The sequence below is a fragment of the Anolis sagrei genome, chromosome 4 (assembly GCF_037176765.1).
Source record: "Anolis sagrei isolate rAnoSag1 chromosome 4, rAnoSag1.mat, whole genome shotgun sequence".
Classification (NCBI taxonomy): Eukaryota; Metazoa; Chordata; class Lepidosauria; order Squamata; family Dactyloidae; genus Anolis; species Anolis sagrei.
In genome coordinates this window covers 93,360,892-93,505,070 of record NC_090024.1, presented here as the reverse complement: position 1 = coordinate 93,505,070, position 144,179 = coordinate 93,360,892, and the positions used below count along the sequence as shown (strand labels likewise).

Here is a 144,179-nt window from a genome sequence, read left to right as displayed (position 1 = left end):
CACAATAATATCGGCATTAACAATATAAAATGTAAATCTATAAAATAAAGATGTGAAAACACCCCTCAAAATAAATAAATCAAAAAGTAAAAACTGACAGGGGGCCCAAAATGGCAGCACTTAGGTTTCCCTGCTATTTGCAGTCACAGGCAGACAACTGTAGCATGCTCACTTACTCTACACTTCTCTGCTGCTCTTCCTCCCCGCCTCTGTGCTTCCTGAATCAACAGCACACTAACTACTGTGTCTCAGGGCCTTTCCACACAGGCCTATATCCCAGAATATCAAGGCAGAGAATCCCATATTATCTGAGTGTGGACTCAGATAGCCCAGTTCAAAGCGGATATTGTGAAATTTTCTGCCTTGATATTCTGGGATATAGGGCTGTGTAGAAGGGCCCTCAGCCAAGAGAACTCTTGACAGCTCACTGTTTATTATGGTTGCAACTTATTTACAGCTACTTACGAATGAGACAGTCACATTAGAAGATGTACAGAAAGAGAAAGTTCAACCTCTTGGTTGTCATTTTTAACAGACTCCTTATGCCAGTGTCACCCATGGACTTGACATTCCTTGACCCAAGGTGTAGTTCTGGTTTGACCTCCCTAGGCACCTAGTGACCTTAATCCTTTGATTACATAATACTACTAGCCATGTGTCATGGAAATTATTTTTTCCATGGTATATTGTTCCACCATTCTATTGACAAAAAAAAAAAAGCCCGAAACCATGTATATATGCCGATGGCTTCATTCAGTCAAAAAAGCTATACTAGCAAGCCAAATTTTCACTTGAGGTCAAAAAGAAACCAATGCCAATACCAATTGAACTTCATGGGGAAAGGGATTCCACAGCTTGGATGCATTTTACATTTCCTAGAACCTCTCAAGCAGATTATAACTCTTAGGTATTCACAGGTCAATATCACAATAGAACTCTAAAGTGCAGGTTCTGTTTCCCAATTGCCCAGTTTGCTCCTGCAGAATTCTGGGAAATATAGTTTAAGGAAGCCAGGACCTCTTTGGCTGAGAATTTCAAAGGCTCTGCCCTAAACAACATTTCATATAGTTCTAAAGGAGCAAACCAGATGATTGGGAAACAGGACCTGTGCTTTAGTTAAGTTGCTTCTCCATCATTAAACCAGTAGGGGGAATATTTTTTCTCTTTCCATATCATATACACCTGCAAAATCTATGAGACTATTTAGGGACCTCATCATACCAATCCATTTAGTTTTGTTTCACAAGCAATTGCTGACAAAATGGAAGATATGCATGGCACCTTGCAGCAACCCGCGCACCCTCCCACCTTCCCTATCACATGGGACATTATAACAAGGCACAGATGGGACAAGGGTGGCAATGTGAGTTGCCCTTTCCCCTATCAGACAGGAGAAAGGGCCAAAACTGTGGGTAGCTGCATCAGAGTCAACCAAAAGACACCTTACCTTTTGTTGTTGGCAAGGAAGCATCTTGTGACATGAGATGGTGCTGGGCAGGCTCTGTGGCTGAAGAGAAGCAAGGAGTCCAAAACCGCTAGTGTGATGAGGTGATAAGTCTGTACTGATCCCCCATGTTTCTTGGCTGCAAATTTTCCCCACCCTCCTATCCTTAGTACAGTGTGTGTCTATCTAATTGATTTGAGGCTGGGTAGGATTTTCTTCTTTTATTAATGGGGATTTTTTTTTGCCTACTGCATATTGCACCTGAGGGACTTTTTGAACTGATCTACGTTGGTATCTATAAATAGTAGGCCTGGGTAACAACGGAAAAATTTGTTTCTAAAATCGATTTGTATTTGGGGGTTTTTTTTGTTTCGATATTTAAAATAATTACAAAATTTTCCTTTTAAAAAGTTCGATATTTACAAAATTTCGTAAATGGTAAAAATTAACGAATCGATTTCCGAAACAATAACGAATCGATTCGTTAATGGCGGACGCGACCGCGAAATACGCTAAAAAACCTCCAAAACCTTCTGAAGCTTCCCTCTCCCTCTGTTGTTGACTGTTGGTGTGATATTATAATTTTTTTCACTAATTAAACCATAAAACTGGCCCAGACATGCGGAAATAATAATGAAACGACCTCAAAACAATAACGAAACGAATACAATATCAAAATACGAAGCATTTACAAAACGTTTTTGAAAATTCGTTTTTTTAAATAATTGCTCCAGAATGGTTCGTTATCGTTTTGTAATTGAAAAAATTAACGAATTATTAACGAATTACGAATTAACGAAACGAAACCGCCCAGCCCTAATAAATAGATACTCAGAATAAGGTTTTGAGGGAGAATATAAGAGTTTAGTCTACACATTGGGCCTTTTTTGTGGTAAAGGGTGGTGCTCTTCAGTGGTTTCTTTAAGTGCAGTGACAAGGTGCATAGTGAAAGATAGTGCCTTTTGGGAATAACTGGTGGTTTCCTCTTTCTTATAAAGTCTGATAGCTTGGATCATTGTCCATGGGAGGTTGAGGATGTGGTCACAGATAGACATCATGCCTCAGGCAGATCCACATAAAGTTCCTTCCCAATTACCCCTTACATTCAGGTATAATTGAATTAAATTAGTTTTCTAGGTCAAATAAAATTACCTTTGTTAACATCCAAATATCTGTGTCTGGCTCATTATTTCATAGCTGTTCGTCAATATATATATATTTAGAAGGGACACCAGGAGTGAAAAATAATATCCTGCTCAAAAAAGAACCCTATTCACATGATGGTGGAGTCCTTGCAGTATGTTTTATAATTGGATGCTCATGCAATTCTGTTTTCCCCTTTGGTGTACAAAAAAAGAAGGAAGATCGGTATAGTAGAATGTCAGAATCAAAATTTCATTGGCACTGTTCCTGTATCAAAAATTAAAAACGTACACTTCATAATTAGAACTGCCTATATCTTTGGAGGAACCTTTATCTTCTCTCCAATTTACTAGAGGTAAAATTACTTTTTCCCTAAGTACTGCACATTTCTGTTTTCAGCCTTAAAATCAATTACCGCTGGCAGAGAGTAATTAAACAAACTAATGAGATGTTATTTTAAATTACAACCTGACTTTCTTTCAGGCATCTTTGCACTGAGCCTTAACTACCCTTCTGCATTGTTGCATTTCAAATCCCCCCCCCCCCACACACACACACTTTTTGTCTTTGTTGGCTTGTTTTGCATTTCTTGTTTTCTGTGACTTACCACCTATTTTCATAGTAGGAAATAATTAGCTAAATATTTTAATTAGAGGTTTTCTCAAAGCAACAGTAGGACATTCTCCAAATGGAAAGTTATTTGATATTGTAGGGGAGAAAAAAAAACTGGCTTACTATAGTATGTGGAGTTCTGGCATATGAGAAATAGCTTTCTGCAGTTAACTCCAGCAGCAGGGTTAATTGTATTCCATTCATCTAAGAGCACCATTGAATGTGCTGTAGAGTCATTTAAATGGCTTGCTGACCCTTTTCTGCATTAACTTTTCAATGTGTGTACTAAAAGGCTCTCATCTGAAGATGATGCAATATCATTTCATTTTGATGGGTGATGAGTGAGAGAACAGTGAATTGGTACCCCCCATCTCTGTTTTTCCTTCCTCCCCTGGGTAAAATCCTATGATCAAGACTCATTGAAGATAAAGGGTATCATTTGATTCCAGCTTATTGCTATCATTAATTGATGGCTTTCCTGTATCATTAGACAATGAATTTCCTGCGATTTTAGTTTGCTACCCATCTGGCAAGATCATGGATACCATTTATTGTATTATGCCATAGCCTACCTGAAGGGAAGTTATGAAGATACAATTTAGAAAACTTGTATATCTCCTTGGATTCCTTGAGGGAAAGCAGAACATGAGGGGGAAAAGTGGACTTCAGCTTCCCAAAATTGGGTGAGTAAATTCTAGGAACTGCAGACTGAAAAAGTATTTTTTTTTCTGGCTCTAGAGGAATAGAGGAATGTATATGTAATACATTTCAAATAAAAGATGGAATCACAGCTATGACAGAGATGTAACATCCATGTACTGGAGGGACCAAACCAAAAGTTCTGAAATTCTTTATATTTTATCCATTAAACGGACAGTATGTCTGTGAGAACTAGGCTAAGCAAAAGTCAAAATATTCAGTCCATATGTTCAGCATGTCTTTTCATCCAAACATATGTGGCTTTTCACCAAATTGTGATAGAGAAATGAGTCCGGGATTATTCATTTTTCAACAATCAAGAATTTAAATAAGAATAAATGAGGAGATATCTCCATCTGATGCACAACTGTAAAATTACAGTTTTAGAGGAAAACATTCTCCCAGTGATATTTAAAACAGATGTATAGTCACAGTAATATTCAGAGTGGATGTGAAATTTTATTTATTTATTTATCTACAGCTTTTATATTGCACCCTTCTCACCCCGCAGGGGACTCAGGGTGGATTACAGTGTACACATATATGGCAAACATTCAATGCCAATTTTTGACATACAAACATATACAGACATACACAGAGGCTATTTAACTTTTTCTGGCCACCAGGGGAGCTGTCACTTTCATCGTCCATCTGCGATGCTGATGAAGCACTTCCGCATTCCCTGCATGCTTCCCCGCTGGACTGCTTTACTGGAGTCTTCTTTATGGCCTCATAAATCAGTTAATTTAGCCTCCCCACACTTTAAGGTGGTACCTAATTTTCCTACTTGACAGATGTCTTTCAGGTTGCAAAGGTCAACAACAGACTACACAATTGGTTGGAAACCTACTCCAACCTGGGCTGGCTTCGAACTCATGACCTTTTGGTCAGCGTGATCTTAATGCAGCTGACACTCAGTCAGCTGCGCCACAATCCTGGTGCTGATAAATATCCCTGATAAAGATTAAAGATTTAAACTCCTTTAATTCTTTTTGGGTTCCCTTGGAAGTATTGCTAAATGAAGACCTCTTTGGGCTTTTACCCCTATATGTCATTTCAGATCAAGGGTGCAGAAATGCAGCCCAATTTCAGTTTCAGAAGGGTAGCATTACAGTGCTGGCTGTAGTCAAAGCCAAAACCAAAATTGGGGGACCAAACTTAAGCGTGTTTAACTCATAATTTACTGACAGTAACTAAGGATGCATTTACACTGTATAATTAGGACAGTTTGGCACCACTTTAACTGCTGAGTTGATGCCATGGGATCTTGGAATGTATAGCCTGGTGAGGCACCATCTATTTTTGGCAGAGTAGGTTAAAGATCTCAAACATCACAACTCCCGTGATTCCATGCCATTAAGCCATGACAGTAAAAGTTGTGTCAGACTGCAGTAGTTCTGCAATCAAGATGAACCCCAAGTCATAATTGTCTTAAGTGTCAAACATTAAATAAATTCATAAGGTCTATTTTTAGTGGACTCTCCAGATCTGAATCTACTGAACTTGTGAGTGAAACAGAGGAGTGCTTCTCCTCTGAATCTGCACTGAAGTAGTGTTCTGATCTGAAGTTCAATTGTATACAAAATTAATGTATTGACATTTTTGCATTAACAAAAAGTGTATACAAAAATGTATATAAGGGGAACAGACACAAAGGAATTGCACTATACTAAGAGGAAATTCTTGAACAACTGTACAGAATAGGTCTGTGCAATTGATTAAAAAAGTTTCAATACTCATTACAAAATTAAGGGTGGGGGGGGAAATCATTTCTAAAGTGTTTCCAAAATTGGGTGTGTTTCATATTGTAACTATAATGAGTTAACTACTTTTCATTATTTTTCATTAAGTAATTGTGCCAGTGGGAAAACTTCAGAAGATGCTTTCTCCCTCATTGTTAGAGCTATTGGCATGAAACTTGCTACAATTATAGAACATATTTACCCCTATTAGCCCATCAAGTTTCAGATTGTTTCAGTAATCTGCAAATTTTGGAGACATTTTCAAAATTGTATACAAACATTAAAAAAACTGCAAGAGCTAGCTTCTTGAAGCAAGATAACAGGAGATCATTCCTCCCAAGGTTCAGAAATATTCATATATTTTCTGATATTTGGGATTTTTTGAAAGTTTTGACAATTTTTTTTTAAAACCCACAACAGCTATTACGTTGAATGCCTTTAACCAACAGACCTTCGATTTGGGGATTTCTTCCCAGCTCAGCACAATTTACCTACTATTATCAGTCAGTCCTCTGTGCAGAATTGTAAACTGAGTGGTTGGCTGGTTGTTGCTACGGAAGGAAAATAGCTCTCCCCTATCCTCACTGGGACTTTCTGATGCTGAGCAGAACTCTGGGAAATATATTTTATGGCAGGACGTTCTGAATTCTGTGCCATAGGGCCCCTTCCCAAACTATATTTCCCAGAATTCTATGATCTCTCATTCTCTTTCCCAGCTCACTCAGCTCATCCTGCCCTGCTGCTTTCCGCTCCTCATGGTGGGAGGCAGCCTATCTCTACTTAATGTAAAGAAGAATTACAGTCTTTTAAAACTTTCACCTCACTGAAAATGAAACTGTTTCTTAATATCTGTTCATATAGCAAAAAAACCCCTTACAAATTAGATAAAATTTACAATTTAAAAACAAAGATTTGCACATCCCTTGTACACAATAGTTTGTTCTGCCAGAGATTGGTGCAAGCCAGCACTAAAATGAGCTTGTGGAGGAAATAAATTCAGTAAAAACAAAAAAGGTAGATTTGCAAACCTCTAGATACGAGCACATCTGGCATCATCCAATTGCTACAGGGGGTGTACAAAAATAAGTTTCTCATGTTCTTCTGCATGTGTTAAAAATCACCACACAGGCTGACAGTTTCAAAGTCCCAAGCTGAGCACCTATAGTGACACAAGATCTCCCTACCACTGTGAGCTCTTGTCTAGTTATGCTTAGAGAAATTTGAGGAATGGTAGCAGAAACTGCAAATGGGTTTGATGGGAAATGACAAAAAGCACTATCCTGTACCCAGTGATATTGACTGACTGAGCTAAAATGCATTATTTTCATGTTTCTTTTAGTGTTCTTTAAAATTATTTCACTTTCCTCGAGATCCGTCCAAATCAGGCTGACAGCACCCTCTGGTAGTTCTTAGAGAAGCTCATTTTTCTGTCACTCTGTTTAGCTGCTCTAGTCATTCCACTTTTTTTAAAAAAAAACTGTTTTTTTCCCACCTTGTCTTTATTGTTGAATTATTTAGTGTCACTAAAATCTTTATTTTGGTTTTTAACAGTTTTAAAAATTTACCTCACATTGCAAATTCTGACAATATTTTAAAGCCAGGTGCAATTTCATCTGAATGTTGCTGTAACATCAAGCTAATCTCTTCAGGGGCGCTTTGTTGCCCACAATGCCCAATACAAGGAAAAAAGAGATCACACTACAGAGATGGGATAAAATCAAGGCAGCTTTATTAACTGTTACTTTTTAGTTGTTTTTGATTATAAGTAAATCTAAATGGATGAAACAATTTAGTGCTGGAACAACTGGAAGAGTTGGTCTCCTAGACAAGAGTTATCATGAACCTCAACCTCAAAACAATGACAGGTGGGTACAACAATCCAATGTCAAAGTCCACAGTAGAAACAAAAGCCAAGGGAACAAGTGGAAGGGAAAGCCAAATGTACAGTCCAGAGTCAAAGCCTAATACCAGAGTTCCAAGCAACAAGAGTGTGTCCACAAGTCAAGAGAAAAGGTTCAGGAGCAGTCCAAATTCCAAAATGTACATGAGAGACAAGATTTCAAAGTCCAGACATGGATACAGAAGTTTCATTCAGCAATCAGTTAGCACATGGCAAACCATTAAATGCTACTTTCACAGGTGATTACAATTGCTGACCTTCTCAGCAAGAGTTGCTGATCTTCTTCACTGAGCCTTTTCTCTCCTCAGTTCCACAAAGAAACACACAGTTAACCGTTCCCCAGCCTACTAGACACAAGTGTCTTGTGTATGACAGAAGACTGAGCAGTTTTTACTTCTGGGTGTGGCTGAGCAAGTAGCTGTTCTTGGCTGGGCTCTAGTTCAACAGCCAAGCCCTCACTCAGGAAATCCTCATTCATTCTATCCATGATAAGAGTCACCAGCCTCCCCTCGGAGGAAACACCATAGTCTCCAAGAAGAATCTGTAAAAGTCAGAGTTGCTCCCAGGTCCAGTTAATGAACTAGAAGGCTAGCCAGGGGGTGTGAGGTTCCAGGCCACTTCAGCCCCAGGTGAGGGCAAAAGACCCAGATACCATCCCCAAGGACAGAAGATTTTCCCCAACTCCAAGACTGCAAGATATATAAAAGCAACATTAGATCAGCCATCCACAATCATAATCTGGGGCTGTTCCAGTAGTCACTATTCATATTCCATATCTGTTATTGTGCTATAATTATTCTCTGAATGCTTGACCCCAAAGCAACATTTTCATTTTCCTTCTGAAGGCCAGGAGGGAAGGGGCTGATTTAATGTTGCTAAGAAGGGAGATCCACAGTTGAGGGATCACCACTGAGAAGGCCCTGTCTCTTATTCCCACCAGTCACTCTTGTGAGGAAAGTGGGACCAAGAGCAGGGCCTCCCCTGACAACCTTAATCTCTGAGGTGGTTAATAGAGGAAGATACATTCAGATAGCTAAACTGGGCTGGAACTATTTAGGGCTTTATAGGCTAAAACCAGCCCTCTGAATTGTGCTTGGTAGCATACTGGCAGCCAGTGGAGCTGATGTAATAGGTGGTTGTATGCTCCCTGTATGCCACTCTGGTGAGCAACCTGGCTGCTGTCAACTGGACCAATTGAAGCTTCTGCATAGTCTTCAAAGGCAACCCCATATAGAGCACATTGCAGTAACATATACAGAATGTAACCAGAGTTTGGATCACCATGGCCAAATCTGGTATCCCAAGATACAGGTGCAACTGGTGCACAAGTTTTAGTTGTGCAAAGTCTCCCCTGGTCACCACCAAAACCTGGGGTTCCAGGCTCAGTGATGACTCCAGATCACTCCCAAGCTGCAAATCTGCGTCTTAAGAGGTAGTGTAACCCTACACCCTATTTTAGCTTTATGACTGACCAGGAGTACCGCTGTCTTCTCTGGATTAAATTTCAATTTGTTTGCCCTGATCCAGATTGTCACAGCTGCTAAGCACAGATTCAGGACCTGAACAGCCTCCTTAGTAGCAGGTGGGAAGGACTGATAGAATTGAACGTCATTTGCATACAGATTACATTGAACTTCAAAACTTCTGATGATCTCTTTCAATGGCTTCATATAGATGTTAAACAACATGGGAGACAATATTGAACCCTGTGGGACCCTACAGGACAAAGGCTGCGGGGTGAGCAGATGTCCCCCAACAACACATTCTGGAAATGGCCCTCCAGGAAGAATCAGAGCCACTGTAGAACAGTACCTCCAAGATCCATTCTGCCAGGCATCTCAGAGGATACTGTGGTCTACAGTATCGAAGGCGTGGAGCCCCTGGTGGCGCAGTGGGTTAAACCCCTGTGCCGGCAGGACTGAAGACCGACAGGTCACAGGTTCGAATCTGGGGAGAGGCGGATGAGCTCCCTCTATCAACTCCAGCTCCTCATGCGGGGACATGAGAGAAGCCTCCCACAAGGATGATAAAGACATCAAATCATCCGGGCGTCCCTAGGTAATGTCCTTGCAGACGGCTAATTCTCTCACACCAGAAGTGATTTGCAGTTTCTCAAGTCGCTCCTGACATGACAAAAAAAAGTATTGTAGGCGACTGAGAGGTCCAGCAGAACCCCTGTCCAGTTCCCAGCGTAGATCATCCACTAAGGCGACCAATGCTGTTTCAATTCCATGTCCCAGCCTAAAGCCATACTGCAGCAGATCTAGATAATCAGTGTCTTCCAAGAACACCTGGATTATAACCCTACTATAGACTTAGCCTTTGTGGTGTTTTCTTCCTCCCCGCATCCACATCCTATTCACATTACTACCAGCATGTCAGCTAATGATAGAATCCTAAGTAGACTAGATATCTCCCTGTATTATTTTTCACAAGTGTTGTTCAATGTCATTTGCCAGCTCAAGAATTGGTAATTGAGGTGCACAATAACTGATTACATATGTCAAATTCTGTGCCAGAAATGGGAGACAATTAATGCATCACTGGACATTATTTGTGCCCAGTGGGCAGAACAAATCGTTTTTCCATTCCATTTTCAGTTAAGAATTGGGCCCATTAAAGCCAATCTGGGCCAAAATAGAAGCAGAGTTTGTTCATTTGCATTCATTCATTTATTACATTTATATAACAACATAGTTCAAGGCAATGGGCATAATTCTCCTCCTGTCTATTTAATCCTCACAACAACTTCATGCGTGGGGGGAGAGGGTGAGAGAATGAGAATGAGCGGATCAGTATCAGCTCATGGATTCTATGGCTTAAACCTTGTTCTTCCAAATTCCAGTCCACCACATTTCTCATAACAAATTTCCAAAAATAATAATATATGCAAACAAAGCAAACAACATTTTTGCCAAGATTCATTTACGATGAAACACTTAAAAAATAAACCCTGGAAGGATTATCTTAAAACAGTCTCCTATTGTATTTATTTTGAACTCATTCGGGACTTAACCTACTGAAACGAAACAAAGTTTAATTGATTTAATTGTCCTTTGGATAAATCTCATATGCAAACACTATCAACACAGTTAATGATATTAGAGTCAGATCCTTGATTAATGTACCCAGTAGGCAACATTTATTTTTATTGGGTTAATTATTTACAGCGTTCCTTAATTTGAAATAAAGCTGTCATTCCACTAGCACAAATGTGGCCATTACTTCATTTCATTTTCATCTAATCGAATATTTAAAATCCAATGTCATTTTTTTCTTATTGGTGTTCCTTTAATGAATTCAAGCAGTCACTTTAATTTAATGAAACAAAAATAAAACCTTTTCAGTCAAATTGGTGCTTGAATGTGCTTGTATGCTGATTTTTCGATGAATGTTAGCCTGTGTGTACAACATTTTAAAAGACAGGAGCTCCATCTTGTGGCTATGAAGACACCAACCAGTTACACTTTGTACTATTTTTTTAAAAGTTCATTATTTCCAATATGCTTCTACAACAATGCACACCAACCAATATGTAGATTCTATATGGTTATACACTGCAGAGAGCTCTATGATACCCTTTAACTGATATTGCTGCATCCTATGGCATTCTAGAAGCTGAAGTACTCAGAAGTCTTTTTTCAACATCTTAGTGCAATAATTCAGGAAAAGTTGCTAAAACTCCTGAGTAGACAAAACATAAGTGCTTCACCAAACTACAGATCCCAAATTTTGACCTTTAAAGCCCCAGGTGCTTTGGGTCCAGGTTACCTTAAGGATCACCTACTCCCATACAATCAACCCATGACACGTAGATCCTATGTGGGGTGGCTACTCCATCCAACAGGAGCTATCAGAATTTAAAACAGAACTGAAGGCCTACCCAGTCAATTTTTATCTGCATTTTATTGGTGTTGATATTGTGCATATTTTGTGGTATGCATTTTAATAGTCTTGTGCTGTCTGTTTAAACCAGGGGTCCTCAAACTAAGGCCCGAGGGCCGGATGCGGCCCTCCAAGGTCATTTACCCAGCCCTCGCTCAGGGTCAACCTAAGTCTGAAATGACTTGAAAGCACACAATAACAACAACAACAATCCTATCTCATCAGCCAAAAGCAGGCCCACACCTCCCATTGAAATATTAATAAAATTGTACTTTGTTAAAATTGTACTTTGTTTTAATTATTGTATTGTTTTAAAGTGTTTTTGCACTACAAATAAGATATGTGCATGCTTTTTTCAAATTATAATCCGGCCCTCCAACGGTTTGAGGGACTGTGACCTGGCCCTCTGTTAAAAAAGTTTGAGGACCCCTGGTTTAAACCATATTATAGCCCACTTTGAACTGTAAGGAAAGGCAGGTAACAAATAAATAAATATATTATTATTATTATTATTATTATTATTATTATTATTATTACTATTATTATTATTATTATTATTATTATTATTATTATTTGAAAGATAATGAGACACAGCAAACAAGATCACTATGCAGGCTATTGTATTGGATCACACGTCAGACACTTCCCAATTGTCTAGGACTGTGTGATGTACCAGCGAATAATGTGTGCAGATCCAAGTAGTGTGGCCTTTTGCAGTTGACAGATGGCAATTTTGTCAGTGCCAATTGTTTTTAAGTGCAGGCCAAGGTCTTTAGGCACTGTACCCAGTGTGCCGATCACCACTGGGACCACCTTTACTGTCTTATGCGAGAGTCATTGCAGTTTGATCTTTAAATTCTCATATTGTGTCAGCTTTTTCGGTTATTTCTTTTCAATCCTGCTGTCACCTGGGATTGCAACATCAATTATCCATACTTGGTTTTTAAACACGATCGTGAGGTGAGAAGTATTGTATAATAATAATAATAATTATAATAATAATTATAATAATAATAATTATTATTATTATTTGAAACACAACAAGATGAGTTCACAGCAGACACTCTGCTGGCTGTTGTATTGGATCACACATCGGACACTTCCCAAGTGTCTAGGACTGTGTGATGTATCGGTGAATAATGCATGCAGATCCCAGTAAGGGGGCCTTCAGCTGCTGGCAGATGGTAATCTTGTCAACACTGATTGTGTTTAAGTGCAGGCCAAGGTCTTTAGGCACTGCACCCAGTGTGCCGATCACTACTGGGACCACCTTGACTGGCTTGTGCCAGAGTCTTTGCAATTATTATTATTATTATTATTATTATTATTATTATTATTGATATCCACTGGCACTACATAGCCATGCCAGGAAGGAAGCAGCATGGAAAAGAAAGTCATTAAGGAGGCTTGATTATGACATGAGGTGTTCAGATAAATCCATTCTCTGCAATGACCAAGACCTACGCCTGCATGATTTAACATCTGTGTATGTCACTAACAGTATATGAGGCAATTAGCTTGGATATCTCCCAAGCACATCAGATTTATTTAAAAATTATAGAATTCATATTCATCGAACATAATTAGACATCTATGGAGCCCCACCAGAAGTGAATGTGTTGTGAGATGGACTATGTGGCGCCCCATAGATGAAGTGTGTGCCAAGCATCCTATGATGCTTGCAAAGCCCTGTGTGATGAAGTGGTTGGTTGTAGCTTATAGAAAGAATGGCATATGAAGTGTAGGATTTCGCTCAGCCCTGCAAATACATCATCCATGAATCCTATTCTTTCATGCAGAGAGTGATGCAGGAACAAGTCTTTGAAAATATTAAGTCTGAGAAGTAATTAGTTATATTCCAAAGGCCCTGAACTAGTTACTATTATAGTTATAATTTAAAAGGGATGACTCCTGTTTAGCAATTTTTAAAGGTTACTAAGATAATTACTTTTGCTTCTTTAAAATGTATACCAACCAAAAACTAAAAGTAATCAAGCAAATATAAACACATTTAAGACAAAACAAAACAAACAAAAACAACAGTGCTCTCAGGCCCATGAATTATCCAAGGGAATGGAGGAACAAAGAGAATAGTTAATTGGAGGATTCTCTGTTTTAGTATAGCTGTATTTTTAATTACTTTTAAACTTGGGGAGTTATAACATTGCTTGAAACTCTATGTTCTATGTTGGTAGAAAGGTGGGGTGTAAATTAAATTAATTAATTAATTAAACAAACAAACAAACAAACAAATAACTATACCCGAATGTTCCAAGGGTTTTGTTATCTCCATCTTGCAACCTACTTCCATCTTCTATCTCTTGCCACATTGCAACTGCTCTCCCCATCAGTTTGTCACAGACAAAATTTGCTTGGTTTTCACTCATTTATTCTACTGAGAATATTTTATTATTTTTCATACTGGATAACTTTAAGCCTTCTGTATCTCAAATTAATTAAAATAATATAATGAATCTCTGTTGGCAATGGAAGCACAGCTATCACCTGGCTCTGAAGAAATTGTCTTGTTAACCTGATTGTGGCTTGTTTTCCCTTCATTTTTTCATTATTTTCATTGATGATTCACACTTAACAAATGTAATAATTAGTACAAAATGGAGGAAACACAATTTTCAATAGAAAAGAAGTTTGTTCTAACCTCAGAGTTCACTAAATAGCTACAGGCTGTGTCAACAATAAAATTGAAACAGATATTAATAAAATTAAATGTGTATTGCTTCCCATCAAGTGCCATTCCCATGTGCTATTGAATAAACTGGAATTACACACATAGTTCTGTGGAACCACAAATGTTGAGAAGAGACACCTTGATTTAGTCCAATCCATAATGGGCCAAGAACAAATTGTTCAGATTACAGTTTTCAGATCGGACTATGTTGTCTTGAAACAATCCGGGTTTTTGCTGTTATTTTGGTGAGGGTGGTTGGTGTTGTTTTGGGGGTACCATAGAGTAGCTGATATTTCATCATGGTGCTAGGAGCTTTAGTTCATGCTGTGATCAGGAGGGGTTGAAGAAGTGTTGAAGTTATAGCTGTAGCTTTCAATCTATGGGGATGATGATGATGATGATGATGATGATGATGATGATGTTTAAGATTAATGATCCAATACAACAGCCAGCAGAGTGATCTTGTCTGCTATGGACTCAACTTGTTATGTTTAAGATTAATTAAAGATTGTCTCTTTAATTCGGACAGCTGATTTAGCTGTCTAAGCACTTCCAGCCAGTCATTCATCAACCTTGAGGTGGCTGATGAAAAGGTCGTCTGGGTGATGGTTGCCAGGCAGGGTCTGGCTGATTGGAATAAATGCCCCCAGAAAATCTCAGTGTACATGGCAGATTGTACAGGATAAGATGATCCTGTAGGTCACCTGGACCAAAACTATCAAGGGCTTTAAGGTTGAAACCACCACTTTATACTTTGCCCAGAAACTAATTGGCAATTGGTGGAGTGACTGTAGTATAGGTTTAATAATCTCACTCCTGGATGCTCCTGTAACTAGACTGGCTGCTGTGTTTTGAACTATTTGCCATTTCCAAACTTGATATCCAAGCCAAGTATAAAGTGCATTGCAGAAATCCAAACTTGAGGTTGCCAGTGCATGCACACTACCAGCTTAGGTCCTCTAGAAAAGTTCATAGCTGGTGTATCAGTTGAAATTGGCAGTAATCACACTAATTGTCACATTTATCTGAACTCTCAAGCTGTGAGAACAGTCTTTCAGAGGGAATGTAACCTCATCTAGAACTGATTGACACACCTCCATTTCTATGTTAGGACCTTTGATGGCACGCACCTCTGTCTTGTTTGAATCCAGTTTCAATTTGTTTTTCTTCATCCAGCTCATTATCTCCTCCAGGCATTCAGTCAGAAGAGACACATTATCCTTAGCTGAAGGCATTGAGAAATATATTTGGATGTCATCAGTGTACTGATAGCACTCCACTCCATCCCTCCAGATGATATCTCCCAGCAGTTTCATGTAAATGTTAAAAAGCATTGGGGATGAGATGGCATCTTGTGGGATACCACATAACTGCTCTCTTTCTGAGGAGCAGTTATCCCCAAGCACCACCATTTGGAACCTGACTTAGAGGTAGAACGAGAACCACTACAACACTGTGCCCATTAGTATTTTGTACCATTCAAATTCTGATGTTGGTAAGGATGTTGGATGTGTGATATCATTTACACTACATTACACCATATACTTACATTATATCACCCTGTTCTTCACTGTTTTTCATCATAGAGCTAGAGTCTGTTCATAGTGATACATAGATAATATAGACATAATTCAGAAGACCCAATAACTCAAAAGAAAAAGTCCCTTACTCTGGTATTTGTGTAGAGTGGATCTTTCATATCTGCTGCAATTTCATTCTAGAATCTATTTGGATACTGAAATCCATAGATGCTCAAGACACATTATATATGATGTGTAATAAAATTGTCCTTTCCACAAAATCAAAATTTGTTTTTTGAATCCCTCTCCCTCCCTCTCTCCCTCTGTCTAGTGGAATTTGTAGACGAATCCATGGATAAAGAGGGTCAGCTCTAGTTCCTTCCACTGGAACAGTAAGAGTGAATATTTTTAATGATCATGTGTGGTCAATTTATTCAGCGTTGCTTTGCACTCTAGCTGACACAAAGTCAGATTACTCCTGATACCTGCTGACCCCGTTTTCTAGTGTTATGGTCTATCCACTACAGTTATTCACTTTATGTAGGCCTGTGGAGTATAGCAAAAGAGAAGGTCCTTGAGAGGGAAAGCTATCACTGCTGAGCAACCTATTTCTGTAATGTTCGTTTCTCAGTGTGTTTTTTGGAACCACAGTGTTTTGGAAAGGCTTTAAAAAAAACAACACAACTTTTATTGTACAGATAGTGTTCTAAAGTATCCTTCCTGGAACATCTAGCTTCAAGAACACACTCAGAAGACAAGCATTTCAAAAACACTGCTTGGAAGCAGGACTTTCCCACCTGTTACCATTTTGCCATTGCCTATACTAGCAGCAAAAATATTTCAGTCAAAAGTATTTTGAGGGATCTCAAAATACTAATGTTAAAATAACAATTTCTTGTTGTTGTTGTTTGTCTTCAAGTCATTTCCAACTTTTTTTTCAAGTCAGGGGCAATTGAGAAGCTGCAAGTTGCCTCTGGTGTGAGAGAACTGGCTGTCTGCAAGGACATTGCCCAGGGGATGTCTGGATGTTTTGATGTTTTACCATCCTGGTAGGAGGCATTTTTCATGTCCCTACATGGGGGGCCAGAGCTGACAGCCGTAGCTCATCTGCGCTTTCCCCCAGATTCGAATCTGTGACCTGTCGGTCATCAGTCCTGCTGGCATAAGAGTTTAACCCATTGCACCACTGGAGGCTCCATTTCCAACTTATGATGACTCTAAAGTTAATTTTTCATGGAATTTTCTTGGCAAGATTTGTTTAGAGAGGGTTTGCCTATGCCTTCCTCTGAGGCTGACTTCTACAAGGTTTCTGATTTTAAAATTAGTAATTTATTTTTAGATTATTTTGTTGTCAGAATGAAAGGAAAGTTGTGTATGCCAGGTAAATTGGTTTTGATTGGATAGCCTAACTGTTTGATAGCCTTTACAGATATAATTGTATTATCTGGATTAGTATTCAAAAGGATCTTATAGGAAATTAGAGATTAACCAGGAGAAAGACATTGGTAGAATACGATTTCATTGGCTTAATCTATATCATCAGATGCAAGGAGTGGCCAGGGAGAGACATTCATATCTACAGTATGAATGAGCATATAGGGATGCAAAACTTGTACGTATATTGATAAAGCAATGAGTTCCGTTTTAATTATGGTCATTGAGGGACAAAGGCAGAAGGAAAGATGATGCTTAAAATCAAGATATGTAACTTTTTTGAACATTTGAGGCAGTAACTGGAATGTAGAGCGATATTAGCTGGGAACCAGAAAGAAGTTGTGATAAACTGGCCAAGACAGCTCTGATGAAGCTGAAATATTAACTTCTGTTATAATATGTGCAGTGGGCCAAAAAGACATTGACTTTGGTCAAACCACTATCAATGGACTAAAGTTTACAGATGTGTTTGAATTGTGTACTGAAACTCTATTTCTAGAACCACATTAAGTAATGAAAAAGAAAAAGATTAGTTTTCCACAGATTGACACCAGAGGGCAGCATATACTTTATTGTGAAAGCTAATTAGACATTTGTGGACGTTTTATTTAATAAGAATGAGACCTTTTTTTTCTTGAATTAGTCTAAATCACAGCTACAAAGGGCAAGATCAGACTGTCCTGTCCTTCCTAATTGTCTAAACCTCTTGCTTTCTTTTTGGCAGTACAAGCTACATAAAAGCATATCTAATTAGGTATGATAATTTGGAGAAAATATAGTTTGCGTGCTTGTGTGTAAAAACCTAGATAAGATTGTAATTGCAAATATTAGCATTTGCATTATCTTGTTATGGAATTTAGGAACATCATAAACAAGAAGAGGTTGCCAGTAATATTGTAAATGTATTCCTCATTCTCACCTTCACTGGCATGTGTAGTCTAACTTGTTTTGTTCTCACTTTGAGTCCTAAGTCTTGGTGGAGGTGTGCCCAGGTCTTACATTCTAGTAGAAGCAACCCAGGGCCCTTCCACACAACCCTATATCCCAGAATATCAAGACAGAAAATCCCACATTATCTGAATGTGGACTCAGTTAACCAAGTTCAAAACAGATATTGTGGGATTTCCTTCCTTGATATTCTGGGATAGAGGGCTGTGTGGAAGGGCCTCTAGTCATTAGCCACGAGGTCTCAAGTCTTTCAACCAAGGAAAAGCTGAAGAAGTTGTCAAGGGGTGACACCTGGCCTACTGCCCCATCGACACCCCCATATAAAATCTAGATTATCTGCTTTGACTTGGATTATATTAGTGTATACTGTCATATAATCCAGTTAAAGTCAGATAATCTGAATTTTGCATAGCAGTGTAGATGGGGCCTCAGCTAATCTCTTACTAAATTGCCTTCCCTTCTTGCAATTTTCAGGTTTAACAAAATGCAAGTAGCTTTTCAGTCAAGAAAGTGGTCCATATTTAACCAATAAAGTGGCCCTTATTCTCTATATCTGATCTCATTATCCCATGGTTGGCATTGATGTAGTCCCAGACATGTCATCTTCATAGGCTGTCACTCATGGTTGATTATGATCGTCTTCCAAGGACAGAGTCTGGCAGTGGATCCAAAAGTGACTATAAATGTCTATTCTGGATCTGCTTGGTCTTTCACAATGAAGGCATAGATGTGTACGGCTAATAGGACTCCAGGAAAAAATGTTTTGATGGCTTTCATGGTTGATAAACTATCTGGTGAAGGTGAGGTTGAAGTCAAAAGCTAGTTATATGCTTACTACCTCTCTTCAGACACTCGTTGACTCTGGTTTTCAGCCTACCCGCCTATCTCCAGTATAGTGTGAATCCTACTGGTTGCTTTGTGGCTGGGTAGGAATTGACCCATTTAAGTTATTGTATTATTATTGCTTTGCCTACCCCACACTATAGCTGGGAGGTTTTGAGGAGTGGCTACAACTGGTGTCTTTAAATAAATTACCAATAAGCAAGATAAAGTTAGATTTGTGGTATACATCTTGACATCTTTTCGATGAAGGGCAGGATTCTGAATTGATCTTTAGGTCCTGAGATCCTGATAAGATGGGCAGGGAAAGAACCTGCTTTGGATGTAGGGGACATCTGACCTCAGATGATTTTGAAGTAGGTTGCTTCTCCCTCTGGATTCCATAAATAGGTTTTGGGTTTTAGGTCAAATAAAGTGGACCTTTTATTGAACTCAATATTCTGTGTCTAATCTTTCTGTGCAGTGGCTGGTCATCAAATTGTGTTTGTTGTTCTAAAACAGATCTTCACAATCAGGTAAACCACAAAAATATTGTATTTTGATCACAGTGTTTAGTTTTTTTTTTACGGCTCCTAAGCTATGTCCTCTGAGAAGGTGGTTCTATTTATTTGCTTCAAATTAATGCTCTAAAACAGTGGTTCTCAACCTTCCTAATGTGGCAACCCCTTAAAACAGTTCTTCATGTTGTGGTGACCCCCAACCATAAAATTATGATCATTGTTACTTCATAACTGGAATTTTGCTCCTGTTATTAATTGTAATGTCAATATCTGATATGCAGGTTGCATTTTCATTCATTGAACCAAATTTGGCATGAATGCCCGATAGGCCCAAATTTGAATACTGGTGGGGTTTGGGGGGGGGGAGGAGATTTTGTCATTTGGGAGTTGTAGTTAATGGGATTTACAATTCACCTACAATCAAAGAGCATTCTGAACTCCACTAATGATGAAATTGAACTAAGCTTGGCATACAGAACTCCCATTTCTAATAGAAAATACTGGAAGGATTTGATGGGCATTGAGTTTTGGAGTTGTAGTTCATCTACATCCAGAGAGCACTGTGGACTCAAACAATGATCAATCTGGACCAAACTTGGCATGAATGCTCAATATGGCCAAACACGAACAGTGGTGGAGTTTGGTGAAAATAGACCTTGACATTTGGGAGCTATAGTTGCTGGGATTTACAGTTCACCTGCAAGCAAAGAGCATTCTAAACCCCACTAATGATAGAATTGAGCCAAACTTACCAAACAGAAGCCCCATGGTCAACAGATGGTCTTCAGTGACCTGTCTGATACCCCCCTTGTGACCCGCTCAGGGCCCCCGAGAATGGTGAAAGCACGAGGCGAGCGAGGGGCCTTTGCGCAAGGTCAGGCCTCGTGCCAAGATCCGTTCGCCTGCCTCACGCCCTCGCCAAATGGCAAAAGCGCAAGGTGGGCGAGGGGCCTTTGCATGAGGTGGCCTCGCGACCCCCAGGTTGAGAACCGCTGCTCTAAAATGACTTCAAACTGTTCTTTCCCTGCAGCACACACCCTTCCAAGGCATTTTAAGGAGGCCTCCCTACTTCCCCGGGAAGGAAGAGTGATTGACCTGGAACCATGCTATCCTGGGTTTCCTTTTAAAAGCCCTCTCTTTTCTCTTGATTTTCAGGCCCTGGAGGGGTGCTTCCTCCCCCACTCCACTTGTAACCAAAGGCAGCCATTTTTCTACAACCACTATTCTGTTGCAGCTGAAAAAAACGGATGCTGAGCCCTTGCTGTTACAGTCAACCAAACTGGATTAGCCAAAGAGAACTGGCCAAATTGAATCCCTCCATATAACATAGTGGAATGAGTGGAAGCATATAACCCAGTGGAAGCAGTTGTAGCTTTTTGAACATTCCTTTGGATCTCCAAAGCTATCCATTTGATGGGGATTAGAGCTGTGTATGTACTTTGCCCAAAAACTAGTCTTTACTACCTAAAATACTCTGCAGGTTCAGGTTTGGTGAAAGATACTACAACTGAATCTTGATTCTGCTGCCATTCATGTTATCCTATATATGAGCTGTTTAGAAACGCCATTTTGTTTTACATCACAGGCCGCTAAATGTTTGGAGGCAAATCCTACTCTTGTGAAAATATGAAAAATCATGAAAAAGTATGATATATAGGAGATAATATCATATATATCAGACATAATATATTGTGCTATATTCTCCAGGTTTAGAATTTTTTCTCTTAACTGGGGAGTTGATACTTTGAAACTAAAAATTAAAAGGATATTTTCTATTGTCCCTGAATTAAAGATAAGAATACCTAGAAATAATCACACAACCTGCACTGTTGGTTAACTCATCTTTGACAAGGCTTTCGCTTACTTTATGTCCATAAAAGACAGTGTTCTCATGGCAATATATTTTAATGTAATATCTCCTGTCTATTTGATCAACAATGATTGTGTACATTGGTTTGTCTTTTTCACAGTATGACTCAGTGAGAGCAAAATTTCCATTTCTGTGAGTCAATTAGGATAAGATTTATTTTCTTCCTTAACTCAATTGGACAGCTGATCTCATAATTTTCAGCAACAGATTGCACCAGGTTGATGCAAACATTCCTTGGCCACAACATTTCAAAAAGAAAGGTAAATGACTTCTGAAGAATGGCAATTTGGCCAAGATGAATGGAGCTCTCTGATTTTCCAGTGTACAGGTGGCCAACTTATTATCACATTGCACATGGACTAATTATTTCCAAAATGAACGCCCGGAACAGGAGATGTGACCTTGGCTGGCAGAAGCACTGCAAATAAAATCTACACACATCTGCCTCTTGCAAAAGATAAAAGAGATACCCACATGTATTTTGAGGCAAAGATAATAACACTTTTGAAAAATAATATGTACAAAGAATTAGCTTTCAACTTTTGAGTCTGTTAATATCATCAATTGCATCTTTTTTTTAAAAAAATGTATGAACACCAAATTCCAGATCAAGTGTTGAATTTCTTTTTATTTATATTGGATCTAAATCAAAAGGATTTACATCCATCATGTGTCATTGCTTAATAATGTTTTGATTGGATCAGAGAAACCATTCAAGGAGATCTGTTATAACGTTTCACACTACCTGTGATGAAGGGCTTTTTTCCCCATTTTTTCAAAAAAAAGTTTGGTTCTATTTCCCCTACTTGGATGCTTACATTACCCATCTTAATGCAAATTGGAAGAATATTTGAAAATCTTCCCAAAAAATAGTCAAACTTGTTTCTAAAGTGTTGATAACAAAAACAGCAACAATTCTTACCCTGTTCTCACATCTCGAGGAGGGGCACAACATAGTTAAAACACATAATCACAAAAACATTCAGTAAAATTCAGATCTTTAAACATATTTCTGTAAAATACTCAAAATAAATGGAACAATTTAAAATTCATAATCTAAAATTGACTGGGTAGAACTGCTGGAGGAGATAAGAGTTTAGTTGTGTCTTAAATTCTGACAGCCGATATTGCTGTCAAATCTCTTCTAGCAGACCATTCAACAGTATTGGGGCAGCTGATGAAAAGTCCTCTGGGTGATGGTTGCTAATCAGAGTAGATGCCCTCCAAAAGACCTGAGTGCCCAAGGAGAATTGTACAAGAGAAGGTGATTCTATAGATTACATGAACCAAAGCCATTGGGATTTTAAAGTCAAAACCAATATTTTGTACTTTGCCTGGAAACTAATTGGAATCCAGTGGAGTGACTTTAATAGGGTGCTACTCCTAGAGATTCCTGTAACTAGTGTGTTTGCCATGTTTTGAACTAAGTGGAGTTTTGAACTTGGTACTTTGGTTGCGGTTCTGTATGCCACAGCATAGCACAGTAGTTATCAGTGTGTGCACTACCATCTTTAGGGCTTCCAATTATAGAAAGGGGTGAAACTATCATATCAGCAAAAACTGGTAGGAAGCACTCCTGACTGTTGCATCTACCTTGGCTGACATTTGCAGAAACTGACCCAGGACCACTCCCAAGCTGTGAATACGATCTTTCAGGGGGAGTGTAACCCCATCCAGAACTGGTTGATATACTTCCATCCTGCCATTACAGGTTAGGACTCATCTTAGAAGGGATTCTCAATAGGAAAGTCTCCTCTATGAAAGTTATAATTTAATCAAGTTTTCAGTACTAAAATGTATTTTACTTAATTATTACAGGAGTGTTAGGATAGGGATTTGTGTTTACTGTGTCCTTGCCTACTTGTCTTTTGCCATTCATATGGTCAAAGGACTAATCAATAAACAAATCTATCTATTTATCTGAGGAAACAAATGGGATTTCCCAAGAAGAATATGAAAATACAAGTTGTCCCCCTCTCCCCATTGATTTTAAATGTATCCAACATTGGATTTTTAAAATTTGCTGAGGTATTTTTCCTCTATGGAAATTTGAAATAGTATTGCTGCCACTTGGTGAATATTGCATAACCATTTACAAAATGGTAATTTATGCATGGAAATATTTGGCAAGCTTTATTATTGTGTCACTTGATACAGAAAATTCTAACAGCCTTTGTGTCCCTAAATTTCTCACCACATGTGGGAGGGAGAAAAAAAATTATCTTGCATCACCAGCAATAAACATAATCTAATGCTGTCGTGTTAAGTAGTTATGCAAATGGATTATATATCTCTGAGACATTAACTAACCCTTGACCTAATGCAGTCACTGAAATCCCCCCATTAACATATTGTGTCCAAAGGAGAGTGGTTTATATATGTGACTCACTATGTTCCTGTTAGCCACACATGAAGCAATTAGATGGGGTCTGCAATTACATGGGGTCTCACCAATGTTTTTTGTGATTTTTCCCAACTCATCATCAAGCACAGAATGGTTCTAAAAGTGGATTTTGCAGCTCTACACTAGAAGATACAGGAAATTTGGTCACTGCAAAGGGTGAAGCAATGGCAACCTTCACAGTGACTAAAATAGATATAGGAAGTGCTTATATGGTACTAATAAAATGCCAGCCATAGAATGAGGAGTCCGATCAGACCTAATGTCACACACCAGGGCTGGAAAGGAACCTTTAAACCAATCTCACAATCCAGAAGCAGTTTATTAAGGAATAAATGTAGCTTCAGCAAAAAAGTGAAAAGATCAAAGTCAAGACAAAATATAATCCATGTAAAACAAGGCACTTGAAGAAACTTGAAAGCAATAATCCTTAAGACCAGGAAACAGGCAAGATCTTTAAACTGGAGTCTTTAACAAAACATAGCAACCCAGGAGACCAAAAGTACATAGCAGCCATAACATGAATCCAAAAATACAGAAGACCAGGATACTACTTGACTCTTGGAGCAATACAGGAGACCATGAAATAACTTGATACTTGAGACATGAGTCCATGAAGAAAAACCCAAGACTTGAGTCCATGAATCCCATACACATGAGAAAACTTGAGAGAGGAACCTGAAGCATGTTAACTTGAATTCAGACATTGACTCTTCTAAGGAATAAACCAAATCAAACCTCATTTATACTTAAGAAACTATGGTGCTTCCCTTGGGGACTACCTGCATCCCAATGAGGTACAGAACCAGACTCCTGTGAGTCCTCAGATATTGGCACAATCTCCTCTGAAACCTCAGATAGACAGTGGTGCAATCACAGGCTGAACCACAACACCTAATAGTCTAACTTTCCATTAGTCTTAACTTACGTTAACAATCTGCATGGAAATTTTTCATGAATGTATAGGAAAGGATTCTAGGTAATGATAAGGTAATAGAATATGCAACAGATGGAAGAGCAGTCTAGGCATGTGCAGTATTTTAGCGACTCCCTTGTGTTTTATTTTAATGAGCAAATGTTTGTCTGTATCTATCCATTTGTGCTATATTCATGAATCTACACTGTGCTATATTAGGATGCACTTACACTGTAGAGTCAAAATGCTGTTTGACACCACTTTAACTTCCATATCTTGATGCTATGGAATCTTGGGAGTTCTAGCAACATTTTATAAGGTCTTTGGCATAAAAAAAACAAAGACCTTATAAAACTAGTTTTGATGGTTCCATAGCACTGAGCCATGGCAGGTAAAGTGGCGTCAAACTCCATTATTTATACAGTGTAGATGCACTTCTAGTTTTTCTTGGAAGTTGCAATAAGCAATTGTAGCAGTTTTCTTCCTGTTTCAAGAGAGTTTTCAAAAATCACTCAATTTCTAAAGGTTATTCACAATTCGGGACAAATTCTGTACAAAATTTACACATTGTTGTGTTGCACAGAAAACAGCATTTTCTGCACAAGTAAGAGTATTTTCTTCATATATTTGTGAGTGAAGTAATGAAAAAATGTTGGATTCTGCTTCTTCGTCACCACAGCAAGTCATGTGTCTTTTGGGTACAACAAGGCTACCCACATTTTCAGGCCTTTCCTCCATATGATGAGGGAAAGGGCAACATGGAAATGCATGTTACCACACTTTCCCCTGTCTGATGAGGGCAGGGACAGGTGTATGCATGGGAGAGTGTGGGGTATGTGGATCACCACGAGGTGCCACAAGCACCTTCTGTTTCACAGGCAATTCCTGGCAATACAGAACTGAGGGGTCTATCCATATGATGACGTCCTATGACACTTCATAATCAAATAACATAACTTTCCCATGATCGATGCTCCCTAGAAGAACAACAGGTGACAGCAAAATGAAGACTTCCATTTGCCATAATTGTTTCTGCTATACTAGTAGATGATTAATAGATAATGAAACAAAGGAAAACATTTAGAGCAAGTCTTTTAAATTAGGTTGCAAATGGATAAAGATGAATAGGTAAATGATATGCATTAGTTAACCAGGCCAAAGGCAAGTGTAGTGTAGTGATTTGAGCATTGGACATTGATTCTGAAGACTTGAGATTCTGAAGACTTGAGCCATTGAAACCCAAAGGGGGACCTTGGTAAGTCATACTTTTTGATTAATGCAAATCTCACATGAACAAATATTTAAACCCCATAATAGGTTCACATGAGTGTTCCCCTAAGTTGGAAACAACTAAAAGTCCACAACAACAACAACAATCCCCAGGGCAAGCATCCATATTGCTATCTTAGATTAGTTTTGGTATTATCTTTTTTCTGTGTACTTTAACACATGCATTATTATGGTGGTATATGTGTTTTCTCCCAGTCTAGGAAAATGTTGTTCCCAGATTGAGTCTGAAACTACATAGTGTGTGGTGCAGCATGGAAGCAGAACAGTATTAGCACCAGAAGACCAGGTACCTGTCATAGGACAATTGCCCAAGCCCAGTGTTTCATCTAGTTTAATAGGATTATTCTTTATATGTGTAAAGTACTAAATAACCTGGGTAAGGTACTAAACAACATTTTGGGTAGAGGTGATGGGACTATTGTCTGCCTATCAGAAAAGTGGAGATTAAATGTTTTAAAATGAAATAAGTGCAATGACCTTTTTTGAGCAGAAGGCTGCAGCAGAAGATCACATTAGAAAATGACAGGAAACTGTTTAGCACTGCCAGCTAGATTAATAGTTCCCTGCAGAAATGTTTGCAGTCTTTTCAATGGGATTTGATTGCACAGAAGTTGTTTGTGCAAATTCCTGTCAATAACAGTAGGTAGGCTAATGCTGTGCATGTGTCAAGAGCAGTCTGGTTTGTATTTGTTTTGCTTCTTTATTGTCCAGCACGTAATGCATGAACTGAATACATACATAGTCATTAGAAAATCTCATTTGATTTTCTTGGCAAACTTGATTGAAGAAGATCAAGTAAACTGAATGATGTGTAAAATGTATAAAAGAAAACACGAGTGTGTATTTTGTAGTGGATATCTTTATGAGATGGTCCTGAGCTTGGAAAATTAGCTTTTTGAACTACAACTCCCAGAATCAGATAATTAGCACTCTTATTTTTGGACTACAAGTAATTTGGACACACTGAAGGATTCTTGATATTAGTTTAAAGAGGTAACTTTTCGAAGTTATGACAAGAATTGATAAATTATGAACAACCCCCCCCCCCCCAATTATTGTTGTCACCTCAGTTTGCCACTGTGGTTGGTGAAAACAATGTCCTTTTTCTGAATTAATTTAACCTACCTGTAATAATATAATCATGGAATCCTGCCCCTTCCATTTCCCATTAACTGAGCAGCAGCAGCTGTTATCAATGGGGGATGTGTTTCCATGTCTCCCAGGAGCAGCTGGATTCAGTTTCCACTCATTCCCATCCACAATCCCCATTGTGAAAGGAATAAACATAGTATCTATCACAATTTCTCCTCTTGTCAGATATCACTTTTATGAAGGTGAATAAATAGGTAGGTAGGAATGGCACCCAGCTGCTTTTGAAGAAACAGGATAATGAATCTGTATCAACTGCAGCAGCTGCCTCCTGGTAAATAAGGATTGGGGTACTTTCTCACTCCCTATGAAGCCCCTAAACCAGGGCTGCAGAGGGAGAATCAATATATAATTGTTATTACCAGTGCAATGGAACCAGAAGTGTTTTATCTCATTTGTTTACAAACTGGGGAGTTTGTACATAGTATAAAGCCAATACTTGCCACTCAAAAACTCTATAAGGGAATAAATGAAAAATGAAAAATGGTTTGCTTAAAGTGCTCCTCATAATTTAATATGTTATAGTATAGCCATGATACTGTCAGAAAGGAAGATTTCCATGAGGAAATTATAAAGCTGTAATTACACTTTATATGTCATGGCAACATCCTGTGGAACCCTGGAATTCTAGTTTTCTGAAGTATTAGAGCTCTCTGGCTAAGAACTCTAAACATTAATCCTTAAATTGAAAATCCCATTATTCTGCAAGATGTAATCAGTGTTAAATAGAAATGCCTCAGCATTGAGTCTCTGTGAAAATACAGTTCTGATTGACATGTGATAACACACCTGCGGAATGACTGACAGGGTAATGATGAAATAGCTAAGATACATGCAGAAATGGCTGAGTCATAATCATGTGAGGTGTATGACAAGGGGTTGCATCATTCATTTGTCTCTTACTGATGACAAGTCAGCAGATGGTTATAAAAGGGCAGAGGAAATGCTCAATCTCTCTCTTGCCTGTGTCTCTCTTGCTGTGTGAATCTCTTCATGAGTATCTGTGAAGTGTTTGTAAGTACTGATTGTTGATCAATTTATCCTGTTTGTACATCTGTAAATAGTGCAATGTGTTAAGATTAAAACCTCCTGATATTTTGGATGAAAACTGAATCTGTGAGTTTACTAAACAGTGTGTGAAGAAGGTCAGATCTTGCAGTTCTACTCTGCCAATAAGACTGATTAACTGAGCAAAGCTGTTTCTTGCTGTGAAAGAACTCTGCTACATTTTGTTTGCCTCTGTGGCATGTGTTTGTCCGGCAGATCTAGCGAGATTGTGATTGGAAAACTACAAGTCACTAACCTATTCCGCAATAATCAGTCTAGTAAAACTAGAGTCGTACTGCTACATTTTTGTAGTGGGAGAGGGCTCCAGTAGTGTCCCATTTGACATTTATTATAATGTCAAAATTCTATAACATGCCTTCTCAAAATTAAGCCTTATTAAATAAATGAAGGTAATCACCAGACTTAAGATTTTTAAGGTAAGTATTGAGATACCTAACTGGCATTTCCTAGTTTTACTACAAAAACTGGACTCCCTTTTTCATTCAAGATTCAAACAATATTGGGGCATTGTCTGCCTATTTAAAATATATCATTAGCTAGCTCCTAAGAATCAAACTACAAGTAATTCTAGCAAGGCAAAGAACACTGATAATGTTTCTTGCTCTCAACAAGATGGGTTGTCAGTCTGCCAAAAATTATCTCCTCCATGGAAGTTGCTTTCGCAAGAACCTTCTTTTCCCTCAACAAGCCTTGTGTAATATGTGCTAAAATGTCTGTATTCAAAACAACTGTCTTACCTTCAATGAAGCAACATAAATGCAAGCACAGAGAGCGGGTTGCTCGATGAAAAAATATATTAACCCATCTGATGTTTTTACTTTAAAAGGCATTGCAATGACACAGTGACTAAGTAGAATCAGAACTGAACAAGTATGGTACAAAAGTGGTCCCAGAGTCAAAGTATGAAATTAATGTTTTTGTCTTTGTCCATAATATCCTTCTTTGTTGATGGTTTTTAACATCCATTACACTATGTAACACTATTTTTGTTCCTTGGTTGGAAATGTCATTCCCTAATTGGTTCTAACATTAAAAAAAACATGGAAAAGGTTTGTTAAACCATAAAACCTTTGTTTTTGCAGGACATTCTGCAACACATTTTGTTATAGTGTTTCAATGAATATCTCATTGAGTCTCAACCAATTCAACATATATTGTGTCAGCCACAGAAAAGTAAGTACCACACAATTAAATAGGAAACAACATTTTCAAACCAGGAACACAACATTTTCAAATTGTGTTACAAAGTGTTATTGCTGTTGCGAAAATTGTGCTAAAAGTCATTTTTTAAAAAGAATTCTGCCTGGAAAGTAAAGGAAAGATTTCACAATCTCGCAACCAATATGTGATGTATTATTAGTACGAATAATGTTTACATCCCTTGCTTGTTTCATTGCAAAAGTATATACTAAAATATTTTTGTATTTCTGAAACGTCTAGATATCAATTTTGTAAGTATAACTTATAGAACTTGAATTAATGGTTTCCTATCTACTATAGTATAAACAGATCACTTTTAGATTTTACTTGAAAAACTTTTATGTAGGCTGTCCACAACTAATGAGAAGGATTTGATTTTGTGTATATTGACAGTTTATCCTGCTCAAAATAGCCTCCTTGTGATCAAGCATTATTTCTATAGCAGTAGAGGAAGTCTTCACTTGAGATGTTGTTCAAAGTCCATCACAGCTGCCTGGACTTTTCAATTGTTCCAAAATGATGTTCAAAACAGTAGGTTTTGAGTTTGAGGAAAGAAATCACATGGATCCAGGTCAGGGCTGTACAATGGGTGGGGACGTGTTTAGAATAGTCTTCTCATGTGCCACACTGTTCTCAGTTCTTGAAGTTGAAGGATGCTGCTCCAGACACCTTTGCATTTTCACACAAAAAATTGCTGATGTCCTAACTGCTACCTCAGCTGGGGGAAAGTCAAACTGTATGCCTGGCTTCCACCTCCACCTTTCCTGGCCCACACATCATTCCCATTACTTTGGGGGGAGATCACATATGTGCTAAGTGCGGTAAATATCCATGTTATCTACCCTAAGGGCCAGGAGTATGAGAAATCGATAGCAGACACCATCCACATGTGTTCTCCTATCCAGAACCCAACTTGATCAAGTGTATTGATGCAGTAGCTAGACAACAAAATTAAATATTGTACAATAGGAGCAAACAAAGTGAAAGTGTTACTAATTACTACTCCAACTATGTTGCCCACATGCTGGTTTAATAGGGAAGCAAAGTTTTGTGTGTTTTATTTTACACATGAGACCAAAGAGTACAAATACATTTTTACCTTGTCGGATGAAATCATGGGATGTGTTCTGCATTTCCCAATGATTTTCACATTCACCTTATTAGTGACTATTCCAGGAAGGTTTTTCTTCCTGAAATAAAACAATTCTATTTTGTGCAAAAATCAAGACAGTGGGGTTTGTGTGAAAAGCATTTTTTTTTGCTCAAATTGCTGTTTTGTTTCTGGTATTCCTGGGTTTGTTGCTTTGTTGTTGTTGTTGTTTTGTGTTTAAAAAACACGTTTGATCCTCTGACAATTGGAATGGCAGTTGGGTAAATTATATTGGGGAGATAATGTTATTGACTATGAGGCATGAAAAGATAAAAAGAAATGTGGTCTAGTTAAGTACGCATGTTATAATCAGCAATGTGACACCAAACAATTGTTGTCAAGTCACAAAGTCACAGGTCACATTTGGAAAATAGGGTATTACAAAATAACCCCCTTCAGTTATACATAATAATGATGCAAATACTAGCTGTTCGGAAATCATAAATGTACCAAAATCCATAATTTTCCACATGGCTGGCTGAAATAGTGATGCCATTTTCTTTCTCAGGGTTCAATATACACAAGCTTTGTCTCAATCACAAAATTATTTTAAGAAATACTGTATGGTTCATAAAAGATTTAAGCTATGCATATAGAATATATATGAAACATGCATGAATTCCATCTTTAGACCTGGATCCCATCTCTAATATCTCTCCTAATGTATGTCCAAATATTCAAAAATCTGAAATTCAATTATTTTCTGGTCCCAAGGATTTCAGATAAAGGTTATTCAACTTATATTATAAGGCATTTTTTTTCTGCAAAGAATCTGCAGTCTATTAAAACAAGCTGATCTTACAGGAGCTTCATATTTATATTGCAGAAAAAGACCTCAATTCGTCTTTTAATTTTAGGTATGGTTTGTCTTCATGGTAAGAATGAGACTTACAACAACTTTCAAGTTTCACCTGTTAGAGTTATCCCACATAGCAGAGGAATCCAGTTAACAGAACAGCTGTTTATACATACTCTAACACAAAAGCTGTGATTGACACCATAGAACCTCAAACAACAGCACATTTATCATGCATAGCTGATGTATTCACCAAACAGCTTCTTTCGTATGGTATGTTTTTTTCCCATCATTTCCTCTCTTTAACTGAAATGTAAGATTACTTCCCTGCAATACAGATTTGGCCAACTTACCATGAGCAAGCATTGTACATAAATGGCTCAGACATCACATTTGTTTTCTTACTATTTTTTCAAGGGATGAGATTTCTTTGCATGCTACTTAGTCAAAATAAGTCTGGGCTTCAGGAGCATGCATAAAATCTATTTTTGTATGTTCTCTGGAGATACAAGCACCAACACTGTTTCAATATTGACCACTTGTTCTGATGGAAATTATAATTACATTTATTTGTATCCTCTATAATAAGCCATAAAAAGAGTCAAATAGCAAGGAGGCTCCCAAGAAGATTCTCTAATAATCAACCCATTGAAGTTGCCCCTTCGTTTGAGGAGAAGAGTTAGAGACCCCTTTGGAAGCAATTATTGAGAGGGTTAAAGTCCTGGAGAGGAACCTGCCTATCTTCACAACCACATTTTCCCCTACGAACCCACACACTCTTTAAGATCCTCTGAGGAGGCTCTTCTTTCGCTACCACCTCCATCTCAGGCACAGTTGGTGGGGATGAGAGAAAGGGCCTTCTCAGTTATAGTCCCCTGACTCTGGAACTCTCTCCCCAAGCAGATCAGGCTAATACCCCCACCACCCTGTTCACCTTCCGCAAGGACTTAAAGATGTGGCTGTTCTGTTGTGCAATGATATATTCTTACATGGGCTCATATACTGGTTATAGCTGGCCTTGTGAAACCTACAACTCACGCAGGTGCACAAGGCCCACATAATTCTGCTGATGTGTCTGCAATGTTGTCAATTGCCCAGCCTCTGGTCACTTCCTCAGTGGATGCCTCGGATCACTGATGCAGTCAGTGGGCTGTCTCACATTTGACAGATGTTATAGCTAGTTCTGATAAGAAGAGTGAAGAGTTGTTTGCAGGGTCAGTGTTTGAGCTGGAGCTCAGCAGTGCCCAGTAGCTTCCTCAGCCAAGCTTGGAAAAAGAGTCTTTGGAGGAAGCTACCACTTCTACTGGCTTCTTTAGTTTGTACTTGCACTATTTGCTGTCTCGAATAACCCCCTGTTTGGAAACCAAATCTTGATTTCATGAAACCAGGGGATTGAATGAGGGGCCTTAGGTTCCTCTACTTGTTTAGGGTATGATGCAGAGTTCCCGATTTGCTCATTTTTTTGTGACAAACTGATGCTTCCCTTTAGAGACAATTTATTGCATTCAACTAGAAACAAGGTTTGAAGGAGAAGTCCTTTTTGTTTTTTATAGAATAATGGAAAAGAAGGATAAGGAGGAGCATTAGGATATCATTTAAAAGAACTGTTGTCCCTTAATGGCAAGAAAATTGGAGTAATTGGGATACATTGTTAGAGAAAAGCTCAGGAAGGAGGTTGCCAAATGAAGGCTGTTTCGATCTTACCTCTCACTCATCATTTCCAATTTACAGGTACCCTGGCTAGTGTTCTGCTTAAGAAATCATCTGGTGAATACAGCATTATTCACAACCTGTCTTGTTTTAAATGGGAGTCTGTTAATGATGCCATTCCTCCAGAGTTGTGTACTATATGGTGCACTTTGTTTGATGCAATAGTTAGGGAAGTAGCAAGACACAGGGTTCGTACTGAACTGGCAAAATGAAACAGTAATGTCAGTTTTCTCTATGCATCCTGATAATTTTGAGATACTGGGTTTCTCACTTGATGTTTTACATGGGTCTGGTGCTTCCTATGGGGTGATCAGTATTATGTACCGCTTTTCAAAAGTTTAGTATATTCTTAAAACGGGCTGTAACATTATAAATGGGAGCCAGAGGGGTTTTGTACAATTTGGATGTCTTTCTTTTTATTGGTGACTTTGGTACAGGTTACTGTATCTTTTAATTTAATGTCCCCTTAGCACAGGAAAATATAGAGGGCCTTCCAACCAACTGATTTTTTTTTTTGGGGGGGGGGGGGATAACTTTAACAATTAGTTGATTGAGTATATTGCTTTTACAAAATGTACAGGATGTGAAAGTTTGGTATTGACTTCGCTATCCACCTGAAGCCTGCACTTAACAAATTTCAGAAGTTGTTTGGCCATCTAAAATTCACTTGTAGACTGGTGGCACCTACAAGTGTTTTCCTCAGGTGTCTGCGTGATACTATTTATTTATTTATTTATTTATTTTATTAATGCGCTTGTATACCGCTAATATCTCAGCCTAAATCGGCGACTCATTGCGGTTTACAACACTTAAAAAACAACAATATTCAGTTTAAAAGCATAAAACACATATACAATACAAATTATTGGGCCACCAATAACCATCCAATGCATCTCGTAACTGGAGTCGCAATCCAAATTCATCGTCCATGATTACCAGTCCTTTAGTCATCATAATTCGTTGCAACGGATTAACCGAATGCTTGTTTAAACATCCATGTCTTCAATCTTTTCCGAAACACCATCAGTGAGGGGGCTGATCTTACCTCTATGGGGAGGGTGTTCCAAAGCCGAGGGGCCACCACAGAAAAGGCCCTGTCTCTCGTTCCCACCAGCCGCACTTGTGAAGCCAGCGGGATAGAGAGCAGGGACTCCCCAGAAGATCTTAGGGTCCTGGTGGGCTGATAGGTTGAGATAGGTTCGGATAGATAAGTTGGGCCAGAACCGTTTAGGGCTTTAAAGGCCAACACCAGCACTTTGAATTGAGCCCGGTAGCAGATCAGCAGCCAGTGGAGCTGGTGCAGCAGAGGAGTTGTATGCTCCCTGCGCCCCGCTCCTGTTAGTATCATGGCTGCCACCCGTTGGACTAATTGGAGCTTCCGGGCTGTCTTCAAAGGCAACCCCACGTTGAGAGCGTTGCAGTAGTCAAGACGGGATGTAACGAGAGCGTGGACTACCGTGGCCAAGTCAGACTTCCCAAGGTACGGTCGCAGTTGGCGCACAAGTTTTAACTGTGCGAATGCTCCCCTGGTCACCGCCAAAACCTGGGGTTCCAGGCTCAGCGATGAGTCCAGGATCACACCCAAACTGCGAACCTGCGTCTTCAGGGGGAGTGCGACCCCATCTAACACAGGCTGTAACCCTATACCCTGTTCGGCCTTGCGACTAACCAGGAGTACCTCTGTCTTGTCTGGATTCAATTTCAATTTGTTCGCCCCCATCCAGACCGTCACAGCGGCCAAGCACCGGTTCAGGACCTCGACAGCCTCCTTAGTAGCAGGTGGGAAGGAGTGACAGAGTTGGACATCATCTGCGTACAGATGACATCGGACTCCGAAACTCCGGATGATCTCGCCCAGCGGCTTCATGTAGATATTAAACAACATGGGAGACAGTATTGAACCCTGAGGAACCCGACAAGACAAAGGTTGTGGGGTTGAACAGGAGTCTCCCAGTAACACCTTCTGAGACCGACCCTTGAGGAATGAGCGGAGCCAAGGCAGAACAGTACCTCCAAGACCCATCCCCGCGAGGCGTCCCAGAAGGATACCGTGGTCGACGGTATCGAAGGCCGCTGAGAGGTCGAGCAGCACCAACAGGGACACACTCCCCCTGTCGAGCTCCCGACGCAGATCATCCACTAAGGCGACCAAAGCTGTCTCTGTACCATGTCCCGGCCTGAAGCCAGACTGTGCCGGATCCAGATAATCCGTGTCTACCAAGAATGCCTGGAGTTGTGAGGCCACCACACGTTCCATGACTTTGCCCAAAAAGGGGAGATTGGAAACAGGCCGATAGTTGATGAATTGAATGGGGTTTTTTCAACAGCGGTTTTATCACAGCTTGCTTTAAGCTGGCTGGAATTTTGCCCTCCCGAAGGGAGGCATTAACCACCACCTTCACCCACTCGGCCAATCCCCCTCTGGCCTCCTTCAGAAGCCAGGATGGGCAGGGGTCTAGGATGCATGTGGTAGCTCTCATTCCTCCAAGCACCTTGTCCACATCCTCGGATTGAACCAATTGAAATGAATCCATCAAAACCGGACAAGCAGATGCTCGTGTTACATCCTCAGATACTGCCGTTAATATGGTATCCAGTCCAGAGCGGATCAAAGTGACTTTGTCTGCAAAGAACCGAGCAAAGGCTTCGCAGCGAGCTGCCGAGTCATCAGGGCACCCATCCTGAGTGGCGGGTTTTAATAGGCCTCTTACAACTCGGAACAGTTCGGCCAGACGGTTCTTTGCAGACGCAATAGTGGCCGCGAAGAAAGTCTTCTTTGCAGCTTTTATTGCCGCGGCATATGCCCTTAAAAAGGACACAAACCGTGTTCGATTTGGCTCGCTCGGATCCGAACGCCACATGCTCTCTAGTTCCCTCTTCTTTCGCTTCAACACTGCCAGCTCCTCGGTGAACCAAGGAGCTGGTTTAGCTCGGCTACTTGAGAGGGGACGTTCTGGAGCGATCGTGTCTATTTATTATTATTTATTTATTTATTATTTGCACTTGTTAACCGCCACTCTCAGCCCGGAGGCGACTCGTGGCGGTGTACATAACACAAAAAAGACAACAATTTACAGTAGCATAAGACCATAACACAACATATAAAAATCCGCTTCGTCTAGTTTGGGTCATAGCCAGTCTCATAGTCATAGTCCATTCCGGTGGTCATTCCAAAAAACATATCACTAGCTGAAGGCCTTTTCAAAGAGCCAGGTTTTCAGGCCCTTGCGGAAGGCCATGAGGGAAGGCGCCTGTCTGATTTCAGCAGGGAGGGAGTTCCATAGCCGGGGGGCCACCACCGAGAAGGCCCGCTCTCTCGTCCCCGCCAGGTGTGCCTGTGAGGCAGGCGGGACCGAGAGAAGGGCCTCCCCGGATGATCTCAAGGTCCTCGTGGGCTCGTAGGCTGAGATGCGGTACTCAAGGTATTTTGGGCCGGAACCGTTTAGGGCTTTGTAGGTTAGCACCAGCACCTTAAATTGGGCCCGGTAGCTGATTGGCAGCCAGTGGAGCTGGGACAGCAAGGGCGTTGTGTGCTCCCTGCGTCCCGCTCCGGTTAACAACATGGCTGCCGCGCGCTGGATTAGCTGGAGCTTCCGGGCCGTCTTCAAGGGCAGCCCCACGTAGAGAGCGTTGCAGTAGTCAAGGCGGGATGTGACCAAAGCGTGTACCACCGTGGCCAAGTCAGACTTCCCAAGATACGGGCGCAGCTGGCGCACAAGCCGAAGCTGTGCAAATGCTCCCCTGGTCACCGCTGAAACCTGGGGATCCAGGCTCAACGATGAGTCCAGGGTCACACCCAAGCTGCGAACCTGCGCCTTCAAGGGGAGTGCGACCCCGTCCAGCACAGGCTGTAACCCTATACCCTGCTCGGCCTTGCGACTGACCAGGAGTACCTCTGTCTTGTCTGGATTTAATTTCAGTTTGTTCGCCCTCATCCAGACCGTCACAGCGGCCAGGCACCGGTTCAGGACTTCGACAGCCTCCTTAGTAGCAGGTGGGAAGGAGTGACAGAGTTGGACGTCATCTGCGTACAGGTGACACCGCACCCCGAAACTCCGGATGATCTCGCCCAGCGGCTTCATGTAGATGTTAAACAGCATGGGGGACAGTATGGAGCCCTGAGGAACACCACAGGTCAAAGGCTGTGGTGTTGAACAGGAGTCCCCCAATAACACCTTCTGGGTACGACCCTCCAGAAATGACTGGAGCCACCGCAAAGCGGTACCCCCAAGACCCATCTCTGCAAGGCGTCCCAGAAGAATACCGTGGTCGACGGTATCGAAGGCCGCTGAGAGGTCCAGGAGCACCAACAGGGACACACTCCCCCTGTCTAGCTCCCGGCGGAGATCATCCACTAAGGCGACCAAGACCGTCTCAGTACCATGTCCCGGTCTGAAACCAGACTGTGCCGGATCCAGATAATCCGTGTCTCTCAAGAATACCTGGAGTTGTGAGGCCACCACGCTTTCCATGACTTTGCCCAAGAAGGGAAGATTTGAAACAGGCCGAAAGTTGTCAAATTTAGTGGGATCCAATGATGGTTTCTTCAACAGCGGCTTTATAATAGCCTGTTTTAGGCTCGCTGGAATCGTGCCTTCCCGAAGGGAGGCATTAACCACCACCGTTACCCACTCAGCCAATCCTCCTCTGGCCTCTTTCAGAAGCCAGGATGGGCAGGGGTCTAGGATGGACGTGGTAGGCCTCATTCCTCCAAGTATCTTGTCCACATCCTCGGGCTTCACAAGCTGAAAAGAATCCATCAAAATAGGACAAGCAGGTGCTTGTGTCACATCCACAGAGACTGCATTTAAAGTGGCGTCCAGCCCAGAACGGATCAAAGCGACTTTGTCTGCAAAGAACCGAGCAAATGCTTCACAGCGCGTGGCCGAGTTGTCAGGGCTCCCACCTGAGGTAGGGGGAGTTAAAAGACCTCTGACAACCCGAAACAACTCCGCCGGACGGTTTTTTGCAGACGCAATAGTGGCCGCAAAGAAAGTTTTCTTTGCGGCTTTTATTGCCGCGGCATATGCCCTTAAAAAGGACACAAACCGTGCTCGATTTGGCTCGCTTGGGTCCGAGCGCCACATGCTCTCTAGTTCCCTCTTCCTTCGCTTCATCGCTGCCAGCTCCTCAGTGAACCAAGGAGCTGGTTTAGCTCGGTTACTTGAGAGGGGACGTTCCGGAGTGATCCTGTCAATTGCCCTGGTCATCTCCCCATTCCAGAGAGCGACCAAGGCTTCGACATGGTCACCTACCGAGGTGGCGGGAAAATCCCCAAGAGCCGTCAGGAATCCATTCGGATCCATAAGCCTCCTGGGGCGGACCATCTTAATGGGTCCTCCACCCTTGCGGAGGTTAGGGGGCGCAGTGAGCCTAAATCTGATCAGGAAGTGGTCGGTCCATGGCAACGGAGAGATGGATAACTCCTCCACACCGCCACCCTGCTCCCATCCCTGGCAGAAGACCAAGTCCAATGTGTGTCCAGCACAGTGGGTGGGGCCAATTATTCGTTGGGACAGCCCCATGGTTGCCATGGCGGACATGAAGTCCTGAGCCGCTCCTGTGAGGGCCGCCTCGGCGTGGATGTTGAATTCCCCCAGCACAAAAGCCGTTGGGACTCCACCGCCAGGCTCGAGACCACCCCCGCTAGCTCAGGTAGGAAGACTGTAGTGCAGCGAGGTGGACGGTACACTAACAGAATCCCTATTCTGTCCCGGTCACCCACCCTCAGGTGGACGCATTCAAAATTTGTGGTCTGCGGGATGGGGCTCCTGATCAGATGGATGGAATCTCTATAGACCACTGCGACCCCGCCTCCCCGTCCTCCGGCTCTAGGTTGGTGTTGCACGGAGAAACCTGGAGGACAAAGCTGGGAGAGGTTCACGCCCCCCGCTTCATCCAGCCAGGTCTCCGTGATGCACGCCAGATCTGCCCGCTCCTCCAGGATTAAATCCTGGATCCAGGTCGTTTTTCCGTTGACAGATCTGGCGTTCAACAACACCACCTTCAAACCAGAGGGTCCGCTCACCTGGTTACACCAATTTACCTTAGGAGACCGGTTGGGGGTTGTTAATATGGATAAGCGGTCCGAATTAGGCCAAATTCGAGGTCTCCTTTTCCCGCATCTCCTCCTTCCCACCACGACCTCTATGGGGGCCCCTCGGCTAGTGGAATCCCTCCCTCCCTCCATGCCGCAATCCTGAGCCAAGAAATTGCTTTCCGCTTTGTTCGTTATTGGATTATTTGGTTCTTGCCAACATCCTTTCTCCCCCTCCTTCCCCCTCCCTACCCCATTTTCATTCACAGGCTTCAACCCGTCTCCCCTCCTGCCCCCTCCGCTACACAGTAGTAACAGGGACAATACAAAAAGGGGGATGGGGAACCACATGGGTAGCAGCAATACAGAAAGTAGTAAGTGTTCCGGCCACACCAGTAGGTCAGTTCTTAAAGTGCACAAGTTATAAGAGCAACACCGTCAATAATAATATTCACTCAGCAGCAGATGTTACGTACCTTCGGCATATTTATAAAGTGCTAGATCTAAAGTGCTCTGTTCAACAATTATTAAAGTGCGGCATGGAGGGACAGGAAAGGGAGTAAGTGCTGGTGCAATCTAGCAGCAGACGGCAGGTGCCTAAAGTGCTCTATTACGCTCTTATCACATTAATATTAGAAGACAACCGGGAATGTCCTGAGGGACATATATAATCACCCTCCTATGGGATGGAAATAATGACACAGTTAGCTAAATGTTGTTTAGCCCAGGTGAATCTCTAGACGGTTTGTATACAAGCGGATGGGGCTTCCAGAGTTGACAACTCAGCGGTGGGTCAGCACAAAGGTCTACACAGAGGTCTACACAAAGGGGCTAGCACACAATATCTCACAGAGGTCTACACAAAGGAGGCCAACACAGAAGATCTACACAAGGTCTACACAGAAGAGGCCAGCACAACAGGTATACAGCACAACAGGTCTATACCGAGGGCTGTATAAACTCAGTCAGACCCTCCGTGGTCTCGTCGCTTCGCCCTGATGGAGGATGGGTGGCGGTGGCGTCGTGACTCAGCAGCGGCCTAGTAGATAAGGCGGCCGGATGGTGATGATGGCCGCGGTTGCAGTGGTGGCTGCAGCTTCACAGCGGCCTGGTGGTAATGGCGGCTGCGGCCTGATGGGGGCGACGTCGGCCCGAGGACGACCCGACGGCCTCGCCGCAGTGGCGGCCGCAACTTCACAGCGGCCTAATGGCAATGGCGGCTGCGGCCTGATGGAAACGGCGTCGGCCTGGCGGTGGCTCAGCCCCTGCGAAGGGGCGGCGATGGATTCGCCAGGCCGCGGTGGCCGCGGCAGCGGCCCCGCGGCGGTGTCGGCTGCGGCCCAGCGGTGGCCCGGCGGCCCAGAGGCGGCCGCTGCGGCCTGATGGAGGCGGCGTTGACCCGGCGGTGGCTCAGCCTCTGCGACGGGGCGGCGATGGATTCGCCAGGCCGCGGTGGCGGGGCAGCGGCCCAGCGGCGGTGTCAGCTGCAGCCCAGCGGCGGCCCGGCGGCCCAGAGGCGGCAGCTGCGGCCTAGTGGAGACTGCGGCGGCGGCTCGGCGCTGGACTCCTTCCGGGCGCTGGTCTCCTTCCGGCGGTGATGTCGGCCGCGGCCTAATAGTAATGGCCGCGGCGATGGCGGCGGCCCAGCGTCTGCCGCAGCTTAGAGGCTGCTGTGGTCCGGCGGCGGCGGCGACCTCCGGCAGCTGCAGCGGTGGAGGCCCGGTGGTGGCTCGGCTCGGCTCCCACAGCGGGCAGCGACGACCCCGTCCGGGTGGCGGCCCAAGGGTGATGGCGGCCGCGATTCAGCAGCTGCGGAGGCCCGGCAGCGCCCGGAAGAATGAGGGTCCGATGGTAACAACGGCAGCGGCAGCTGCGGCTCGGTGGCCTGGCGATGGTCCGGCCAGCCAGCAATCTTTGGAAAGTTCGCACGGCTCTCTGAGGCCGTGGGGCCGCAAGGCTGCAGGTAGGTCGGCCGCGGTGTAATGGCGGCGACCGCTTCTTCTGCCTTTTCCCTGCCTTTCTGCCTCTCCCCCCCAGCCTGCGACCCTCTATGGGGACGTCAGAGGCTCGGGGTCTCTTTCCCTCTGTTTGTAGGTGGATTGATGAAAGAATGGCGCCGGATTCCCTCGGATTTTAAATGTAGGTAGAGCAGCTCTGCATTTCCAGCTGCTACCCCCATGCCGGAACCCCTCTGCCTCCCCGCCCTCCGGATCTCGGTTGGTGCTGCACAGAGAAACCTGGTGGGCAAAGCTGGGTTAAATTTACACCTCCCGCTTCGTCCAACCAGGTCTCTGTGATGCACGCCAGATCTGCCCATTCATCCAGGATTAAATCCTGGATGAAAGTTGTTTTACCGTTGACAGATCTGGCGTTCAACAGCACCACTTTCAATTCGGAGGGACCGCCATCCTGGTTACACCGACTTACCATATCAGGAGACCGATTTGGGATTACTAATGTTGTTCCACATTCCCTAGGCCGAATTAAAGGTCTCCCTTTCCCGTATCTCCCCCTCCCCACCACGACTTCTATGGGGGCTCCCCGGTTAACGGAACCCTCTCCCTCCTCCATGATGCATTCAGCAGCCAAAGTATCCACTCGTAATTCATTGTTGGCTGTATGGTATGTTATAGTTCCAGGATTCCATAGTCCTGCCTTCCGTTCATTTCCTATTCCTATTATGTTAAACTCCGGTCTTTCTGATCTACTCCGTTCCCTCTCTCTACCAAAAACAATTAACAGCAAGAATAACAGATGCCAGGGAATGGGTAGTGATATGGATACTACTTTCTGATGGAAACAAAATAAATATATCAAAGTAGACTATAATAAAAATAAATAAAACAATGGTTTGACTGTTGGGCTGTGACTCTGGAGACCAGGGATTGAATCCCTGTTTGACCATGGAAACCTATTGGGTGACTCTGGATGTGCCACATTCACTTAGCTTTAGAAGAAGACAAGGACTAATCCCCTTAAAATATTTTCCAAGAAAGATCCATGTTAGGTTCTCCTTTGGAACACCATAAGTCAGAAATGACTTGAAGACACACAGTAAAACCATCGCCATCACCACATTTTTTTTAATAGCATGAGTTCAATAAACATTTGATAAAAAACTGAATAAATCCCTGAATGGTATAAATAAGCAACTCAAATGCTTATTTCTTCACATCTGCATATTCATTTGAGTAAGCTAGGAAGCTCAGCAGATTTAACCACGTCCAATAATGTCCAAAGCAATTTGAATATAAATTTATTATTTAGAAAATACTTTAGAGATCAAGAACTGACTAGCTCTGCCTATATTTTTATATTTCAGTATCCTAAATGATTCCATAAAACAATTTTTGAGGTAGATATGCATATCACAAGTAAAATGCTCATTTCCACTGTTCTGTTTATAGCAATTTATCCAAGTATCTGTGAGCAGAGCTGGTGAAGAACTGTAAGGAATTTATGTGCATTCTTAAATAATGTTGAACTGCTTATTGACTAAAAACTAGAAGAATTTCATTTATAGCAGTGTGTTCTTTTTGAATGCCTTGGTGCTTTTAAAAGACCAAGATCCTGGATTATATTAGCTTTTCATATAATATTCAATTCTCCCTGGTGCCTTGCAGTGTTGTGAGGTATGTTTGCTGGCCTCCAAGGAAAGGAAGTCATGGTAAAATGCATCATGGTGTTTTTTGCCACATTGTTAAAAGGGGAAAAGAGCCAGCATTCATAAAATCACTTCTTGCCCTCTTTTCTCCCTCTTCTGTTGATTTCACTTGAGGATTCCTGAGCCAGCAGAGCATTCTGAACAGTAGAAATCCAAGCAATTGAGAAGCTGAGTGTTTGGTGGATGGGCCAGTCTTAAGGAAGTACATAGTTATTTTGCTGCCATGGATATATGCTCTCATGTTTATAGTTTTAAAATATAATATTTGCTTGGCTGTTCTATTGTATCTCTCCTTATGAACCATCTAGGACTTTAAGATCATCTGGGGAGGCCCTGCTCTCGTTTCCGCCTTCTTCGCATATGCATTTGGCGGGGACGAGAGACAGAGCCTTCTCAATGGTGGCCCCTCGGCTATGGAACACCCTCCCCAGGGATATAAGATCAGCTCCTTCCCTTCTCATATTCTGCTAAATGGCTAAGACCTGGCTCTTCGAGCAAGCTTTTACTACTGGAGCATAATTGGAGAAAAACGAATATATGGAATGACTGACAATGCACTCTCTGCCTGGGAGTGTCATGGAGGCTCCTGCTTTGAAGGCTTTTAAACAGAGGCTGGATGGCCATCTGTCAGGGGTGCATTGATTGTGCTTGTATAGCAGAGAGTTGGACTAGATGGCCCATGTAATCTTGTCCAACACTATGATTTTATCCAGTTCTTGTGGGTTTTTTTGGGCTATATGGCCATGTTCTAGAGGCATTTCTCCTGACGTTTCACCTGCATCTATGGCAAGCATCCTCAGAGGTGAGGTCTATGATTTTATGTTTTTATTGGAGTTGTTCGGACAGGTTTCTTTTATCCTTTTAAAATTGTCTGCCTTCAATCTGTAATTTTCTCTCACATGGACTAAAAGCCAATTATATGATTATGTTATCTGCAGATGGTGAAAGTTCAACATGTTTGTAGGCTGTCAGGTTAGGAAATAATGTCCTAAAGTTGTGATCTCATCTTACCACTGCTTTATTTCAATTTGTTATTCTAGTTTCTTTTCTTTTCAACCACATCAGCATGTACATTCCATTAACTTTTCAAATGCATTGTTCATTAAAGGTTAATAACACATCTATTTCAGTGAGAGGATACTGATTCACTACAACTACAGCAACAAGTAGATAGCTTCAATAATCGGTTATTGAATGAAAGGAAAGAATACTTGCTCAGAATTGGTTTTAGAAACCCTGAGAACATACAAAACATTTATCTGCATATCTAATTCCTTCCAGCCTCCTCAATCTGAAGCAAGAAGCATGGATCTAAAATTATAGTTGGTAGAGCAAATCTTTAGCATGCAGAAGCTAGAGAACCCAAATTCAACCTTTGGCATTTCTAGTTGAGAATATCTAACAACTCCATTATTCTCTGCACACATCTCACTTTAATTGTTTAAGCCTCTTAACCTTGGCTTGTGAGGCTAATGAAATAAAGTGCTATTTGCACTTTTTCATTTTGAATGAATGAATCATGACTTTAAAAACTGGACTGGCTGAATGTACAAATGAAGGGATATACCTTAGAGACATAGGAATTTCTCAGTTGCATCATCTGAGGGGAAAAACTTATTGGAAGTGGGTGGAACAATCTTATCCTACTTATTTGAGACTAAGAGCTTATCTACACTGGATCATACCCTGCATCAGACCAGATATCACTCCTAGATGTCCAGATAAAATCCAGGGACTTCTGGTCCATATCGCAGGATAAACCAGCCTGTAGTAACCCAGTTTTACCCTGCAATAGGAAACCTCAGGGAATTTATCAGAGCTCTTGTTCACTCTGAAGTAGCCTCACCTATTGGAGTTAGTGCAGGTAGCTGGATTGGCTTTTATCTAAACTGGCCCACTATTCACAATGCCCATAGGGACAGGAGAAGAAATGGAGATAGGATTCATATCTCTCTAGTCTAAAAGATCTGACATTCTGAGAGAGTCCAAATGGTGTTATGTAATATTGTTACATGATAGAATAAAATTATATTATACAGAATATATATCTCAATTCAAAATTTACATCCCAGGCTTTCACCATATATAGAGTGAAACAATCAAGAATGGAATACTAAGGATGCTTCTAATGCTATGTCAATGCTTCTCTTCAAAAACCTATCTCTTAAACAAGATGAAACTGGAGTGAAGATTGTAATACTCCCCTAGTTGTGGGGCACATTGAGATAGGTAATTGAATATACTGCTCAGAATCCTGTTGCGATTGCTATGTACAATGTACTTCATGGATGAAAGTATGCTTGGATTAAGAGGTAGGAATTTTGTTTTTGCTGGGGTGCCACAAAATTACCAGACCTAAAACCAGACCTAAAACAATAATAAATCATTGCCAGACCTAAAACTGTAATTTGAAGCATGCACATTAGTTTGGATGAAAGAATTCATGGATGCAGAACTTCACCAACTGTAGAATAGATACAGGCAGCTCAAAGAAAGATTTACATTAGACAGGAAAAATACTGGATTTGAAAGAGAACAATCAGAATTTGTTTTCTTATTGGAAAAATATATAAGATATTACTAAAGATAGAATTGGAACCAGAACTGGTAAAGGAATGTATGCTTAAATGGGTACAAAATGTTGGACACAACACAGAATTAGAAAAATGAGCTATTGGCTAAAATTAAAAAAAATTGAGTTATGACACTAGAGACCATTTTTATAAAATGGAGAACAGGTGGTACCTGAACCCAGCAAAACTTGTAAATGTATAAGGGAAGAAACAATAAGTACTGGAAATGTAAGGGACAAGAAGGAACTTTCTGTCACATGTGGTGGCCTTGTAAAAAAGAAGGAAATTCTGGACCAAGGTACAAAAAAACTCTTCAGGAAATTTTCATATCAAAGATACAATTAGAGCCTGGATTATTTTTATTGAGGATGCCAAATAAACAAACAAAATCACTAAACTATAAAGTATTGCATTACATGATAATTTCATATGGATGCCATATGAACAACATTGAAAGAAGTCAGACCTTCCAAAAGTAGAAGACTGGATTGTAAAAGTTTTTGGAATTGCAGAAATGAACGAATTGGCAATGATGAACAAAGAAGAAACACAAACAAGCTGTCAAAGACTTAGAATCATTTCTCAATTTTGTAAAACGAAGGAAGTATTTCATTGATTCAGAGAGAGAGAGAGAGAGAGAGAGAGAGAGAGAGAGAGAGAAGAGATGTTCTTTTTGATAAATGTAAAATTAAAAATCAACAAAAGGAACATCAAAAATAAAATCTCTTAAATATTGAAGAGGATGTCATGCTAGGATTATTTTTAATTTTAATTTTAGAAGGAAATGTAAGTGTGTGTATGTGAATTTATAATATACAACTGTTTAGATTTATTTCAAAGGAACATATAGAAATATATAGATATAATGTCATTATAATACACAGCTATTTTTAATACGAATAAATCAGCTGTTGTCAAGGGGAAAATGTATGATGTTTGTTTTGATTCCTATTCACAGTTAAGCATCGTCTCAGGCTTTCTAATTACTTGTATTACTCCCCCTTCCCTTATTATCTGTCCTGATAGAACAACAAAGTTTTGTTTGCTTATTTGTTTAGTTTTAACAAAGATAAAAAGTTATGTGTTATGGTTCCATGACAGGTTTCTGCAGAGCAAGTTGCTAATTATATCTCTGAAATAATTCATTTGCTGCCTGCCAGTTCAAAACATAACACACATCATACCCATATTTACTTGAGCCTAATGTGCCATTGAATGTAATGTGCACCTCAATTTCCAAAACTCTGAAACCAAAAAAGGCATTTGCTGGTGACTATAATGCTCAGCGGCAAAAAGTGCACTCTTTGTAATTTGGGCAGAAAAGGTGTGCAATACATTATAGTGGCTGCATGCTAATAATTTATTCATTAAAAATCATTGTTTGAACCACCAAAGCTTTCAGCAATAGAAAAGAAAATCTTGAGGTGCATCTATGTTGCAGAATGAATCCACTTTGACTGCCCTGGCTCAATGCTATGGGTCATGGAGGCTGTAAGTTGGTATCATGGGGGCTGCCAAAGAATACTGATGCCTCACAAACTTCAAAACTCAGCATTGCATAGTATTATGAAATTAGTAAAGTTACACTGCACCCACAAGTGGCACAATGGATTAAACTACTGAGCTGCTGAACTTGCTGATCAAAAGGTTGCAGGTTTGAATCCAGGGAGCAGGGTGAACTCCCACTGTTAGCCCCAGCTTCTGCCAACCTAGCAGTTCGAAAAACATGCAAATGTGAGTAGATCAATAGGTACCTCTCTGGTGGAAAGGTAATGGCACTCCATGCAGTCATGCTGGCCACATGAACGAGAAGGTGTCTATGGACAACACTGGCTCTTCGGCTTAGAAATGGAGATGAGCACCAACCCCCAGTCAGACATGACTGGACTTAATGTCAGGAGAAAACCTTACCTACACTACACATTTAAGTATAACAAACAAATAATCTTGGTGGCTTATTTATTTATTTACAGTATTTATATTTCACCCTTCTCACCCCGCAGGGGACTCAGGGTGGATTACAGTGTACACATATATGGCAAACATTCAATGCCAATTGACATACAACATATACAGACATACGCAGAGGCTATTTAATTTTTTCTGGCCGCCAGGGGAGCTGTCACTTTCATCGTCCATCTGCAACACTGATGAAGTACTTCCGCATTCTCCGCATGCTTTGCTGGAGTGCTTTTTGCTGGAGTCTTTTTTATGGCCTCATAAATTCGTTAATTTAGCCTCCCCACACAAGGTGGTATCTCATTTTCCTACTTGACAGATGCAACTGTCTTTCGGGTTGCAAAGGTTGACAACAGGCTACACAATGTAGAGTTCAAACAGTCTAAACGATAATTTCAATAAAATTAACAAGGTAAAAAGCAACAGCTACAGTCAACACATATATGAAATCAGTAAAAAACAGTGAAAGTGGAAAAAAATTGTGGTGAATAAATTTTGATAGGCTGCAAAAGGGGCAATTTTTTTGTACCTGAGACCTATTTGGGTGATATTTTCTGGTTTTGAAAAATGTTTGTTTGTTATGCTAAACTGTACAGATATGTCCTGGGGACTATTTAAAACAATGGTTCTCAACCTGTGGGGCCCCAGTAGTTTTGGTCTACAACTCCCAGAAATCCCAGCCAGTTTACCAGATCTTATGATTTCTGAGAGTTGAAGGACAAAACATCTGGGGACCCACAGGTTGAGAAACACTGATTTAAAAGATGAAAATCACTGAACAGCACACATTTTGGTGCCTCCAATGTTAGCCCTGTTTCTGGGTATATTTGACCTGCTGGTTCCAAGAATTGCACCAGCTTTCCTTTTGCTTCTCTAGTTTTTTGAGGTACACAACATATACCATCTACTCACCCATAGAAAATCATATCTAAGAAACTAGAGCTGATGTCCCTCCACTGAAATTCTCTAAACCAACACTCCAGATGACCCCAGGATCAGGCCTAAAAACCAAGACACCATTTTTTTTTGTTGGGCTGTGTAATTATATATGGATGTTTCCAGGGAAGTCACTAAACCTTTTTAGGCTAAAAAAAAGTGCTCTTGGAGGTTTGGGATGCAAAAGTGGGTTTTCAGGCTGTGTGTAGAGTGAGGACTATACTGTCTGCTTCTGACTTTGTTCCATTTAACTTGTTTTATGTGGTCTTTGCAAATGTATCAGTGGCCCTTCATGTCCCACAATAAATGTGAGAATGGATATTAGATGTATCATACTGTGTAGAGAGCTGGACACTGACAGTGGAGGACCAGTGCTAGTGTCAAAAAATGTAACAGCAGTAGCAAAAAAAAAAGTCTGTAAAGGAAAGAAAGGAGAAAGACCTATGTTAAATTTCCAAACTACTGGGTTACAAATGTGTGCATTCAAACCCAAAATTAGACTCCTCATGTGCGCTGTGGGAGACAACTCTATGGACCCATCAATGAATATTATGTGGATAAAATTTAAGTAGAAAATGAAGGCTTGGGTGAAAAACAATTCTTCTACAAGTAGAAGAATTACTATGAACTGAGATTAAAATATCTACTAGAATTTGCCTAAAGTACATTCCCACTCATATTTTGAATTGCATGCTTGAAGAGAAACATTTCAGCCTTTCAAAGAGGAGGAAAATGCCAGTAAAATTTGTGAAAAAGGTGCTGGGCACTCTTCCTCTAGAAGCCAAGGAAAGTGAAAAATCATTTGATATTTTATAGATAAAGGATAGATGGATGGTGCATTGTCTTTCTTCATAGATTGTTGTCTATCCTAACTTCGTAAGCATAAAGCATGTCCCACTGGAACATAAAATCAATTTAGTATCACACTTGAACCTTTATACATCCTAAGTAGGCAATTTATTCATGTTTAGTTTAATGAAACTAAATATAATTAGGACATTTATGTAACCAAAGGGATTTTTGCTGGTATGAATTGTGGCATTTTGTCTCTCTCTTTTCCAAGAACACTATTAATCTTAATGGTAGACATACATTATTAGTCATATTGAGTTACTGCACAATAAATCTGACAAAATGAGCTCTCGACATGGTAGAAAAGGAGACCATTAGCAACAAACATAATATTTAATAGAAGATGGCATAATGATAAAAATGTACTCAAATGCTGCATAATTATAGAATTTCACCACTAATCTTATCTGCAGATGGCTGGCCTAAGTGAGAGATGGTATACATTTGGAGAAGTGATCAGGATATTAGAAGAAGAAGAAACCTTATCACTGAGCTGTTCCCTTTTGCTGCATGAATGGATCTTCCAAGCAATGTAACTGGTTAGAGAAGGCAAAGAAATAAATGGTCCTTCTTGATTTTATAGCCACGCTCTGAATTTTGTCATTTTGCAAGGCAAAAGCAATAAGGCCCAAAAATGAGCCACAAGGCATCTGTTGCTGATTAATATTGTTTCATGCTGGGAGAAAAGCACTTTTTTGAAGGACTACAATATCAGACCACTGCATTCCGATTGACAGGAGAACAGACCCTTGTTGCTCACAGTAGCTCCTGCCCAGTACATCCAGATGGGCAGAAGGGAGAAGACATTACCTTTCCCAACCTCAGAACCACAAGTGCTGTTGTGTTGTAATAAAAAGTGATGAAAGTTGTCACTCAGTAACACAGAAGGACCCAAACTGACCCAAACCAAAAAGAGCACTATCCACTATGTAAAAAAAACAAACCTTTAGTTTTCTCTGTATCTACAGATTCTCTATTGATTCATCAACCCTTTGAAGACAACCATAAGTCTGATGTGGTGGCCTTTGATAATAATAAACTTGACATCCCTGCCATAACCCACATCTGGTTGTCCCAGATCACTATGATGCCAAACTAACTGCCATTCTTAAATGTGTGCACGTACCATCACCCCTCCAGTTCAACACAAACTTGCAGAGGGTGAGAAGAAAGATCTGTCTGTGATAGCCCACCAGCCAGCCTTTGCATACACCATATGCCATCTTGCTGACTATAACATATCCAACACAAAGGATTTTTCTTATTTTTAATCTTCTCTTACTTGAGTTTCCTGACCACACCAGTAGCCTGAAGTGAGACTGGATTCTTGTAGACTTTGGGAGGGACCTGATGATCTGGAATAGGCAACTTGAGGCCATGCAATCTTTTTGGACTGCAATCTCCAATATCTCTCACTAGTAGTTATAATGGCTGTTGCAATCCAACAACATGTAAATGACCATAGGTTGTAGGGGTGATAATGAAATATGATGTATATACTCAGCTTGATCAGTTTATCAATTTTATCATGCCTTATCATATTTATTTACTGTATTGTTATACGTGTCTTATTTTAACTTACTACATGGAGTTTGATCAGGTCTTGTCAGGCCTTGTTGTTCTGTTTCTTATTGTGATATGGCCTAAGGGCTAATCAATAAAAATTACTACTACTATGATAGGTTGCTCACCTCTTCATGGAAATAAGATGGTGTGATTGTGGACATCTGAGTGGTGTTTAGGATATCAAAGATCATTTTACAGGATACTATCAGATGCATGGTGAACTGCAATGCAATTGCAATGCCTGATCCAGATGTAAGAAATTCAGTTGTTGCAGAATAATAAGTTAGATGGGGAAATAGCTTAAAGAACAGAATGGCAGGTCATGTACACATTGCTTTGCAAGATTCATAGCCTTTAACAGAAATTATTCTACTTGCTAACAGATGCTCTTTTTCCTCTGGATATTTATATCCTGAATAAATCTTTTCCAACTGTCCCTCCTTTCACCACACCTACCCTGAAGGGCAGTTTCTCCATGGAACTGGGCTGGCTGACATAGATCAATTGCTAGAGAACATCTGCCTCAACGCACCTTCAGAAGACTTGAATTTAAGCCCGACCTTCTTGAGGACATTGTTCTGGCTGGAGTCCTGGATTTTTTGCTCTGCATGGATAATGCATTTTTATATAGTTTGTGAAGTTTGGATGCATATAACACACAATAATTGTACTCTGGGGAGATAAAATGTGGCTTGCTCAGGAGTGGCTGAAATATGTATGCATCAGTCTTACAGCCTCATCATAAGGGTAAGGTGAAGCATCCAGGAGGAAAGAGGGAGCAGTGGGGCAAATCTGTTATCCCACACATAGCTTCTCCTCTGTGACGTTTTTCCCATCACCTAGTGAAAGCGTCACCTTCATGGCGAGATGCAATGCTGGCTCCATTGGAAACTGCCCATCTTGGGTAGAAAGTGTCCAGAGACGCTTTCACCTCGGTTGAGGGTGGGTCCTCCTCTGGATCTCACAAAACATGGTGTAATGTCTGACTTGGGGCTCCATCCTCTAGACGGACTAAGAGCATCCATGTCCCATCCAATATTCAAGATGATTCAAGATGAAAATACTTTTTTAAATTCCATATTCCAATTATCATTGAAAATGGTGATTTCATGATTCTCTCATCAAGATAGTATACAACCATAGCAGGCACAAGCCATTTTGGTCTCTGGAGATAAGATGAAGACCTCTTCCTGCCGTCTTGGTTGTACAAATATAAACTTCACTCTTCATTGAATTTTTATTCAACACTGATCCTGCAACGTCAGTCTTAAAGTGGTACGGGAGCTAGTTTACATTTCCTTCTTTTCTTTCATGATACTTTCCTTTCTCCTCATAAGCAATCCCAGTATGAATTCATGTTTGAAGATCTTTCAAATTCAACCCCCCCCCCCCGTTCTTTTCATACTATAGCCCATATAAACTCCCTTATGTCATCATTCCTTTTGGGGGAGGCACAGAATGTGGAGGAGAATTTACGTCAGGAATCTTCTTTTGAATGTTGACATTTCTCTTTACTCTTGGAAGAACAGATATTATAACTGATCACCCTTGGGATGCAGTCTAAGTTACACTTGGATTTTGTCTCATATTTTGAGAGGTTTAATGAATAAATGTCAAAGATTAAAGTTGAGATGGAACAAACTTGAAAATAAAAAATATGTAAAAGAACACACTATTTTCAAATTTCCTATGTTCTTTGGAACCCTGTAAGTTTTTAAAGATTTCAGCTGTTTATTGATTAGTTGTTTGCTTCTTTCTTTTTGTATACTTTGTTCTTCAAGAACAAGGAATATTTTCCCTCTGAAAAACCTTTCAGCTTTTTAATAAATTTATGACTCTTGTCATAATTTTCCAAATATTTGTCCATTCTTTTGGAAAGCAAGAGGTTATAGAACCTTTTCTCACCTCTCACCAGACAATGTCTATAAATACATACATTTCCTGTTTCTCTTTCTAGCTCACACACCAAGACAAACCACAAAATTTAGTCCAGCTAATATTGATCTCTTTTTAGCACTTATGTCATATCCTCTAATTGATTTTTCTAAGTGACAAAGAATAGTATATTAACAAATGAAGCATGAACAGAGTATAAAGTACACAAAATCACTTTAAAGAATGGTCTTAACCTTTCACACTCAGCTTTTTCTTTGGACACTGTAAACATAGCTTGGAATTTCCACATCCCACTGAACTACCATAAATGTGGGCCACCAATTAGTTTATCAAAGACTAGATGTGTTTATGCATCACAAGGGCTGATATTTCTGATTCAAGAAGAGAATAAGCTTTGATGATTTGACTTCATTGCTATCCATTTATTATAACACATTAGTATAATGTGCCAGAAGCACAAAACAGGCATAAGAAATATCTAGAAATTTTTTCAGAAATAGAAATATAGATTCAGAAATATAGAGTTAATAAGTCAAGCACATAATCTTATTCATAGTTTCTATTTGAAAGTATGAACATAAGGAATATATAATCAAGGATTTTTTTTACCCAGTCCTTGTAAGATGCATCAAAAGGTCAAGATCCTATTTGAGGTTAGCACCACTTGTAATAATGAAGGTGGATGAGGAAAAGGTGGTGGTCTGTTGCGCTTCAGAGTATAACACCTTTTACATCTCCTATATCCAGTTAAAGGCACTTTGAATGTAGAAAACAGATCTGCATCCTTACACCATATAGCAGCCGTTCTGTCTAGCAAAACTATTGAATGTGAAGATATCTCCTTACACAATGTCTGAGGAAAACAATATTTTCCCTAGCATGATTATGGATTATGCCAGCATACAGCTATAAGAGCACAGTGGATATCCCAAATTTTAATTTTGCAGTTCACATATAGTTTAATTTTAAAACCATTTTGTCATCATCTGTTAACCAAACACAGGTAAATGGTTCAGTATTGGTACCCTAGTTCAGGAGTACTTTTTGAATTAATTAAGTAGACAATTTGACTTGAATTTCTCCGGTGGTATCTGCATGGATAAACATCAGTAACACTTGCAGATCTGATTTTTTTCTGGTGCTGAATAGGTTGGTATTAATTTCCTCAGCACCCAAAGCTTCCATTCTCAATTTACCATAAAGCCTTAAAGCTGCCTTATATGTCCATTCTATGTTGTATGGTGAGTAGAGAGAAGCATCTAGCAATTCTCCCCAAAGCCAGATGTACAGTGCTTACAGAAGCACTTAGACCTCTGCAGGACCACCTCAGATCTCAGTGTTGTGAGTTTGATGAAGGTAGGATATAACAAGTATTTTTTCTGCTCACCATAAAGCACAGGAAAGACAGTTTGGGGACTCAGTTTAATTTGGATCTGCACATGAATATTTAAGCTACAGAGAGTGGATGTTGGACTGAGACTAATGTTCTCCCCCTCATTCCCTAAAATTATCAGATTTAGATATACCCATCTCATCACATTGAGAGGGGAAAGCATGGGTGACCATTCCTTTAAGACTAGAGAATCACCCCTCTTATATTGTCAGCAATCCCATTTCATTTTCTGCCTCCCCATCACACTCACATGTGGAGCTGGTAATACATTCATCTTACATTCATCACAAGGTCAGTAAGACCTTTTTCTTTTGTTTGCAATCAGGAGAAACAACAATATCCAAAAACCACGAGATCCCTTGCCCTGCCCAAAGCCCCTTACATTAAAAGAAACTGACACCAGTTTAAAACCTTTATTTCCATGGGATCCACTGTCTTTTGTATCCTATGAGCTTTGAAGCAGATTCAAGTTAAAACCATTGCTTTCTGTGGAATCATATTGTTCTGCATCAAACCCCTTAGGATACAAGTGACAGTGATCCAGGATAAAACCATTGCTGATGGTTGGACAATGAAACAGGATGGGAAACTGTGATGGTTCCTGTTGCACCTTTTTTCTGTTGTAAACATGGGAGTAAAGTGTGATAAGAAGTAGGAGCTCTGAGCCTGATTGCTGGTCTGTGTCCAGAGTTCCCTCCTTCCAGGACATTTCTGCCTCTTTTCAATCCTGGAACATATGATGACATTCATGCCACTCCATGCTTGAAAGGAGGCTGAAGTGTCTTATCGGGGGGAATTTCTCAATGTGATGAGGTTAATTGCCGTTTCTTCCCTCCTTTCCAGACACTTCTGCCTCTTTTCAACCACAGAAGGCTAGGCATGACAGCCAACAGTAGTTTAACTCATGCGATGAGCTCAGTTCTCCATCCTCAAAAAGAGGCTGAAGAGTCCTATGAATTGGACATTTCTCAATGTGATAAGGTGGTTAGAATGCCACACATGATATAGCATTGTACTGTGGCCTCTGAATTTAATGAAATTGTGGCCAAACAGAGGTTGCATGAGCACCTGTAAATGATTACCTGAAATTAATCTTAAATTCCTGAACATTCTTTTATTCATCCTATAATTGACTGAATGTGGGCAATTTCACTCCAGTTCTAGTTCAAAATGTCCATGGTTGATATCCCGATCTGTAGATATTACTTTTCCTGCTAGAGAGCATTAGAATAAAATGTTCATATTATGTGCCATATAAACGATGATTAAATACATACCAACATATTGACAATTCCTACATCTATACCAGAGGAGTATGCAGCAGGCTAGACTGATGCATGAACAACTTGAACTGGGCATCTTCCTTAAAGCTTGACATCTTTACTTTGAGAGTTCATTGTCACCCATGGGTTTTCATCATGAGACTAATGCCACTGTGTTCACATCATGTTCTGAGCGTGTTCTTTTTTGTTAATCTTTGGTGTGCAAAGAAAGCCTGGGGCCAGATTGCTGAGATTGTTACACAGAGCAAACAGTTTAGGGGAAAGGAAATAACAAGCCAAGCAATAACATTGGGAGGAAAGATTTCAGGATTCTAGTACACTGGCAAAAGGGGAAGAAATGTTATCTGGAGATGTAGAATCTCAAATTCTCACAAAGCCAGTTGCTTTTGTTTTCGTTATATCATTGTTTTACTTGTTTGCATCATCTTAGAGTTTAATTAGATGCAATGTTAAGCATTGATTAAACTCTGTGTGCTTAGCTTTCATTTGCTAAGTAGTGGCATCTGGTGGGTTTGTGTGTGAGAGAGTCACATCTGGACTATGATAGAGGATTTAACCTTGGTGTGAATCCTGCCCTCCAGCGGGTGATATTTACAGGTGGGAAAGATATAATTGGCAATTAATTCCTAGCTGCAATTCTCTCTCTCCCCCACCCCCTCTCTCAATGTCCAAGAGAGGGAGAAGGAAGCAATTATAATTTGTCGTTATAATCCCTCCCAAAAGCATATCAACTGGAAATTTCCAGGTAATATGAGCCATATAATTACAAGGTAAACAAGTCAGTCAGTCAACCTCTTTTCCTGCCCTTAATCTCCACTACTCTCACAGAAATGAAACCTTTAAAAAACTATATCTAGGAACTAAGGCCATGACCCAATGTAAAGAAAGAGAAAGTCCTTGTCAGCCTACTTAGGTTGTATCCCCAAAGAACAGTAGTCTTGAGTAACAGCTGAGTTAGTCAGAAGTGTGTCGTCATTTGCAGAGCCATGTGTTCACTTTTGGAATTCTTTATCAGGGTTGAGGGATAAAACTGTGGTTGACTGGCAGGGAGAATGGAACAAATGTGCACCAGATGTACACCACAAGGAGTTGGTGGTTGCCTCTTTTGTGCAAAGTTTGAAACATTCTGACCACTCACATCTGTTGGACAAAATGCTACAATTTGATTCTTGCCAGAGCGCCTGTACTTTTGAAGCACGATGTGTAAATGAGACTTCATGCAAAAGATAATGTTGTTTCTGGTCCCTCCACTTTGAGGAATGCCACCACTAGTTAAAAATGGATCAAATTGGGCTTATTTATTTATTTCCAGCATTTCTAACCCATCTTTCTCAACCCCTGGAGGGGAACACAGAATGGCTTACACTCGGCAACAGTTAGATGCTGCAACATATACTAAATACAACAACATAACAATTTAAAAACAATAGATAAAACATTAATTAAAGACAGTTTTAAAACATTATTATCAGCCATATAACCATTCCAGCCCAGTTCCATATCCAAAGTGCTGTTATGCCTTCTGTCCAAAAGCCTGGTCCCAGAACCATGATTTCTTTTTCTTCCTGAAAGACAGGGGGGATGGAGTTGACCTTATCTTGCTGGGAAGCAAGTTCCACAGGCGGGGGGGGGGGGGTATCACTGAGAATGGACCAAGAGTGGGGCCCCCAGATGATCTTAAACTGTGAGTTGGGACGTAGAGGGAGATACATTTGGACAAGTAAGCTGGGCTGGAACCATATAAGGCTTTATAGGCCCAGACCAGCACTTTGAATTGTGCTCAAAGGTGGACCAGCAGCCAGTAGAGCTGACACAACAGGGGGGTGGTATGCTTATGTTTCACCCGAATCTGATGCACATCTGCAGCAATAAGCACCTCTCTGTCAGACTGGAAATTATATCCTGTATTTTGTAATGTTCTCTTTCCAATCACAGTGTAGCACTTTAGTCTATGGTTTATTCTTGATTCAGAAATGGGAAATGCATGCCTACTAACCCCATAGTGGTTTGCTACAGCTATTCCAATCCATTGCATCATAGCTGTAATCAGCTGTGATCTGCTATGTATATGACTTTTAATTCAAAAATGAATAAAAAGTCATATATGGCTGCAATAGAATTTTCTACAGGACGTAGTTGTCGTAACATACTGTTTCTACTGATAGTTTTGAGTTTCCCATTTGAATTATATTTCTGCTGACCAGCATAAAGCATAAAGGAGCAGCAACACTTTTAATATTAAACAGATAAGGAATTCATTAGGTGGATAAACTGCACCTGCTAAAATTCCTTTCCCCTGACTATAGCAATTTTGTTCTTCTTTGCACTTGATTTCTCTATATGATTTTATAGCACAGGAAAAAATCTTACTTCAGTTGACTTCCCTTGCAATCTTACAGTATTTAGGGGGCAATAAAGTATATGCATAACCTTTCTCCCATAGTACATAGCCTGCATTCATAATAACTGTAAACTCTGCTTTGTCAAATGATTGACTATACTGGTGGAGTTTTCTGTCTCTTCAATAGTAAGATGCCAAATGCATAGAAAGGATAGTGAAAGGAAATTTAATCTCTTCTATCAGACAAAAATCTTCTACTTTCTTCACCTTGGTACAAGAGGACATACAGAGATGAAGCATATTTTTCTAGGTGTATAGTTAGGATGTTATATGCCTACATTTGAGAGTACAATAGGTAAATAAAGAAATTTTCCATTCCCCTTGTACAAAAAAAAAGACTTCATTAATGGCCCAGGGTCATTTGAGGTTTCACATCACCCATAATCATAGTGGTAAATTGGTGTGCCGTTGCTTCATGTGCTCAACAGCTCAGAAAAAAAAAAACCAGATTCTATTCTCTGTGCAACACTTATCATTAGCTTATATTTGCAATATGTGAGGGTAACTATACATTATTTTAAATATTATTTCAGAATCTTTCCTTTCTGGAATGGTTTTATTTCCTTTTCTTACCGTTTTCTAGCCTCCCCTCCCCCACTTTTTAATGATGTCTTTCCTCTTCCCCACTATCCTCCTGTGATTTTGGCTCTGTTTGTCATAGTCAATGTGTGTTGCATTTGTAGCATGCCCTGAAGATGGTTCCATCAAGACACCAGCTTTTGGGGTTGGATGACTGACAGCAGTTCTTCATTCTGCACTGTTTATTTTATATCTTCTGCCACACAGGTGGCAGACGCAGGATATCATCATTAGTGCTGTGGTGTTGTCAAAATGATTTTTAGCAAGCTTCAGCACAGTGATATGGGGGAAAGCATCCCCTTTTAGAACATTTGTGTTGAACACTGCTGTTACAGAAGCAATCTGAAGATCTGAAGAATTGCTCATAATGGTGCTGTTGGATTAACCTTTTCAGTGCCAGAGAACAAGTATTATATTGAGAGCCATGCAGCAAAATCTAATCTTGACTTTGCATTCTCATTCTCAGTCTGCAAACCCTGCCCTTCCTTTTGCTGATGTGGTTGATGGGTCTTCAAAGAATGATAAGCTTCACCCATGTCATGGATAACAATATGAAGGGAATTAATCCCTTTTCTATTTTTCCTCCCTTAAAGAATTTTATGCCAATTCTACTTTTGGGTTATTTTCATAAATAGATTTTTTTCATTTGTTTTCTCTTTCTCCATGGAAAATAGCTAAAGCTTGGTGTCAATAGGATGCCCCCCTTTGTCTTCTCCTTCCTTTAAACCCTGCCACTACCCCCATGCATTTATAGGGTTTTCTTGTGAGGGACTAACTAAAGATATCAGATCCCCTCTGATCTTGGAAACTATGCAGGATTTGCTCCGGTTAATATTTAAAAGGGAGATTGCCAAAGGATGCTGTATGTTGTAGGACATAATCCAGAGGAAGAAATTGGAAAAACCACCTGCAAATATTTATTTTCTAAGAAATCTTATGTCATAATTTGACAGGGGACTTGAAGTCCCATGCACATACTTGAGATCTCTAAGAACATCTGGTGAAAATCTAGCAGAAAATCTAGTAGAAAATCTAGTAGAAAAGGACTTATACAGGCATAATGGGCATTTGCTTAACTCTTACCCCCCTCACCCTCAACATCTTTGACTTGGGAATATTATATAAATGGATAAATAAATAAATAAATAAATAAGTTCCTTACGGTAAAATGTTTGACTCTTTCTACTTCCTTGTAGCTTTAACAAATTGTCCCTTGTTCAAATTATAGCTGTATCAATATTCCTCATATGAAATTGATGTAATATATTCCAGCAGAAATGCCACAGTAATAAATGAAATGATCCAATCCATGCCAAAGCTAGTATCATATCTCATCTAATTCTTCAAGTTGATGGAAAGTAGTTTCCTTTCTTCCCTTCATTGGCTAGAAAATAAAAAGTTGACCTTTCCAAACATCCAAACCATGACAGGGTATGTATGAGAGAGAGAGAGTAAAATAATTGCAGATGTATTTGCATCATATACTTTATGCAAGCAAGCCATCTACTGTTGATTGTATCATATATCAAAACAGTATACTTTGACTTTTCAGAATGCTTGTTTTTTCCCACAGACATACATCATTTGTATATCGTGAATGTGAAATTTCAGATTAAAAGCAACAACCTTTCTCACTTTTCTGATTTTCCTCAAATTCCACATTTTGAAATTATATAACATTGTTTTGAACTTGTGGCTTTTAGAAGAAGTTTTTAAATTGCCATGCAATTGCCTAGATGAACTTGATAATATTTCTTCCATTCTGTTAGCTCCTGTGAACAATTAAAAAAGAGAGGCTTGATATACTGGAAGCAACAATATTTGTGGGAAGAGTTAATTATGTTTCATAAGTTTCTGATTTTAAACATTTCTGGAATATTTGTGTTACCATATTTACTCAAGTCTAATGCTCACTTTTTTGAGACTAAATTACACTGCCAAAATCAAGTTGCGCATTAAATTCAATGGTGAGTTAAAATTGTGCACATAAGTCCACCTGTGTGAAAAGGCCTGGAGGTACCCAGCCCTCGAAGGCTGGACAGGGACATGTGTGAATATATGCGCATGTCTGAAGAAGCTGCTCCCAGCAGTGAAGAAAGCTTCAGGGCAGCATAGTGCCCAGAAATGGAGGAGCACCCAGATGGTGAAGTAGTTATTGCTGCCACTTAGCCACAGATCTTGCTTCCTAGGGGGCCCCCGAAGTCTCTTGTCCTCCTCAGTTTTGAAAGCCTCATGAATGAAGCCAGCTGGGAATTGTGCAAGGACGGAAAGTTTGTCAGCCTCAGCCTGACAGAGGGGTATGACTTTCCAAATAACCTCCTTCATGCTTTCTATCTCCCCTGGTGTGCTTTGCATGCACTGTTGGGTGCATTGCATTCAAGGACAAATCCATTTTTATAATGTGCACCTTCAAAACTAAAATGCACATTACATCTGATAACACATTATACTCAAGTAAAAACGTTATGATGGTAATATGCTGGGGATGCATCCTGGGTCTTCCTCAGTAGAATAACCATGAAATAATGAGACCAGAAAAAGACACTGATCCACTTTATTTGACTCCTGCCCCTTTAAAGTTCGTTGAACCTGAGAATGAGCAAAGAGATGGAGCATCCTGATGTAGGTCCAGCTTGGGCCACCTTAGCCTTCTCTGAACTGAGAGCAAACCCTGAGGATGATGGCAGCTAACAAGAAGTTGATGACCTGAGTACAACTCCAAGCACAGGGACAAGACTGGGGTGTACTTTTAGAACCAGCTTTTTGATGTACTCAATCTGTTGGCAGGAATAAGCATCAGCCATCCCATTTTTCATGTCAGCCACATGGAAAACAAAATATTGTAATGAAGGCATATGTGCTAACCAAGAAGATAATATGTTGGGACCTTTAGGACATAGAGTTAATAACCCTAACTGCAGCCATGTTATCATACCAGAAATGTCCAAACAGCAAATAACTTTAAAAACGTTTGGACTATTAAGAAACTTCCTGCATCCACTCTCACACTATACTTGGACATACCAATGCCTAAGAAGATGAATGTCAAATCCGATGGACACTGCTGCATCAGAAGCTGTCTTTGATGCAACATAAATGTGTAATTCATCCCTCCAAAATCAATTCAAAGGATTCAAGGAAATCCTGCCAAAAATTGTCCTAGTTATCTGAATGCTGTGATGGGTTTTATGTGTATAAGAAATATTATAAGAAAGGTACGGTAAATAGAACCTGGTTGGAGCTCAAACATAAAATAGAGTTTAGATGGCTAATGGATTCCTGAAAATCTCCTACAAAACCTCAAAAGAAGAAGAAAAAACTACCCAGAAACCTGGTTATTAAACCTGTCTGTAGAAGCACACAGTATTGAGCTATGATATTAATCCTGATACCCTAGAAAAACAAATAGGTAATAGGGCCCTGTTTTCTCAGGGAAACGCAGCTCCTCAACATCCTTCATTAGTGAGCCACACTGTCCTGTATGTAGTCTACCAATCAATAAGGAAAAAAACCCTCCTTTCTCCCTGGTCATGCAGGTGTCCTTGATAATGCCAGCAAAGTTTCCCAGCAATGGTCAATGGTTTTTCAGACCTCTCCCACCAGCTGTTGTGGCGAAGGAATGACACAAGCACATGTGGACAGCATACCTGTTCACTTTAGAACCTATCCTGCCGTCACACAAATCTTGAAGTATACTAACACTAAGTGACACTAATCTTGTCACACTGCTGTCTAGTTTACACTGAAAACTTGGTGTATCATGTGGTAAAACTGGGTTAACCAAATTTACTCTGCATTATGGACTAGAAGTCCCTGAAAGTCATCTGGACATCCCAGTTCAACCTCTGGTACAAATTAGGGGTAATGTGGACATGCCATATATTTCTTTAGTTGTCTGCCGACTCATGGAGACACTGTGAATTTTCTAGGTTTTATTTTCCATAGGCAAAAATTGTTCAGAGATTATTTTCTCTTCCTCTGAAATAAAGCCTATAGCACCTGACATTCAATGATAGTTTGACAGTGAAATACTAAACAGATGTGACCCAACTTAGCTTACAAAATCACACAGGATGTTGTTAACATGTCTAATGGAAATAGTACACATAATCTCTTGAAAAATAATAGTTGTGCGATTAGATTTTCTTTTCTTTCTAAAACATGTTCACTTATAGAATAATTGTGATTCTTTTTTTTTTTTGTTTCAGAGGTTTGTTGTGGCTCAGAAAAACTCCAGAGATACATCTGCCTAAATCTTCTTGGAATATATTAGATTTTTTTTATGCTTGCCACCCTAGGCTGCTTACAGTATGTGCATAGATCTGATTCTGGGTATTTAAGAATTCCCCAAAAGAGTGGCATTTGGAAATGAAAATGATAACACAACCTTTCACAAAGTTCAAAATGGACAAGCTATGAATATAATTCATCTTAATCTTTTTAAATCCTTTCTTGAATATCACACTGCAAAATATTTAGAATTCGAATCCAACTGGAAGTCAGCATTGAAGGTTGTCAGCCAAACACTCTTTCTACATAATGCCCCCTAAAGAAAAATGGGCATCAGATGGGAGAAATGTCTTTTTACTTAGGTGAGTAAAGCTGTACTCCATGTGATTATCTCACAGATCTGTTTTCTTAACAAAGGGATAAGCCTCCAGCAAATATTGGCAAAGATGAGCACATCAGGGTAAGTCCTGCTTAACCTACAGAAACATAAGTATCATTACGGATACTTGAATTAAAGATGATTTAAGTGCTTGGCTAGGTACTTAAGTTTCATAGATTTTAACAGGAAAACAGTGAACATTTTTTCTCTGCACTTATTCAGTAGAGTTATTCATTATGGTTCCTTATTGAGCTGTTAATTAAGGTATGAGGCTTTAAATAAGATATGAGTAAAGGTCACAGGTGGCCCTGGACATCTTGGTACATTAGGTAGAGCATTTGAAAGTCACTGTCACTTACAATTTTCAAGTCAATAACTGGCAGCATGTTGGTAGAAATTTCAGTTTCATATTTAACCTATTTTGAAAATATATGTGTGCTTGCCTAGTTATGATTCTCAATATCATGTTTTCGATAAATGACATAGAGCAAATGTGGAAAATTCAGTGGATTTGGGTCCATTTTTCTGCCCCTGAACTCACTGGGAATCACACAGTGTGTCAACTTTTTTTTTCATTTATTGTAAAACAATTTTGATTTGTTGTAAGCTGCTTTTTGTTCTGTGCTGGGAGAAAAGTAGGATACAAATTAAATGAATTAACAACCCCCCCCCCTCACGTTATTAAAAGTCCACTCTGTTTTTTGTTTAAATGGAAAGAACAAAGGATTGAATCACAACAACTGAAATCTCACACCACTCTAATGTAATATAAGGTCTGTCCAACATATCTCCACTCCCTAAACTATGCCTATGCTTTGTATAAGTATTCTTATCTTGTATTTCCATCTATAACCCTCTCTATAATCATTTAATGACCAGTGGAAGCTAAGGAAGAGCAGGCACCATTTAGCTGTGTTCCTGCTTCCAAATGCATGAGAACGACATCATACAGGAGTTCCTGGAGGTGCTTGGAAGTTCATGTAGATGAACTTACAGAACCTATTCTTGGGGACTGCCTGTAGGTAACAGCCACAATGAAAGATGGCAAGTGGGGTGCAGAAGGATGGTGTTTCCAGACCTTCATTTCTAGTAAGTGAGACTAACAAGGAATTGCTGCAGGAGTCCAGCTTCTAATATTAACAGCCTTGTGTGTAAACATATACATAATGAAATAGCTTGGAAATTGGACCCAAATTTAACCATCAAATTCATTTATGTTTCATATACAAAATAAACACATAGCCTGAAGATAATTTTATACACAATACTTTTAACAATATTTTGCATGAAACAATGCTTGTGTACACTGAAACCTCAAAAGCAAAGCTGCCATCATCTCAGCCACTCATGTGAACAATTTTGCATTTTGAAATATTTCAGATTCCAGTTAAGAAGACTTTGGGAAGTCCGACACATTGGGGGGGAGGGGGAATGGAGAAGGTGGGAAGGGTGCAGGGGATCATTCTGTTCTCTTTTTATTATGTAACATGGAAAATTTGCACAATAAAAACTATTTTAAAAAAAGAAATACTCAATATGTATGAGGAAGTTTGGCACAGTGATTCTGTGAATAAGGCTTCTGTTTTTAGTTTGCTTTAATAGACTCCTATGTGTGCTTGTATGTTTACCAGAAATCTAGCATCCTCATTTTTCCTGGCAATAAATAAAATATTTATTCTATTTTTTCCTCAAAATGTATCCTTTTGGTTCTTTCTGGTGTAAAGCGTACTTATCATTTCCCACAAACTTGTCACCCATTTTTCTCGGTTGCTTGAAGCTGTGATGTGATGTTTTTTCTCAAGGGAAAGTAAGTGTCTTCCTCTATGGTGCTTAGACTTCCCTAGAGGTTTGTTACCTCAGCAGGACCTTTGTCCACTGAGGCTGACTGAAAGCTATGTCAGTCCACATGTCACTTTGTTGATCTCCACATAAGAGCTAGACTGCTGAGCTGTCTTTCTAGAGTTTTGTCAATTTACTTAACTCTTAGGCATTTTGGTTTGTTTGTTTCAAATGTTTCAAGGAGATACACCGGCTTTTAAAAATGTTCTTGCCATTCTTTTGCATCTATAATAGATGTGGCATTAATGGCACTAAACAATTTCTATTACAAAATGTGAGTAGATACTGTATCTTTAAGAGACACTTCACACAATAATTAAGAATTTTAATTTCATTGTCCTGGTATATCTTAGAACTATCTTAGAACATATGGTGTGAGTGGTCACTTATTCTTTTCTGTGTATTAAAGTAGATTTACATTGATTACATATCCTGGAGCTAATCTGGTGGCCTTGGGATGATTTAGACAACCACCTCCCTGGCCGCTGCTTTATTGTTTTGGCACTCCTTTCATTTATTCACACCCGAATTCACATACACTTCTCTCTACCACAGAAAAGATTGTATTTGTAAAAGAAATGCTTTTCAACCTTTCTTTCCTATTAATCTTATAGCTTAATCTTATAGTAGGTTTTGATCATTCTTAGTTTCTGCCCCTTAATATCCAGTCTATAACCTTCTTCTGTTGAAATTATCCAACCCCAAACTGCACCACCATTCTTCTGGCATGAGCAGAATTCTGGGAAATGTAGTATGGAAAGGCTAGGACCTCTGTAGCAGAGTATTCAAAAGGCCCCACACTAAACTACATTTCCCAGAAATCTGCTAACGCCAAAAGAAGAAGGCTGCCTGCACTAAACCCCCATGTAGGTTATTTTTTAAATTCTTAAAAATCAGTGGGTAGAATTATTACTCTGAAAATTGTCAGGCTAGCTGCCCTGCTCATGTCTCACTGTGCTCATGAGGTATATGTATGAAAAAGTGGGCTTCCTCATTTTGGCATTCCTTTCTTTTATTCACACCCAAACTCACACACTCTTCTCTTTACCAGAGAAACAGAACGTGGGAATTTAACCAAGACATCTATGTATTTTTCTCTTGTTACTCTTCCTTCTATTCTTTTCAATAAAATCTTTATAAGGAAACTTCTGTGAACATTTGGTTGAAAGAGAATACAGCTCCTGGAGTTGACAGGTGTCACTGGGCTTAGGAAATGTCTACACAGACACACCCTCAATCTCAAACTTTGCACATCCTACGCTTTTCACTGTGTGATGCCTTTTCATGCACTCACCTTCACTTAGAATGTGTTACTGAGGTATTTGAATAGTCTGGTGTACCCTTCCCTTCTCAACAATTGACTAAAAACTCCATTGGAAAACCAGAACAATGTGATCTTGACATTTTACATACTAATTGTTTCATTTACCAGCACACATAATTATATCAGATATACATTTATAAGTGTAGGTGACAGAATAAAAGCATTTTAATACAACAATGTGTTTTGTTTAAAAAATCTAGGTACAATTTGCTTCACAAGATATGAAAACAATAATTGTACAATTATACGGTACTTAGCAGAAAGTAAGAAATCCTTTTTTATGGTTCTTTCAATCCTATTTGCATGTAATTTGCACAGCATAAATAACAATATCTGGAGGTAATTACACAGTTTCTTCCCAGAATAAAATTAAACTTTAATATGCTTTCCCCCTGATTACTATAAAATCCTTCTTGAAATACATCCTATACAAATCTAAAAACAGGAGAGCGTATCAAAAATACATCAAGCTATATCTGAATTCGGTAACATTTGAAGTTCTCATTTTAAAATTCACTGTTCTTATCGAACAGGACTAAGCAAGATGTGGCTGTATGAGTATTCCTTCCCTAATAAAGTCCTATGAAATTGTTAGGTTCACCATAAGTTGAGAGGCAATAAAAAATACATACACATACATGCATACACAAACACCATATGGAATTTAGTGAAGTGTGCTGCTCTGTAAGCCACTCCAGAGTCCCTTTTGGGAGATGGTGTTGGGATATAAATAAAATTATTATTCTGATACTACTACTGCTACTATTACTACTACTACTAGATGGCCACCGCCTCACCTTAATCCACACACCAAGTTCATGTCCCTTTAGAAATTCTTTGGAAGTAACATTAATAAAAATTGTCCATAGTTAATCACATATTGTTGTGCGGTCTCATCATTTTGGGGGTTGGATGGCAATACTGCAATTCAAATTAATCAAAGATTAGATAGCAAAACATTAAGCTACCAGCTTGACATTACTGAAGCACGGTATTACTGGCAAGGCACATCATGCAAGGATTGTGAAGAATAATTTGCTATGGAAAAAGTGGAATAATATTTTATAATTATTTTTGCAATGTGATTTCAATTAAAACAATTCTCCCAAGTTTTTATATTATAGAAGTTTCTGAAAGAGTGCATCTTAGAAAAAAACTATGCACAAATTAATGCCCGATTTTTTTTTCTTTATGTTAAATAGGTTATCAGTGCCTTAAACAGCTTGATACTTGTCCACAATGGATTTAAATATCTATGGAAAAAATATTTCACTCAGATTTTACATCTCCATATTATACCTAGAGAAAATTAATTTGGCTCATGGTGAGCAAAAGTCTTAAATAACTGAAACTGCCAAACTCCTAAGTGAAGTATGACTTATGTGAAAAAATGACACACAAAAGGGATTATGTTACAGGAATGGGGTAAACTGCAAATATAGTTTGTTTGTTTTTTGTTTTTGTTTTTTAAAAAGAGGTATGATTCATGCCTTTCAATGTACATAAATGGCAAGACAGAACCATCAATGGCTGCTGTGATTTGTGATGTGATTTACATGCTTTTATATTTTTAACCTGGATGGTTTTAATACTAATATTGTTTAATACTGTTTTAATATTTGTATATTTCTACATTTTAAGTTGTACTGAAATGTTTTTAGTTGTGAGTCTCTGTATGGAGTGATAAAGTGGGATAAAATTATTTATTTATTTATTGACTTCATTTCTACCCCACCTTTCTCAACCTGAGGGGACTCAAGGCAGCTTACAAATCTGCTCAAAATTCAATTCCACACAGGTAACAATAGAACACATAAATAAACATAATAAAAAATAAATGTTTCCCCTTCAGGACAACAGGAACAGTAAAAGACATAGGGCAAAACCAGCAATGACATCAAAGCAAGTAAATGAATCTATCTTGTTAAAATGATGTAAGTTTTCACTATTGTGATACTTGATGTTGTTTCCCATTGTGGCAGCAGCCATGGAAGTCCTGAGAGCTCCTAGACATTTCTGGGTGCCATTGCTGACAACAACCATGCCACCTGTCCAAACTTAGGAAAGGAAAGTGAGAAAGGAGGGAGCAATCTCCCCATTTCCCCAGTTGACAGCCATGACTTCTCTGGATCTACATGACCACTGCCTCAGCAACAGAAAACACCAAATGTAACAGCAATTTCATTTTCTTTGCACTGTGGAGCCCAGGAAAGAGTTAATGGCACAGGCCCATGTCATTACCTGGACTGGTTCAAATTAGAACCAGCCCAGTTGTCCACAACAAACCTGAATTGCACTAAAATTCTAGAGGATTCCCATTGTCAATTAATGTAGGGCAAAATCAGGTTACCATAATTGGTTTAACCTTGCACTAGATACCAAAAGTACCATCCCTGAGTGATCTTTGGCCCACTTTAGAGAATGTGGTCCTTGCAGACATGCCCTGAGCTATGCTTTAATTAAACTAGGTCTCTGTGTATTCTGCACCCTTCTTCCCCACTACAAGCAACTCAGAGGAAGCTGATCTCACCAGCTGGGGAGGTGTTCAGCATTGTGCCTGGCATAGCGACTTAGCAGCAGGTCTCTCAGAGGCATTCCATCTCTACAACTACGGGGTGGGGGGGGGGGGCGTTCAGGAAACTGTGATGTAAGTGAATATAAGCTGGATTGAGAGGAGTCATCCATCATCCATGTGATCAGTTGAAGGACATTATTTGAATAGGTACAGGAATAAAATAACCAAGAGTCTCATCAGACAGGCAATGGCACTTTCACTTCACTTGCAGCACTGAACCCGCTGGCTCTTATCCCATGACATCAATTTACTTCCAGCATGGCTCTGTGGTGCAAGTGAAATGAAAGCCTGTTAAGCCGCTACAGGTTTCCCATGTTGAATAGGCAACAACGGTGGGCAACCAGGAGGTGGATGCTTCCCTCTGTAGGAAGTGATGAGGACCAAGATGAGCAATGTGTTGCATGGAGCACTGGGTTCCATACACCCCATGCTGGGCTCTGCTGGATTTGCCACAATGTGTTGTGAATCCCATCCTTAGTGTGATAAGAGAAAAAGAAAAGAGCCCATGTGAAAACAGTTTTCCATTTTGAGTGTGACAAGGCACTAGGTCAGCTTGACACATGTATTTAACTGAGCTTCGTTTGCATAATTTAATATTTTTAAATAGTTTTGATGCACGGCTCTGGAGCAAGTAGTGCTTTTGGGGAAGACGAAGAACTAAGAAAATCACTAAATCCATGAACCACAACTTGAGAATGACTTATTAATTTCCCCTCTCTGGCTGTGGAGAGTTCAGCAAGCACTGCCTACATATGCAGATGGTTTTTCCAGGCCATACGCTCAATAACTCATTCTTTTTCATAAGAGCAACCAACACCTTTAAATGAATCCTGATATTCATCTGAGGGATTCTACACCTAGTACCATGTTTTGCACTCCTCCTGAACTTTCTTGGAATTGATTCCTTGTTTTAAGTTGTGCAACAGTACTGCTGATGAAGACAGTGAAAGAAGGGGGAGAGGAAGAACAGAGATGCAAGAGAGAATGTGCTTTTTCAGAGTCACACTTCAAAGATTTCAGAAGAGTACAATTAGCACTCTGCTGCCTAATTATACTTCTCTCACAGGAGTCTCAGGGGCATTTTTTATACTTTGGCAGATATGAACCAAAGTCCTTTTATTCCTCTTTCCCCTCATACCCTTCTTTTTTTTTGTTTCCCTTGATAGTGTGCCTCAGACACTCCCTGGTGGCTCTCAGGACAAATCTCCCCCTTTCTTCCTTTGACAGGAGCCTGACCTGTCCTCGGTTCCTGTCAGTAGAATCATCAGGCAGTGTCACCATTTCCCTACTAAACTTTCTGCAGCCTGACAGTCTCAAGGTCTGAAACTGTCACTTTAATCTCAATAGACCACAGTAGTCATTTTAAAGCCTATTGCTTCCACCTCCACAGAACACAGTAAGTGTGAAAGGGCAGGATAGATGGCCAACAAATGAGGAGCGCATCATTCTTCAAAAATTAGTCTATTAAACTATGGAGGAAAACAAAACAAAACTGCCTCATCACACTAGAGATTGAATCCACTTTAAATTCGGTTGCTGCTTCCTGTAGAATTCTGGGGTTTGTAGTTTAAGGAGGTGCTTTTAACAGCCTCACTAAACTACAAACTCCAGAATTATGCAGGAGGCAGCAACTGAAATTAAAGTGGATTTATTCTCCAGTGTTATGAAGTAGCAGGTTCATTTCTCTAGTCTCAATGAGAATGTGAGGAACATTTAAGGCACTTTTTCTCCTCCCCCCCCCCCCTTGATCTTATGGTAGAACATTTGTTGCTAATGAATTTGATGTAATTTAGTACAAGCTTCATCAAAGTTAACCACTTTCTTTCCTCATCTTAACTTCAAGATCCACCAACTCCCAAACATTCTGATAGAATATGAATCCTGCCTAATTCTTTTTTGGATGCAAGTATAAATGAAGGGATTTCTGTTTGCAAATCAGTTGCAGCCATGATCCTCTGAAGATGCCACCCACATATCCAGGCAAAATGTCAACAGAAAATGTTGCTAAAACACAACCATACAGCCCGGAAACCACACAACACCCCAGTGATTCTGTCGGTAAAAGCTTTCACCAATACATTATCACACCTTTTCATTTTTTTTCAAGTCAGTGAATTTACTTGGAATAATGTAATGCAGAAAGAAATTGTTATAAGATCATTGCAGGATTTTGAATGTGGTGCTTTTAAGAAAAAATCCAAAGGGGCAACAGTGTTTGACCTGCTGTCATTACCATTCACTCTTCATAAAGATGGCTTCCATTTGAGGGACTAAACTCTAGATTTTAATGTCCTCCATGCAAGAATACACAAAATAGCACTCCTGACATAGTATAAAGATAGCCAAGGTCATATAGATTTGAAAGCTCACATTATTACCTTTCACTTTCCCCAGTTTCTATTATACCATTATCCATACAAGTGACGTTATTTTAGAGAAGTAGGTGGTAATCACAGATATACTTGCTTGGAGACATCTGAAATGTTACAATAGGGGATAATAATCTTAGAATTTATTAAAGTCCTGTATTAGCTCCCTAGAACTTAGCCATATCCCAAAGTTCAGAAAAGTATTATTGTTACATATCACCTTTTATAAAACGTATCACCATGGACCAAGGCAATGTCATCTCCGGCCCATCTTCTATTTGGATATCAGCCAGCACGCTAACGTCTTAAATCAAGAAATAGTTTTCTTAGGTTTACAGACAGAGCTACTTGCAGGAACACCTCAGCAAGTGAGAGTCTAATTGTGGCAGGCTAAAACCCGAAACCTCAACCCGTGGCTGATACCGGATGAGAGACTCCCCCCTGGGCACATAGAAGACTGGGCAACTTGAAAGGCACTGAACAGACTACACTTTGGCACCAAAAGATGTAGAGCCAACTTTAAGAAATGGGACAACATAGTGGAGTCCATGACATGCTAGCGTGGAGAAGAGCAAACCACATACCATCTACTACAATGCAACCTGAGCCCCACCACATGCACAATGGAGGATCTTCATACAGCGACACCAGGGGCACTCCAAGTGGCCAGTTTCTGGTCAAAGGACATTTAATATCATGCCAAGTTTTTAATTTTGTTTGTATTTTTAAATACATTATAACTGTATCCTCAATTCACCTCTGACACAACACGATAAATACTAGGACACACATTTCATTTCATTTGTCTTCATCCAAGACTTATCAGTTGCACAGTTATCAAGGCATAAATGTCTTAATTTCAGTAAAGGACTAAAAGTGTTTCCCTAAACTTATACTCTGCTATAATAAACTACAAATCAAAAGCATGAGGAGTATTAGAAAGGTGTACCAAAGAATAATTAAAACATATGCTTCAGAAGTAGAAAACTGAAGATATGGTATCTGGATATGATAAGGGTATAATAGTTCATCTTTTCAGGAAATACATATCATACGGAAGCCCTTTAGAAGTGGAATTCTCCAAGAAAAATTGCACAGAAGTAGCCAATTAAGCCTCTCAGGGAATAGACTGATAAGCTATTTCCAGGTGGTGTTATTGATGACATGCATAATTGAATCGATTGTACCACCCCTGCTGAGCAAAGCCCAATAAGCAGTTTTCCAAATACCTGAACTGAGGACAGGGACATAAGTTGGGTAATGACTAATATTACTGGAGAACAACTTGTTATGTGCCTGATTAAAAATAAGGAAGAGATAACTGAGTACACTTCAAGGAAATGATGACATCAAAGGAGCATTGAAAAGCACTGCAACTGGAGAATGCTTGTTAGATACCTGATCCAGAATGCATATTAGAGCAGTCAATCAGTAAAGATTAGCACCTCTCATCCCATGGCCTCACCTTGGATGTCAATGCTACCAGACCGCCACAGGGCTCTGGGGAGCCCCTGCCCATCACTGGAAACCATTGTTGATGTCAACAAAGATGCTGATGTCAGCAATCACTCCTCTCCTCCATGTCACTTGAATGTCATTGTGGGAGCTTCATGGCAATTCACCATAGCAAATAATGAGTGACATGGACCTGATACAACCCCCTTTTCCTGTACCACCCAGAGCAGAGAAAAAGTGGTGGCAGCACTTGGCTGTGTGGACATTAAAGCAGTCTGGATTAGAGATGGTCTAGCTATCTACACTCATCCTGGAGTGCAACACTGCCCCAGAGTTTGCTGATAGTCTGGAGCATTCCCCAACTTTGTGTAAAAAGAAGCAAAACCAGATTAATATTTCTTATCCTGTGTTATGGACCACAAATCATGCAACTTCTGGTCTGAAGGGGGGTTTGGGGGCAGTTTAGGGAAGACCTAGGATAATTTCTTTTATTTATTTGGGATCAGAAGATCTTTTTAAGAGAAAGGAGAGACATTGTTTAATTCAGTGAACTTTACATGTCTATATTCAGTAATTGTCAATTGAGAATTACCAGTTTGCTAATTGCTAATTACCTTTGCAAGCCTGTAGTCATTAAAACCAATAATACCACTGAATGGGAGCTCAGAAGTGCAGAAAGATATAGTACTCCCCATGAAGAAACACATATGGAAATGCAACTCAAGACCTGAATTTTTTTCTAGGTGACAAGTTTAGTTTCATCAATCAGCTGGCAGTCTGAAAGCTCGAAAGTTCCAAATTCTGTAGAAGTAAAAATTATCTGACAAGAAAGCTCTTCCATTTGTCAAATACTGAGACAAAGTCAGTCCAATTGCCTTTTAGGATATTTTAGGGGAAACTGGTTTCCAATAATAGTAGATATAACTGAAGGTATATAGTACAGCAATAAAATGCATTGTCATTTGTCACTAAAACAATGATGAAAGTAAGACTGTAGAGTAGAGAATATTGGATTCTCTTAATTCTGCTTCATCATTATTCCACAGTTCAGTTGTGCTTTGGATTTCATTTTAGTTGTCTTCCAAAAGAAAGAACTTCAGTGTGATAAAAGATGAGCATATGAAGGACAGAAAAATGCCAACTGAAGCACAAAACAAATGCAAAAAAAACCTCTGCACCATCCTCAAAAACATCATAATACACATGCACACACATACACAAACACAAACACATTTAACAAGGCCTTTACAAAGCCATAAAAGAAACCCAAGAACACTAACCAAATCCGTTTAAACAATGCAAGTGGATACTCAACTTATTGTATTTTTGTTTGGTTTCAGGTTGACCCCCAAACTACAATATAGGGTTTTCTTGGCAAGATTTATTTAGAAGGCTTTGGCCATTGCCTTGCACAAAGGCTGAAGGAGTACGACTTGCGTAAAGTCATCCAACTGGTTTTTATGGCTAGGGCATTTTTACACTAATATTTAATGCAGTACAGAGTAAAATTAGCCTGTGTGCATCCACACAATGCATGAAGACTGATGTGAGTTAGCCCAGGATAAGCTCCCTAATGCAACTGTCTCCCAGGGTTTCTTTAAAAAACAAAAAGGAAGGTTCCAAACCTGCAGCAGGTTTGGGAACTTCCCCTGAGTTGGGATGATGGAGAAATCAAGCCTGAATTTCTATGCGGGATCCAGAATTAGTGTCCCATAAGTAATTGCATGCTCACTCCTCTCAGAAAGCCTAGCGAGGCAGGCAGGGGCGGCTCAATCCATTACGCAAAGTAAGCATTTGCAGTATATTTGATCTTGCCCAGGGGCACTCTTGAGGCACTCTTGGGAGAAAATAGACCTTGACATATGTGAGTTGTGATTTCTGGGATGTATAGTTCACCTACAATCAAAGAGCATTCTGAACTCCACCAGTGATGGAATTGAACCAAATATGGCACACAGAACTCCCACGCTGAACAGAAAACATATATCAGTGATTGGTTGGAGGGGGGGGCAAAATACTGTTTGCTTACCATTGAAAATTACCTAGGGCCGCTTCTGGAGGCAGGGTGGCTGTCCACCCTGCCCCCCAGCATCCTGTGTAGAACCTCCATGAGTGTGGTCTATTAGAGTTCAAAGCCAATGTTTAGACCACTACAGCACTAAAATTACTACTGTCAAGACCCAGGCCAGGCAGGAACACAAACGGCACCGTTAGAGTTAAAGGAAGGTGTTTAATGTCTATTAGCAAAACAAAAGGAGACTCTTCACTTCAGAGATGTAAACTAAAGAGGCTTGCAGGCAGCAGAGAAGTAAACAAACCAGTCTCAGTCAGCCTTGGCTGACGAAAAGGAAAGTCAGTCTTAAACTAAAACAAACAGCTTGAATTCAGCAAGAAAACATAGTCCATTCCAAAAGCCAACGAAACAGCATACAGCAATCCTCATGAGGAGCGGTCCAATGAAGTTATCAGGATTAAGCAGAGGCGTAGTCAGGCAGTCCGAGGGTCAAAGCACAGAAGACTCACGAGTCAAGAACCAGCAGGGTTGTTCACAGGATCAGGTAACACGAAGCTGCAACAAGAACTCAGGCAGGAGTTAACACAAGGCACACGGCATGCGACACTTTGAACTCTGCGATTAGTCTGTCCCCAAGCTGCTGCTTAAATCTCATCCGAATCACTGGAGTTACTGTCAGCTGGGTCCAATTCCTCAGGTGAATCCAGGCTGCGCCATTGTTGCCAGTCAGCACTCCGTGCTCCATCCTGCAAGGAATTATCTACATCCCAACTATCCTGAAACCCCTGGAATTCATCGCTTGAGGTGGGGGCGTTAAGGACATCCATGACTTCTTGCACTTTAGTCCAGTCCAGATTTTCCTCTTCGCTGTCAAAGTCCCCACAATCTGCTACATCTCTCAGGCGCTTAGCAACAGATCCTACATCGCTATTTGAGCTGCTGGCTACTCTTTTTACACCTCTGTAATCATCCAGCTCCATCTCCTCGCGAGTAAAACCTGCAAAATCCTCCTCATCGGTAGTCTCTAGGAACAAATCCCTGATCCTTTTCAGCTGCCGCTGAGCTTCATCATTCTCTAAGCTACGTTTCCTTCTACTACTAGTAGTAGGTGCATGAGACAGACGCTGAGTCTCAACAACTACACTAAAGTTAGCATCTAGTTGTTAAAAATAAACATTTTAGACAGTAATGTTTTACTCCTCCAAATTGTATTAAATTGTTCACCTTTAAAAAAAGGCCCACTTATAACCTTATCATATGCAGGAGCCTCCCCCCCCCCTTCTCAGTGCAATTTCACCAGCAAGTGTGCTGAAAAAGCAGGTGCTCTGCAATGGCAGCACTTCCCCATCATAGGGTTGAAGTGTAACCTGGGTGTTGCAGAAGTGTTTTGGCTCCATTGGAGTCAACACAATATGAGCAGGTTCCTGTGTTTGGAGGGAGATGTTGTATAATGCTTCCATTCCAGCTATGGGTGGGGCCTCCTCCAGAGGTCTAGTGATTTTGTGGGATGGGCAGCATGCCCATCTGTCACTGGAATGGTGAGGAAGTGCCCTAGGATGCTTCCCAAGCCCCATGTGATGGGATCATAAGTAAATTTAGTTTTAAAAAATCTGAATGAAATTGCAGTTAACAGTGAACATGGTGTCAAACTCAATTATAGAATTCCTTGGCAGAGAAGGACAAGGGCCTTGTGAAACTTTTACTCCCGGGATTCCACAGCATTGAACCATGGCAGTAGAAGGCCATCAGTAATGGGGTTTGTGTATGTGTGTGTGTGTTTGTTTGGACAAAGAACAGACTGATGTCACGCATCTCTAGGGCATTTGGAAACTCCAGTTTTACCTTGCCCTGCTTTTGAATTAGAGCAGTGGTTCTCAACCTGGGGTCCCCAGATGTTTTTGGCCTACAACTCCCAGAAATCCCAGCCAGTTTACTAGCTGTTAGGATTTCTGGGAGTTGAAGGCCAAAAACATCTGGGGACCCCAGGCTGAGAACCACTGAATTAGAAGGAATTGAGTAAATAAAAAAAAGAAATAAACAGAATTTTTTAGGAGTGAGATCTAGGTCTGTAGATCCTGTTTGGTGTGTGTGTATATATATATATATATATATATATATATATATATATATATATATATATACACACCAAACAGAGAGAGAGAGAGAGAGAGAGAGAGAACATGAAGAGGGGGCAGTAGGATTATCCATGTTTGCTTTCATTTATCATAATTAACTTTCATCTTGCCCAAGCAATGATATCTTCATATAATAAGTAACACCGGGAAAGTAGGGAAGGACTATCAAGTTACTGTAAGTCTGGAATCCCAACTAGACATGGTTCCCATGGGTCGAGAAATCCAATGTGACCATGGAGATGTACCTTTCTTATATGTGGGCCTTAGATAAAGTGGAGCCTCATCATCTGCTTGCATGCATGGAAGAGGCAATCACACCAACCCTGTGTATGTATGATTGTGCATGCTGTTTCTGCTCTGACCTATGTACTTTCATTTACAGCAGAGGAGGGCAATTGTGGCAAATCAAGACCTAAATAAATTTGAGCAATTTTCCCCTTAAATTAATTGACAAATTTATCACAGCAGGTAAATCTCTTGAAATGAGTATGCCGAACCAAGGAACAGGATTTCTCATAAAGATCTTGTCAATCTGGACTAACTGAAAAGTACTCTTAGGATGTTGACCATGAAAATAGCTATCAAAAATGTAACATATTTCCATGTGTAAAAGGAATTCAACCAACCCTAGGGAAGAGTATTTTTTAGTGATTCATTCATTTCATAAACTTTGCTAATGAAACACAAAGCCATTAAGTAGTGCAAACTAAAGGAAATTAATCAGACTTGTAAATGTTAAACTGCAAGCATTTAGCTTACAACCTCACACAAATCACCTGTTTACTCATGAATAAAGCTACTAGCTAGCCTTTGTGAGTGACTAGATATGTTTAACAGTAGGGCATTTAGTTGCATTATTTACATTCAAAAGTTAATAATAATTCTTTTACCTTTGGCAGTTGCATTCAGGTCTGCAGACATGGATTTTGAAACACATAAGGATCACAATTAGAATCATGTCAGGAAAGCTTTCTTTTCCCTTTAAAACACCATTTTATATTAGCCTTCTAATTTTTGTTTTGTTTTGTTTTAAATTAACAGTGGCAGGTGATGACTGCCCTGACAGTGAGATGAGAAATCCATTCTCTATTTTAGTCCAAAGGTATTGAAGATGCTGAAAGCTGTCTCTTGAAATGGTTTGGAACTGAACAAGTCTTTAATTTCCTGCGGAATATCATCACGGAAGGAGCCAGTCTAATGTCCGCGGGAAGAGTGTTCCACAGCCGAGGAGCCACCACCGAGAAGGCCCTATATTGTGCTTTATATTATGTTCTGTTTCAGGCATGTTGTGCATTGTGTAAACCACCCCGAGTCCCTTCGGGGAGATGGTAGCAGGACACAAGAATAAAGTTGTTGTTGTTGTTGCATTATCATAATTTAATTGTATAGCAATATCACCAAACCCAAAAAATGAAGAAGAAAAAACCACATAAACAAACCAAAAACTTGTCACCTATCCGGAAAAGGGCAGTGGCAGTTGGACCAATAGTCTTTATACTGGAATTATAAGACCCTGAACTCTTTCCAAACTATAGAATTAATTACAAAGCCCTTTTAACTGCTTTCACCCTTACTTTCATAGTTTCTTGAGCAAGAGCCTAAACCTCTTTTCCTCTAGATCTCAAGGTGTTTTGGCCTACAACTCCCAAAAATGCCAGCCAGTTTACTAGCTGTTAGGATTTCTGGGAATTGAAGGCCAAAACATCTGGGGACCCACAGACTGAGAACCACTGTCATAGAATGAAGATTACAGAGCCCTGTGCAGCTACAGAGCTATAAATCATAACAAGGCCTTAGGTTGAATCCAAAGGAATTCTGCTTAAAGATCTCCACCATTCATGGTACCTGAAACCTTAAAGAGATTGTACTGGAAGTTAATCTAACTATTGGCAGATCACAGCTCATATATGGAAATGTATTGCTTAAAATTTGACTAGGGATTTGTTGTGTATATTAGTAGAACAGAGTCATGAATTATTTGAAAGTCTTAATGATGATGGGTCAAAGGCTTGGATAACACTTGTATTAAATTTTTGCCATGGTATGATAATGACACTTTTAAAAGAACAGTATTTATCATACTGTATTAAGTGAAGTTTTTAAATTCCAGCATATTCAAATGATTCTGCTTTTACTCAACATTTTCCATTATAATGAGCCTTCTACAGGGGTTTAGCAGGCTGCTTAAAATTCAACTTGGCATCTTAGCCAATACATTTTTTATTCAGGAAATTCAATTAAGTTAGATCTACACTTCCTTGCTCTGACAAACTACCTCAGTTCATGTCTTTCTCTTTGTAATTACCTTAATGGTTTAGCTGCCTACCATTATCCAAGACAAACTGAAAGTGCTTTGGCAAGTTTATCTTGAAAAGCTTCTAACAGCAAAGCCTTGTTAACCCAGTGTCAGGGCTCATTGAAATTTCAGTTAGACACTAATATAGCACAAGAAGAAGAAGAAATACATGAAAAAAGATTTGCATTGTCATTACTAATGAGATATAAGCTTCAGTAAGAAATCGGAGCAATCTGTGGTTTGTATAATCAGTTTACATCATATGCCAGAAGATAGCTTTGGTATGTGATAGACATTCTACTTCTGTGAAGTGCTATTACTGTCCAAGCAGTTAGTCTTCTTTGGGGAATAAAGCCCAGCTAGTATGCTGCCACAGTGGCATGTTGGGATCCATATCATTAAAATATTTACAGCAGTATAAAATATAATAAGATAAAGTCAAATACTTCAGTGATGAGGAAAGTGGAAAACAATATCAGTGATTGCCTAAAGATTTTTATCACAAATACACACTCTCATTAGAAAATGCATCTATCAATTTGAGAAGATATAGGTCCCTTCCACACAGCCATATAACCCAAAATATCAAGGCTAGTAATCCACAATATCTGCTTTGAATTGGATTACCTGAGTCCACACTGCCATATAATCCATTTTAATTTGGATTTTATACAGATGTTTGGAAGGGGTCTTAGATGGCTAGTTGTTGAATAAGAGACTCAATAGTCTTGAACCTGTTTAAGGTGCATCTACAATGTTGATTTAATGCAGTTTGACACCACTTTAACTGCTATGGTTCAATAGTATGTAATTATTGGAGTAGTAGTTTCACAAGGTCTTAACTTTCTATGCAAAAGAGTGCTAGTGCTGCACCAAAAATTATAGCTTTGAGCCATGACAGTTAAAGTGGTGCCAAATTACATTAATTCTACAGTTTAGATGCCACTTTTAGTGTACTAGCATAGAAGACTAGAAGTCCAAACACAGAGACCACATTCTCCAAAGTGGGCAAGAAGTCATTTGTGGTATCTACAGGGAACATGGAACCATTTCACCCCCAATGTGGGGCAAAACTGCTTAATCTGGTTTTGTTTGTGAGACGCCTTCCACACCGCTGTATAAAATGCACACTGAACTGGATTATATGGCAGTATGTACTCAGATAACCCCATTCAAAGCAGATATTGTGGATTATCTGTCTTGATATTTTGGATTATATGGTTATGTGGAACAGCCTTTAGATAAAGTCAGGAGATGCTCTGAAACCCCCCTGAAGCTCTGAAGCATCTCTGCATTTAGTTGTGTTTGTGAACTGGATCAATTCTGATCTGGAACCAGTGCTGCTGTTTACATGGGCCAGTGCCGCCATCCCATTTTCCTTGCACTCCATGGCCCAGAAAAAAGAGTATGGTATTTACTCCTGGCTGTGGCTCAATACCTTTGCTGATGTCAGAAAACATGCCTACATGATTTGGACTTGTGGGGGTTTCATTATTTTTGAAACATAACTATATTTTCAGGGAGGTAACAGGAGATGAAAAGTCACAGAAAAGGAGTCAGAATGTCCTATAATCTCACCTATGAGGAAGAAATATCTTTTGAAATGATTCATTCACAAATGTGAGACTAAAATTAGCCAATATTGGCATCCCTAATGAAATGTTGTAAACCTCCTTCTCCAATCATCTTATGTTCTGGATTTGAGCTAAAAGAGTAAAGCATGACCATGTTTAGAAGAGAAAACAAACTACTTTAACTGGAGTATTTGAGTAGAGGGACCAAAGAAAGACTACTCCAACCAGGATAAATTTGTAGAAAGAATCTTTACTACAGGTAAATTGATTCAACCTCTATCTTTCTGTTATTATCTTCCCATAATTCTTCACTTCAAAGTTTTCCTCTTTGAGTTCCCCCATCTTCAGCTTTCCAACAGTGACCTACTTTTTTTATCACTCTGCCCATTCTCTCTTGCTAGTTCTTATGCCTAAAACATCTGCTTAATAACACATCACTACCCTCCAAATCACGACTCCAAAAACAACTTTTCCATGCGGCTTTTAACGTCATCCACTAATTCATCACCCTAACCAAAATATCATCTTGTTATGTTTGCCTCAATGGTCTCTTTGCCTTATTCTCTCCTTGTTGACAATATTATGATCACTTGCTGCTCTCTATAATATGACTTCTGTCTGAAAGAGTAATACATGATGTTGATCAGATCTAATAATGGATTCAGATAAAGCACTCAGGAACTTGATTTCAACTAGTTAAGGTAGAAATTTAAATATGTTACTTCTATGATACATGAATTTATGGCACATCTATTTATTCATCATTTCCCTCCCATTATAGGTCCCCAAACAATTTCAGCATTAATTTAAATGGAATATGACTAAAAGCAATAACTACAAGTAACAAAAAGAAGAACAACAGAGACCACAATAACAACAGGTTGCTTCCCTTTCCTATAGATGAAGCTTGGCTGCACTTATTTTCTCCCCCAACCCACAAGAAACCAATGTAACACTGAATAGTCCAGAGCACACTTACCCTTTTAGAAAAGACAGTGCTATTGGAATAAATCCCTATAATAAAATTTCTTTGTAATGTTACTTTTGTTGCCCTTAGCTGCCATCTTGTGGTAGGTCAGCTTCATCTCAGGCACACCCTTCTGAACTATGTTAGATGCCTCTTCCAAGTCTTTACTAACTGTTGCTAGCAGCAACAAAATAATGTCATTCCCATGAGTTTAAAAGGGGGGTTTTCAAGCAAAGTTTGCTTATTGATACTGGCAAGTAAAAATGTGAATGGAAAAGCAGCATGTTGTCATGACAGTTCTTTGACTTTTGTGCATCAAAGATGTTCAGGAGAGGGTTTTTTCTGACAAACTAGTTGCTGGACTAATTGTTAAAAGTGTGGCACTGGAAATAGAAAGTAAGGGGTCCTAGCTTGTACGAACAGGATGACAACATGGCCCCTTTTGAGCTCTGGGACTATTGAAGGGTCCCTGATCATGCCAGACTGGTTATGACAATTTGCATACACAAAGTAAGCCAGGCTTTTGAATGTTTTCACTTGCTTTCCCTAGATGGTGATTCACGTCACTTGACTAGCTTCAGGAGAATTAGGGCCCTTCCACAGACATACAATGCGACTTGGAACCAGGATGAAAAATGTCATTTCCCATCCACATTGGTGCCACACAAAGGTGTTCTGAGCAGCTGCACCAAAGCTGGACTGGGGCAACAATCACTGCCCCCCTTCACCCACATCACCATCCTCCTGAAGTGAGTTCCCTTTCCTCCTCTGAAGTCACCAGGCTCACTGAATGACAAAGAAAGAGGAAGGGAAGAGTAGGTGGTCTTGGTAAAGGGAGATTTCCTTTTTTGGAGGAGCGCTGCTGGAAGCCAAGAAAGGACTGCCACTCCTACCCCCACCCCGCTCCCCAGGAAGCAATAGATGGCTGTGAGGATGCGATCCTGGATCCTGTATAGGGATCTACAGTGGCTGTTCCCACTGTACCAATGCTATAGAATGTCCAGTTTCTGCTGCAGAATTTGGACCTTTCCTGTTTTTTTTTTTAAAATAAGGGGTCCAGGTCCTTGATTAAATTGCTTTAGTTTGCTTTATATGGATGCACCAGACTAAAGCGATTCTCAAACTGCATTATAGAGCAGTGTAGATACAGACTTAGTTAGTGTGGCAAAGAAGGACAGAGTAATTACATGGAATGGTTATAGTTTACAGAGATGTCATCATATAGTACAACATCCAGATCTTTTTACAGTAACATAACAGTTAGTAGGAAAATGTGCATAGAGATAGATAGATTTAATCATACTTAGATACATTGAAATCAATAGGTCTTAAGCTAATCATGGCTTAACTCATTTAAGTATCATTGATTGCAATACAGCTATTCTAAGTGTGATTGTATTAACCCATGATTTTCTTCTTTAAAGAGTAGTACTATTTGTCCTCTCTCTTAAGTTTTTCCCTATGTCACAAACACAATCGCATAAACATAGATCTTAAATAGATATAGGATATTGGTCAAATGTGTTGCTAGAGTGAAGGTGTCTCGCCGCGTCTCAGCAGTAGTGTGCTGGGGGTGTGGGGGCTTGTCACCTCTCATTAGGGGCAGATCTAATCTCATTAGGAAGGGTGTTCACAGCCAAAGGGCCACCATGGAGAAGGCCCTGTCTCTCATGCTCAACAGTCACAACTGCAAAGCAGGTGGGACCGAGAGCAGGGCCTCCCTAGATGATCTTAACGTCCTTGGTGGTTTGTAGAGGGAGATACATCCAGACAGATAAACTGGGCCAGAACCGTTTAGGGCTTTATAGGATAAAGTCAGCACTTGGAATTGTAGAGTAGATCAATAGGTACTGCTTCAACTGGAAGGTAACAGCACTCCTTGCAGCCATGCCAACCATATGACCTTAGAGGCATCTATGGACAATGCTGGCTCTTTGGCTAAGAAATGGAGATGAGCACTACCCACGAGAGTTGGACTCGACTGGACTTAATATCAAGAGGAAATCTTTACCTAAAGGAAATTAAGAAAAAATGAATTATGAATAACAGTGGGTTCCCCCCCCCCCCCAATAAGTCAAGGACACAACTTGAGAGTGGGTGGGGGAGAGAACTAAAAATAGAATGCCACATAAACAATATTATAAAGTAGAGGAACATTCTATGATTAATTTTGAGCAAACAGATACTTCTGTATCAATATGCACAAAATAACAGGCTAGATTTTCTTAATTAGTTTCATAAGAAGGAATGGGAAATTATCTTTTAATGAACACGTGAACAAAAGCTCTTCTGGGCATAGACAATTATTTTAATGTGGAGATTCAATTCTGGGCTATTGTAAGCAAGTACAATTCAGTTCTGTTGTTTAATTCAGCTCAAGGCTAAAGTAAATCAAACCCTTCCATCCTCTGAAATCTTAATGAAGCCCCCAACTACTGGTCTTAGGCAGTAATGGAATTAATAAATATATTATTGTTTGAATTTAAGAAAAAAGTATAATGCAACTCATGGCTCTTTTATTGACTGCTTCCATAAATATCTCGAACTTTAGTCATCTCTTTTCCTGAAGGATATGTTGTCGAGAAGGACTTGTGAAACATTGGGCTGCCTAAAAAAACATTCTAGCAAACTAACAAATAACTTTTTCTTGGTATAGAACTTTTTGGTAGATTCTGATCATGTGTTACATGGTTCCAGGGTTTTTCTCTCTCTCTCTCTCTCTGAAATTCAAAGATACAGAGTGGGTGATGTCTGGCTTGACTGCAGACCATGTGAAAAAGATCTTGGAGTCTTCATGGGCAACAAGCTAAACATGAACCAACAGTGTGATGGAACAACTAAAGAAGCCAATGGGATTTTGAACTCTATCAAGAGGGGTATAGTGTCCAGACTGAGAGAAGTCATGGTGCCTCTCTATTGTGCTTTCATTAGACCTCAACTGGAATACTGTTTGCAATTCAGGGCACCACAGTTTAAAAGACATATTGACAAGCTGGAAGGTTTTGAGAGGAGGGCAATCAAAATGATCAAAGGTCTGGAAACCATGCCCTATGAGGATCATCTTAAAGAACTGGGTAAATTTAGCCTGCAGAAGAGCAGGTTGAGAGGAGGCATGATAACAATATATAAATATGTGAAAGGGTGTCATAAGAAAGAGAGAGCAGGATTGCTTTTTGCTTCCCTGGAGACTAGGACACCGAGAAATGGGTTCCAATTACAGGAAAGGAGATTCCACCTGAACATTTGGAATAACTTCCCGGCTATAAGAGCTGCTCAGCAGTGAAACTTTCTGTCTCAGAGTGTGGTGGAAGCTCCTTCCTTGGAGGCTTTTATACAGAGGCTGGATGGCCATCTGTTAGGGGTGCTTTGAATTTGCTTCTCCTGCATGGCAGGGTGTTGGACTAGATACCCATGTGGTCTCTTCCAACTCTATTATTCTATGACTTTCCCCTCCCCCCTTCCTCTTTCTCAATTTCATGCTATAGTATGTCATACACAACTATTACCCAGTTCTTTAAGATGATCCTCATAGGGCATGGTTTCCAGACCTTTGATCATTTTGATTGCCCTCCTCTCAAAACCTTCCAGCTTGTCAATATGTCTTTTAAACTGTCTTGTTTGTAACTTGGGACTGCCTGTATAGCATTTTTTTTTGTCATGTCAGGAGCATCCTGTTGTGAGAGAATTGGGCGTATGTCAATATAGTATGTCATAAACACCCCTTCCCACTGAGGTCACTGTGGCTTCCATACCAACTTTGAATTGACAAGTACTTCCAGGTAATATATTTGCTATACAGGGAGCCCCCAGTGGCCCAGTGGGTTAAAGCCCTGTGCCAGCAGGACTGAAGACCGACAGATCGCAGGTTCAAATCCGGGGAGAGGCGGATGAGCTCCCTCTACCAGCTCCAAATCCTCATGCGGAGACATGAGAGAAGCCTCCCACAAGGATGATAAAACATCAAAAATCATCCGGGCGTCCCCTGGGCAACGTCCTTGCAGACGGCCAATTCTCTCACAACAGGATGCTCCTGACACGACAAAAAAAATTGCTATACAGGCAGTCCCAAGTTACAAACAAGATAGATTCTGTAGGTGTGTGCTGAAGTTGAATTTCTATGTAATAATAATAATAATAATAATAATAATAATAATAATAATTTTATTTATACCCCACCACCATCTCCCCAAGGGACTTGGAGCAGCTTACATGAGGCCAAGCCCAACAACACATCAGTAAAAACAACAAGCAATAAGCAAATAAACAATACAATTAATATAACTCACATATAGACAATAACACAAAAAGATTTAAAAACCTATGGCTGGACCAGATATAATAGTTAAAATTTTAAAAATAAACGCTGAGCATGAACAGAAGTAGGATGTATCTAGTAGGAGGGTTTTAAACTAAGTGTAGGGAGAGCAACCCAACAGGTAACTAAAGTGCTTCTCAGGATATTTTGCAGGGGATTGCTTAATTTATTCAAGGAAGGCACACTGGAACAGCCATGTTTTCAGGCTCCTCCTAAAGACTGCCAATGTGGGGGCTTGTCTGATACCCTTGGGGAGTGAGTTCCAGAGTCGGGGGGGCACCATAGAGAAGGCCCTCTCCTTTGGCCCCACCAATTGCACCTGCAAAGGAGGTGGGAGTGAGAGCAGGGCCTCTCCAGATGATCAAAGAGATTGTGTGGGTTCGCACACAGAAATGTAGGCGGGTCATGCAGGTAGGCGGGTCCCAAACCATTCATGTAAATCAGACCAGGTAATTTTTAAAGTGTAACTCCAGCCAAACTATATTTTTTTTCAGCTTTGGATAGCATAGGGAAGAGTTAACCCCATTGTGATCTTTGTTTTTTTCTCTGTGCCCTTGATCAGAATATTTCACTTCACTTTCTGTCCCTGTGATAATTGGATTTTGAAAAAAAAAAAGGCTTGTTGTGGAAATAAGGATTGGTGAGTTGAGACACCTTTTCCCCATGATAACTGTTTCAGGAGTAAATTTCCCCTCTGAGGGGTATATTTCTCTCACATCCTGTTTTCTTACTCCTGTTCTTAACTATTAGTCATTTGTAAATCTGATGTTTGTAACTCAGGGACTGCCTGTATTGCGTGAGTGCATGCCCATTCAAAAGACGTTGTCTAGACTAGAGGCATATCTACAATCATTTTCCCAGTCTACATTAACTCACAGTAGTCCTTCTCATGCCACAACCACTCACACGTTTTCCCTGCCAAACTCATCTCACCATTAGGGACAGTCTGCAATTGTAATCCTTTTCATTGGGTTCAGCCACATGACTACTAACACTCCATTTATTGTATCATGCATGCAAATATATGGATTTTTTATCAAGAGGTTTGCTACTTCTAATGCACACTAATGTGCAGAGTATCTACCCACACAACCTTCTTTTAAAAGGAATTAAAATTCAACATAGGAAAGAACCACTTCCTCCAGTTCCACCCAACACTAATTTCAACTATTTAATAGGAGTGTGCAATTTCATTAAACCCCGTGCTGTTTTCTGGATTTTGATGACCCCCGATTCATTTTTGAGAGCTTCTGAATTTGTCCAGGGGAAAAAGAAATCTGTTTTTTCAGTTTGGCAGTCAAAGGATCCAGGAAAAATCTGGTTCATTGGTGGCAATTAGGAACTTATGAGGCTCCCCTTTCTGTCATTTTTAAAGTAAGCTTCAAATGTGGGGTAGAAGTATCTTTCCATTTCTAAAGCCACCATAAAATGAGGAGGTAATTTATATCTTTTTTAAAAGAATGTTTAATTCTCAATCAAGTTGCTCTGGCTTCCACTGAAGTCAGTGTTTAAAAAGGATGCCTTAACTCAACTTCATTGAAAGGGTGTTGAGGGCAAACAATCCCTGAAAGGGTGGTTTCTTAAGACTTATGCCTTTAATCCAGGTTTTACTGAAGGATATAAGGAAAAGGAATCCCAGAAATTGTGATTTCTTAAGTCTGATGACTTTAATCCAGGTCTTATTGAAGGATATAAAAAGAAACAATCCCAGAAAGAATGGTTTCTTAAGGCTGAAACCCTAAAAATGACAGAAAGAGGAGCCTTGTAAGTTCCCCCTTGCCACCAATGGGCTGGATCTTCCCAGCTCTTCCAGATGTCTGATTGGAAAATTATACCCCCCCCCCCCCCCCAATTGAATTCAAGAGGCTCCTGAAAAATAGATTTGGGGTTCCACCGATATCAGATACAGAAAACAGAACCGAATTGTGCAGCTGTATTAAATATTTTTTAAAAGTCATTGTTTATGGAAATAATCAATGGAATTTAGAGAGAATGACATATGAGTTGCCACTGTTGGCTCCCTATGGGCATTTTGTTATGGGTTCCTTAAAAATATGTTCTCATTTAGAATTTTAAAATTGTCTTCCTCAGCCTGATACCTTTTATACATAGGTTCTTTCAGTCAGCAATTATACTGTGGAAATTTGCCAGTGTAATTGTTGACTGGGGATGGTGGGAGTCTTAACATGTGTGCAGACTTTGAAATCACCCCTCTTTCTTCCTGGTCCTGTATGCTTCATCTGATGCTGGCTCAGGGGTCTTACCATGGCTAGGAACTCTCATGGATCTCAATGGACATTTTAAACCAGTGACAGCAACAAGGATAATAAGTGATAGACCTCTAGGACCAATACAGTGTTGATACAACTGGACTGTCCAGTCTCTACCCAACCACTGCTTTGGTTTTGGGACAGTGCTTGTGGCTACTTCTGGTGCCAATCTGGGTATTTCTGCTCCATACTGACCCAGATATTAACAGAGTCTCAGAGATGAGACGTTGGTGTATGGCTCCCTGCTCACAGTATAAAAAGATAGTGATCAACAACAACTATTCTGTGATAAAGCATTGTTTACATAAAACATACAGAAATCACAGGTTCTGTCTATTGAATATTCAGTTTAAAATGTCATCAAACCTACTATTTTTTATATCTCAAAGTTTTTTCCCAACCCCCCCCCCCCAAAAAAAAACAACAAAACAAAACACTTCCTTGCTTTATTCTGTAAGGCTACTTAAATAAAATGACATACTCATTAAAAAAATTTTGATCTGCTTACAATGGCTGTGTAGATGGGGCTTCAGTGTATCAGGTGGAGAGAGCATGCATCTACAATGTGGAAACAATGTATTTTGTATCACTTTAATTGCAATGATTCAGTGCTATGGATTCATGGGAACAGTAGCTTTACATGGTCTTAAGTTTTCTCTGCCAAAACGTGCTGGCACTTCAGAAAACAAATCCATAGCATTGAGCAATGACAGTGAAAATTGTGTTAAACTGAATGAATTCTACAGTTTGATGGAGCCAGACAGAAAGAATTGTCCCACCCCCACCAAGAAATTTTAAGGTCTAACTTGTTGAAAAAAACTATTTTGGCCATATTTGGAAACCAAAAAATTAATTCATCATTTCCTGAGGCATACTAAAATAAATCTAGCTAATCCATTTCATCCATGAATATCAGCAGCTTATTCAATGACATCTTCACATTCTTCTTGCCCTAGAATTGAATAGTGCAAGTAGGTAGATATAATCTCTAGTCTTTGGGTTCAAGGATTGAGGAACCTGTACTATTACATCTTTTGGATTATAGGTACAAGGTCTCCTTGCTGTAATAAAGAATTACTACTTTCTCAGACTGATCCGGTTAACTCATTATTTACTACATTTCACAAAGGAATAGGAGAATGCAAACTTCTAGCTCAGCCTAACAAAAATTCTGTTTGTTCCTTCATTCCTCAACAACTGAAACTGACTCCATGACCCATTACAAAAAAGCTCTAAGTATTTAAACAGAACTTAAAACACTTCTGAAGTATAGTTCTAAGTAATTTTGTTTCACAAGATCCTATGACCCCAGAGGCCTAGACATCTAAGCATATTATCATACCTGCCTCAAGGGCTGTGGAACGCCCTTCCTATGGAGGTAAGATCAGCCCCCTCGCTAATGGTGTTCCGAAGAATATTAAAAACTTGGATGTTTGAACGGGCATTCGGTTAAACAGTGCAATGAATGTGATGATTACAGGAATGGAAATTTGGACGACGGATTGGATCACGATTTTAGTTATGAGATGCATTGTGTTGTCTATTGTTGTGTCAATATTGTATATTATGCTTTTATGGTTTTAAATTGTATATTGTTGATTGTTTCTTATTCTTGTTGTAAACCGCGTTGAGTCGCCCGTCGGGCTGAGAAACTGCGGTATACAAGTAAAGTAAAGTAAAGTAAAGTAAAGTAAATAAATAAATAAATAAATTTCTTCTAACTATAGCAATTTTTGGAACAATTATGGGAGTAAAAAACGTGATTGGGACATTTCTTTAAAAATGAGAAATTCTTCCATCTTTCTTTTTCCTTCCAATTTGTTTATATTACTTTTCAGAAGGCTGATTTGTAGCAGTTTCCCAATGAAGGGATTGCAAATTATAGAGTCCTGTCTCCTCTAAACTGAACTAGCATAAGATGATGGCTCAGCTGTAATTCACTTCTTGTCACCTATCATAGAAGTGTTGAATATTTCAAGCCTTCAGGGGAACTATTGCATTATGCTTGGCAAATTGCATAGTGTCATCCAAGATCGCTTAGAACAGAATAGATTACAACTTGGACAAAGTCAAGAGACAAAAGATCTTAGAGAGTTATCTTGACATAGTTAAACCCAATTACATTTCTTTAAAAAAATATCAAGGTAAGGATATCTTGAACAATTTTTGTTTTAGTTAATTCCCCATAAATCCCATTGAAACCAAAGTGAAAAATTATTTTACACTAAAATGTTTTTCAGTAGAGGAAAAAAAAATATTTGTTTGTTTATTTACAACATTTCTACCCCTCCTTTCTCCACCCCAGAGGGGACTCAAGGCAGCTTACACATAGGTAACTATCAGATGCTATAAAATAAGATACAATTAAAATAAACATTTAAATAGAATTACAAAATACATTAAAACAATTAAAAACATTTAAGACAATATCTTCACAGTTAATCATGTAATCCTCAAACGTGGAAGGAAAAAGAAGAATCTTGAATGGAACTACATATTATTTATTGAATTTTTATACATTTAAATACATTGTTATTTTAAAATAATTGATAGTCTAAAAATTTTAAACGAGGAATATAAAAGATTTGAAAGTTTTCTCATTATTGATTAAAAGGAGCTTTTAAAGCTCAGTTTCCCAACAGACTAAGTGTGTGTGTGTGTGTGTGTGTGTGTGTGTGTGTGTGTGTGTATGATGTTGGGATTCAGCCTGATCCTGATCTGTGTGAACCGGATTCTCTGATAGTTTTTCCAACTGAGCAAGCTCTCCCTAACCCTGACAGTGTGGAATCTGTTGTTGATGCAGAGGTCAGCAGGGATGAAAATGAAACTCAACAGCTGGAGGAAAATGTTTTGGAAGTTAGCCGTGATATCACTAGCCGTGATATCTCTCCACCTGGGGTTTTTAATGATGACCGAAGAGAACAGATAGTTAGAGACAGAAATGTTTCCCAGTTTCTACGAAGGTCACATCGTTTACAGGAGAGACAGGCCCAGATGTCAAAGTCAAGGGGTGTTTCAAAGAATAGCTTCTTTGATTTAAGAGGCCTCCTGCCGGGTGCCTCTTTAGATCAAGCAACGTTTGGGACTGTGGCTGTGCCTTGGCAGAATTCCTGTGTTTCATGGCTGGTAATCCCAGAGGCTTAGTTATCAAGTTCATGGTTAGTAAAAGGCTAACAGATTCCTGGTTCTTGTATTGTGGCTTTTGAAATTTTGCTCAAGTTCAGAGATTCTACTGACTGCTGTGTTTTTCTGTGGCTTTTTGACTTTGCATTTACCTTTCTTTTGTAACCAATTTTTCATCAATAAACAAGGATTGCTTTTCCTACAGTCCAGTGTAGTGGATTTAATCTTATGGTCTCGTTTCTTGAACTGGGATGCAACAGTATATGTATATACATGTGCACACTTGCCTTCAAGTATCGTTCAACTTATGTTGACCCCATGAATTTTATAGAGTTTTCGAAGGCAAGGATTACTCAGAGGTAGCTTTGCCAGTCCTTTTCTCTGGAATATTGCTTACACCACCAACTCTTTTTCATGGGCAGTCTCTTATTCAAGTGAGTTCTTAAATATGTATTTACATGCGATGTGTATTTGAAAGCAAGATTGCAAATTATGGTGAGAAAGGATAGAATATCAGTAAATAAATAAAAATCTATGAAAATGAAGCAGACTGCATATAGTCTGATTTATTCAACAGTAAAATAATTTGAACAGAAGAAATCTTTTTGATTTCAACATGCTCTGGACTTCAAAAAAAATTAAATGAAAATAGCACAGGAAGATGCAAAGACATTCTTCACAGAAACCACATATTTGTTGAATGAAAGTAGGCATATAGACCATTATGCTTCTGAAGATGCCTATTTACTCAAAGAACATGGGAATTTCCCTCCTCCAATAAAAATATTTCTGTAGTATTTTGGATTCCATCATCAGTAAACAATCTTGAAAGTTAAAAAATACTACCCGTAATATCACAATAACTTAAATTTCCCACCCAGAATTAAACTCCATTAGCTCACTCAAACTGAATTGGCAGGGGTAGAAAGCATCATCGAAAAACTCATAATAAATCAATGTGGATTCTGTATGAAAATTAATGCAATTAAATGTTTCAGTAGGGGGGAAAAGGAGAAAAGAAGTCATACAGCAAGTTAGTAGCCCAGATGAACAAAACCATCAATAAGGAAAACTCTCATATATCAGAGATAGTAGACTTCTGCATGGAATTAGTCCCCCCCCCCCTTTTCATTCTTTTTTTTTTCATTTATTTAATTCTTTCAGGAGCATGGAAAGCGAAGGCCCCTCCTTGTATGAAAATCAGCTCAACACAAAAGCAAGCAGGAGCGGGTACCAGTTCCTGGCCTGCTTTTCAGCATCACAGTTTAATATTTTTTATTAATCCCCCAGCAAACAAAAAAGTAAACCCTCATTCCCTGAAAACTACTCTCTTCTTCCAGGAGGTCATTTCTCTTCCTTACCTGGAAGTGGGAAGCCTTCTTAAAATGTCTTGAAGAGTGCATGGTGGTGGTGTAGCCTGGGAGAGAAAGCACGTGCCTGCAACCAACTACCTCACAGAACTTGCCTCTTTGCCTTGGAAAGTGAATGTATGTATGTTGTGTGCAGGTCCAGAAAGCACCCATGCCTGCCAGAACCTGAGTTCAGATCTAGAGTAAGAGGTGCTCAGATTCAGGCACTGGCAGGTGTGGGTACTTTGTGGGCCTGCATGCCACACATGTACTCTTCTTGAAAAGAGAGAGAGTATGTGTGGTGTGAAGGCTCATAAAGCAACCACACCCTCCAGAGCCTAAACTAAGTGCCTCTTACTCTAGAGTAAGAGGAGCTCAGATGCAGGCTTTGGCAGGCAATGAAGCCTGCATCTGAGTTATGCTGATCTGAGGCAATGCAAAGGGAATAAGAGCCAAAGTTTTCTGTATTCTCCCTTGAAAGTCAGGCACTCCCTTTCCTGTTGACTCCTCTCCAGATCCATCAAGGAGATAAATAAAGTGTGGCTTGTACAATAACTTTCACCCTGGAGGGGGTGAAAACATAGGCTCTTTCTCTCGAAGGGCATCCACAGGCTGCACAAGCCCTCCTTCCCACACATGTTCCGCCGTCCAAGGTGTCTGCTGGGTCTTTGAGCCCACCACGCACGCAGGTTTCCCCTTCCTCTGTGTAGAATGAATCCACACTGTGTAGAATAAATGCAGTTTGCTTTTTTAAAAAAAAAACCAAAAAAAACCCACAACTTTATTTTTAAAGTTTTAAAAGTTCCAAAAAGTTGAAAAAATAAACCAAGAAAAGAAATATAGAATGTGGACGTTTTGTGGGCCTGTCCACATGCACTCTCTTTCAAATGAGTAGAGCAGCTGTCTTTCCAAGGAATGGAGCAGCCAAGTGTCTCCTCTAGAGTAGAAACAGATGATAAGAAGAAGCCTCCTTAAAGCAAGCACTGGGAAGTGGAGCCTGGGTGGGAAGGCCCCCTCTCATAATGGGCTGATAGAAAATTGATCTTTCAGCACCAGAGAGCAAAAACAGATATCTGCCCTCCCAATTTTGGGAGGCTTCCCAAAATGGATTGGGCCTCCACTAAAAGCTGGGACACAAAATAGGTCAAGGTTTACCCCAAATACACAATCCTAATAGGTAGTTCAAGGTCAAAAATTCTGAAGATACTAAGAAAGAATGGTTGAAAACAATAAATTTTCCAAGGAACTGCTAGAATATTTATGGGTAGGGGTTTCAAGATTCCAGGTCCTTGATGAGCCAATGTCCCACATTCAACAGCTATTAGAATTTGTATAATCTCTTCTTGTCCCTTTTTTCTCTTTGCAAGTGATGATAATGTCTCTTCACTATCCGCACCTTCTTGCTAGCAAGTAGGGTCTTCATATGCTTTTGACCCCAGCTCATTGAACTTGGAGAGGCTACCATCACAAGGAAGTATAGATGCCTGGTATCTGCCTTTTCCTCTGTATCTTAATCTTACGACTCCATAGGGTGAGTAACAAAAAATGATGTCCCATCACATGATATTGGCTGAGACTCTACCCATAACCAGGGGTGAACCTGTTGCTACAAGCTCACAACATGGGAAGCTTCCTATGTAGCCAGCTCAGGGCCTCTGCACTTGGGCAATACTTCCCCCGTGTGATGGGGAAAGCATTGCCAAGAGGGAGCTGTGCCCAAGGCAACAGATTCACTCTGCTGTCTCTCTTCTTTTGCCACAATGCCAGGTAGAGCAGGGCACTTCACCTAACCTTTATAATAAGGAGGAGACAGGTGTCTAGGAACAAGCAATGTATTTTTTTCCCTAAGTCAAATGAACTGGATAGTTTCCAGTATATTTTTTTCACCTGCAAATTTCATTATATAAACCCCCATGTGACATAAATTTCTGTGAATTATGTTTCCTTTAGGTATAATCAAATTTATCCCATTTTCTAATTACTGAATTTTCAGTTCTCTGTCAAGCTGAATCCATTTCTTTTTTATTATATTGCTTGAGCAAAAGGCTCTGTTTTGTTCACTATCCTGACAGAGAAATATGAGCTTATTCCACTTCATGAGGCTTTTCTTTTTCCATGCAACTGACAGTAATGCTTCATGACCTGTCTAAGCCCCAATGTGTTCCTTTACTCTGCTTCTTGTTAAAGTACCATACCCCTGGGTAGCCACAAACCCAAATTCCCTCTGGCTAAACACAGTGGGCTAAAATAGAAAACAGCAGGGGATCGTAAATATACATTCATGCTTCAAACAAACCAGTATGAAATATCCCCTATGACCCAGTTCCTTCTTTATTTATTTATAAACCATGTCTTCTACATCTCCATCTGTTTTTCTCAGGAGGGTTAGGTCTGGGCCCAAGAATTGATAAGAATGCCCTCAAACACAGAAATGCAACAATGCCTATAGAATACATACTCCTGTGAACTCAGAACAAAACTGTTGAACTAATCTGAAATAGAAAGCAAATTTTTGGAGTGTGTATTCAGTATCTCTCTCCATAGACAGAGATTTAAAGAAAATGAATGATTTATGTATTTGGTTTAAATTCTGTCTCTCTCCCCAAATAATACATATTTTAAGTGTTCTGATAGCAACATGTGTTCTGAGTGTTCTGAATCTGGCAAGGAGATGCTTCTAAATTAAGCATACTTAACTAAGTTTAGGGCTTAGATCTATGTTCCAATATATATAATTGTATCATATTCAACCTACATTTCTATTCCATCTTTTTCTTCCATCCATGACTGAATGTAGCTTGTCATAGATATATTATACATACATAGATCATATGAATGAATATAACATACAAAAGTTTGAAAATACAGTATCATGCCTCAAAGATATGAAAAATTCAATATTTTACACATGTATGGTGATGGGTGAAAGGGGAATTACAGTGGACAAGTATTGGTGCAATAATGTGGTGAGAATGATGAGAAGAAGGTCAAATAGGGTTAGAGTTCATGTGAAGACAGAAAGTGTGAAATAGTGCAAATTCTGGAAGGGGACAGAAGAGAGAGGCACTGTGCGAGGTAAGACTGTCATCTGTGAGGAATAGTTTGTTAGTATGAGTAGCATAAGAAAACAAAGTAAAGGAAAGTAACTGTGTCTTCAAGAAATATTGCTCTGCCAATTATTGGCAAGCTACTTATCTTTCTAATGTTTGCCGAAGTAGAGAAATTTGTCCTTATCTATCCAAACTAACACAATTCTCCTTGTACTTTCAATGATTTCTGCCAGTAAAGAAACCATGGATGAGAGACATTGCATCCATCTATAATTAGCAGTGCAAGTATTATTAAGTTCCCTTTTGAAGTGATGTCCAGATTTGCTGTTGGATTTCTGTGCAAGCCCTACTGTCAGAAGAGTTTATCCATGTACAGAAATGAAAAGGTGAGCTATGTATTACCTGGAACCCTCAACTGGTCTGAAAAACCACTGGTAATTATGAATTTTGGATTCAACTCAGTGCACATTACAATTTCAGAGATTGCTGGTAACTTTGCTACTTCAGGGCAAAGAACTCTGCTGTCTTTTGAAGAAGCTAACCCTAGTTTTTGAGAGCCATCGAAGGTACTGAAAATACTTTATTTACTCTATTTTGGTGCTCACCTTTTTTTTTTTTTGGGGGGGGGGGGCTAAATTGCGTTCCCAAAATTAAAGTGTGCATTAGATTTCCATAATGTGATCATCTTAGTGCTGAGCCAAAGCAAAAGGGGAAACTGCTTTGGGAGTACCTGGAACTCCTATTTGAGGAATATCATCTCTAATCTACTTGTCATGGATAAACACTATGCCACCCTGAAAGTTGTAGTTTGATGGGGCATCAGCATTCTTTGGCAGACTTTGTGATCCCACAGCATTGAGCCAGGGCAGTTAAAGTGCATTCATTCTACAGCATAGGTAAAAGTAAAGGTAGTCCCCTGACATTAAGTCCAGTCATGTATGACTCTGGGGTATGGTGCTCATCTCCATTTCTAAGCCGAAGAGCCAGCGTTGTCCGTAGACACCTCCAAGGTCATGTGGCCAGCATGACTGCATGGAGCACCGTTACCTTCCCGCCGGAGCAGTACCTATTGATCTACTCACATTTGCATGTTTTTGAACTGCTAGGTTGGCAGAAGCTGGGGCTGACAGCGGAAGCTCACACTGCTCCCCGGAATCGAACCTGCGACCCTTTGATCAACAAGCTCAGCAGCTCAGTGCTTTAACCCACTGCGCCACCGGGGGCTCCTATCTACAGCATAGATGAACCCCCACATTTTTATTTTCCATTGCTGGAAGCTTTAGTGTTTTGACACTTTTGTTTTAAAAGAAGGAATTATAAGCATGCAATCACTGTAATACACACCTTTTTTGGCCAAATTACAAAGAATGCACATTTGCCAGAAAATACTTCTTTTGGTTTCAGGGTTTTGAAAATTCAGGTGCGCTTTAGATTTGATGATGCGTTAGACTCAATTAAATATGGATAAGAACCTTACACAATTCCTATAAAACTAGAGTTAGCTTCTGTAAAATCTATTATAGATTAAAAGCTCTAAAATTATGAAGTCATTTCCCAAAGCAGCAGATTGCTCAAACATTGTCAGATGAAGAGTTAAATACACACAAGCCAAGAACAGCAAATCTTCAAAAGCACAACACTGCAAATATTCTTACCTTGTTCATGATTTTCCTGAGCATATCCATTATTTTCCACCTAGCTCTCCTGGAAATAGGACAATTAACAAAAGCAAGGGTGACTCTCCAGCAGGGCTGAACCAGGTCCAGCTCAAACAGACAGTGAGGACCTCACTGATATAGTTTGGGAGCTGAATGGTATAAATGCAATGGCAAAATATGGAGCTCGTTCAAAGCAGCAATGCTTTGGATCAGCACCAAATTTTGTAGCTTATGTGGAAGGCCCTAACACAATAAAGCTGGAAGCATAAGCTTGTACATGCTACTGGCTTTATATTCTCAATACACTAAACTGGGTCAATTCAGAGCAGTGCCATTCCCTGTCTCCAGGCTTCTTGAGTCCAGGAAACACAGGATGGTAACAAGAATAGTTATGGACTGTTCATTTCAGAACCAGTCCATGTGTTCAGATGATCCCAAAGTTTGGGGATAGTCTGAATTCTGGGCCAGAATTTGATTCATCCCCTGATTTTGGTTAAAGTGGGACAAGACTGTGTTAAAGAAGCCATGCCCCATGTTACCCCAATAAGCTCAATATGTTATTAGGTCACCATGGAGCTGATCTTGGGTCTATGTAATCTAAGCAGTCAATGTAGAAGTGCCCTTAATCTTTGAAAGCTTATGCTTCCAGGTTGATTCTCCATTCTCTCAGGTAATCTACAGCAACCTCATCACACAAGGAAATTTCAGTGTACTAGGATGTTTCTGCCCCAGTTGAGCCATGAAATCCCATACTGCCCATCACAACGTAGCTTCATTCCCAGTAGGGCTCTATGGCTCAACTGGGGTGAAAGCATCCTACAACACTGTGCTGTGCTGCATTAGGAACAATGGGACTATTGCAGGTGAAGCCAAATAGCAATGCTTCCCCAAGTGTCATGGCAAAGTGTCAGCTGCTGGAGAGGTGAGGTGTGTGGTGCTGGGATTGCCCCACTGATTTGTTATAGAGGCTGGCAATTTGATTCTACAAGATTCCGTTGCATGTTTCATAGATACTCTGAAGAGGTTTACCATGTATCATTCTGCACAATATTAATATACGATTGTGTCACTGTTGTCTTTGAGAGATCCTCTGTCAGTATCCCTTTTACTATTGCTACTGCCCAGTAGCTGAAATTTATTTGAGCTCCTCAGCAAAAGAGTGATGTAGGGGGCCCTACTAATATCACTGTTACCATGAGCATTGCCTCTTACCTCACAAAAGCATACAATCCCACCAACTGCAGAAAGGTAGTGCAATACTGAGATTGAAAAGAAGAGAGGTAGGGGTTAACAGGAAAGAGCAGTGTAGGTTTCAGCAACATTAGGGAAACATGGCATTGTGCGTTTAACCTCATTTAGATGCCTACCTATGTGCAACCACACTCTGGAATCTGAGGACTATGCTCGTAACCTTACTTCACAGAGGAATATTTTTAGCTCCAATGTTTCTTCCCCATGCTTCAAAAGACAAGGTCAAATGTATGATTTTCCCTCATCTAGCTATTAAATTGGGTTACAAGCTGTGACCTTCACAGCTGCTTTCATCCAGGATTGTGCACCCAACGAGTTTCCTGCTGTCTCGAGCTAACAGACCAGAGCTTTTTAACTTCACATTGTGGCTGTTCTTTTTGCAGCTGGCGATCTTTGCTTCTGACCTTGCTAGTTTCTTTTCATTACCTCCTTACCCACAGTTTCCAAACAAGAAGTAGTCAGATAAACTTGAAAAGTGAGGCAATGTAGGTTTCCTAAGAAGGCAGAATTTGGTTCGTTTGCACTGCGATTTTTCTGTTCCTCCTTCTCCATGGAACAGTTACTTTCCATTCTGCTAAAACTCCCAAGTCAGACTGATTCTATCTCCCCAGCCAACTGCTTTATCTAACACCACAGTTTCCAGAAGTGTTTCACCAAGTGTAAAACTTTGTGCTGATTGATGAGAACTACTTTGTGCTTTAGGTTAGGAATGGATAAGAATTCTGTTTGCTTGATTTTTCTAAATGAGAACTTCCCAAAATCTGAAAACTTTTAATCATTTGGACAAAAGAATGTTAAAAGAAAAAAAAAATGAATGTAAAATTTATCTGCTCGTCAAGAAATCTTTGCACACCTAACTTTTAAACATTTGAGGTTGAATTCTTGTGTGTTCCTGTGCTTAAGATCATGTTTAGATTTCCAGATTTTTTTCTGACCACATATCAATCACTTTTGATGAACCTAACTTGGAACCAAGTTATGATGGCATATGTGCTTTCTATTCCACAATAGCAAGGAGCCCCCGGTGGCACAGTGGGTTAAACCCCTATGCTGGCAGGACTGAAGACCAACAGGTCACAGGTTCAAATCCCTGAGTGTGCAGATGAGATGAGAGTGCAGATGAGCTCCCTCTATCAGCTCCAGCTCCTCATGCTGGGACATGAGAGAAACCTCCATGAGGATCAAAAGATCCGGGCGTCCCATGGGCAATGTCCTTGCAGACCCCCAATTCTCTCACACTAGAAGTGACTTGCAGTTTCTCAAGTTGCTCCTGACATGACAAAAAAAAACACACACACACACAATCACAAACAGTGGCTAGGATACTGAGTAGAGGTGAAAAAACATAATGCTCTATATTAACAGTTTCACACCTTAATCCTCATCCTTTCAGCAGCTATAGACCCAGAAAATTATGGTCTTTTACTGGTGGAAGAGAAGGGGAGGAGATGGGGCAATGCTCAGATGCAATTCGGGTGAAAATGAAGTGCTTGTTCTGATTCTCCTATATGGATGGAAAAAAAATGTTCAAAAATTCACACATACATACACACACCATCCTATTTTTTCTATGTTGGAAGACCCTGATGAAGAAAATACTGGATGAGAATCTTTGTAGTTTAGGGCTTATTCTGCATGTAAATTCTGCGTAGCTTTTGTTGTTGTTGTTTTGCAGAAAACATCATTTTGTGAATATGAAAAAATATTTGGGTGCAAAAATATTATCATATGTATGGAAAATGTTGTTTTCTGTACATAAAATATTGGGTTCTGTAAACATACCCACACATATGCAAAACACTTTCAAATTTAACACAGATAATAACCCTTAAACTAAAAGGAGGCTTTAAAAGCTTCAGTTTTTGAAGACTACCTACATTTCAGGACTTATTGTAGACACAGTTTGTGAAGACTTTCTCAGATAGGAAAGAAAAATAATTTAAATATTTTGTTACTTCCTTGAAAGCCAAGATCAGAATTATATCTTTAAACTTCAATGTCTGGTTGAAGGCCTGGGATGACGATTTTATTTCTTTTCTCCTGGTAGTAACCAGTTGCTGTCTCATCTATTTTCCCCTGTTCTACCTAACCAGTAAACAACCATGGCAACAGTCTGGGAGGGAAGTTTGCAATTTCTGGAAGAAGCAAGTGAATAGTTCCTTCCTCAAAAATAAAAATATATATGTGGATGTAACTTGATATTACATGTTTATATGTCACCAGAATATGTCATTGCATGCAACACAGAAGGGCTTTAAAAATGGTATTTAAAAATGAATCCCACCAGATATGTTACTGTTTTTAGTTTCACAACCTATGGAAATGGGTGCCCAGCATTAACATATGTACAAATAGATGTTGGTCCCCATTGGCAATTTTGAGCCTCATTTAAGAGAAGTGGGACATTATTGTTGTTGTTGTTGTTATTATTATTATTTCTGACTCTTGCTATTTTCATCACAATCAGCTACACGTGACACTCTTCAATTACAGAACTTCATAAACTGAATAAAGTTCTCTGTCATTAACTTTTCTTATAATGTTCCCCAACTACTGCTCTGTTTTAGAAAGAGATCTGGTGGGAAATCATTCAAGTATTGCACCAAGGGTGGACAACAAATATCAAAAGCTTGGGTTGCTCTCAAGAAGAATATTATTGCCTGGAAAGGCTTTGTAAAATCTCCCTTACAAAGAGTTAATGATGAACTAGCAACTGATCAGGAAGCCCCCAAACCCTGTTATCCAACTCTTCTTTAACCTACTTTTTATCTGAATAATAATTACATCCAAAAATAATTCTGAAATGATTCATTAGGTTCCTGTTAGAGATGACTGCCGTTGGAATGGCATGGCTTAAGGGACCCCAAATGCTCCTTAATGCAGTTTCTCTCTGACGAGCTTCCACATTTATATAGCACCTTCTGTCCCTGAGAAACCTAAAGCACTCTGCAGACATCAATAAATTATACATTCACAGGAATTACTCTGACCACTTGTGAAAAGTGGGACTAAAGCCTCTTAATATCAAAGGAATATGACATGTTTCATTTTCTTGTTGCATTCTTCCTGAGAAAGGGGGAGGTAATGGCAAGAAGAGAGATGAAAGAAAATCTTACCTCTGTCTTTTTTTGCACTCTGAATGGATAGTTTGTTCTGGAGGCACTCACAACCTGATTATTGTTTATATGCGCAGAGTGTGAAAAGTGCTATATAAGGGCGGAACGATGTGCCAGGCAAATAACAGGTTGCTAACACCAGAGAAAGGATGGAGTAGTTAACTGCATGGTGCTAAATCAAAGGATTTTAAAAAATCCAAATGATCATCATAGCAGCTGAAGTGCATCAGCTCTGGAGAACTGACAGGCCTTGTCAACTGATGGCTGAATTAATGGATGAGGCAAATAAAATGTTGTGAGCTTGTAGATGTCAGGGCAAAACAGATAAAAATGCCTGTTATAAGGAACACAAGGTTGTGGTTGGAAATAAGAGTCCTGCTCGTCAAATATCCTGTCGATCTGTGTTTTCCAACCAATTCCAAGGAATCAATCTCTGTGCTAAATGAACATACATTCTCCCTAATGGATTGTATGAGGGTGAATAAATTGAAACTTAATCCAAGTCTTCCAGATCAACTGGAATATCAATTGGGCTGGTGTTGGGTGGGATGACACTCCCCACCCCTCCACCCTAGAAATCTTAGGTGCACAGCTTAGGTGTGCTCTTGGACACATAGTTGGGTTACTTATCTTTTGGTAGTGGACAAGAGTGCATTTGGACAACTAACATGGATGTACCAGCTGCTCCCATTCCTTCATCTTGCTATGGTGATACGTCTTGATTATATTCCATTTGGCTTGCTGCAATTCACTCTATGTGGACTGCCTTTGGAATGTGTTCAGAAATTTTAGTGAGTCCAAAAAGCTGTGGCCAGACTGTTGACTGTGGCAGATGATAGAGATCATATGACCTCCTTGATAAAACTGGTTGTCAATCTGTTTCCAGAAGAAACTCAAAGTGCCATTGATGACTTTTAGCTCTCTACATGGCTTGAGCTCAGACTATTTGAAAAGAAACACACCATATTTCCTAATATGAATATGCCTGAGGTTTAAAATCAGCAAGAGAAAGTTCTCTTTCAATCCACCACCTTCACAGAAACATATACTGAGGACATAGGAGGTCTGGTTGAACCCTTGCCTACTGTTTTTCCATTGCCAGGGAAAGAGCTTTTCATTTAAAGAGTCCTTTGACTTTAATATGAAGTGGCAACCTGAGCTTTCAATGGGGAGGGAATTGTTTCTGTTTAATTATGTTGCATATGTGGTTTTATCTGTTTTTAACCTGCATTTTAAGTAATGTTTTTCAAAACAGATTTTTTTAAATTCTAAGAAACACTTTTCCCCTCATATCAACATCTCTAAAAATGGGAGGGGGGGCTATCTAAAGCTTTCAAGAAAGGAGCTTCCACCACAATCCCAAGGCAGAGAGTTCCATTGCTGAACAGCTCTTACAGTGAGAAGTTCTTCCTACTGTTCAGGTGGAATCTCCTTTCCTGTCATTTGCACCCATTGTTCCAGGTCCTAGTTTCCAGGGCAGGAGAAAACAAGCCAACTTCCTCTTCCTTATGACACCCTTTCACATACTTATACAAGGTTGGTTATCATGGCTCCTCTCAACCTGCTCTTCTGCGGGCTAAATATGCACAGCTTTTTAAGATGCTCCTCAGAGTGCATGGTCTCCAGACCTTTGATCATTTTAGTTGCCCTCCTCTTTTTGGTATTTACAAGCATTTGCTGCAAAATTGTCTTCCTGACTCCCCAAGATCTGAGTTTACACTACGCTCGTTGAAATTGTGCAAAATGTAAACACCACTCTGGCTACAGATACTGGGAATTACTTGCAAGTACACTAAAGTTTCATTCACACTACACAATGATAATACTTTGCTGCCAGTTTAATTCGTATGGAATTCTGGGTTCTGAATTTGGTGAGAAATTAGAGCAGTTTGGTTAAAATTCTAAATGCTCCTTCTTAAACTGCAAATTCTAAGATTCCGTAGGAGGTTGCTATGGCAGTGAAAGTGGTAAAGGAGTACTGTAATTGTACAGTTTGAAGCAGGCCTAAATTAGTCACCCGTGGAAAGACAGGAGAAATAGCTTTCTTTACTGTGGTGTCCCATTTGAAGAATAGTTTCCCTGTGGAATCCTAATTAGTGACAATATTGGCTTCTTTTTGGTGCCAAGTTACAACATAGCTTTTCATTAAACCTTTGGAAACCCATCTGATTTTTTTCTAAAATGTAAAACGGCATGGTTGTTCAAGCATTTTAACCTTTGAAAATGATTTAACATGTGATATTGCTTAATACATTTTTCACTGAAGTTTTTTTTTATTATGTTTAAATATTAAATTATTTTAAACTGTTCAGACTTAATTTCCTTGCACACCATCCTGACATCCCATTACACAGAGAGGAGATAAATATTCCAATAAAGAAATAAATATTCTTGCCTGGGGCTGAATATTCTTCCATCCATGTGCCTACCTAAAATAGATCTTCCAAGAATTTGGAACCAGGTGGGAAATATATCCCTGGATTCTTCATGCAGCCCTGAACACCATAATCTTCTAATATGCCTTACACTATTATCTATATCTATATCTCTATATCTCTATCATCTATCTACCTACCTACCTACCTACCTATCTATCTATCTATATAATCTAATCTATCTATATATATAGAGAGAGTTATTTGGGGGCAATATCATATCAAAATGCAAAACATGGTAGTTATTCTTGTCCTTACCTAAGAGCCCCTACCCTTTCCTTAAAATTATTCCATATATATATATATATATATATATATATATATATATATATATATGGCTTGTTTGATCCAAAAAAAAAGGTTCTAAACTTCTCCCTTATAACTCGATTGAAGCATGGATTAGCTCCACTTCTTCCTCGAACCATTGGGGGGCAGCTAGTTTTGGAGTCACAGAAGGGAGTTCTGGGGGGGGGGGGTTGCTCCGCTTCTTCCTCAAGCCATTGGAGCCGGCCAGTTTTAAAGTCACAGAAGCGAGTTATAAGGGAGAAGCATGGATTTGCTCTGCTTCTTCAAGCCATTAAAGCCAGCCAGTTTTAAAGTCACAGAGGTGAGTTGCAAGGGGAGGGGCGTGGATTTGTTCCGCTTTTTCCTCAAACTGTTGAAGGCGGCCAGTTTTGAGGTCACAAAAGCAAGTTATAAGGGAGAAGCATAGATTTGCTCCGCTTCTTCCTCAAGCCGTTAAAGGCAGCCATTTTTAAAGTCACAGAAGGGAGTTATAAGGGGGAAGCTGAATCATTGAATCATTTCTGACTCACTTCATGAGTAATTAAAAATGGTGAAAAAGCTTCAAAATGGCAAAAGACTTCCGGGTTTTCTTAAAAACCTCAAAATTGCTTCAAAAAGGAAATCTTTCCGACTTTATTCCGAATAATAAAAGTTCCGACTGGACCTAACCATGCCTAATATTGAAGTGGCATGATATTACTTTAGGCATTTTAAGTAGGCAATCTGTAATGTAAGAATGTTGGATCAGGCCTCGCCTCATCTCACATGCTTATTTCCTTTTTCTGTCTAATAAAATAAAGTGTGCAAGACTTATCACACAGTTGAGAGATGATTCCTCCCAATCCATGCCATTTTTCTCTATGTCACTGTCTTTCTTTTTCATGTGATAGGACCTATAGGCACCAGTGGGCAAAGAGCATCAGAGAGAAAATAAGTATGTGTGATATAGTCCCCTGTTTTAGATTACTATTCTCTGTCATATCACCAAAAGATTACAAATAAACATCACTGAACACTTGGACAAACTGTGTTTCAAGAAGAAGGCAATGGAAGACAACAAAAATTAAGAACTGCACACATTGGAAAGAGGAGAGTCTTCTGATGATGTGGGAGATAATAGCCAGCCACCTAATTGCCTTTCAATGTGATCAATATGATGACTGGCAAATGAAAACTGATCTACAATATTATTTAAGCGTACTTTATTAGCACTTTCTTTCTTTCCTTCCCACGTCTTTTGCAGGGTACCATTAAATTGAATATGTTAGATATAGAGGTGTAAACTTTCACTTGATTCATTTTTGGATGACAGAATTACAATTTTCAAACCTTTGCTCTTCTGCCTTTGCAAATAGCTCAATGAATTTTGCATTTTGGGACTTCTTTGTCTTTCTCAGAGTCATTTACCACTAACATGGGACATCTCAATGAGTCAAGACATCATTTCTCATTAAGGATTAAATAAATTCTCAACATGTTTAATACCTTTAGCTGAATCTTAGGTGCTGTTTCCTTAGTATATCTTCTGATTTTGATTTTTAATGGAGGAAATATAAAAAAATGCTCTGATTTATTTAAGAACTAATCTGCCTTTCAGATTTCTAATTTGAACCAGAGTGATTAAAAAAATTTCGCAACAAGAAGACTTGGTGAGGTTTAACACTATCCAGACTGACATGATTTAAAAAAAGATCCTGGATTCTTCTAGTGCTAACAAAAATATTTTCTGTCTTTTTTTCCCTAGGGGTTTTTCAACGTTTTTCTTGTCCTCCTAGCAAAAGTACTTTTTAAAACTATTTTTCATTTTTAATTGCAATTTGTTTTATCATTTTACTTCCATGATGATCTACGACACTGAAAAACCACAAAGGAATGGCTAGATGGCTAGCAAGTTTGACAACAAAACAAAGAGTCTACCAGTAAATGAAATATGCTGCGCTACCATGAACTCCATCCCTGAGAAACGCTTTGAGAATTTGTGTATTGTAAGTGAAATATAATGAAATATTTCTCACACCAGTGTCCTCCAGCAAAATATGAAGAATTTTGTGAGGCCAGTTAATTATAGCACTAGTGTGTTCTTTTTGTATTTTAATCAATATTTTATTTTCTCCAAGTTTAATAACTGCTAGAAAATCATAGCTATGAAATTGTTGACACATGCCCACATGGACTTGGGGGTGTGTATGTGACATGAGGAACATCTGCATTCAGTTCAAGGTTGTGGAATGTAGTCATATATGCAATGCTATGCATGCAAATATACAAGCAGAAATATAAGTGTATATCCATTTGGCTGTGCCATAAGTTACACAACTTTGCCATTCAACACAAAGGTTGTGTAGCACAATCAATGCATAACTTCATGGAGATTTATTCTACACATACACTCAGTTTGACCTTGGCCCATGTCTTATGCATGTTAATCATCTCAGCTGATTACTGAAGAAGTATAATATATAATGCAATAAGGAACCACAAGTTTGGCTTTTATCCAGTTTAAGTAGCTGTTTGAAATATAGTCCTATACAATATAGTTGGAATGGATTCTTAATTTAATCAGATGAACTTTGACTCTTTTTTTTTTTTTTTTTTTTTGCTTTCACATACATGATTACTAAGGTGCATTTTCCATTCTTGTTAAGACCCTCTGGGAAAGTGGCTATGTATGCTTTTGAAATGCAAAAAAATTGAAATGAATTGGCACTTTGCATGTCTTCTCACATGGAATAACTAGGGGAAAATATTGAAACTCGAAATAGAACCATTTTATCTCAATGGAAATATTTTGCTTTCTTCTTTTATGTGTATTTTAATTATATTTTATTTATTTTAATTGTTTTTTGTGTTTTTGTTTTTTGAGGTGGGGTAAGGCATGAAGCAAAAATGACAACAATGGAAGCAAAAATTCTCAAATATGTGAGAGGGATGGCCACATTTCTCCACTTGGAGAAGAAAGAAAGTGCCTCATTGCTTCTTAAACGATAATGGGAAATTATTGAGTGTTAGGGGTTGCTTTGACCTCAAGAATCCCCTGGAGGGTTGCATGTGCTTGTATACCACACTCTAAATTATCAAAAACATGTTTAAACAAAATGCCTTAGCACCCCTGCCCCTTACCAGCTTCTGGGGGCACTTTGCAATGTTTGTGGATCCCCCGACTATCTTATGCCCAAGAGAGATTCTCTTAATTTAACAGAAAATGACGGGAAGGTTAATTTCTGGATGACTTCTTATTAGAAATATTTCTTTATGGCTAAAAATGATCTACCTTATATACTCATGTTTAAGTCTAGAAATTTTAGACAAAAAGCAATTCAAAAAAACCCAGATTAACTTATTTAAGGGACAACCATTTCCAGATTGGCAAGAGCTTAATCCATTCTATCGCCTATTATTCTTTCTGCTGTGGTGCAGAGTAGTAGGTAAGAAAGTGATAGACTGTCTAGAGCAGCTGCCTCCCTGAGACTACTTTGAACATTTCTGTTCTCCGTAGATTGCTCTTTGACTTATCCATGGGGCATATCAAAATCCATTATTTTGGGCCCCAAACCTGTATGATGGCATGCTCAAGCTTCTGCAGAAACTATATTGTCTAGCTTTACTTAGTTGCTATCTGATAACTTCTGTTAAGATTAAGACCCTTAGCAGACAGATGCACTTTGGGCAAGGTGAAAAGATATTCAAAATAAGTTTACTGAAACAAGAGGAATGAAGGGTTAACTCCACCCAGGACTATCATGAGGTAGCTTAAAACAATACATTACAAAGGGAGCACTTGCTGACTGAAGCCATCTCTCTGGGGTAGTTGAAAGTCTCTTTTGCCTCTGGTGCAAAACGATGGCTATAAACTGTCCTAATCTTCTTTCCTTATGAAGCTTGGGCTGACCAAAAGCTTCAGTTGTCCTTTGGACTGGTGGTAAATGCAGCAGTAATGCTAAGAAATGCCTGTTTGAATTGTTATGCCTAAAATTTCCAGACAATATCCAGGCCTCTATAGCTCTACTACAGAAAGAAGGAGGAGTCCAGCAAAGAGCTCTGGGGGAAAAGAATATATCAACTGTGGCAGGCCTCTGAGGGGTGTTTTAAGCTCCACCTACAAGCTAATACAAAGAAAGCTAACTGCACTATTGGGAAAGCCTATAAACAGGGAGAACTGAAGCAAAGGAGGAGGAAAAGAAGGCAAAGCCAAGACTTCACAACCTGTCCTCATATTATACATGAGTTCAACTTATTTATGAGGAGATATATATACAGTAGATAGTCCAAAGCAAAATAAATAAATAAACAAAGCCTCATAGGTGATGGGGACATATATTCAAAAGACATTCCATTTTTCCCCAATGGAAATTGCTTCTGTTAACTGGAGCACACACAAAAATCATTCAGGTTTCTGTGAGTGCATGGAAAGCATCTCCCTTATCTCTGTCTTGAAAGGCAACACATCATCTTTGGTATAAAAATTTAAAAAATAAATAAAACAAATACAGGTCTGGAAAACTTCATTTGGCAAAGGCATTTGTGTACTCCAAGCCACATCATTAGATGCATGTTATATTGTTTCAGTTGGCAAATCCAGACTCTGAGATTATTGTTCAGTTCAACAGTTGAAGAGTAATCTTTCTGTTTCAAAAATGAGACAAAGCATTTGGGAGCCATTCCTGATTTCAAACTACGAAAAATAATTTTGACTTCATATTCACCAAAGAATAAGGCTTAAGTATTAACTTCACCTACTAGTAGTTTGAGGTCCAAGAAGTTGAAGACAGCATTTATGCTGTAGTTGTGAATGATTATCCCTTTAATGCCTTCATGTTTCCGCTGCTATAGAGCAAGCACTGAGTTAGAATAAATGATTCTTCATAAATTTCAAGCAGGCTCTTTTGGAAATCTCCATTACACAGATTCTACTAATGATATGAAAACATAGTTGATATTGCAAAATGCCAACTTCTTTGACAAATGAAGTCATTTGGTTTTAGCCATTGCCTATCTGATTCTCCTGTTCCTTAAATTTTGTTTTTAAAATTGCAGATGTTAAAAAAGTCAATAGAACAGAACAAAGAATATGAGCAATTACCAGAAGTTGAAATGTGTTAACTTTGCTTTGGCTGCTTCATCATTAGATTTCATTTTGCATGCTGATTTAATCTCTTCATATATTTCCTTTATGAACAGAGCAGTGGTATATTTATTATATACTTTTTTTTCTTTCAAGACAGAATTTTCTTGTAATGCATGTGATTAATAATAACATTTTAATAATGTTTTGAAGCTTTTTTTTAAAAAAAGATATCTATAGATATTTATTGAACATAAAGAGAAGATGATCTAATTAGTCGGAGTCCCCGGTGGCGCAATAGGTTAAACCCTTGTGCCGGCAGGACTGAAGACCGAGAGGTCACAGGTTTGGATTTGGGAAGAGCATGGATGAGCTCCCTCTGTCAGCTCCAGCTCTCCATGTAGGGACATGAGAGAAGCCTCCCAAAAGGATGGTAAAACATCAACACATCTGGGCGTCCCCTGGGCAATGTCCTTCCAGAAGGTCAATTTCTCACACCAGAAGCGACTTGCAGTTTCTCAAGTCACTCCTGACACGAAAGAAAAAACCTTATTAGTGGCAAGAGTAGACTGTAGCAATTTTCCTCCCCCCCCCTTTCCCCCCTGGTGCATCATTCCTACCTGCCAAGAGAGCTCCAGCACCATGCTAATGGAGGCCAGGTAAATTCTTTTATTTTAAAAAATGGGTTGGGGTGGGGGGTGGGAAGGAGGTTGGTGTTATCACTGTTTTCTAGGCCAATTTAGCCAAGAAAAACATGGGACTATTGTCTGGACTGTCCCCTCAAAAGTCCAGAACTTTTGAGGGAGCAGACCAGACAGCGGAAATAATGGGTTTGCCCCACGCCTTCCAAGAAGGTACGGAATAAACTCACTAAAAAATAATTTGTGGCAAACCAGGATTTTCCTGGTTTGTGGTGAATGAATTTGTTTTTCTGTGGGAAGTCATCTGGATGCCCCACTTTAAAATGTGGGAACTCCTGATTTTAAAGGGCTATCTGGATCTAAGTGAATTCTTATACTGAGTCTAAAACACCCCATTTAAAAAATCTAGGTGTGCTCTCACTCCATATACATCTCTGATTATTGCTGCATTTTACAAGATCTGCTTCTCTAAGGGCCCTTCTACACTGCCATATAATTCAGAGCATCAAGGCAGATAATCCACATTATCTGCTTTAAACAGGATTATCTGAGTGTATACTATCATATAATCCAGTTTAAAACAGATAATCTGGATTTTATTCAGATGTGTAGAAGTGGTCTAAATCTACTAATTAACTGCTCAATAAGATCCTCAATTTAAATCTTACTACTTAACTGAGTCTATTCCAGCTACCTAGTTGCACAAGATAGAAAGCAGCAAACAATGAGTTGGGTATCATGGTATTTTCATGAAGTCTAGGGTCAACTTACTAAGCATCTTGTCAAAGTAGTCTCACTGAGGAGACATTATGAGACAGAGTTGGATTAATTGATAATAGATTAGTAGCTCATGTTTGAAATGAGGACATTTTAGCACCTGACGTGGGACATATATGGTACTTATCTAACAATCAACCTACTACTTATTATCTGAAACCAATGAAGCAGAAAACCATCACAGGCATGTGTCTCCTCATTCCACACAATGAAAGCACAATACCTTGCAAATACATGAAAAATAACTAAAATGTTGCTGCCTTGTCAAGATGACTAACCCCCCCCCCCCCCCACAGCTACAAAAAATCCACATCGAATGGGATTATATGTCAGTGTGGACTCAGATAACTCAGTTCAAAGCAAATATTGTGGATTATCTGCCTTGATATTCTGGGTTAGATGACTGGGTTAGATGAATGCAAGGGCCCTAAAATCTTTTGACTAGGGTGGATGATTCATTCAGGAGTGGCACAGGGGTTTGGAAAGTGAGATCATAAAGGAGAAACACTTGGGTAAAGAAAATCTCTTATGTCCAAACTCTGATGAGAACTGAAGAGAGAGCAGCATCAAAGTTCCTCAGCAAGGAAATATATTTTCTTGAAGCCATTAAGGAAACTTGTAACCCAAAGTGACCTCTGGGCAGGCAGTTAAATTAAGGACATGTACTTGAAAGGACAATAATACTATTAAATAAACCTTGCCCTGATTTGCTTTCTGCACAGATAATTGCCTGTCTATAGAAATGACAAGGATAAATGACACTAGTCTCATGATCTCAAGTATGTCAGATTGAAAGATCATTTTAGCCAGGATTGGAAAAGAAATAAATAAAAGGTTTCAGCTGTGGGGGAGGACAGTGGGGTTATATGTGGGAAGTATGGCAGAAGTTTTTAAAAAAATCATGTATGATATAAAGAAAGTGAATGAAGAATTACATTACACTTGAAGTGTGCATTGTGGCTTTGTGATGGTATAGTGATGGGATATAAATAATATATATTCATACACACACACATCTGGCACTGGAAACCTGAGTTTTGTCCCTTGTTATTTCAAGGTTTGGTAACTCAGGCCCCTTCTACACTGCCCTATATCCCAGGATCTGATCCCAGATTATCTGCTTTAAATCGGATTATATGACTCTCCATTATCAGATAATCAGGGATAAGAAGATAATCTGAGATCAGATCCTGGGGTATAGGACAGTATAGAAGGGGCCTCAGTGGCAAAGCAAACAAATTTCATGGGAAAAGGCCCCTTGAGTTCAATCTATGAAAGCCTGAGAAAGATCTTAGCAAGCTGCTACCAGCTAGTGCAAGCAATGTGGTGAAGCTAAAGTATAAGACCCATCTACACTGCCTTATAAAAAGCATATTATCTGCTTTGAACTAGGGCTGTGTAGACTCAATATAGATTTGGAGGACCTGAAGATGGTAATACACACATCCCTAGAGGTGATGAATTCAAAACAAATACTAAGGCTGAATTTACACTGCTCTATTTCTGAGGATCTGTTACCAGATTATCTGTTTATCCCAGATTATCTGCCAGTGTGGATCCAGGCCACTTCCAGATAGCAATTTGCCACAGAAGAAAACAGGTTAAGGTAACCCATTTTCTCCTGCATTGCTATCTGCATAGGTGCCCAAAAGAATCAGGTTTTCCCATCTCTTGTCCCCATTGTAGTGTGATAAAAATCACACTACAACGGGGACAGCTGAACCCCTCCCCCTCCAGGAGTAATCCCCCCACGAGTGATCCCCCCGGCCTCTTAGCGCTATGTTGGTACATACCAAAAAGCATGCCGAAATGACGAAAGGCAGCCGGGTAAGTTTTAAAGGTTTTAAGGATTTGGGGAGGGGGTGGGTTCTTCTGTGTCCCGGAGAAGCAAATTGGGCTGTGCGGATTGACCCCTCAGTGGTCCCAGGACTACCGAGGGGTCAGTCCCCACAGGTCCCATATTCCATTATAACCGGGTCTTTCAGGAAAACCCAGATCTAATGGAGTATCAAATTAATTTGGGACAAAGCAAGGTTTTCCTGCTTTATTTCAAATTAATTCAGTTTAATCAGAGACATCATTTGAATGCCTCTGGAAAAAATACGGGAGCTCCCGTGTTATGGGCCCTGTCTGGATGGACCCTCATATAATCCAGTTCAAAGCAGATAATTTGGGATCAGATCCTGTGGTATAGATCAGGATCTTGGAGTATTGGGATCAGATCCTGTGGTATTTACCTCTTCTTCATCCTGTATATCTCTCTGTTCTACTAGAAGTATACTGATTGGTTTTGAAATGAAAGCACTCATAATGATATTCCACACATCCCAGGATATGACCATCTGTGAAGTGTAGCCCCCTCCTCAGTTTTGTGCCATTTTGGGAATTTAAAGAGCAACTGGAAAATGTCATTTTTAATCTTTTTTTTGGGGGGGGGGGGGTGGAGTTAGGTAAATGTCAGGATGTCTGCATTTGTATGTGGTTCATGGGCTGTACTCCTCTCACTGAATGAAAACCCATCTCTCTCTTTCTCCCTCTCCCTCCCTCCTTCTCTCACTTTCTCTCTGTCTTACATGTATGTTTATATTATAGGCACAAACTTTACATTTAATACAGGTAGCTTGGAATATTATTCTATCTAAACTCAACTTTTATAGATTTGATAATGCATGAGATTGCCATTAATAATAAAATGCCCCATCCCCTTTCTAGATTGGACCACTTCTACCTTCAGAATGAATGAGCACAAGGGCCTTGGAGCTTTCATTACAAAGTAAAAAAGGGGAGGCAGGGGTGCTCCCTGGAATAAGAGCAATCCAGCAACCATTGATTTTAGCTTTTGGAAGAAGCAAAGAGAAATGCCTTTGTTTCTCCTCACTCTTTCCAGTGGCAAAATAGGAGACTGCCATGCTATCTGGCATTGTTACCCAAAAGCTATAGGCTACAACCTTTGGAAGGAGCAAAAAAAAGTAACACCATTCTTTTCTCTGCTCTTGTTGCAAAGGCAAAAGGGGCAGCTGCTATGATTCTTGGTGGAAGAGTGAACACAGCTACTACAGCAGCATCTTAAAGTTGCTTGTACTTATTCCAAAGGTAGCTGCTGTGAAATATTAAGAATTAGGATTTAAGGGAGCTAGAGGTAATAACATTCCCCCACTTTCATGTGGGTTCTGCATCACTAACCCCTGTGAACATGAAGAGCCGACTATATTGATCCTGATAAAATGCACTACTGACTGTCAAAACTGCACCATAAACTGCAAGGCAAGCAGGGTGGAATGAATGGTAACCATATCTTTGCTAATTAACCCATCCCTCCTCACACCCCTTACAATGAAACAATGAGTGTCCTGGATTCACATTACAGCCCTGCCCCTGGCATTTTAATAAAGGAAAAACAGACTGAAATGTGAAGCTACTTTCGATCTTCTGACAATTGCAAATTAACAGTATTCATTCCCCTTAAAAGTGCACACTCATAGCCACGTGTTTTGTCCTGCTGCTTCCCAATCATACAATAACCATTTCTAGCTGCCTAATCTCTACAGCCCGCCATCCTTGCCTTTTTCTCATCCTCTGCAGTATTAAAACTACAATTCAGATTGAAACTGCTACATGAAATGTCTGTGATTTTTATCTGCACTCATGCTGCTTTGCCACCTGCTATCCAATCTACCCATTTAATGCTTGCCCCTCCCCATGCCCCCATAGATACTTCAGAAAAGTGTTTCTATAAAAGCATGAGGCTTGTTTATAATTGTTTAGATACCACTTCCCTGTGTACGTCTTCTGTAGGGAAAAATGAAGCCATCTACAAGCAGTGTTTTTCCCCGCTCATAATCATGTCCTTTCACTTTGAGGGAACACAAAGTGAATTATGACTACAATATATTTCCATTACAGTGCTACTCTTTGTCTTTTCCATATGAGCATTTCTAAATGCAGACTATGTAAGAATCTGTCTTTGCTTAGGTACACCTAAGATGAGCTGTCACCAGACTGACCCTGGATTTTGGAGTACATTGTAACGTAATCATGGAGGAAAATATCACATTGTTTAAGTTATGTCTTATGTTGTTCTTCTTGCTGGATTGTGAGTGTTGAGACAATCATGAAGTCTTCGTTCCCCATGGCAGTAAATGGCAGTATTCATATAGTTTTGGAAGTAACTAAAATAATTTCATTATTTTTGAAAAATGAATAAGCAAAAGTTCCAGCTTACCCCCATGTGTAATTTGAACACCAATTAACTACTTTGAGGGGGAGCAGGAATACAATTAACTCTCTTAACTTTGTACTCCTGTTATTATCTTAATAACATATAGCTTTGTTGGATGATGTATTTGTGCTGAGTGAAATCTGACATTCCTTTCGCAGCACCTAGGCTATTTCTGGCTATTTGGAAAGCAGGGCACACATCAATTGGTCTCATTCACAGCTCTATCAGCTTAATGGACACCATACTTCCAGACCAGAAAGACAGTTTGCGTGGAAATATCAGTACATCCTTCATGTTGGAGCATGTAAAAAATCAGTTGGTGAGTGTATTAACTTAAAAATGCAAAGCATGAAGATGATTGGTTGGGCTACACCCAAGAAGCTAGCTGGGTCTGGGAGTTTTGTCAACAGTTACATTTTTATGTTTTCAGTGCAGGAGCTTACCAAGGCAGTTTGGATTTTCACTTCTTGGCTGCTGGAAGAAGATATATCACATGGACACTTAAGGACCATTTGAATTTCTTTTAAAGGACATTGTGTGAGTCAATGCAACTGTTCACATGAATGTATATATATTGTTCTGCATAACAAAGAGTAAACACCTTATTTTTTTTGCTGATCATCTGCATGGTATATCATTTCTCTAGCAAGACAGTATGTGGATTGGTAAAGACATGAACTATGCATTATTTTCATTTTGCCACACTTTAGATCTAACTCTTAAGGCAGCTTTGATAATTTTAGCATATTTTTCAAATTTGTAAATCAACTGCCCTAATAACAGAGTAAAGGGGATGTGCATGTGGGCATGTATGTAATATGTTGCATTTAACTATTGGATTTCCTTTAAGAGATTGGGTTTTCCAGAATAAGATAATTTGTTATCCATTCCTGACTCTGTATGCTACTCTAGACATTATTTTCCCCTGAAGAAGAAAAAGCATCTTACATATTGGGGTAATTGAACCCTAACACTGAAAACAGGAGCCCAGATTGAATGTTGTGGAAACAAAGATTAAATTAAGCTTTGATTCCCCCCCCCCCCCCCCCAGTGCATTGCAGTTCATATCAACAAAATGAAGCGTTCCAAAGACTTGAGATTTGGGGGCCAATTAGAGTATGAATGAAGTGATTGCTAATAGTGTATTAACATGTGCCATTCAATCAAATTTGGATTTATAGTTGCAAATGTATCATCAACTCAGATGGATGAGAGAGATGGATGTTTGATGCTCTCATTGTCTCGGTTAATGATGTGAGAAGAAAACACAGTGCAAACAACTGTGCATCATTTGGAAATACACATCATTACCTTAGTTTCTATGGATAAAGCTGCTGCATGGAATCTAACAGAGGAGAGACATAGATGTGATCATCACTAGCTTGTTACTAACATTATAGTCCTGATCCTGCATGAGGTTAATAAAGATCAAGACTGGCATCAGGCTGCAATCCAGTGTATATTTAGGTTGCTATGGCTCATTGACTTAATTGATATTTAAGCATCCTAAGGGTGGGATGACAGCCAAAGGAATTTTTCACTTTCTGACTTTGCTGCAGCAACTTTCTTGCAGGTGATAAGCTTGACAAAACCACTGATTTGATCTTGACTTGTAAATGCTATACATTTGATTAAACATAACTTTTAGCCCTCAGAAAGTTGGCAACCTGTATCTTTCATGTTTCCCGAATGTTGCATTAATGGGAACTGCAGTACACTGAATACTGGAAAAGTTCCCCACTTTGACTTGTTAACGCTATTTTGAAATTTTTATTTTAAAAAAGTATACCTCCCAGAGTCCATCATTTAACATTGAATTTTAGTACAATAGGTACCTGTCAACTATTAGTGTCATCATTGCTGGAAAATGTGAGAGGTACTAGCAGAGAAAGAGGATGTGGGGAAACAAAACTAACAGTATATCACTGTAAATATACAATATTTGTATAAACCTTGATAAAGTAACACTCAGATAAGCAGTTGGTAAATATAGTCAAATCCTTGTATCCATGGATTCTGCAGGGCTGTGGTGGCACAGCGAGTTAAACTGCTAAGCTGCAGAACTTGCCAACCAGAAGGTCAGCAGTTCAAATCCACAGGACAGGGTGAGCTCCCATTGTTAGCCTTAGCTTCTGCCAACCTAGCAGTTCGAAAAACATCCAAATGTGAGTGGATCAATAGATACGGTTTGGGTGAGAAGGTAATGACACTCCATGCACTCGTGCCAGTCACATGAACTCGGAGGCATCTACAAACTATGCTGGCTGTTTGGCTTAGAAATGGAGATGAGCACCACCCCCACTTTTACCTTTACCTTTATGGATTCTGCATCCATTGAGTCACCCACCCACAACTTCAAAACATTCCAAAACAAAATTTTAAAAAAACAAGCCTTGTTTTGCCATTTTATATAAGAGACACCATTTAACTATATTGCTGTAGCCAATGGAACTTGAAGATTCACATTTTTTGGTAGCCATACTTGGTTCTAGAGCCAAATCCCAGAGAATACCAAAGGGATACTGCATGAGCATGCAAACATTGCTAACACTAACATCTTTTCTGAGACATGTATATCTGGTTGTCTGGATTTGCAAGTTCTCTAAGCAACTGCTTGGGCTTGACTTTCTCTCTCCCCCTCCCCCCTCTCTTTCAGGATAAAATGACAAAATGCCTTAAGAAATCATAAATAGAAATAATAAATTTGAACCTCCCTTCAATTGGCTCAGATCATGGGAAATATTTCAAACAAGTGTTGGCATAATTGTGGGGAAATAGGTTCATTCTCTCACATGAAGATACATAATGATGATGATGACAACAACAACAGCAATGCTAAGAAAGTCAAACTTGATGCTGTATGTAGTGTATGGGATGTGATTGCTGTGATCTACTATAAGACAAGGTTACAATTGAGAGGCAGTCAGTGCCATTCAGAGCAAGATGCCCATTGAGGAAGTATTAAGCTATTCAAAATCTAGATATAAAGAATACTCACATATTCTGTCATCCTTGATGAAAAATAGCATTTTGCTTCTATTGAGACATACTGTCATGCATATGGTTTTACAATTGATAGATTTATTTGCTAATTTTCTTTTTCTGCAAAAAAAAGGTGATTGATTTTTGCATAAATATATATTCAAAAATGTTCTGCAGTATGAAAAAAAAACCTGACAAATGTAGAAAAACTCTTGTAATTTCACCCGTGTGTGTTCATGTGTGAATTTCTTCATTTTAAAAAGAAAGAAGCAAAGATGTACCTCCCTAACTGAAAACTACAAAGTACGGCATACATATGTGCATGACAGGATATGAACAAGTGAAAAGAAGAACCTTAACCTCGGAATTTAGCAGTTTGAACTCTAGATTAGATGGTAGCTGGTGAAATAATAGTTTGATAAAATTCTAGATAAATTACAGCAACTTGAAACTGTTACACTAGTATCGGATTAAGCAGGGAATTAGCAAAGAGACACCTGAGGCTGGTTGGCACATTGAAAAACAAACCCACCAGATTTCCCCCTGAGTTTCTCACTAATGAACTGAGAAGTGTCAACAACAGCATAATTGCTTTTCAAGAATATCAGACACTGTAAGTGATGTACTAAAGGACAACACAGTGATATTTTTTTGTGTATGTGTTAGGGGTGGCATGAGGAACTGCAAGTCACTTCTGGTATGAGAGAATTCACCGTCTGCAAGGACATTGCCCAGGGGACGCCCGGATGTTTTGATGTTTTACCATCCTTCTGGGAGGCTTCTCTGATGTCCCCTCATGGGAAGCTCGAGCTGACAGAGGGAGCTCATCCACGCTTTCCCCAGATTCGAACCTCCAACTTGTCAGTCTTCTGTCCTGCCAGCACAAGGGTATAACCCATTGCATAATTGGGGCCTCCTAACACAGTGATACGTAAATATGCAATAAACTCAGTCAAGAGACAATGATCTAAACCACAAAACAACCTGGCCTCCTTGAAATGTTATTGTTTTATTGTAATAGGAACAGTGTGGTGATTCTAACAATATTCTAATATATGTGCACAAAGAGAGGGGGGCATTATCACTTATTATTGGGGAGACATTAGAGGAATCTCATCAAATGGGTTCTCCTGCAACAAACCCATCTTGTTTGCCTAGGCCCTCTTCTTACTGCAGAAATCTTTTTTTTTTTTGCATAAACAACATACAGGGATGTGACGCCTCCCAATTTGTGTTGTCTCTGCCTTCATATATGTCCTCTTTTAGCCGACCTGTTTGTTTTTAGATAATAACTGTGTAACTCACTAGGGATGTGCAATTCAGTACACCCCTAGTGTGCTGGAGTCTGAAGTTTTGGTGTCTGGAGTTTGGTGTCCCCCAACCCGTTTTTCAGAAACCTCTCACATTTGGGTGGGCAAAATTCCATTTTTCTATCCAGCAGCCAAAAGATCAGTTTTTACTCTGGAAGATCCAACCCATTGGTGGCAATAGGGGAACTTCCCAGGCTCCCCTTTCTGTCATTTTAAGGGGACCAGTCTTAAGAAACCACCTTTTCTGGCATCATTTTTACTCAGATCCTTCAATAACACCTGGGTTTAAGGCATCAGACTTAAGAAAACATCCTTTCTGGCATCATTTCTTCTCAACACCCTTTCAATGAAGCTGAGTTAAGGCACCTTTTTTAAAACACTTATTCAGTGGGAGACACAAAACCTGAAGGAACATTTTTTTTTCCTTATTTAATACAACTTTGAAACTTGGTTTGGTTTGGGACAAGATTAGGATGATGATATGCAGTAAAAAGTGTTTTTATTTGTGTCTAGACAGTATCCAATGCCACTTAGTGTATGGTGTGATAATGGAGTGTTATCAGAGAGAAAGATTTATCAGGCTCTTTTGGTGCAAAATGTGGATTTATACAAAATTTTCAGTGTTTCTATTAATGTTATTGTGTTCTATGTTGCCGTTTATTCTTTCTTCTTTGCTTCCTTTCTCAACATAGTGTATAAGTCTCTCCTTCTCTGCGCTTTATCCTTACTATGTGAGGTGAGCTAACCTGTATATGACTTGCACAAGGTCAGCCAATTAATATAGTTTACTGGATAAGTAGAGATTTGAACCTAGATTTTCCAAACTATAATTGAATATGCATAACATTATGTTATACAGGCTATTTCATGACAAATGTTACTGATAAGCACATGACAGCCAGGAAGTGCTTCTAGAACCCCCGTGTGTACTCTAAAAGTTAGGCAGCACACACATGGCTATGCTCACAAAGTAGTGACTGCTGGTGGTTCTACTTTGGCTGAAATTATTTCATTTTTATTTCATTTGAATCACAATTATACACATAATATGATCCTATCAACAATTGTGCATGTTTTTATATAAGCCCTCAGCCATAGTTCTGCGAAATTGGTTCATAGATTTTTATGTCACTTTTTTCCACTTTTATGGGAGTGGTGTTATGCATCCTCCATTTTCAGGAATGGGCAGCATTTAAATCTAAATAAAATTAGGCTGAAAAATAGGATCTGCAGCTTCTCTGAAACATTCTGTCGCTGTTTGAAATCTCTGTGTTTTGTGGATTGCATCGTAACAGTAATAGAACAAACAAGCATCTCGAGCTCTGAGGATTACCTTGGAAGGAATCCCACTGGATCATTGCAGCACACCTAAATCCCTGGGAGTTACCCTGGACCGTGCTCTGAATATCAAGCAAAAAGTGGGTGCTAGAAACAATATCATATGAAAGTTGACTGGCACAACCTGGGATCACAACCAGATACAGTTAAGATATATGCCCTTGTGATTTGCTACTCTGCTGCTGAGTACATATGCTGAGTACATATGCCCAGTGTAGAACACATCTTACCATGCTAAAAGAGTGGTTGTGGCTCTTATATTATCACAGGATGTCTATGCTGAACACCATTGGAGAAATTATACTGTTGAGCCGGTATTGCACCACTTGACATTCACCAGGAAGTAGCAGCCAATAATGAAAGGACCAAAGCAGTGACATCTCCGGCCCATCCCCTGTTTTGATATCAGCCAGCATGCCAATGCCTTAAGAAATAGTTTTCTAAGATCTTCAGAGATACTTGCAGGAACATCTCAACAAGTGAAAGTCCAAAAGTGGCAGGCTAAAACCTGGAACCTCAAGCCATGGCTATACCAAATGAGAGACTCCCCCCTGTGCACACAGAAGACTTGGCAACTTGGAAGGCACTAAACAGACTGTGCTCTGTCACCATGAGATGCAGAGTCAACCTGAAGAAATGGGGCCACAAATTGGAGTCAACAACATGCAAGTGTGAAGAAGAGCAAACTACAGACCACCTATTAAAGTGCAGCCTGAGTCCTGCCACATGCACAACAGCAACACCAGAGGCACTCCAAGTGGCCAGCTACTGGTCAAAGGACATTTAGTATAATGCCAAGTTTTTAAAACTTTTTTTGTTTTTAATATACATTACAACTGTACTCTTGGTTCGCTTCTGATACAATAAAAAAATCGTAGTAGTTTCATTTGGTTATAGCCCAAGTATTCTGGAGCTACCATACAGAATCATATAGTTTAACTTTATCTTCAGTGATGAGTGGCGATAGCTTAGAAATATATTTCTGGATATTATCAGCAGGTCTGATAAACAAGTCTAACTTCTTTAAGTAAGTGTATTGCATTGACTCTGAGAGGTTGTGAGGCTTACAGACAAACTGTTTCTCATCAATAAGTCTACAATCCCTTCCTAAGAAGCTTTACTCTTGAAACTCTCTTGAGGTTTACTAAATGAATTTAAAGCAATACAGATACCTCCCAAATCCCACAACAGAATTCAAAAGTAAGTCAAATAAGCTGAAAAAATAACAGCAAAAGGGAAAGTTGAATTAATCAAGACTGGAAAAGGTATGCCTGTCTCTGTATATGTTACAAATTTATTTCGTTGACAAATCCAGAAATAAATACAGAAGGTGAAAACTAAGAACTGTGGTAGTTCTTCTAGAAGTTCTTTATCCACTTAGTTTGAGAGAGAGGTATAGTCTATTCCAATGACTAAATAGCTCAGCCTTGGAACATTGTGGTAGCTTGGTGTATGTATGGACCTAAACCACCAATGCCAGTGAGAATTTTTTGGGTGGGTTGGCTTCCAGTTGTATGAGGAGAATAAAACTAGTTATCTTTAAGAAGGAAAAAAATCAGACAGTTTCAATTTATCATTCATTTAAATGGGTTAAACCTCACTTATTTCAGGTGTTGATATATTGTTCAATTTATGAAGGAGTTTGCAAATGTTGATAAATTGCTCAAAATGTAAACTGCAATGAATTTCTCCATTTATGCTGCCCCAATTCAACAGTAACAGCTAGCTAGTTCCAGGATGAAGCTCATATATTATCAAAGTTGGGGAATGTCCCAAATTTTGCTTGAAATTTTGGAGTATCCCACAGCTTTGGAGCAGTTTGGACAGCCATCACCAATCTTTCCCTACACTCATTACTGTAGAGAAAAACCATCATCAGCATCTATTTCAACTTCAACAGAGATGTCCACGTGATCAGGAAGAAAGAAAGGAAATTGGCTCTCTAGTTTCTTCCTGGTCATGTGAGGCCTTTGCTGATATCAAAACAGGGTTCCCATGATGGCCAGAAACATGCATTGAGCTTTGTGGCTTGTTGGGAATTACAATGGTGACACAAGATGGGTGGTGATGGTCCAATAGGGCCAGTGTGGATCACAACCTGCCACTGCAATGAGTTTGACAGAGTGTATGTGGCCATCTTCTGAACCACACTAGCAACAGATTTATGAGCAAGAGTAGATTCACTCATTGTGAAGGATTTTTATAATAGTTACACAGTTATTAAGAGCACTCATCTATATTCATTTGGTCTCTGAACATGGGATGTGAAGCTAGCATGAAGAACATCCCCATAATGATGCAGAGGAACATAAATCATGCCAAATCATAAACAAAATGTTAAGCATATTATATCACTGTCTGTCACATAGTTTACATATTCAGTAAGATGAGGATTTTCTGCATGATGAACTGGTACTATCACTTGATCACTTGTTTGTGTGAAGGAGATATCATAGATTTGCTATCATAGATCATTCCCTGTTGTCACACCAGCTTATCATTTAATAAGGAATATTCTCTGGGATGTGATATGAACAATCTGTGACACTGAACCCTTGCTAATGTTACTACACAAAGAAGGATGTTCTTTGATGAATCAAAATCTTGTCATCTGCATGAAGTATCTTTATGGTTCAGTGAATGTATTTTACAAAGCAAATATGGGAAGTCTCAAATGCAATATATTATTGTTCTGACTGTTGCAATCCCAAATTCCTACATCTGACTAATAGTAAAACCTGCACAGAGCGATCACAAGAAATGTAATGAAGTTTTTGATGTAAAAAGTAGAGGCAGTAAAAATAGAAAGAAACCAAGAAACCTGCTCAGGATAATAAAACAAATCCTCAAATTTGCCTTGCGATGTTAATTTATGGAACCAGTAAAATGAATTGATTGTAGCCCAATGCACAGTACAACATGGCCAAGAATAGCTGTTTTGTGATAGAAGAAATACATTTTTGAACTTCCATTATTCCAATATGTGCATCATTATACAGCAAAGTGCAATTCTCATAGAGCAAAACTGCTTTCTAGGTTGACTATAAAGATTACCAATGTGCTCACTGAAGTTATAGCTCAAATGAAATGCTAAAGGCAATCCGAGAATACATGGCAGAAAACAGATTTGCTATTTGTAAATGTTTACCAGAGAAAAAAAAAAGAGAATTGTCTTCTTTGTAAAAACTTTCAAGACTCTGCCATTACCTAATGGAGAAGAGAGAAAAGAAAGGAAAAAATCCTTTCAAGCTTTAAGATATACTGTATGAAAATAGGTGTGGAAGAGCAAGCAAGTAGAACTCAGCAAACATATAAACTGGCAGTTGATGTGTATCAGTATGCAAAAATTGCGAACACTTCGACTCATTGGCTATTGGTGGCTTCCATGTCAATGGAGTAGAGAATCTCCTCTCTAAAAAATTGTGGTAGTAAATACAGCTGTGACAATAAACAGGTTATTCAGAAAATGATGTGTTGGGGGTCAGGCAGTCACAAACTTTGCACCTGAGCCTTGGAGCTTGGCTGATTTCACAAATATGTGGATCATGGAGAAAATATCATCTGTCTAAATATAGGCAAAGTATGGCTTCTTGGGTGGGTTGAGTGTAAAATGATATGCTACTGCTGGTTCACAATTTGGCTTCAATGAATGGACAGCTTTGGAGTAGTAGGGTCTTGTGGGAACATGAAAATGAATGACTACCAGTAGAACTTCATGGCAAGGCAACATGGGATGACAATCATGTGGTTTATCGACCTTATGTGTCCATTGGTAGAGTTCCCTGTGGCTCTTGCATTCTTATGATCAGCCAATTTTCTTCTAAAAATACTGATCCAAACAATCTGACATCTTGGGAGGGAGGTGTGAGCTGTAAATATTTTTGCCCATACACGTTGTTTAAGTGGGCACTATGACAGAGAGAAGCCTGCACAATAGAATTGATTTCTGCTTTTGAGTGCACTAGACATTCCAATGTGTCATGAAGCGAAGAAAAAAAATCATGCAGATAGGATTAATCAACCCTGGAAGCACTTTTGTAATAAAAAGCATCAGAACTGGTTTTTGAAACCTGGGGTCCAGTGTGGAGAAGAAGATTGTTTTGTGTGTATTCCAGATTCTTACCTTGATTAAATCATGGGACTTGAAGTCATCAAGGAAATAGGAGTCACTTTCCTCTGATATGGGAGCTGATGGATGACAAAGCATATGCCACAATAGTGAGGATTGTCAATTTGATTTCTGTGAAAATGGTCCAGATGTGACAAGTATCTTGAAAAATCCTGAACTTCTCTTAAATTCTGTGCCAATTAGCTTCCCTCCCCCCACTGCACTACGGGTGGGGAGCAGTTTGCTACCTCTACTGAAAGGGACCACTACTGAAAATAGTTCCAGCTGGAACTATTTTCAAGGGCCGTGGCTGCATAGGAGAGCAGCCTAACATTGGAAATCATTCTTAGCTCATTGTTGACTCACCCTCCCACCCATTAACAGTATAATTATTTGGTTGTCTAAGGGGCTGGATAATAATCCCCCCCCCCATTTTCTGGGTTTTTTAAACAACTCTATACTGTCTTTAAAAGGGCAAATTGGGATTGTGGGTTTTAAATAGGCCGTCATGCAGAAAATAGTGATGGATTTACCTTTTGATGTACATCTAAGGCACCCCTTTGTGGTGTAGGCCAGAAACGGAAACCTTCACCTGTGGTTTCCATGAGTGCTCACCTTGCAAAAGGTACATATTATTATATCTGGGGACCTAGGTATTTTGCCCAAGTTAGCCAAGGAGTAGGTCCTAGAAGGTCACTGCCTTGGTTTAATCCACACCAAGTCCATGTCCCTTTAGAAATGTTTTGCAAGTCACAAAAAGTTAATTAGGTAACATTAATAAAAGTTTCCCATAGCTAATCCCATATTGTTGTGTGGTCTCATCATTTTGGGGGTTGGATGACAATTCCGGTTTCTAGGTCATTTTTAAATAGTTGATAAAATTCTGGTCCATTTCACTCCATTACACATGACTTCACTGTTTATTTTCTGGTGGGTGGACATGCCCCTCTCCATGGCAGTTGAAAAGTGCAACAGTAACAGACTACTGAATGCTTTGTTGCCTTTTAGTGACATTGTGTATCTTCTGTCTGAAACACTAACTAATTCTGCCTAATGGTGTGGCTGGTTTTTAAAATGGGTATCACTTTATTCAGCTGGCAGAACTGAATGTAAAAAGCCATGCTATTTAAACATTAGGGGCCACAGGAGGGCAGCAAGTTAATCTGTGTCCAGAGTGGACATAGGAGAGCTTATTTTAAGATGACTGCCTTCATCTCATTTTAACTCATGCTTTGATTACTCTCAACTCTCGAGGTCAACTGGCAAATTAGAGTAATGTGTTCAGTAATGGATGTTGATATATGAGTAGGAAGTGTGAGGTCTCTCGGCTAATATTCTTTGCTGTCAATCTAAAGGAGAAAAGACTGATGTGGCACATCTTAACTGTCCTTGTAGCTAGGTTATGTTTTAACCTACAGCAAACCTGGAAATGTCCCAGAACTCACACATCTCATTTGGAAGTAGTTGTTACCATGTGTGTGCTATGTCAGGGTGCTATGTTTTATGGTTATTTCTTTGGTGGGGACTAGATTTTGCAGTGTGATGTTTGAATTGTTGATTATTTCTTCAGTCAAGGCAATTTTCAAGGTGGAAGGAAGGAAAAGAAAGACTCAGATTTTCATGTTACATTTTCATGTCAAAAGAAGTTCTACAGTAATCAGTTTTGTCCTTATTTATGAGCTCATGTGGCAGAGAAGATAAAAGAATACATAAAAATCTGATACAGGTTGAAACTGAATTCTAAGTTCTTATCCTTAACTGACAGTTCTAGTATAAGACATTTGCAAAAAATGCAGGTAACACTAACATTAACAATGGGGAACAATTTGTCTGAAGCCAAAAGGTCCCTTTAACTTTGATTAACTTCTCATAGATTTTAGCTACTCTGAATGTAAAGTCATTTTTTTAAAAAAAGCATTGCATGCCACAATGCAGTTTCAACTTCACCATCCATTTTGCTATAGCTGAATTTCTTTTTCTTCTTCTTCTAGTTTTGGAAGTGGGGGGGGGGGAAGGCAACAAAAAGTTTGAACTCATAAATGCAATGCAGTTCCCAATGAAATAACTAAATTCGCTAAGCACTATGTATTTAAAGATGCAGCAGGAAGGGTGTGTGTGCATTTTTTTATGTTGTTGTGTGCCTTCAGGTCATTTCTGACTTAATGGTAACCCTAAGGCAACCCTGCCTTATTGAGGTGTATTTGTTATCTTGGCAAGATTTTTCAGAGAGTATTTGTTTTTGCCTTCCTCTATGGGTCAGAAGTCATAATTTATCCAAAGGCACTCAGATAATTATTATGTCCAAGCAAGGATTTGAATTCATGTCTCCAGATTCATACTCCAGAGCTCAAATCCATGCACCATACTGGCTGTTACAATGAAGGGACAGTATAACCTAGCAAATAGTGTTATTATTTTTCTATAAGAATGAATTGTTTGCTTAAAACTGAAAACATTGTGTTTGTTTGGTGTATGTATGGATCTTGACCTGCTTTAACCTGATTGTTTTTGTTCATCTTGAACCCCTATTTCCTTCTCTGTTCTACTTTTGCAAATCGCATGTCAGGAAAGAAACAGTGTGAGACAGAAAGCTTTTGATCCCATAGAGTTTACAGAAGATATAAGCCTACAGTTGGAATACTGTTTTGGTACTGTTCTGTTATCAGGGCGGAGGCCACAAAAGGGCCTAGACAGAGAAGGATAGTCCATTTTGCAGGGGGATGGGGGTTGAAGGAGTTAAACCGGGTAGGACTTTTCCCCCTATGATATGGGGGGGGGGGTCACCTACCCTATACTTTATATTTTGGGCAGATTGGGGTTTTTAAGGCTTTAAATAGGCCATCATGTGGAAAACAGGAATAGATTCATATTTAGTGTACACCTAAAGCACCCCTTTGTGGTGTAGGCCAGGAACAGAAACCCTCACCTGTGGTTTAAATAACCAAGGTGAGGCAAACTGAAATGGAGAATTCTGCCATTAATAAATCCTACTGAGTTGGGACAGAATTCTCCAATTCCATTTTCCTGATCAGCCACCCTGGAAACAGTACAGTTATTACATCTAGGGACCCAGATATATCACCCAAGTTAGCTAAGGAGTAGGTCTTAGATGGCTACTGTCTCAGCTTATTTCCACACCAATTTCAGACCCTTTAGAAATGTTTTTGCAATTCACAAAAGGTTAAATAGGTAACAATAATAAAAGTTGCCCATAGTTAATGGTATTCTGCAAAAAAAGTGAAAACCTGGTTGTTTGAGCAGGTGTTCGAATAGTCAGTGCAATGAATGTAATGAATGGAACAATGGATAACGGATCTGGATCATGTTTTTAGTGATGAGACGCTAGTGAATGGTTATTGGTGTTAATTGTATATTGTTGTTAATTGTATACTTTTCTATAATATGTTATGATGTTAACTGTTTTTTATACCGTGTGTTGATAGCATTGAATTTTTGCTGTTCTTGTTGTTAACCGCTGTGAGTCGCCTAAGGGCTGAGAAAAGTGGTATACAAATAAAGTAAATAAAAATAAATAAATAAATAATCCCATATTATTTTGTGGTCCCTTTATTCCAAGGGCTGGATGGCAAAATTCAGCCCAAAGCAGATATTCTGGGATCAAATTCTAGGGATTCAGAGTAGGGTACATCCAGCTTGAGAGGAAAACAACATACTACTCTCTATAATTAGCAGCACAACTACAGGACTGTGTGCTTTCTGCACATAAATTGATAAGGAAATGTGCTTCTTAAGATATTCTGGATGGAGATGGGAATCTTCCTTCTATTAAATTCCTCTTCATACATCTGACCTACATTAATAAGGATCTTGCCTTTTCCTCCTCTCACCTCAAAAGAAATCTCTCACTGAAATAGCTGCATATCATGCAGAAATGCAAGAGAACTTTCTCATTACTGTACATTCATAATAGGGGAATATCGCACCTGTTGCATTTCTGCTGCAGCTGTTCAGGAAGCCTGTTTTCAAACATGAAAGATTTATGGCTCAAACTCTTTAGAACTCACTCATGAATGATTAATCCCATTTATCCAGAAGTGGATTCTAGGTGTGCATATGGAGAGTCTGCATTTGTTTTAATGACTCTTTGGCGTTAAATATGAGTAAATCTGTGGCACCGCTTCCATTTTTACATTATGTTCTCTACATTATATGCCATAAAACACAGCTTAGCTTTAAGGCGAGCCATGGTATGTTATGCAGCTTGGGTGCCTGTTTTCTTTATCCTTCTTTTTCTGGTTGTAGGTAGTTCTTATCTTCCACATGAAGAAAAAGTGTGCTGGCGCCAGGTGCCTTTTTTATGAATGAGATGTGCAGGGTCTTTGTATCCTGACTTGTTAGGATCTAACATGGCTGAATACTGAAGGTAAGTTTAAACAAAGGTGTTAATATCACATGCCTTGAGGAACATATCTTATTTACTCAAGTTTAATGGGTCATCAAATCTAATGTGCACCTTAATTTCCAAAACCCTGAAACCTAAAAACATATTTACCATATTTCGCAAATTTAATACATACCCTAATTTTGGGAAGGTAATTTATTCAAAAAAGGTGAGCAATAGAATTGAGTAAATATTGTAATTCTGGGGATTTAGGGCAGAGTAGAGCCAGCCTGAGAGGAGTCTGGTAAGGCCCAAGACCTTTTGTCTGGTAAGTCCCAAGATCTTTTGTCCCTCTTGGAACTAGAAGAATTGTGCCAGGAACATCAAGAAAGTATTTTTGGATTTTTTTCCATACCTTTACTTTGTCCTTCTTCATAGTATCACACTGCATCAAGGAGTCTTGTCTTACAGCTCCAGTATTCCTTAAGTTCTTAGTCATAACTGAAGTTTCGCTTCGATCATCTCACTGTTGGAAGATAATGGGGAATTCAACATCTATTACGTGGAAGTTATCTGAGTCATTTGAATATTATTGTTTTACTAGACTACAATGTAGTGAGGCTGGAGCAGTCTTGGCACAGTTAGGAGAACCACTCGATTCCACTCTGAAAAAGAGACATTAGGCAAATATCCAGCATTATTAAGAATTGTGTTCTGAGTATGCATGTTGTTGTCTGCCTAGTACAGAAGAGGTCAGATAGTAAACATGTTGCAGCACAAGTAACATGATGACCTAAAGATGTGTAGTGTCCAGGTTTTTTCACACATGACACTCATACTGTCCACTCATGTCTAGTTCAATATAAAGATTTTGTCTGGTTGCTTTTGGGATTATTCTCTTTTCACGTGGACTTTTGTTTACTCTATATTGCATGCATGAGAATCATAGAGTTTTCACTCATTGGAGTGACCTTGGTGTCCCGTTTAAAGCTTGGGAGTGCCCCTGTCAGTTTGTACAAACTGAGAGTAAAAAAAAAGGCCAATCTCAAGGCTTAATTCTTGTTGCTGCATAGCCAAAGTCACTGAGTGGGTTTTCATTTCAGAGTGAGACTTCAAAACCTGATCACTAGAATCATAGTCCAATGTTCAAACTGTTATATTTATCCTGTTTCAGGTTCAAGATACATGCCTAGGCTAATGCTAGGAAGGGAGTAATTAACACAGAGCTTACCTAGATAAAGACAGTAAAGGCCTCATTAGGAAGGCCAGGCAAAGCAGGATATTCATAACAAAAGAGAGAGGCAGCGGGGTGAATCTGTTGCTCTGTCTTCAGCTCCCTCTCAGCAATGCTTTTCCCATCACATGGGGAAAGCATCACCCTAGTGGAGAGGCCCTGTGCCGGCTCTATTGGAGCCTGCACAACATGGCAAGCCTCCAGTGTTCTGTTGGGGGCACATCCTCTGTCAGAAGTCACATGGCATTGTATGATATCTGGTGTGGGGCACAGGCTGAAGATGGCATGGCTGAAGATGACATGGAAAAATCCTAGGATGATGATTTAGGTAAGTATGATGAGGTCCTAAATCAAATACAAAGTTTCTGAAGGCACGGGTTCCTGAGAGGGCCCATTCTCAAGGGAGAAAAGTCAAGATGGATTGAAATTCTATGAGGTAATCATGCACTTTCATCAGGTATTCTGAGGGATTTGGGAGTTAAGTTGTCAGTCGGTCCGGTGTTCAGGGTTTCAGTACACTGGAGCAGGAATATGAACATGCCAGATCTATGCTGGATATCAGATAGTTGCTTTCAGCAGCAAACATGTGTCAGTGCTTTTCTTAAGTTGGCTGCAGCCTGCTGCCCATGATTAAACTCACACACCTTATTATTTGGCAAGGAGCCGCATAGATTGACTTTGTTCTCTTCTCTGCTCAACAGGTCTGACAGCTCCGGGACTATTTTTCTTCTTTCCCTAAAGAATAGTTGTTCTAATAGAGCCAGGAGTTGATCATCTTCAGGCGAATCTGTCTCTGTTCCTTCTGAGATTGCCATTGAACAGAAGAAGTTGCAGGATAACCCTCTAAGTCCTGGGGCATAACAACACAACTCTGGTTAATATGGGGTTACAAACAGAAGCATGATTCAGACAAAGTTCAAATGAAGAAAGGCATCCTGAGCAGAGTGCAAAACTGAGAGGAGAGTTACCAGAAATATAAGCCTAAATATATGGGCTGAAGAGCAGAAAGACAGAGATATTAAACATGATTCCATTGGCATTTTGGAGCTTTTGTTCTACAGCAATAGCTTCACTTGAGCTAATTGATCAGCTCAACTGGACTCATTCACTTGGCCCCCTACATTTAAAGTGGAGCAAAATGTTGCCTCAGCTTTTGTTCCCTGTACTATAGTTTACATTGCTCAAGAGAGAGAAGTGCCTCTGTTGCTTCTTCCCGAATTTCTTACTGTCTGGAATGGACACAGCCAGTGCCATGGCATGAATGTAAATTTCTTTTACCTCCAACAGAGATGTATCACCCTTTCTTTTCTTTTCTCCTTATGTGTCTCAGAAAACCTCCTCTAGGTAGAATATAACATGCAGTACAACTTCGGTAAAGGAAATCTACTAACTTATACCTTTAGCTTATGGGCCAGCAGGGTGAGGTAAGATACTTCTAGGGATTTTTTAAAATGTTACCTCTTTAAGTCACAGGAATGTGGAAGGGAGGAAGAAGGTGTCTCAGAAAAGACCTTCCAAATAAATGGGCAAGCTGAAGAACAACCTAATTTATTGGGTTGCTTCTGGAATTCCAGGTGCTCTGTCCAGGGATGATTGAAGATAAAATCAAGTTGACCCATGCTAGGGTTGACTTTTAAAGTTCAGAAGCTGAAGAGTGAAATAGTTATAATAAAGTGTCTCTTTTCAACCCAAGCTTTGTCCTTGGCCTCATTATTCTGGTGTGAGTAGGCAAATACAAACTATCATGCCTTGATCAGATAGCTTCTAAGGGTAACTGTCTCACAGACACAACTGTCAATTCAAGTTATGCTGTTATTGGTGTGCCTGATAGTATTCAAGGAGCTATGAGAGTCTAAAAAATTAACTTTCTCAGTTTCTTGATTTGATTTCACCTTTTCCAGCTATTTCCTGAAAAATCTATGCTGACAAGCTTTTATGTTATTCCAGAATTGAATCTAAATTACCTTGAAGCTAACTTTATGCACTCAAGGGGCATTTGGTCTCTCAGGACACATGTCAAATTTCTTTGAATACAAAGGGTAATGTCAAAAGCAGCCTGTGACATGGCAGCAGGATCTGTCACTCAAAAGGTAAAAGTAAAACAATCTAATGGACATCCCAAGCTCTTTAGGGACACCTTTGTATCCAACAACTGAATTGACTCTCAGTTCCACCAAAATATTTCATTTACTACGTTTTACACATCCCAAGCAATGAGGCTTTAATCACTTCTACTACATTTTATGAACAACAGAAAAATATATATATAGAGATCTTGTGAGACCATTTTAACTACCTTTTTGGAGAAAACACAATGTTAACATTGTACATGTTTATTGCCCCATCTTGAGCAAACATTAAACCTACATGAAATATAGTGTCATTTGCCTTTATGTATTTTATTCTTTCTTTGGGAAGCATATGTGAGATAAAGCTATCTATTAGTATTGCTTGTATGTAGCTATCAGGATTGTCACTTTCCAAGGGCGAGAGGACAGAGCAAGATTTATTTATTTATTTACCATTCTGTTAAGAATGCTATTGGGTTCCTTCATTTTGACAGGCAGAGTACGCTGGAATAAATGGATACGGTATTCATATTATTCACACCTTTCTCAGCTAAATCTGAAGTTCAAACAATTAATCTATGGAGTGGTAATGGAATTTTAGGTGTATGCTTGGCTGATATGGACTTTGCCGCATTAATGTCAATTATATATAGCATAAAAATTCACCTTATCCTGTCTGTTAATGCATTTTTGTTAATATCCCAGTAACACTTGCTACTTACAGGATCTTATCTATAGGTTGGCAAATGCTCCAAAGGAGGAGTGAATGATTGGAGAGACTTAGTTAATCTCTATAGAACATGATTTATAATCCTGTCTAGTAGAGTCTGAAGATACACCATCCCCTCCTCTCCACTATGGAAGGAAGGCAGCAATATTGGACTTTCCTTTTTTGCATTTCATGGACCAATACAGGGTGTTCTTATCATTTCTCTTTCTCTTTTTTACAAGTCCCAGAGAAGATGACAGTAAGATTCTACTATAATGAAATACTTTCACCACAATACACTGCATTCTAATGTGAGGCTCTTGACAATAAATGCAAGATTATTTTAGGAATACATTAAAAGCTTTGTATTTCATCAGTTTTTCACCTATTTTGCAAATCCTACCTTATTTGAACTATATTACTTGTATTTTCATCTGCCTGTGCTGTATGAGCATTGGTACTATTGAGGAATGAGGACATTTAGGAAATTAAATATTTCAACAACATTTCACAGCTGGTGGACCACAAATGTTATACTGAAATGTAAAATGAAAACTATATCTGGTGTGAGGTTTCATTCTGGCTCTACATGACCACTGTGGTGGTATGATAGGAGTGAATGAGTGTGTGTGTGGCCCTCATCAGAAACCCCATTATCACCCACTATTGCTTATGCTAGGTAGAACAATAGGAGTTGCAATCCAATGATGCTGAGGAAGGGAAACTCTGTCTACACAGGAAGGTGTCTCAAACTGATTAAAAAAATTGCCCAGGCAATAATTCTTATAAGGATATGAAACTAAAATGTACATAGTTATGTTACGATTTCTGCAGACTGACAATGAGTGAAGTTGTTGGTCCTCTCATTTGTCCTTTACAATTGTTTTGATAGAATTCAAAAACATAAATTGTGGTTGTCTGGAATAGTATTGAGAAGGATTGTGGAGCATAGCAAAACTAACTGACATAAAGACATGCATACTTAGATTTCTACATAGATTAATTTAGCAGACTTCTTACTCTCTACTTGCACTTCCTACAACCTTCTACAGGCTCTCTGAGAAAATGCCACAGAAGATAGAAACAGTATGAAGCTGTGTCAAAGTTTTTACTGATAAGAACATGCTTTCTCCAAAAAGATCACACCATTTTATTTTAGAACTGACAGCATTACCAGCTCTAAAGGCATGAATGGTGGACCAAAAGCATGGATTGACCACTATAACTACAGGTCATACTGTGAAGTTCTCAAAGGAACTTGAGAACTAGCCTGTTTCACTTTTATTGGGTGGGGTGGCATTTTAATTTGAAAGTTTAAATTACTCCAAAGAATCTCAATTATTCATTATATGAGTGCTATCCAAAGTGTGTATATGCCAGTGATGTGCACCCTCCTGTGAAAGGCTCAACCTATCCTGTCTCCAATCTACTTTCGGGGTAGAGGAAGTCGGGATATAAATAGAATAAATAAATAAAGCCATAGGAAGGAAAAAAAGAAGAGGGTGGGGAGGGAGACATGCTTCCTGAATATAGTCAAAGACCACACAATCCTCTCATTTTCAATATAATCTTTCATAAATTGTCTCTTCTTCCAGTTACTGAAGAACTGTCAAATATTAGGCCTCATCTATTCTTTCAGGATGCATCTGCTTTGGAGAACTAATTCTGTTTGATACCACAATCATCGCACAATGTTATGGAATCCTTGGATTTGTAGTATGATGAGGTGCCAACTCCTTTTTATATAGAAAGCTAAAGACCTACAAAACTATAACTCCCAAGATTCCATAGCATTGAGTCATAAAAGATAAGCAGTATCAATTTGCATCAATTCTACAGTGTATATGCACACCCAGTCTTTATAAAAATACGTTGGGAAGATTTTTCATACTTCTGCCTATGTTGGACCCATGATCAGGAGTCAAAGCAGATTTTCTAAGGTGTTAAAAGGCATATTCTTGAATTAATAATGATTTCAAAAACTATGATAATTTGACTCAAATCTACCATGTGCAGAATCTTATTTAGATTGTATACAAAGTAAAAAAAAAAAAAAAGGAAACTAGCGTGCCTTTTTACACAGAGCACTGAGTTTTGTAAAGTACTTTATTTGGTTATCTAATTATTCCTTCCAAGGATTAAGCAAAGTCTGTGAAGTGAAAAGTATTAAATATCAGCATCTCCTGCAGTTTTTAAGCCCAGAGGCATATTGGGAATAGAAAGGGTGATGAAAAAGTGGTAAAGAAAAGGGGACACAGAGGTGAATAAAACACATTCAATTGAAGTTTTTGTATCCCTGACTTACATGGGAAAAAATTCTGAGAAAACACAACCTTGTGTTTCCCTTCTATTAACAACTGTGCTATAGGAATGAAAAAAATACTCAGAATTTGCAAATGTGTGATGAAGGACAGGTTTCCTGAGTGCAATGAAAATCTGATGAGACAAAATACTCGGGTTGGGGGTGGTGGTGTAATCTTTTCAGTTTGGCACTTATTTTTCACAAAAGAAAACAAACACATGGTGATATTTTGCTAATGATTTTCTGTACAGAAAGTTATTTCTGTTTGGGGTTTTTTTGCAAAGTGTGTGTGAGTGCATATATCGGTGCATACAACATCGGTATGATAACCTATGCTTTACAGTCTACTACATATACAAGAAAATTTGTTTGCATTGATTTGGGGAACTATAATACCTCAGTAAAAAGAGAGATCAAGGGATGAGGAAACTGAAAGAAAGACAGAAAGATTCCTTGTGTCTACTATGAACCAGGAATAAAGTTAGGAAAGAGGTAAACTTGACAAGCACCAAGGTGGAAGGGAGGAAGTGTGAACTTCAGGTACGGAACAAGAAGAAAGGGGACTGGGAGTCAGCCTGTACGATGAGTGAAGCTGATAACAGGTTGAATGTGAACTGGAATGAAAGAAGAGAACATTTGGCAAAGGGGAGGGAAATGCATGGAAAGATAGTAAAAGCAATACTGCTGTAGAGGCTGGGCAAATGGGTTTTGAACCCAAACAAATCTATTTGCAGTAGCAAATAAATCATAAAAAATAAAGCACAGAGACTTTTTAAATATATAAAATATTTGAGGACTAAACAGCTATGTATTATATGGAACAACCAAAGTATAACTAAACATTGTTTTAAAAAAAACCCTACAGACTTCCCATTCCCTGTCGGATAGTTATCATCCCCGATTAATCTATTCCATTTAAACAAAGTAATCACAACTATACTTAAAACTACACTTTACTATTTCAAGGATCCGAGAAAAAATGAAGAGAGGAAAGAATATGCCACTCCAGTGTTTATTGTGAGAACATCCGGGCAGTTTAGGAGATGGAAGTTAAGATAACTGGTACATATTTCACATGATGCAAAACCATGGAACTTTTTGCACAATGCAATTTTAACATTATGATTCCATTTTAATTGTTACAACAAAATCCAGTGGAACTCTGGGATTTATGTAAGGTACTAGAGTAATCCCTAGACTGCAGATTCCAGGGTGCTATATGATGTATATGTTACTTCTTGGGAGGAGAGCAATGTCCAATCTCGATAAAATAGTAAAGAGTAGAGACATCACACTGGCAACAAAGATCTGCATAGTCAAAGCCATGGTATTCCCTGTAGTAACCTACGGATGTGAGAGCTGGACCTTAGGGAAGGCTGAACGAAGGAAGATAGATGCTTTTGAACTGTGGTGCTGGAGGAAAGTTCTGAGAGTGCCTTGGACTGCGAGAAGATCCAACCATCCATCCTCCAGGAAATAAAGCCCGACTGCTCATTGGAGGGAAGGATCCTAGAGACAAAGTTGAAGTACTTTGGCCACATCATGAGGAGACAGCAAATCCTAGAGAAGACAATTATGCTGGGGAAAGTGGAAGGTAAAGGGAAGAGGGGCCGACCAAGGGCAAGATGGATGGATGACATCCTTGAAGTGACTGGACTGACCTTGAAGGAGCTGGGGGTGGTGACAGCTGACAGGGAGCTCTGGCGTGGGCTGGTCCATGAAGTCACGAAGAGTCGGAGAAGACTGAACGAATGAACAACAACAACATATGATGTAAATATGGTAGTTAAGGTAGAATTATAATACTTCATATAATTGTGTAAGATAAAGGGTCCCCTTTGCTTAGTTATTTTGCTCACTTATTTGTGTTCTGTCATATTGTGAATAATGTTCTGCTCTGTAATATGTGAAAAATGAGTTTAGGCACAGGATGATTTCATTTTTATATAATTGTATCCCTCAAATTTAGGGCTTTGAGTGTTTTTATTTTTCAATATCTGGATTTGAATTTATGTGCATTCAATCATGCACAAACAAGATTTCATCTTCTTACCTCACTTTTAATGATTACACAACAGCCCTATGCAGCAGGATATCTTCAATCCAAGAATATCCATATCTTTTGAATTTGGATGGAGCAAATGGTGATTACCTCCCTCCCTGCTTTAAACTGGATTATATGAGTCCCCACTGTCAGATAGTTTGGGATAAACAGAAAACCTGGGATCAGATCCTGGATATAGGGCCTATGTGGAAGGGCCTAAAATGAAGTTGTTAATGTGAACCCTTGAGTTTGATATTTCCTGTATAGGGAAGGTTTGGAAGTCTGTATCATTTTGCCTAACCCAATTGCACTTCCCCAGAATTCTTGGTCTCAGCCCATTCATTTTTCTGAAGTCTCCCTTTTGCCTTAAAAAAAACCAGCAACAGTAGCAGTAACAAAAATTACCCCCCTCCCCCCAATATATATATTTTTTTTTACAAAAGGGCACACTGAATAAATATTGATCAATATTCTGTTTTCTCACATGGGTGATTTATGCATGCAGATAAGAAGAAGAAAGCTACAGAAAGCAAATAAAAATATTGAAATAATGATATCATTGTTTTCATCTGAGAATACTCAAAGGTTTCTAAGTCCTCCAATTTACCCTGTCCTATTACAGCCACCTACATTGGTCACAGGTAGCATTGTATTTGGATGCAAGCTTCCAGCCCTGAAAATGTATTAGTTGTACTTTAAAAATGTTACTTCCCACTGGCTAAATTGTGAAATTGAATGCATGTTTATCCTGCGTGCTCTAATATTAGAAATAACATATTGTGCAATGCCCAGTATGAGATTATGCTGCTAGTAATTTACTTTAGTAAAGGGGCTAATTGGACTCTTGGTTGAGTAGTCAAATTGGTTCCCACAGACTAAAGCTTTCCCTTGTTGTGACAATTGTAATCAGAAGGTCTTTGAGGACTATCTTTGGTGGTAGTTACTAATCACAGACCCATTCACTGAACTGCTTCCATACAGAGTTTGTCAGCAATTACATTTGCTTTGAACAGCTAAAGTCCCTTGGAAATATCATACATCAAAGGACCAAAAATGTAGTTAGGCTTGTCAAAGTAGTAGGCTAAAAAGTTGTCCCATAGTTTACTGTATAAGGATGAAAGAAATCATTTATGATCTCATCACATGGAGGCTAAGAAGCATCATCTTCCCGCTTTTTGGTACTGTTAGCATGGAGTCCAAGAGAACCCATCAGATGACTCAGGGCTACTTCTAATGGGGTTCCATTGGGCTCCATGCTGGTAGCATGCTGGCAGTGCAGAGACACAGAGTCCTGGGGAGTCAGGTGTATACCCAACTCCTCATAGAAGAAGCTGGGATGTGGGAGGAAGCTGGGGACAGTGGGGCAACATCATGGGAACGGATCCCATGAAAAACCAAGGTAAGGGGCAAAGCAGTACATTGCCCCACAGTTTCCTCCACTGTCCCCCAGCTTTTCAGCCTCCATGTGATATGGCCCTTATTCAGTGGGCCAGTCCTATCAATCTCATGTTGCATTTCCATTCTATCACCACAGAAGTTTTTGATACCTCCACAGCATTTTTCAATTGTAACACAGTTTGCTTGACATTGCTGTTTGGATGAAACCAGCAGATAAAACATGAGGATAAGCATGATGTGTGAATCAACCTTCAATGATATGAAATGATACTGCATTGAACCGGACTATATGAGTCCACACTGTCATATAATACAGTTTAATCTAATTAATCTGCATTCTGAAACTGCATTATATGATAGTGTAGTGGGGTCTTAGTCCTCCAGTGCAGGTTTTGAGACTCTACAGGGAGTTGCAAAGGGTAAGACAAATAGTTACTTATCCCAGTTCTGCCATCAGTGATGCTATTAACACAGTTGCACTGAGTTGGCTAAGTAAGCCAACATCATAGCTTTTCATACACACTGAAAGGCTAGATTTTAACCACTAACTTGGCATAATACTGGAGGGATTGTCTTCGAGCCCATTCAAGTGATAATTACCATCACCCCTTGCTAACCTGAACATGTGAAATTATCATCATCAGTTATCTTGGGATCAGTCATAATTTAGGCAAACATGTCAAGCTAGGAGGATGTAAATCTATTATGTGTTAGCTATTACCCAAACGGTATTAGCTAGCAGTCAACTGAAAATATCTACTTATCCATTTTAGTTATGGCAATCACACTGATAGTCACACATCACATATTCACTCTTCCATAGAGTATGGAGCAGAGTAACAGTACTGGAGTTCAGTCAAAATTGTATTAAAGTGACTTCAAACTCATAGGGAGGATGGTGGTGAGCAAAAAAATTGAAAGTACTACTACATGCTGATTTTTCTTTTTTTTGGTTGTGTCAGGAGCGACTTGAGAAACTACTAGTCGCTTCTGGTGTGAGAGAATTTGCCGTCTGCAAGGACATTGCCCAGGGAAGACCGGGATGATTTGATGTTTTTATCATCCTTGTGGGAGGCTTCTCTCATGTCCCCGCTTGGGGAGCTGGAGCTGTCAGAGGGAGCTCATCCACCTCTCCCCGGATTCGAACCTGCGACCTGTCAGTCTTCAGTCCTGCCGGCACAGGGGTTTAACCCACTGCGCCACCGGGGGCTCCTTACATGCTGATTAGAAATGCTGAAGGAGAACGGGATGGGGGCAGGTTCCAATAAGGGTACCATGACCCAAGAAAGGCTGAACCCCATGCCCAATCTAGCCTCAGTTTTCAGGGGAAACAGTGTAAGACTACAACTTCCAAATTCAAGCAGTTGGTTTCTCTGTTCTGGCCTATATGGTTTAGAATACGCTCACCAGGCGCAGGCTCTCTAACCACAGTCCTAATTAAATCAACACATAATAAGAAGTATAACTCATTCCTTTTGAAAAATTACTCTCCAACGTCTTCCAACAGCATCTTGAGCGCCACTGGTTCTCTGTCTCTATTCTATAATATTAGATGTGTCACTCCATTAGATAAATATTAGTTAAATTATTCCAGTGAAAAGTTTCTATAATACTTGTGTGAAACATGTTGGAGTACATGACAGTGATACAAAATTGGTGTTTCTGCTTTGCATTCTGTGTGCACTTTCATTTTAATTTCAACAAATCAAAGTGAAGGGGGGAAATAAATTCAATCAAACCTTTGAACAACTACTTTAGAATGATTAAAAGCAACAAACTCTGATCATTGCATTTTAAAAAGGACTTTTGTCATAGATCTTGAGATTTAAAATGTTTGCACACAATCCATTGGGATTGCTGAGTAATTTGTTTCTTTTAATTTGTAACCATAGAATAAGGAGAAGGTTGAAATATGATCTTTCAACATAGGAGGGTGGGATTATAAAGCCATCTACTTTAAAGCTATTGACCAGAAATACATAAGGGATGCATTAGGCAACATTCAGGGAGATTGTATTTAAAGTAATTGGACCAGACATTATGCATGCTTATTTATGAATTTTTAAGGGCAGCTTTTCATCAAAAAAAAATCAAAGTGGCATTTAAAATAATTAATTATTCATATTGATGGAAATGGCAAAGTTGGCAAAGTACTCCCTCGTTCTTTAACTGAACCTAAATAAATAAGCAGTTTCACAGAAGCTTGAATTATTTCCACTGTGAAGACAACATAGTACTGAACATTAGATCTTCCATCTTGTAAAAATGAACAAGGTCCATTTCACATTTAACAATGACATGGGGAAATGAAGCTAAAACCATACAAGAATAAAGGGGCTGTGTAGTATGGACTTCAACATTCAACTTTTAACAAAAAAAATCATCTTTTTTTTAATCTACTCTAAATTTCTTAAGTTTAAAGTCCTACTCAAGCAGTGGAAAACAAGTTGAATAGGACTTATCTACATGGACCTAATAATCCTGGATGCACCCACAATTTTTCCTGAACATCTGGTGGGTACAGTTAATTCAATTTAGCCTTGTGATTAGAAAAAAAATAGAGTTTGTCTCATCAGCACAGTACAAAGGGGATAGATTGGCCCTATGTTGCCACTCTCAAACAGCTGCAGAAATCCAATTGCTCCTCACCATTGTGGGCAACCCAAGCCAGATAAAACAGAGTTGCCCACATGTCTAGGAAGAAGGAGACAGGTTTTCCCACCTACTTCTTTCTGGCTGTGCTGGCACCTCTGCTGATGTCAGCATGGGACACCTGCAATGGTCAGGAGCTCTCATAAAGCCCCACAACCACGTGTGAGCAGTGATGGAAACACAGACAATAAAAGTATAGTCCATTTGAGTCAATGTGCTCTTATATTGATGCATCCACGCAAAAAAGCCATAGAAGCTGCTCTGCAGATAGTAGTTTAAATTTACTGAGTCTAGATTATAGTTAATTATTGCACAGTTCTGAATTATCTGATATACTTTCCTGTTTAAATTTCTACTTTTACTTATGGAACTGATCATCTGGGGAGGTTTTTCTCTCTGTCCCCTCATCATCCCTTTTTATGCTAGATCTCAATGGACTTATAATTTGTTAGCAGATTTAATGTGGTGTTTGGTAGATGATGACACAATGATAGAAGAAGAGTTAATCAGATTTTCCAGATTTATAAATTAGGGGGATAATGAACTGATAAATCAGTAATAAACCTATTCTATAGAGTAAGACATTTTTGGCTCTCTTCATTAAGATTTGTATCTCCTGGAGGCAAAGTGATTTTCTTAGAGCGAAGCCCTCTAGAAGTCACTGTGACCTAGTTTTGAGGGGGAAGGATCAAAAAGATAAAGTTTTTACTTTAAATTCATAGGTAATGAAGGGGGAACTAAATTGTCTGACAGAATTAAAATTGGGATTTTGATGGTTAAAGCTGTAATGTATTATTTGCTTGAGAAAGGGAATAAATGCGGAATCAGGAGGCTATCCATCTTCTTATGCCAGACACAAAGAGCCTCACACTACTGAACATGCTTGTCTATTGAGGCTCTCCAGTCTGACCCACTATCACATCACACTGACCTTAGTTGCTATTATGTAGGTAGGTGTTAATTCACAATTTATTTTAATTGTTAAGGCTGTCAAAATATGGCCTTTAAAGCTAATGTCAAATGCGCAGACCTTTTGGTCCTCCACATATTGTTCATTGCAGCTTCCACAATGCTCTCCATGTGTTCTTAATTATTGATTGATATATCATCTAGAAAGTTAAATCACTCTCCTCCTCCCGGGTGCACAATACACAGATTATAAATTTACAGATTTAATTTTAGGAATAAGACCTGTTGGATTTATAAGGTTCTAATGTGCAATATGTTTGAAAAGACAAACTATACTTATCCATTACAGCTGCCAATATGTTTTAGTGTAGGCCTGCAATAGGTAACAAATATTAGGGGTGGGGGAGGGTGATCATCTTGGACACTTCATATGTATTTGACAAAAACTTGATTTGCATATTTTTATTTTTAATTATTTTGTTCATCATGAGGGGCATTACTCATACATGTAGATCAAACTGTTGTTGCTGTGCACAAAGGAGAAAGAGCAAACGTCAGGGACATAATTGACACAACTAGTAAACACTTTGTGATCCACAAAATTAAATGCATATAATCAACATCATATAAAGCCCTACTCAAGGTTCAATTTGGAAAAAAGAAAATCTGCTCCATTAACCTTTAATATTATTCTTGGATTTTGAGGCTATGAAAATGAGGGATGAGCAACTGGGAGTACTTTTTAGTGACTCACAAGATGAATAGACCAGACCTAAGTCATTGTCTAGGAAGCATTTTCATGAATTTTAGATCAGAGCTCTTGAATTTGTACCAGGATTGCATTCTTCTCCAGGCCAGGATTTAACCATATTCAACTAATGCTTATGTATGAACATTTCTAGCTAAAGCTGAATTGTTTTCCTCTGCAATTTCACTTAATGGAATACTTCAAAGACAACATTCTATAGGACTATTGTGAGATACATGCACATTTAAAATGTAGTCAGTCCTTCCAGACAATGTGTACAAGAACATGAACTAGACTTATTTCAAAACATTTTTAATTCACATCTCTGAATTAAATTCACATTTAATTAATAACTGAGCATGACCCCCCCCCCCCCCCCCCAAGACTATTGCTTAAACTATACAGTATCCTAGCTGGAGAGTTTATGAGTTGCTACAAGTTGGAGCACTGAATGATAACTGCTGCATTGAGGCAGGTAATCATGGCACAACACTGAGACATTCTACCATCTGCCCATCTTAATATACCACATGGCTGGGAAAGTTCTGTATTTACGGTTTCTCAGACCCCTATATGAACAACTGCAGGTAATCTTCAGTTGGGTCACTGTGTGCCTTAAAGGTATCTTTGGGTTTATTTTGGGGGGTAGGGGTGACACTAGAAAAAGTACTGTTGCAGCAGGGCTCCATCATCATAGTTACATCTGATGGTGCAAAATTGTTAGGTCTCTATCAGACAGATTTGTTTTTTTAAAAAATCTATCCTTTCTTTAAACCCAGTTCTCCTCTATAGACAGAAAATAAAGGATACCAGGAAATGAGGCTTCTTAAGCCCTTTATTAAAGTCAGGTGTCCTCTACATACAGAAGGGAAAGGATCCCAGGAAATGAGGCTTATCAAGCCCTGTATTAAAGTCAGGTGTTCTCTACATACTGAAGGTAAAGGATCCCGGGAAATGAGGCTTATTAAGCCCTTTATGAAAGTCAGGTCTCCTCTACGCACAGAAGGGAAAGAATCCCAGGAGGCGAGGTTTCTCTTAAGCTCTTTATTAAATCCAGGTCTCCTCTACAGACAGAAGGGAAAGGATTTCAGATAAAGTGGTGTCTTAACTCTGATGCATTTAATCCAGGTCTTAATAAAGGATATAAGGACGAACAATGCCTAAAATGATGGAAAAGGGAGCCTGGGAAGTCTCCCCTCCCTCTATAATGGGCCAAATGAACAATGAATCTTTTGGCTTCCTGGATCAAAAATTGTTTTTTGTCCTCCTAAATTTGGGAGG

At 39.4% G+C, this 144,179-nt stretch overlaps 1 long non-coding RNA gene across 1 annotated transcript; it reads left to right on the top strand.

Annotated features, from left to right (window-relative positions):
- The first annotated feature begins 27,973 nt into the window (after positions 1–27,973).
- Positions 27,974–131,759, top strand: LOC137096937 (uncharacterized). The gene is made up of 5 exons (XR_010909824.1): positions 27,974–27,996; positions 29,133–29,223; positions 105,799–106,039; positions 128,755–128,875; positions 130,769–131,759. It is a non-coding gene; the product is annotated as an uncharacterized lncRNA (long non-coding RNA).
- Positions 131,760–144,179: the final 12,420 nt, after the last annotated feature.